The sequence below is a fragment of the Sinohyriopsis cumingii genome, chromosome 2, assembly GCF_028554795.1.
Source record: "Sinohyriopsis cumingii isolate HCF-2022 chromosome 2, ASM2855479v2, whole genome shotgun sequence".
Lineage (NCBI taxonomy): Eukaryota > Metazoa > Mollusca > Bivalvia > Unionida > Unionidae > Sinohyriopsis > Sinohyriopsis cumingii.
Window position 1 is genome coordinate 109,995,332 of NC_142962.1, and position 144,179 is coordinate 110,139,510.

General features: G+C 36.6%; 1 pseudogene; it reads right to left on the reverse strand.

The window, feature by feature from the left end:
- Positions 1-9,843: 9,843 nt before the first annotated feature.
- On the reverse strand, positions 9,844-117,887 carry LOC149805599 (uncharacterized; annotated as a pseudogene).
- Positions 117,888-144,179: the final 26,292 nt, after the last annotated feature.

The window sequence follows — 144,179 nt, forward strand, 5'->3', positions numbered from 1 at the left end:
ATATATATATATATATATATATATATATATATATATATATATATATATATATATATATATATATATATTAAACCTATATATGCTTTAGCAACTATACCGTTGTATGATCGGTAATCACATCTCAGCCGGCCCCACATCGGTCAGTATTGCGTATTTTTTACGAAGGTCACTAACTGTATATAGTTTAATATTTGCTTGATGGTGAAATAACAATTGATGTTGTTCAGGTAAACACAAAGGGGGTGGATGATATGTAGGAAAATAGCTAAATGAACCACGCAGGTAATAGCTTACGTGATGAAGGAGAAGACGTTTCCGCTATCATTATAAATGGTTAGTAGATGACAGTTTGTTTTTTAACTAGTTCCTTGTGGAAGGCGTGTTCTTATAAGTAGGTCACCAAAAATTATGCATCAAGCGCAATTTCCGAATAAGGTGTCCATATCGTTTTTGTTCAAGCTATCCAGGCAAAAGCAAATAGTTTCCTATCTTACCAGCTTGGCAATTAAATCATCAAACTATAGCTTAAATGTGACCTGCATTTGAACACTCGGAAATATTATTGTATTCCGTCTAGTACACAACGATGATGTTTGGTTGTATTGTACATGTCTAAAACGTAATTTCAAATGAAATTACATATAAAGGTACTAGCTTAATCAAAATAAAAAAATACATGTTTGTCTAAGTGGACCAATAGTGTGTCAATGCAAGTTCTTACAATACTAAAATAACACGACCCTAGTAGATGAGACCATTAAACAAAAAAATATTTAAAGGAGCAAAGGTTATGCATGGATAGATGTTTAGGATTGATCAAACCTGTTGAAGAAAGTGTTACATTTTTAATTTAATGTAAACATTTTTTTAGAATATGGGTGTAACGTTGTTTAGCAGTATTTTTGTGAAGTATAATATCCCCATACGATGATGGAGGGACTTGTAATGTCACGTATTTCTCTTCGAGATGAACTGTCTTGGATAAACAAAGATCCTAAACCACTACACGTTCATATAACTTAATTATGGACTGAACAATGATACCAGTCGACATATCGAACAGATTAATGTAATGCGGACAGTTTTACCCAAGATGTGTAGGTAAGTGCTATGATTTAATATTAGGTCATATTACAGTATCGTGAACCTAGATTGCATTTGCACCTAGTGACACATACTTGCTTTACCCGAAACAGCAGCATCTTTTCTTAACAAGTAGATCTTACTCTTACGGTATTGCATTGTCTTTATAAAACCCGCGTCGGTGCTTTTGCACACAACAATTTGTTTAATGATTACTGATTATAAAATAATATAGAAAGGTCGTTTTTAGGTGTCGAAAGTAAGGGCATATTTCTTGAAATTTAACCATGTGGAATTTCTTTACTTTGCAGAGACATCAAAAAATAAGGAGTATGTTAAATTTGAACTGTTTATCATGAATTATAGAAATTGGATGTATTATCAATAACAGTAAGATATGTCATTCACTCATGGTTCCACTATTTCCAAACGTAATCGCAAGTTTTTGACTGTCTTAGAAGATTTCATAATTTAAATAATGTCCACATTTATCCGTGTACGTTGTCCTACCGGAAAATGGATTAGCCAGTGGTCGTACGACCAAAACAAAATACTACGATAGACCAGTCCTTTGCACATTGCAAGCATGCATAGTTGCACTATCAACTATGAATCAGTGATATGTAGTGAAGACAAAATTCAACATCAAATGTTGTGTTTTATGGATGTATCGAAAAAAGATAAGTGGACCTGAGAACAAATTAGGTACTAATGGTGCTTTTGTAGCTATGAACAGGAATCAATATTACTTCGGTAGGTTTGCATATGTGGAAAGTTCACATTGTGGAATTGTATTGGATCAAAAGAGAATTTAATAGTACGCTTTAAGGTTAGTAGCATCTACAGTATTGCTCTCTATTCCCGATATTCTTAAATTACATTTTACCATTACTCTACTATTTGACATGCTATTAACCCCCGATGCTCCTGGGAATATATGAACGCATTGGCCAGTAGACCATCCAGAGACTGACAATAATAATAATACATATTATTTCATAATTACCATGAGAGATCCATTTCATTGGTGGAAACGACTTCGACTGTTTGGTAATTATTCAATATATTCCAAGATAATGTTTCTGTAATGACAATTTCTTGACACCGCAACAAGATAAATTTAAACAGTTTGCTTTCGGCCAGGTTTTAAAATCAATATACTCTTGGTTTGGTGACTATACCGTTTGATTACTTGTAATTATATCACCGCCGGCCCAACATCGGTCAATATGGTGTTTATTATACGACGGTCACTAACTGTATATATTTAAATATTTTGTGGTGGGTAAAGAGACATTGACGTTGTTCAGTGAAACACAAGGTGGGCGGATGATAATTAGGAAACTGAATCAACCACGCAGGTAATTGCCTACGTGATGATAGTAAAAGTTTTGTCCACTATCATTCTGAACGACTGGTAGCGGACATTTCGCTTTTGAAATAGGTACTGGGATAAAGAGTGGTCATACAAACTAGATCCCAAAAGCCAATGCATGGAACTCAGTTTTTGAGTACGGTGTCCATATCTTCCGTACTCCAGCTATCCAGGCATACACAACTATTGACGTGTATGAACAATATTTCAATTAAATCGTTAAACCATAGCTTTACTGTGGCTTGCATTAGAACAGGCAGATGCATTTGTATATTCCGTCCAGAACACAACAATGATGTTTGGTTTTATTGTACATGTCTGTAACGTACTTGCATGTGACTATGCATACAAAGTACAAGTTTAATCAAAACCAAAACAGTACATTTTTAGTATGCTATGAGTTTCAATACGTAATTACTGCACTGTCAATAATGTTATGCTTGCTTACCGATATCTAATGCCGACATAAATTCGCAGACCCAACTCATTATGATTAGAGCTCTGCATCAACTTTAGTGGAAATGAAAATTAAGTCAGACGCTGGAAGAGTTGATTTGCCTGTGCAGTCCATGAGATGGTGAAGTGCGAACATTCTTATTTTGGATCAGAATGACTCAATCCAAGAATAAATCCTGACTTGAAATTTAAAAACAAAATCAATATTATTTTCAAGATTTTTTTATGAACATTTGGTGTTTCAGTGAACACATAATTTGAATTGTGAACAAAAAATAAAGTCCCAATGAACTGCCGAGCATACCTATACTATAACTGATTATGTTTAGACCTTTCTGCAGGAATTAATAATGTTCTTTCTTTGAAAGATAATTATAAAGCCCTCTACTTAGATTCAGGTCCGACAAAGATCATTTACTCAACAAAAAAGCAACTAGACACCTATTGAACAAATCTCCTTTTAAAAGGTTCCAAATGTTAAGAAAATACAGTTGTAGTTATAACTAGAATACATATTGTCCTTGAATCAGGCCAGAGTAATAATACCAATAGCTATATTCATATGGAACCATTTGCTATGTTGCTTACAGAACTAAACAAATAATGATTATCATCAAGTCGATAATGTAAAAGTAAAGTAAAATATACGTTATTACACAGCATATAATCCAGTAAAGCATACATGTCAATACATACTCCACAAATCATCAATAAAAATCTAATATAATGCAAGATTAATATGCATAACACCTCCTCCTCTCATAGTATAAGTCAAATACGCATGTAATATACATAAGATGAAATATTCTGCATGACATTTTTTGTATGCATAGCAATGTAATATTGTTATGCCATTGAATATGATTTATACCTCCCTTTATTATGTCTAATTTAAATATTGTGTTATTGCAACATCAAACTTCACCTTAATAATCTCTTATATTTGGATGTTATCTTGTCAGTCAAAGTAATAGTTGTGATCACTAAACACAATACACAGATAAACAGCTAAGCTCATTCACACTTGTTAAATAATTTCATTACTGTTTATTTAACTGCTTAGCAAACTAAAATCAAATTGGCTGATCCCTAAAAAATCTTTCTGGAATATTATTTCAGTAACCCATCCATCACTTGCATTAGTAGTGATTGTAAAAGACCGACTGACTCCTGGAGCTGAATATATTGGTGCACTTTCTGACATGAACTTTAAGCCTCCTGACATTTGTTCAGACAATGAAACTTCGTTTTTCACTCAATGCATTTGTCAGGATATCAGTAACTATGCTCACATTGGAGAAATGAGGTCAGATAGTATCCAGTTACACTCACAATTCGTATCTGTTCTTTTGTATTGACAAGCTCAAGACATTCAGAAAAGCCTCTTTTTTGCATCCAAAGGTTTAACTTGTCCATGTCCCAAGCATGTCCTAGAAATGTAACACACGTTTGACAACACTCAATCAATAATACATTAATTGTAAAATTTGTATCAGAGAGTTTGTCAAAGAAATACAGAATTCCCTATTAATGATCTTTCCATATGTCATTTGTAGATAATTACATCATCGGTGTAAGCATCGTGCGTGTGTGTGTGTGTGTTTCTGTGTGTGATTGATTTAGATTTTAATTTAGCATGATGTAAAAGTTCAGTCATATCGTTACTATGTATGCAGTGAGAGAGTTTATAGTGATGTCAAGCATTTGGGCATCACGTCGCAGACATGAAGCATGACGTCGCAGCCAGTCACGTTAGCATAACACCAGGCCGACCAGTCATGACACTAACCTCTTCATGCTGAGCGCCAATCAAGGCAGCTGTTAGTACCATGATTATAAGTCTTTGGTAAAACTCGGCCAGGGCCCGCACCTGTAAACTTCCTCATCCGTAGCGGACGTTCAACCCTTAGACAACCGGAGTTGTCATGCTTATCTAAACCAGATGTAATCGTGTTAATTAAAAGCTGAAAAGAACAAGGCGAACATTTCGTCCCAAACGTCATACTTTTATATAATAAATTCCATATAGAGTCAGAATGCATACATTCTTATTTGCCCTTTCTGTCAGTTGGATTTGACATAATCTTTTCAGCCTGTCCAATGTTATGACATATATTAGTTTATGTTTTCTCCTGCAGTCATCAATGATTTATTTTTCAACACGGTTCGCCTTTCTATAATTTGTCCTCATGCGGATATATGGTTTCAGTCAAAGTTTGCATGGTAAACTACAATTGTACTCGGTTTTAAGAACTCATTCTCCATCAAATATGTATTTTTCAAATATCCCTATTTGAGAGTGTTTTTCCTGTAATGATACTGTTTCACAAGTGTTAAATCTAAAATATAAACGGCATGGCAACTGTTATTTTTTTTCTTGTAGGAAAATCCTGAACAAAGTGATTACATTCAACTAATAGTTCGTTCAGTTCATTTTTGGTCTTGCAGCTGCAGATATGAATGATTAAGTCCAGATTATTCATAATCTATGACTTGCAAAAAGTGTTTACACACATCTCACTACATTCTGACTGCCTTTCATTCCCTAAATTATTATTGCATGGGAGAGTTACAAATGTACTGACGGCATACCATATATATATTTGTATTAACATTCTCCTTTATTATATTAGAAAGACAAAATAGTTTTTTATGTTCCTCTCCCAGGAATATTGTTGATTTAATTTAGATTACATTATTTTCAGCTGTGCAGGGAGCATTTGTTCTTAGTCTTAATATAACTTTTATGGTAATATACCCAGTCTGAAAATTCCTTTGCCTCGTCTTTTTGTCCTAAATTAATTTAATGTATGATTGAGTACAGAGCAGACTGGATCTTGCAAACTTGCAAACTTTTGAAAACTCGTATTTAAAAGTAGAGACATAATCGAGACGATACAAATCTGCATTCTCATTTGAAATAATTTTCTCTTATAACAACGTAAATGCTCCCCTGAAGGGGTTTTTAAAAGCTAGATCGAAATGACGAAATCCTAAAAATTCTGAAACTGATTCCACAACAACAAACAGGAAATGAACATATTTGTGTCAATCATTTCCTTTATCAAACCGATGTGACAGTATCGCATTTTTTTTCAAAATTTTCTAGTGCCCCTTGGCTTTTGTGATAATCGGCAAAACACTGGATGTTTTATGAATATCGTGCTGGAGAATTACAATCATATAACTGAGTATTGATTCAGGCCAGATGATGCAAAGTAAACATCACAAGTGTTACTATGATTTTATTTGTGATAGTCCTGACAAGAAAAGACCCTATGATCCTTTTTGCTGGACACGTTATACTCGACAAGTATTGAATGACTAATTTTTTCTTAGGTAACATACCGACATACTCTACCTCTATGTTCCTAAATCGTTAGTTAAAAGCAGGAATAATTTGCAGACAAGCCTTAGGGAATCTTCTGATTGGGGTTTCCTATCGTTTGAGAAATGTGACAATAGTTACCGTATTTAGAAACATCACTTTGAACTTTTGGTCACGAAAAGCGAATGGAGACCTTGTAAACATCCTATATGACTTTGAAACAGCAATTGTATAGTTCACAGACTTCTTGTCACCAGCAGATACGATGTAAGGTCTCTACTTTCTCAAGAGGACCACATTTTTATCAAATTAACTAACATGTACTTATGTGGCTTTAATTTTGCTAAGAACCATCTCAAACAAGCAAGATATTTGATGATGTTTTCTCTTTCAGATACACCTGAGTGTTGTTTGCCACCCTGATTAGAATAAAGAAAATGAGCAAGTAAAAAAGGTTCAATGGAAGCAATACGTTTTGATTGATCCTACCCGAGCAGCAAATCTGACCTCATAAATCGCTCACCCAATACATGCATCAGATAAAAAAAAATGTATTGGTCAACTTTATTCTCAAAACCTTTCTTTGTCATAGCGCTAGTTACTACACATGCAGGGTAAAATTCGGGGATTCCTTTTTCAATTGTATCTACTTTCTGATCAAAACAATGCTTGTCTGTTATAAGTGGGTTAACGACATCTGTATATCCAGCTAAGTCATTGGTTATTATTAAAGCATTGCCCCGATGGGTACGGACTACATTGTTCCGACAGTCAAAGGTTTTGAGACTAAATCTGATGATAACTTTAAACGATAGAGAGAGAGAGAGAGGAACATTAACAGAGATGCACTATACTAACACTCTCGTTAGAATATACCTCCTAAGGGAAAGGCAAACTTTATTTCTGTGTAATAAAATCAAATGGGGTTTGTTTGACCGAACAAATGTATTGCTTCAAAACATGGCCATGAACTTGACTTTTAGGAATGATCATTTGGAATATGTCTGTCTTAATTATATTGCTTTTTTTCAATTTTTCGCAATAATAAATAACGTACCCTTTCTTTTTTGCAATAGGTTCACCTTGGAAGAGACAAGGATTTTGTAAAAATTTGAATCCTCTACGCTGTGCCAGGTTGAAATTTGAAGGTGCTCATATTATGATGCAATTATTTCTTACAAGAAGGGTGATGATTTGAAGATCTAGTAACCAAATACACTTTAGGAACAATGAAGTACTCTCCAGCCGTACGAGCAGCTTTTCGTAATATTGTTACGTTAAGCTAATCAATTTGAGTTCTAGCGTCACTATGGACGCAGTTGTTGAACTCTTCAACTTATATGAGATGTCAACTTTCAACGATAAGCTCCTGATTTCAAATAACTTTTATTTTCCTCTTGCAATTTTGACACGAGCTAGTCAAGTTATTTTACACTGTTCCTAATCATTTGTCAATATGCCTGAGGTAAAAGGTATACACCTAAAATATATATACGATAACCATTTCATAATGAGCAGTTCGCTAGACTGACAGAGATCACATGACCTCTTCGTAATATCCAATTTTCAGCATTTTGTTTCAAAGTGAGGAAACTACTTATCTACTTATTTTTCTTAAAAACAACGGTCACTGACGTAACACTGACCTATCATTCCTAGAAACATCAAAAGTTAAACTTGCCAGTTGTAAATCATATAATGTAAATTCAAATTCCTCTTTTCCTTTCTTCCTTCTGCGTTTGCAATTTTGTTTCCACTCTCTTTTCTTCTTCTTATTTATGCATAAAGTTGTCCTTTTGTTTCAATTTTATTTTAGCTGTTTTTCATTCCTGCATTTAACTTTCAATTTCGTAACGTTTAAGTAAATGTCACATGGGCAAACAACAGTCAAATCCAAATAATTTGTATCCAGAACATTCTTTCCCACCCACCATTGGACCAAAATAATTTTGATTTCTTGCTTCTTTAATGAAACGTATGCCTCAGAAAGACAGTATTGCATATTAACAAGAACGCTGGAGCAATGCATCATTTTACAAAGAATCTAACTTTTCCTGGTCAGAATTTCAGTAAGCTGTTAGAATATATTGTTCAATCAAGTTAGTTTCTCTAAAATTTATAAAAGGTGAAACAATATGTGGGACTTAAATTAAAAATAAAAGGTGAGTTTAAATTGTAAAACCTCTTTTTTCAGAAATATTTTAGAAAAATTCGTATCCCTAAGATATCATAATGCAGTCAAAGAATATATCATTATTTTCAGTGTCACTATAAAGCAACGTCTCATTCAAACAACGTTACTTTTGCGAAACATTTTGTTATTCTAAGAACACTTAACTTGAATAAAAATCATTCCAGTCAAATGAACTGCTGGAAGCAAACACACATTCAATGGTTAGTGTTCCGATATTAAAGAACAGATTACTAACATCCAGAAAAAACAACAGCGTTTAGTAATCTCCATGACTACGTCCCAATTCGTTCGTTCTAAATCAATTAATACTTAAAGGAAAAAATAAAACTTCTAGAACGTATCTGCAACAGTATAATCGGGACTGATTTCGGAGTAATAAAAGAACAATTTTGATTGTGATTCAAATACACTGTTTAAGGATGAATGACTTCAATGAAAAACTAATTATTAATAATACGTGCGTGTATTAGATTGTGGCTACCGTGGAATCTCACACATATCACAACTTGTATCAAAAGGCTGATGTTCTACATTTGCTTCACCCCTTTATTTCTGTAGCAAAAATGAAGATTTTTCAGTACATTAGGTTTCCACGGCAAACTGCTGTGCTACTATGTTTAAATGTCTTAAAATGAAGTCACCGGCCATACTTTTTTAATAATGTTATGGTATATATCATATTTTAAAGCAAGACGTTTAGCTAGAGATTTGTCAATAACTTCTCTGATACGACCATTCATTTCATTTCCTCTCGACTTCAGATGAAAGGCGTGTCCTTATCATTTTAATGGAGGATAATGTTGAGATGACTTCATAAACCAAACGATGAGACTTTGTGATAGTACTTGTGAACTCTTCTTCCTCGCAGTGATTTGAGATTTTTCACTTCGTCCAGGTGACACCAATAAATAACACATTTTCCTAACGCGACAGTTGCTAAGGTTCTCGACACTGCAAATAAGAGAGCATATAGTGCATACTTGCCGTTTATTAAGTTGTTATTGTGCATTTAACGTGTGATTCACTACTTTAGATTGAAAGGAGTATATTGAATAAGGGTTGTTTTTTGCCCCCTCTCAAAATGTCCTTATAGTATGTATAATGTACATATGAGGTGGTTAACATTTATTTATGAAATCAGTTTTGTGTTCACGTGTCCGATGCCATGGTTATAGGGTGTGCAGACACAAGCAGAAAAGACATGAAAAGCAGTCATATTTTTCATGTACTTCTCATAGATATTGCTTTGCAATCACTCCTCTTTTCATTTCCCGTTATGTCCACATTCTGATATGAATGATGCATCCTTAAGATGACAAGTTAACGATTTTCTCTGTGTCACCTCATAATTTTCTAATCTGTTGCAACCCAGAAACCATATGACACTTGGCACATGTGTAGAACACCCTACAACCCGAGCACCAACGTTGCAGGTACAGTATCATCCTTTGATGGAATCCATGTAATCGTTAGGCTTGTATCGGATCCATAGTGAACGTATTTTATTTCTGGAGTGGCGAGACTGAATGTTTGCAGGTAACTGACCTGGAAAATGTATGCATACCATATCATCATGGCTGCATCCATCTTAAGGTAGGTGTTGCGCTTATTCAGCAAGTTATTCTCTTGAGCCAGGATTTCAACCCGGTCTTCATCATTTATTCTTACAATACGTTTGTTATGTATGCATCCATCGTTGTTATAATGATCAGCTAACTATGGGCCTAGAACAGTTAAAATATAGTCATCAGTTCCCATAACCATCATTAGCCTACCTAATGGTCGATTTTTATGTAAACTGTATGGACGTCAATGGACATTATTGTTAGAGCTATTTTGTGTATAAATACATCCATTGCAGTTGAAGTAGTGTGGACAGATGATATTACATCATGTGTGATATGTTGAAAACCTAGCTGTTGACCAACAAAATAAACCTTAAGGGACTATCGCATTGTTTTAAGTATTCGTTAACCTTGTGATGTTGTTGGATTGAAAAATGTGGATGAAAAGGTGTTTGAAATGCCTACCCGCAGCTTTGTTGCAAAAAACCCAGGCATTTCAGTAGATTACGCAGTGTATTCAAGAAAGAAGACACTTCCATGAATCGATCCCCTTTCAAGCCAGTAAGATGGAAATATTCATCATCAGGCAGGGAAGAAGGATCATCAAAGTTGAATGATGACTTTGTTTTCTTAACTCAAGCAAATTTTGTAAAAAGTGAGGAAATATATGTTCTTGAAAAGTCTTCAAACTATTTTGTTGCACTGATAGATTGTCAGGCTTCATTACTAAAGTATGATCTTTCCAAATGAAATTTGCAACATCTACTATATGAATTTATACATACACCACACCAAAGACTGGATAATAGCACAGATTGGGACATTGAGAAGATGATTTCGATGCCCATGTGGTCTTTTACATACAACACAACGTCTTTGTGATCTTGTTGTTGATAGAATTTGAAGTTGAATTGATTGTGGGCTTCTTAAGGCAGAATTTGATGTGGTTGTTAGCTGAAAATCTGGATCATGGTGTGGACTGTGTGTACGTGTGAGTGACGTATTTGTGTAATATTGACTGAGGCAACTAGAGCAAACAACATAATCTTCTGTTACAGGGCTTTGTAAAAATTCCGCTGTATGCTTTTATAGAATGCCTGTAAGTATTGTTGTTCTAGATGACGGTTTTACCCTTTCGTAACACCGGGAGCATTGATATGTTTTAGGCATTTCAGAATTTTTAAAGAAATTAATTGAACATTTAGATGTTAACGATTGAACAAACTGTCACACATGACATGACGTATTATATAACACTCATTTATGGTTAATTTTCATTATTTTGCAACTATTTACTTAGGCAATTATATTTAGTAGATATTGGTAGTCGAAGCCTGTAACTTCCACCCACTCAGGTCATGTTTGGATGTAGCCTGAAACAGATTGTATGTAGAATATATAAAAATAAACAACTCAGCTTATTATATATTAATTGTCATAATTCATGTGTTATGTAATAATTGTATTGTGTATTAAGTTACAACGTATAACAGAGACCAAGAATTTGCACTTCTAAATAATTTGGTCTGAAATTTTTGTATGCAATATATGTTGTATGCTTAGTAAGTACCAACCCCATTGTTTATTTCCCATACAGAAGCGGTATGTGGGCTATATTTTATTATTATTTTACTACTGCTGTTAATTTTTGTTATTACAAGAAGTAGTATTAGTGGGATTACTTTTATTCAAACAAGTGCTACTTTGAATAAAAGATTTTCACCCGTAAATTGTAAGGCATTACATAATTTTGTTTTATTATACCCATTAGTAAGTTTATAAAGTTTTGAGGTACTCCTTTAATGAAATAAAGGAATCATGTCATTACAATCAATATGCAGTAAATAGATAAGTAGATTAAAATAATACGGTTATGGCACAGAGGTGATGCATATACTATTTTCAATTACAAGATCATAATTACTTGGCTTTCATCACGACTGTGGACATTGTTCCCACTATTTGGAAACAGTTTTGCTAACAAGTAATTGTTGAAAACATCATCAGTGTAGTAAGCAAGTTAACTGATTTATGGCATTCTTAAATCGATTATTCTTGATATGGATGAGACCAGAGGAAATTACAAACGAAAAAAGAAAATAACATTTTGTTAAAATTTCAAGGTGTTCTAGCACCAAACCAAACCAAACATGTGCACATCACACAAGATGACACCTTGATAAGCGACGAGATTCGTATGCCAACATAATTAATCGTCTTATTATCAAGTGACACTTGTAAATAATCTCCTGCAAACATATGTGGGTTACAAAAGAGAAGATATATATCAACGACACTATTAGTTTGTCCTTGCCTACGGCCGCAGGTTTCCTTGCGAAAGATATGTACTTCATTTGATCAAAGGTGAATATGATTTGGACGTGTAAATAGATGCAATCATATATGTATGCTTTTGCAAACTCGTTCATAACCAAATACATCGCTTGCAAGTCTTCCATCAATAACGGTTTGGTAATAACATGCAACGTTTTCCCGTAAAATCATAGAATAAGATTAAGCTACTGTACAAACCACGTAAGGAACCCGAAATCAGCATTGCCAAATTGAGACTGTTCGAACATGGCATCTGAATATCAGCTCACATATGTATAATTTTGCAATTAGGATGTTGTAAGGTTAATATAGTATCTAGTCAGTACGTAATGTTTCATTTCTGAGCAAACTGTGGTTATTGTTTCATGCATAACAATTATAAACTTTGTATCACTGTCCTCAAAACGTCATTTAATTAAATATCATGTTATTATAACTTCATTCCTGTATATTTATTAGTATCATCTTCAGATATGTAAAGAATTTATCAAGTCAGCTTTAGCTAATCGTCATCGATTAAAACACATTTGCGATCGTAGAAGAGTCATATCTGCGAGAGCAATGGCATACCATTTAATACCTCGAAACCAGTTACAGTTTACAGAATATTTCGCTGAATACTTGCTGGGTTTAGTATAGTGATGCCTCCTTTAGTGCAAAATCTTTCATTCGCTACAGTGTATGCACTGAATTGCGTTTATTTGATAAATAAATGCATACATACATGCATGCATGCATACATGCACACATGCATACATACATACATACATACATACATACATACATACATACATACATACATGCATGCATACATCCATACATGCATACATAAGTGATTGAGTGCGGGAGCGCATGCATTAACAAAAAGTCAATGACAGATAGATTCATAGCATTTAGAAGTCTGTTTCATGATGCCATATTCATTTTCATAACTCAGACCTATTGACCTACGCGTTACTCAGAAAAAAGGTGTCAGCTGATTCATCTGAGCAGATATAGGTCCGCCAAATGGAGTGCATAATACTCAGCGCCATCTGTTTACGTAATACATGTCAGGCACCTTTCTTATTAGGTAGAATGAAAAGCATGCACACATTAAAGCGTTCACTAATTTTCAAAGCATATTTTGAAGTCATGTTGATTTGAACTTTGTATATGTGATACAATGGGCCTAGATACTATGTAGGAGCTGCTCCTTCAAACCATCCAACCTGCAGGTTAATATTGTTACATCATAATAACAGCCAGTCAGCGTGCCAATGTCATTTGCAATTTCTAATAGTTTTTAGTATTATTAATCAATCCTCTCACCAACTCTGCTGGGCACAGTTGGATGCTACGTGTAAACGTTACATTTATATATTATTATTATTAATAAATTCTCTCACCTAGAAAGCGGTCGACTGTTATTTGGTTCCTATTAATGTTTGGCTGTAATATTATACTAAATATTCTGACCCAGTCGGCGGGTCTCTGCTATTTGCTACGTGTAAAATTTAGGCTCTAATATGATTATAACATATTATCACCCGATCATCGGGCCACAGTTACTTGAAACGTATACACACTTTTCTATAAAGTATGTGGAAAGTAAGGTATATATCAGTTCAGATCCCCTTGTCGAGGAATATTAAATATGATATACCAAATGTAGCGATTGTTATATATGTAAACTATTTGATATTTGTCAGTTAAGAAAAAACGACCGACACGGACGGAGATAAAGTCATAAGAACGACAAAAACAAGGGACTGACACTAATCAATCAAGTAAGTCAGGTGGTCTTCTTTGAAGTTTTGAAATAAACCGTATAATCCACAGAAAAGCAAGACTTTAGTATGAACATGTTGGATCCGCCTACAATTATACGATTACAAAATCATCATAGCATACGATAAAATATATATATATATATTGGATCATGCACCATCAACCCGTGAACCTTCCTGAGCACAACACACGCGTGCACCAAAGTATAAGATCTCATTCTATCAAACTCCTTGAAAAGTAGAATACAAAGCGTCCAGTATATTTGCTAATGTTACTTGAAAGTCGATTTCAAACGTTAATAACCTTTTTTTTTGAACTACATGGGTTCGGAGAAGATAAAGTCAAGTGAGTCAGATGTGCATTGTCAATTAACGAATGGAGCAATATCGTCTCGGCTTACCAAATGGTCTACATACTGTCAATACTTTCTTTTGATCGGTCGTAAGTATTATCATTGTCAAATATACTATAAAAGAATGCATTCGCAAGTTGCCTTTGATAACACATTTACAACATCTTGTCAAGGTACAAGTGAAACGCTAAGAACATCTGGTCCCATTACAACCCCGATATTTTGACTAGTGTTATCTGAATGCTATACAATGATTAATTATTTTGATTGTGTCCAAATGACCAGGTACCGACTAATTATTGAAATTATTAAATGATTTTCAGGCTACGAATTCTTCTTATACTATGGGAGTGGTACACCTAAATTCAGAGGGCTACACAAAGCGTGTAGAAATATCGCCTCAAGAACATATTTTTTAGGTCATATAGATTGCGAATCAAGCACTGATATGGTTCTGTATCTTTACCCATTAATGTCCGAGTGTCAAGATATTTTCTTTTCAAAATAAAGACATTCTTGTGAATGACTATTTAAAAGTGCGCATTACGTAAGTACTATTGGAACTGCGGGTACGCATTCACAGAGATTTTGTCACGATGGAAGTGCGATGCAAACTCAAAATTATTTCTCGATTTTTAAACCATTGTTATTTCCAAAGCATACATATATTGAATCCTAGCACACCCTAGCTCAAACAAACCACGCGACGGAGATATAAGATCATATCACCATACCACGATCTTTATCAATGGTGTTGCATCAAAAATTCGGTGGACGGAAGTCAATGACGGTGGACAGAACTTGGCGAATTACCAAAGTCTTTGACGACATATGCTTCCACCTACTAAGATTTCATGGATAATGAGAAGATGTGTTAGCGTGTATTAGCATATATTAGTGATTACCATTTTCCAGTTTAATTTCCCAACATGTTCGTTGTGAACTTTTTATTAAGAATACATGCAAGGACATCATCGTGATAACTTCGTTAAAGGTTTGACATATCTCGTCTACATGTTATCATTACATACTTATCTACTTCTGTATGAAGAAAAGATTCATTGCACTTTACCGATTCCTCATGCTTACCAAGACGAGCATGTGGCGGTCATCAACAGATTCACAACTTAACAGATGTGAATGACTGAAAAAGTTCTGGCTTCAATGTTGACGCAATAAGTGGTTAACTATGCGAAAAAAGTCGTGTCGATCGAATGGATCTCCGAATAGAACATCAGTTAGTGCAAGACGTAAACGTGATGTAAACGTGACCCTGTCGAGTCGTACCAAAGGCTTATACACAATCGTAATAGCAGCTACCTAGCTTGCAACTTATCATTAAAACGTTAGTGATGAAATAGCAGCAGAGGGGGCGAATCGGACATTTTGTCCAATCGTTATTTTGCTTAATTATTACTTTCTGCACTCAACGATCTAGTGTCGTCAGCGCCTGGTAAAAAAAAAACGACGACGTCGTTGGGGGATCGTCGCGTCGTCATTTGGTTTAATTAACACCTTCTGCGCGTCGATCCCCAGCGTCGTCAGCGTCCGGTAAGCACATCGACGACCGCGTCGATGTCATCGCCCCCTCTGCTGCTTACAATGAAACTTATTTACAACTAACCGAATATTTGGTCAAGTCCGATACGATATCGTGTCCGAGGATCATGTAAATTTATTGTTACGAATCCATGTGGGGTCGACTGAGCATGACTAAAAAAGTTCCGAAAACCATTAAAGTCCATGTCACCGCCGCACCATGTCTGCCAACTATTTCGTAGCGTGTGTGTATCAACGCCGTTGAACACAGCAAGAATATTACAGTTGTCTCTAATTACTTTTGGAATCTGAGTGTATCGTTGAGTGACATATATCACGTCGGTGTTTTTATGCCTGCCTCTAGAAAATATCCTAGCTGGGTTTTTTTGATTGTCTAACATAACATCATCGTACACGACTAGATTGTTAACGTCGCCATCAATATCATCAATACCTGGTGCATCATTGATATCTGTAATAAACTCAATAACATTTTTTTTAGCGATCGCTGATGCATTCTCGTTGAAATCTTTTAACACCTCGTAGCATCGTTGATCATCTACGCTAGGAGCAACCAAATACAACTTATCCCATTTCATCCATCTCATTATTAAATTGAGTAACAATTGCGTCTTGCCGGATCCAGATGGTCCGATGATAATCATCCGGATCGAGTTTGGTAACGCTGCAACATGCTTAACTGGTTCTCTTGTTTTAGTCGCTGAAAAGTCAATTATATTCATATCTCTATACATAAATTATGGATCTATATTGTGTGAAGTGTAGAGTACGTACTGGCACAAATGATATGACAACCGCTACAACAAGAAATAACAGATCGGCCCTTACTGGCAAGTGTGTACAATGCGGTACAAAGAAATTTAGATTTATTTCTATTAAACCCGGGGATGTTTTAAAAAAAAGCGAGGAGGTGACATCGCAGCCAAATTGGCAAAACTCCCCGGAACACCGTGGGCAAAGTATCCAGGAGAAAAACACCTCCCAGGATATAACTACTGTGGCCCCGGAACACGATTAGATATTAGACTCGATGATCAAAATCAGCCCAAACCCGGTGAGTATCCAATAAACGCTATCGATAAGGCGTGTCATGCTCATGATGTTGCTTACAAAAGTAGCGATCTGCAACAGCGTCATATCGCGGATGTAAAATTAATTCACGCATTAAATGCTATTCCTGATAAATCCGTCAAAGAAAAATTGGCCTCATGGTTGGTAAAATCGGCTATGAAAGGTAAATTAATGATTGGAAGCGGAGCTTCTGGCGCTGGTAATTGAAAACGATAGCGTTTATAATAACAACATGGAATCCATCTATTATTCTCCGAGAGGATACTGGATGGGGAAGGCCGCAATTGGTAAGCTTGCAAGCGCTGCAAAGGTAACAAAGACCACTGCGGCTAATTGGTTATCCAAACAGGCTATATGGCAAATCTATCTACCACCGCCTAAACAAATCAACTTTTCGCGCTTTGATGTCAGCGTACCTAATGAAGTTCATCAGGCTGATATACTATTTTTGCCGCATGACAACGGTTACAAATACGCGCTAACCGTAGTTGATGTTGCGAGTCGATACAAACAAGCGGAGCCGTTGAAAACAAAGTCAGCAACTGAAGTGGCCAATGCGTTTGAGCGGATTTATCGAAGAGGCCCTCTGCGCTGGCCAAATCTATTACAAGTTGATCCCGGTAGTGAATTTCGCGGCGCTGTTTTATCAACGCTGAAACATCATAGCGTCGCGATACGACGAGGTCATACTGCGCTACATCGTGATCAGGCAATTGTTGAACGATTCAATCGGACTCTCGCTGAACGGTTATTTGGATATCAATACGCGAAGGAATTCATCCAAGAAAAACGATCTCGTGAATGGGTTAAAAGGTTGCCAGGTGTAATTGCAGCGTTAAATAACGAGATTACCCGAGCAATCAACATGAAGCCCAGCGACGCGATTAAATACGAGTATATACCCGGAAAATCAAAAATAAATAGCGTTTCCAAGCCGATTCTTGGCGATGTCACCGTTAGATATCTATATGAACCAGGAGAGCTTGAAGGCGGTAAAAAAAGAGCTACTGATCCTATTTGGAGTGTTACCACACATAACATATCAACGATAACACGATCAACTGGTAGACCACCGATCTATAGACTGGATTCAACTGCTCCTCAGCGCGGATTTACACGCGAGCAACTACAAGTGATACCTAACGATACTCAATTGCCCCCACGTGGTATTAACTAGCGCCGTTGCGTCTATTGCACTCAAGACAGGTCAACCTCACATTGTTTTTGACATGACCGAGACTGTTATCGATCCTATCCACGGTAAATTGGCGAGTGTCTTTATCCGAATAACGCCAACTCATTATACAATTGCAACTCGCGCAGTGATTATTCTGTTGTTGTCGTAGCGAGATTATTAATTCGGCATCAATATCAAAACGCCGCTGTTTTTTTTTTATCATGTTGGCGGTAACCCGAGAGTTTTCTATCAATGACGCTTGCATCGATGGTGACTTTGTCGCCGGCTTCGTCGGTGGCTTCGTCAATAACTATTCTTCGAAGCTGATTTATCCTTCGTACTCTGGACACTGCAAGATAGACTAGATTTGACCATTCGATGCGATTATCAACTATCCAAACAATTGTGTCCGTGATGGTTAGTCCCTGCGAGGAATGTATTGTTGTTGCGTATCCTAGCGTCCACGGGGATTTATCAGCACGTAGCGCGTCCTCGACGACACCGATATCAACGAGCACGATATCATTCAGCACGAGAATTTGTTTTTTCTGTCCGGCCTGGAATTTCAACTTCAATGTTCTGCCGCCGTGTGTCCGCGGGTCTATAACATAACGGCACTGGGCGCGTTGGAAACTTTTCCTTATGCAACGTAAACAACTTCCGCTGAAGTGTGTCTCTGACTATCTTTCTACTCGCTACAATCAAATCGTTTGGTCTCCATGTTTCCCAAAATTCATTTAACGGCGTTTCCGGAATCACCTCGCGGATTATTTCACATTGAATTCTATCCGGCTGTAATCTGATTAATTTTTTAACCTCGCGCAGTTGTTCATCAAGTGCCCGGTAATCAGTATCGGTTTCTTCATGATAGTCCACAAACCCGCTCAACCAATCATGTGGGCCCTCGCCGACAAATGGTGGTGGTTGGCCATGGTCGCCACACATGATCACCGCTGTATTCGCGCGCAGCAACCACTCAAGAAACATTTGTAAAGTATCTAACGAAACAGTACATATCTCATCCCAGATGATAATGTCGGGAATAAATTTTTCACCCATTCGATCAGGAGTCCACTCACCGCCGCTGTATCGAAAAAAGCTGTGATAAGTAACGACGTCAACATTTCGTTGTTTTATCTCTCGCGCTAGTCTATGGGTCGGTGTAAGCACGATTATACTTGCCCGCGTTCGAAATAATTCAATTGCCCGAGTCGTCTTTCCTGACCCGCCACAGCCGCTTAAATAAACCGTCTTGTGTCTACAAATTGGATCAGAACACGATGGTGCATTAGACCATTCTGACAATTTATCACCGCGTAAGTAGTTGTTCTCAACAGTGACATCTGCTGACGGGGAATAATCGCGTCGTATTTCATTTTTAATTCTCCATGTACCCCAACTCTCGTCCGGACTAGTAAACCCGGCTACGTTTTCCTTATACGCTACGTCAATATAAAATGAATCAACGGCTACTCTAACCGCGGTATCGGGGAATCTATTTATCATCGAGAATAAATTGATAGCGGCATAACCCAGCATAGACGCCCTCAAATGCGGGTATGCCGGGCTGTCTCCATCGCTGTAGGTAACAACTGTACCCAACCTCGTTCCATTGGACAAGAAAGCTGTTTTGCAGTTCACGTATCTATTTTTTGCCACTGCGTCCTTGATTACGAAATCATATTCTGCGTCATCTATAATCAGCCGTGAGCAATATCGTTTGTAGTCGTGGTTTTTTCCACCTTGTGTGAACTTACCAATTATTCTTCTACCGAGATCTTTTGCCTCGTGGTTTCGTTGGTTGAATATCCTCCTGGACCATTCGATGATATATTCCTCGTCGGCATCGATGTGTTTTCTGGACTCGTCAATTATGCTATCTAGACGCTCCGGTTCTGGTAACCAGACTTCAGTCTGCGCCCGGTATGATATAATCGCGTCACTGACAATCAACGAAACTAGCATGCTACAATCAATCATATACCGTAGCAGCGCTATTGGCAGCCACTTCTTTTCAGCCATGTGTCTACCGATCCAAATATAGCAACAGCGATGGAGTCCTGCCGCGAATTCAAATGATACTATGCGAGCGAATCCGGTTAAATCAAAATCAGGCAGTGGTCCATTAATAGCAACACGAGTCATTTCATGTCTGGGGTGTCCAAATCGTTTGAAATACTCAGCGGCGGATCCATACCCGAGAAAACTCGCTGGATAACAGGCAACCATATCAACCGAGATCATAGCGTCGCGGTTGTATTCAGTGTTCCATAATCCACCGTGATAATACTCCAAACAACTGGATTGTACATCCGGCAGAAATTCCTTGCGCGTTGGTCTCCACGCATTTTTCCTTGCTGCAACATGAGCTACAACCGATGGAATCGTAAAACAATTTGTTAGCAGTTGTTCATCATGCTCCTCAAATTCTATGGCGGTTTTTTTCATCCTGTTGTGAAATGCTTCAGTGCGATATAATTCGCCGTTTGGTCTTACAAACTGATCAAAGGTATCCGCATCGTTTTCAGCGCTGCGAAGTAACCACACTGATACAGGGTCGTTTTTACACAAGTAGGCAATAGCATCAAATAGTTTCCTCTCCGCGAGAAAACCATCCCTGGAGAATTGTTCTCCCAGGAATTCTTCGGGTATATACTTTACTGTTCTATCCCGTGGAAATATTGTGATCGCGGGCGTCCATGCGTGTTCGTTATGATCAATAATTATGATTGGGGCTCCCTTCGATTTATACTTCGATTCGTATAATACTTCACCGGTTATCGTTGTAACGGTTATTGGAAATCTCAGCGATGTTTCTAATCTCGCTATGTCGCTGATGGTTGCTCCACGCTCTTTTACGGTTAGTTCCCACTGGTTGATTTTGCTACGTCGTAAATCAGTCAATTTGTTTCCTCGACATGCATTTGTAAAATGCTCTATTATTCGTTCTGCTACACAATTTATCCCAGTTGACTGTTTCATTGGTTTCAGTTTTCCGATATCAGGTTTCTTATTTAACGGGTATATTCCATAAACAACTGCTGTTTCAGGATACGCTCGTTCATAGTATGGTTTGTCAATTCCGGTTAACAACCCCGGCTTGGAGTCGCGGCTAACAGTGACTGTTTTCTTGTCGCTGAGAACTGGTTCAAATTTATCACGTATGATCCAATCACCTGATTCCACCCGGACAATGAATTTTACTCTGAAGAAATACTTTTTACCGTCAAGTTGTGATATTATCATTGCTGCGCGGTTGTCGTTCATGGTAGCATCAACAACGCCATCAATTCGAAATGTTGACCAACTATGAGATGCACCATCACGCTTGAATTCACCGATACAATCGCGTATTTTACTCAGCAGGGTTTTATCGTTTATTAACGCTTTTGGTGTGTCCTTGAGGACTCTATCGAGATTAAACCTAATATTTTTCCAGGGCTTAATTACTGCTAATCTCTCAAACTCATCCATATAATTAAAACAAGTATTTAAATAAAAGAATATAGTATAATGAATAAATGCAAATGGTTGATGATTGGGTCGATAACCCCGTGCAATAAATCATGTAGAGGTGAATTCTGCGGGTATCATTTACAAAGCGTTCGTAATGGTTCTCTTGGCCCCCTCCCGTGCTTGGTTTGTCACGTTGGTGTAAGAGGAAAATCGCAGTTGTGTATTAATTGTGGCGGAAAGCGATACAGGGAACTAAAACGCTATTACGATAAACGAATAAAAAACGCCGTCATTGACCCCACCGCCGACTTCGTCATCAAAACCCCCCAAGACTACATTGAAAGGTTTATAATTAAACCAAATAATAAATTAGACAAGTAGTATTATTATATAAATGGACCAAGAATTTCAGCCGCATCCCCTGCTCGTCAATTACGAGGCATCTCGCGACGGTATTGTTAGAAACCGCAGACTGAAGAAGCCGGTTGGATGGAAAAACAATCACGGGTATTTAATGTTTACTGCTGGAGGGGAAAAATATCTCTGTCACAGAATCATCTATGAATGTTTCCACGGATTGATCAAAGATAGTCTCGTTATTGATCACATTGATTCTAATTATCAAAATAACAGACTGTGTAATCTGCAAGCTATCTCTCAGAGTGAAAATATTAAAAAAGGCCAGACTGGTAAGTACTCAAAAGCAGCAAGGGGCGTCAAATCATTTGATACGTCAACGCACGAGGAAAAAATATTTCAGTCAATGAATGAGGCAGGAAAATATTTTGACATTTGTAGCGCCTCAGTACGATTTGTTGCAGAACGAGTATATCAAACAGCTTTCTCAAGTAAAAACGGACATAGAATTCAATTTTCATATTTGAAGGGGGATAACTCGTGAGGGTATGACGAAGTCACCATGATAGAGTTATGCTGTCACGTGATTTGCAAATAGTCGTCTGTTTCAATGTAAATAAGTTACCTATGCGCGTTCACCTGGAACGCATTACGTGCTTATATTTTTTAAAAACTCGTTATTTGTTAGGTGCGGTCCGTAGTCCAATGCAAACATGTTTGACTATGAAACTCGAGTCAACAATTTACGGGTTCGCGCCTCGCAGCGGGCAATTGCCTGGCGGGAAACGGTCAGATGTTTTTTTTTTTTTCTATATAATTGGGGGGGAGGGGATAAAACCCCCTTCGTTGAAGTTCAAAACGAACCAAAACGCAGCCCACACTATCATTCATAGTGTGCGCGGTTGGTTTTTTCCAACTACGCAACCATGATTGATTTTCATGGGTTGCGTTTTGGTTCGGTTGAGTGCAAACCACGCCCCCGTCATTGTTTGTACTGTCCATAATTAAGTATATGTATATGCCTGCAATCTGCCACAACACTCGAGTGGAGATTTACGGCATTGTACTGTCCATGTATGCCTGCAATCTGCCACAACACTCGAGTGGAGATTTACGGCATTGTACTGTCCATGTATGCCTGCAATCTGCCACAACACTCGAGTGGAGATTTACGGCATTGTACTGTCCATACAAAAAACGGGGTCAAAAATGACCCCCAATAATTTTATTAAACTTTAAACCTAGATTTTAATAAAATTTTTGATATTAGAAATAAGATGTTTATAAGAATATGGATTTCCAAGACATCAATAATATATTAACTGAGATTTCAAAATTAAAAAATCAAGGAATTGTATTATCTGATAGGCTCAACAGCGAGGAAATATTATCCGATTATGAGGCTATAAACGAACAATCGAAGCGAGGGCGTTTTACGCTAGCCCGCGAGTATTCTTTTATAAAACGATTACAACATACAATTAATGAGAACCTGTATGGCAATGACGTAAGCGTATTCATTGGGTTATTCACTGCCGTTGAAACAATACGAAAAAAACTCGGGCAGCTTTATGAAAAACGCCGCGAGATCTCTAGTAAGATTAAAAACATTAGGAGGATCATAGACGAAACCCCTGTGGGGAGCCTCAGCTTGAAGTTACCTGTGCCCACGTCGCGTGACGAAGTCGGCATACAAATGTAACATTATATATATGTGATGTACACAATGACACGATATATTTCTGCCACCATGGAAAGACCCGGCGGAAAATTTTATTTGAAATTGCAGATCAATTTACAATAATGGTAGGTGAATCACTTACTACTCGGCTAGCCAGAGAGCGGCTAGCAGCGCTTATAAAGTTTATACCGTTACGAGACAGAGTGAGAGAGAAACTTCAAACGCGACAACAAATGCAAACTGATTTTGCTGTTGGAAGTGAACAGTTATTTGCCCCGGTAACTAAAGCGACTAAGGATGTTACGGCGGTAACTGTACCCGTTCTTGGTGCGCTTGAAAAGATAGCGGCAGAGACAAAACAAACAAAAAGGTCTTTAGAAACACTCCCTGCAAAAATAGCGGCTGCTACAACACGGAGGCCACCACCACTCGCTATAACCGAACCACAAGAACCTTATGTTACAATGGCCGACGAGGAAGAACTAGGCGCTACTGCGAAAGAACCAGAAGAAGAAATACCGGAAGAAGAAATACCGGAAGAAGAAATACCGGAAGAAAAAGAGAGGAATATACCCCGTATTGTACTCAAGAAGAGCACAATAGATCAAATTAGAGGCTTCAGCAACAGGGAAGAATTAATTAATTTTACTGCCAACAATTTTGCTAAGAACATACGAGATAAGAAGCATATCAATAGCGGTCACGAGAAAAATATAAAGTCGTTAAAGGACTGGGCAAGAATAGTGTATTTAGCAAGTAAACATAAAGATGCATTACCACATCGTAGTAAATCCGATTACGACGCATTCCACAAGGAAGTTAAGAGTATAACACCAAAAAAAGGAAAAGGATACTCTGTTGGTAAAGAATCCTACGGCGTTACCTGTCCTAATAGTGTTTTCAGTGATATATCACGGCTGGAAGTACTAATCGGAGGAAAACGAGCCGGAAATAACTCTACGGAAATAATCAATGAGGCCGCTGATATTTGCAAGCGTTTATTTGCAGGCGGTATTATGGACATTAATGCATATCGAACGCTCATAGACGAGCTCGTGGATGATTAAAAAAATTATAAAATTATAAAATTATCGTTTTTGTTAATTTTTTGACTGTTTTTGACCGTTTTTTGACTGTTTTTGGCCATTTTTTGACTGTTTTTTGCCATTTTTTGACTGTTTTTGGCCATTTTTTGAGGGTAAAAACCCAAGGAAATCATTTAGAGAAAATCGATGTTTTTGCTGAAAAATCGAAAAAAAACGACTGTAGGCAACAAAAAACGACCAAAAATGACTAGAAATCAAGAAAAAAACAGAAAAAAACCGGATTTTTATCGAGGGAAAAAACCCAAGGAAATTTTGATAAAATTTATTCCGGTTTTCCACACGGTGGTGGGGGGGGGGGTCAATCACTAATTGGAAAAATGGTGTTTTTAATAAGAATGATCATACACTACAACCATGATAAACCAGTACTCGTCTACGTGGTAAACTCGCGATTGCCTGTTTACCGCGCGTACTATGGAGATGGTCTCGGTAGCACCATTGCGGGGTTATTTACAAGAATGGCTCCAAAAGTAGCGCCGTTAGCCAAACAATTAGGAATGAAGGCTATTGATGTTATTCGTGATAAGGGAATCAGCGCTATTGGAGATGTTGCCGGAAAGGCGCTTTCAGCCGCGCGGGACAAACTAATGTCATTGGTGAAATCCAAGAGATTTTCAAAAAGAAAACAGAAACCACCAGTAATGCCATCAACGACAGTGATGCCTGCAAATGTCAGTAAAGTAATAAATAACGCCGTGGAAGAAAAATTAGAGTCGTTGGCGACGACTCAGTCGTTGGCGGAGACTCCGTCGTTGGCGACTTCGCCATCCGCCGATGCGGCAACCAACGCGCTCATGAACGCGATAGCGGGAAGTGGTCTACGACGAAAAAATCGCAATTGAAAACATCAACATGATAAATAATATAATGTTTGCGCGTACCGCTGACCCCGCGTTTGATATGGACGCCCCAGTGCGCAGGGATGATTCTGTCCGTGATTATCAATTTTAGTCTTATTATGCAGCGCAACCTGACCTACGATCGCGAATTGAACTTCAAGTCCAAGATACCAGTAAATACTTTCTGCCGTGTGAAGCGTTTATCGAAATTGAGGGAGAACTCGTGACAAATGCCGCCGATAATGCACCATACGCAGATGACCATCGTGTTCGAGTTGGCTTCGTCAACAACGGTATCATGGCGTTATTTGAGAGCGCCAGATATCTTATTGACGGGCGAGAAATTGAATCAATAGAACGCGAGGTTGATGTTGCAACGACGATAATTGGGTTGGCGAGATACTCGGATGATTATACAAGATCGGCGGGCCCATCTATAATGTTCGCAAAGGACACCACTAATAACGCTGATCATTTTCAGTACATCAACGTGCTGGTGGAAAGAAATACCGCAACTGACCCACAGGCTGAAGCAGCCAATCCAGACCGCAGGGTAAGACCGGGCGCTAATTTCAATATTATAAAAAGTCTTAACGATAATTACAATATGGGATTCGCAACACGAGTAGGAATGTTGCAAGGACCACGCCGACAGTTTTCATGCGCGATTCCACTCCATCACATATTTGGATTCTGCAGAAATGTCAGGAAGGTTATCTATGGGGCTAAGCATATAATCGCGCTGACGCGAAGGGGCGATGATAACAATGCAATATGGCATGCTGCTGGCGTCGCTGCCGGTAAAGTCATTTTAACTAAAATGGCATTGTGGATGCCGGTGCTGACTCCATCAGTTACCACGGAAGCACGATTATTGGCATTTATGGAACAGGGAGGGAAATCGTTGTTGAGTTGGCTAGCGGTAACAACTGATGCTAAAGAGGATAACGTCGCCGATACGTTTACATGGCACCTGGCATCAAAACAAGGTGTTTCAGCCCCGCGTCATATATTCATAGCGCTGCAGAATAGGGAACGATTGGGCAGTCAAGAACGCAGCCATATGATATTTGATCAATTAGGAGTCAGGGATGTTTCGCTGAGAATAAACGGACAACAGGAACCATCCGAGGATATACAGCTTAATTACGGCGACAACCATATCGCACGTGTGTATCATCGATTGCTGTCGTATATGGGTCGTGATCAAAACGTCGACACTGGTTTGCAAATATCACAACTTGATTTTAAAAACCTGTATCCGATTTATTACTTTTCGTTGGAACATCTTGATTTAACGAGACAATCCGTCGTTGATATACACTTCCGAGCTCGTATAGCCCCGGGTGATGTTAATTATAGAGCGGTCGCTGTCATTCTCAGCGATAAATCAATGCTGCTAGAAGGTGTTGGTGGACGAATGAGAATCGTTGATGCGCCAGTGGAAAACATGTAATTGAAAGCACAAAACGCGTTTACAATAAAATGTCGTATAGTGTCGTCAATGTAGAGTTGACTGATGGTCAAGTCAAGAAATTACGATCAAAGTCGGCTAAACAATGCGGGATCACAATAACGCTGAAGCCGTCACAGATGGCGGGTGGTAATCATAAGATATCGTTGACGGCGCGTCAAATAAAACATTTCAATGATGCGATGAAGAATAAAAAGGGTGTTCAAATAGATTTTTCAGCCGCAGCAATTAAAAACATGGAAAAGACCGGTGGGATATTTCCGCTGTTAGCTGCGATTCCGGCATTGATTGCCGCGGCCGCACCAGCAGTGGCTAAGGCGGCGGCGTTAGGAGCCGTTGGTACCGCGGCGGGGATGGCATTGAAGAAGGCAACCGGGAAAGGCTACAAAAAAAAACGACCCGTGGCCGGAAAGGGTCTAAGACTACCGGGAACCCCGTATTCATGGTACTCGGGAAAGGGTCTAAGACTACCGGGAACCGTTTAATGACTCCCATGTCTAATTTTGATTTAATAGACGCCGCAAACGCGCTAGCGATAAAAAACTTCAGAGGTGTTTTTATGAGGGATCAATTACCGGCGGCACCAAGGAATATTGAAACCGGCATAATTAACCTCGATGGGTCCTCCGGAGCGGGAACTCATTGGGTTGCATACGCGATTGATCCGCGTGCGATCGTCTATTTTGATTCATACGGGTTAGCTCCGCCGAAAGAGTTCATGCGGTATGTCCGGGTGTGTTCAGCCCGGGCGTGTTCGGCCCGGGTTTTTTATTCCACGCTGCCAACACAGCAATTAAGTGACCCACCGATATGTGGCCGCGAGGTATTAAACGTACTTGCGGCGATTTCATCATCGCGAAAACCACCTCATGTGGTTGTAAACGAATACACTAGTGGAGTCGTAGAAGCTCAACGGATTTTAGAGAATAACATTTACAATAATAATGATTGATATTTGGGGACGACCGGTTTCGGCGCTGAAAAAGCCCACGGAAACGCCCGCCACCGATGACATAAAAAAACTAATTGAGGATGAAATCGCTGATACGTTGAATTTAACCAGTGTTGACCCAGATGAAATAGTTGTATTTCAAGACCGCCAGGGTAAATTGAAATCCAGTAATGTGTCACTGAATGACGTTTTAATACGACAGCGTGATGCCGCCGAGGACACTATCGCGCTGTATACCAGCGACGGACGAATCAAACCGGGTGAATCCATCTTGACGATAAATGGAAAAATAAGTACACTTGGCGACAATTATATAACCATGTCGGATTCGTAAAAAAATTTGTATAATAAATTTAACATACAAGCAATTCAGTTCGAGGGGGTACAAGTATCTGTCGCCGGTATGGAATTCATTATCAATAGTTTTTTTGGAACCACGACGATAGCCGAACCAAATCTTAAAACAATAAAATATGCTATTTTGGAGTTTACGGCGATGTCGGCCAATTTATCCTCGTTACGAAAAAATGTTAACAAGATTGATAGCGCCGTTGATAAATTCTTTGGTAAAAAAAATATCAAACCGGATGAAATCACAATAACTATAAATGATATCACTGCGTATAGACAGGAAATAGAAACAATCAAAATTATTGTTGAAGCGTTTAGACAATCACTATTGAAAACAGATCAATACGAAAAAATAAAAATCCCTCATGAGAATATCATCAACACAGTATACACAATTCAGCATGGATCATTCGATTGGACTCCTACACAGAATACAGTAGATATCACCGCAACTGTTAAGGGTATTTATCGATTGACATTGATTTCAAATACGAAGTTTAGTATATCATCGTCGAGTTCATCCGGGTTTAACAATACAATATCAACAATTATAGACAAGGACGCAACTGAACGGTTTGTGATTAAGGCCGTTGATAGCAGTATATTTAGGGCAGACATTACATGGTATGTGGAATTTGTAGCGAATCTAAGTAATTAAAAACACTAGCTCTTTTAAAATAAAAATGACCACCAAGGAAATTGAATCAGAGGTATCACCGACGTCACATCAATATCGATTCGATACCGCAAAAGAATTTTCCGCGAATTTGAAAACGCTTTCCGAACAATACCGTGCAAAAATAAAAAAATACCGTCGTAAAATAACCGCCATCGACGCGGTCGTGTACTCGGTGTCGGGTATAGTAGCTGGCGCCGGTGTTATTTTATCCACGGTGACCACGATAACCCCGATCGCTGTTCCAATCGCTGTCTCCGCAATGACAACAATTGCTGGAGTCGCCAACGCAATCACTAGGAAGATATCATCGTGTTTTCAGAAAAAACTCAACGAGTATACAGTAAAACATCAAATAGTATCCGACGCGTACTCGAAATTATCCGGGTTGATCTCGTTGTCAATTGATAATTTGTTCGTATCCGATGTTGAATTCTCCACGATGGTCCAGTTGTATAGCTCCGCGATGTCAAAAATCGAGGATTTTCAACTGGAAGCCGAAACCACCTGGTTGTTGAAATTAGACACTAAAGAAAACGAATAATAATAATGTCGCTGAACCCCGAAGGGTCTCAATTACTTCAGCGGATCGCGGAGAACACCACTCCGGTACAAACAAATATGATATCGATAACGTCAACGAAACCCGAATTCAGTGTGAACTTCCCATCGCCGGTTCCAGTAAAGGAAATAGCGCTGGCAAAATTGCGAGTATATCACAGTTGGCCTAATATTCGAGCGGACGCATTTAACGGACAACAACCTAATAACTCGCTGGTTTTTGCATGGACAAATAAGCCCGATGGGACCCCAGACTGGAATGAGGTTACAATACCAACTGGGTCATACCAAATAGAACAAATCAATAAAGAATTTCAACGCAGGATAAAATCGATCACAGGAAAAGAATCAAAAATCGCTATTACGGTTCATGAACCGACGTTATCGTCAACGATTGAAATAAACACACCGGGGTATATGGTTGATATTTATAACAGTTCAATAAGAACCATACTAGGATGGCCTAAGAATCCACCCGCGGACTTGCACACGAATGAGAAATCGTATCATGAGATTAATCCCGGGTATCGAGATAATTTGTCTATTATGAAAAACACGTCATTACCCAGCAGGTTTATATTTCAAGACATGGACGCCATGCAGTGGTATTTTCAGTATGACAAAACCCCTGAATCGATCGTCGTATTAACAGTTAATTTAAATGATATCACTAATGCGTTTGCCGAGATTAATTATATTTACCATTCACAACTAGAACAGCTACGGCAAACAAAAGCACGAAAACACGTTGAGGTGTTAAATCAACTTATATCAGACATGGAATATATCAATGAACGAATCGTTAAAATAATATCCGCTAACAGCGATGGTAATAAACAAAAACTCCTAACCGAGTATAATATCACAGAAGCCGATTTACCCGATTTAAAGTTTTCAGGATACAACGCACCAGAACTAAGAAAATCTCTTAATGATTTTCTCGGTCCATCAACTTATATCCTCAAACACGATAACGGAGATGGTGGTAGGCATATCGCCCCGTACAACGTAAATATCGCATCGGTGATAGCGATTAATCTAGTGTGTGATGTTATCGAAGGGAGTTACCAGGTAAATACCAAGCAATCAAATCAAGCTCAACAGGGGTATATCCTTTATTCGTTTTCACCAACAGCCCCTCCGGGATTTTTGATCATTGAGAGTCCGATTAATCCGGTCTATATGCGATGCCATAATCGGTTTTTAACGAGAATTAATTTTAGAATTACCGATCAGTCAAATAACCTAATTGATCTACAGGAGGAGGAGTTAGTGATCACTCTGTTTGTAAGATCATTGTAAATAACTTCTTAGCAGCAGAGGGGGCGATGACATCGACGCGGTCGTCGATGTGCTTACCGGACGCTGACGACGCTGGGGATCGACGCGCAGAAGGTGTTAATTAAACCAAATGACGACGCGACGATCCCCCAACGACGTCGTCGTTTTTTTTTTACCAGGCGCTGACGACACTAGATCGTTGAGTGCAGAAAGTAATAATTAAGCAAAATAACGATTGGACAAAATGTCCGATTCGCCCCCTCTGCTGCTGAAATTTACATCAATGTCTTGAAAAGATGCTTGATCATAGAAATGCATACCGCCCTATCGTGGTCCTCTCAAGACACATCGCACCTGCAACAACAAAATGGAAAGGGGATTCCTCTATTAGCGAAATATTTGATGTTTTGTTAGTACTGGCGAAAGCCAATCCTCCAATTCAAAAACTTATATTTCAGAAGGTACTTAATGAATCATCGATACTGTGTGTGCATGTTATTGCAAGTGGTCAAAAGAACGGGACCTGTGTTCAAACTACATAAACAACACTGAGGAAAACATCGGAACGCCAAACATTATTGTTTTAATGCAGAACCGCTCGACCTATGCTGATAGGGCCCTTTTTAAAGCTACTGCTCTTTTGTTAGGATCTATGGCTGAAAGGCTTCTAGAAGGCGTCATCAGATAAGAGGAAGGAAAGAAAGACGAATAAGAACCCCTCTTCTAGGAAGACAAGTTACTTGTACTTTTGAATGTTATGTAAGTCGAAAGCTCATATTAGAGCATTCAAACAATGGATCAAACTCAATCGTTGGTACATATAATGGACACCTCATTTACTTCTCAATCATGATCTCACCCAGATGTCACACTTACAATAATATTTTTCTTTTCTTTCCACCAATCGTTAATGTATTGAAATGATTTGTCAGGAAATAAAGTTTGGCAAGTAATGCGATGTATTCAACTCTTCCACCATAAAGCAGTGGACGAGACAGCAACATCTAAACTGAAGGATTTCATGGCGACCTTTAAAAGCTAATCCAACACTCACTTAAAGGCACCTTCCTTGTTGACACAGTCCATTACTTCCAGACGAGAAAAAATGAGAACATGAGTCAAAGCGATGATGTCAACACCTTCTACGGCAGAAGCAGAAAATACAGAAGAGAAGAGATAAGTGAAAAAGGACGGCACCTAGAAAAAGTGACCACTTCACAACCACCGGTTTTTATTCTTGTGTGTCGTTGGAATCGTAAAGAAGCGTCATCCAAACCACACGCTGCGAAAAAAAAACAAAAAAAAAAACATAAGAGCATGTGCTACCAGATGTACGACGACGGTTACAGAACAATCCACGTACACGTTACACAATTCCATTCGGGAAAAGGTTTTCCAGAATTTTACCATCGGATCCTTGCTTTAGGTATATAAAGTTGTGCATGTTTCAGTCTGGCCACTCTTCGCGGTTTTGTATTGAATTTGTATAGCACGGATAAGTCACTTCAACACTAACTCACAAACACACACCATTCAGTCATGAAGAAAATGTATTTTGTATGGGGTGATGGCTCGTGTAGGTTGCAGACTGGATAGTATGTTTGTGTGATATCATCCCCTTCTTGTTTAACCTACAGGTGTTGTGATTATTTACTACACAATGTGCATTGGTTAGTGTATAAAGAGTTTTGGATAGTATATGTAGTGTGTTGGATAATATGTTTGTGTGATTTCCTCTTATCTCTTTCTTTGTATGGTATATTGTGGGAATCGAGACACTAAACAATGCTTTTTCGATAGAGTCTAAATATTATATAGATATTCCCATTTAAATTGGTGCATAGACTTATACGTTTAGAAAAGTAATCAAAGGCGTCTGCTAGATTGCATACGTGGTGAAATGGATCGTAATTAAAAAGCGTGTACTGGATTGTAGAAACAATAGGCGTTAGTTTATTGTCAAAAAGTGGGTTTTAGAGTGTATATATGTCGTGTACTGGATTTTTGTTAGACGTAGGTATTGGATTTGTTAAGTGTGTATTAGATTGTATTAATGATGTGGTTGATAGTTGCCGCATATGGCGTTATGTATTATAATCAAAAAGTAGACGATTAATTGTATATGTGTTGCAATGGATTTAATCAAAAAGTAAGCTAGATAGTATTCGAAAATGTGTGTGTCAGATAATGTATATAAATGTTAAAATGATATTACCCATACGTCCGTATAGATTATTAACATGCAAATGGCTATAACAATCATAAAGTTGCCCTTATATGTGCCCTTGCTCCCACAAAAAAATTGTCTCCTGAGCAATTTGAGTCTATAAACATTTTTTTTTCACCATAAATTAGAGTGTCCCTATAAACACCTTCTTCATGATCATACCATCCCCATGTTAAACTAGTTTAGCATAGGATTTCCCATACTTTTCTATAGTGGCGCATGATGTCAACTCCAAAAATGTTACTACGTCACTGCAACTGAGGTCAGCCTCTTGCAACAATGTTAAGGTTAGTCCACATCAAATCATTTGTCCCTATAATCAAATTCCCTTGTTAAACGTATGTCTGCCTATCTGTTATGATTTGTCCCCCAAGAGTCTTCCTCATTTTTAAGTATGGGCGCCTATATACTTATGATGTATCCACTAAGTATCACCAGCAACTACTTATTTTCTCTTCTAGTTCTATAAACTGTATGCAAAACGTGTTCGATTGTTTATTAAAACATATTTTGGAGATAAAACTTATAATGGAATAAATTGCTGTTACCGAACAAGAATAAGATTAAATTAAAGTGTTTTTATGGATTTATATTAAGGAGAGAACTAATTCCCAGTGTATACAGATCTACATTATAAGATGATATGATATGGTATCGTGAACATGGAGGCGACCTATGATATCAATAAATACGGTTTCCTCACGATATCGATTTAAAAGTAGACAGGCATAGACAAGTTCTCGACAAGGAAGACGAGTAAAATCATCCGCTCAAAGGCGTATGTCTTATATTAGATAGCATGGATACGCACGTGTACGTGATTGTTGAGACGAAATTAACGAGAATTATTGCAAACAAGCGTACGTTATTTTGAGGAACAAGGCGATAAGCAAAACTAGTGAATCATGTAATTATGAAGCCCTTGTAAATGATTATATCATCCAACAATATTAAACAACATTTCGAAAGCATACATTTGTTTATTTTGTCAGTGACTCCCGATTTTGCAACAGATCTTAAAACATTTAATTTTCTTCTTGTCTGTTGAAATCATTCATCATGGACTCAACACGTATGATATAAAGCATATTAAAAATACATCATACTTGCTATCAATCACATCAAAATATAAAAAGGGAGTATAAAAATGTCCTAATTCAATATATTCCCTTAAATAAGATTCATTCTTTCGTAGGTGTCTGGAGAATACATTGTCAATGTTAATGTCTGTGACAAACAATGAGTTAATTGTGGGCGAGATGTGTTTTAAAAGACTAATTATATATAAGCTTAATATTGAATTGAATTGAATGGATTGACATCATATTAGCACCAACGTATAAGATCTTGTAAAACTAGTGTTTATTTGAGTGATCCTGACTGAAACTAACCATTAGTAGTAACACGGAGAAAATATACATGATATAACGTTTGGGTCAGAATATCCTTATAGATAAGAATTAAATCTTAATTGATAACATGTTCAACGATTGCGAATCTATGTGGCGTAATATGTAGGTAGATTCTAAATGTATTGTTAGGAAAATCCCCATACAACCGTATAGTGATACAAATTTATATCGGTCGTTTTATTCGAAGTTAGTAGGCGCAATTATAGTAGCCTCTGCATTGCTCATTTGTGCTAGAAGAAAACTTCGAATGCATAAGACGGATTGACAGTCCGTTGAGATTGGAAATCAGTATGCCCAACTTGAGCCACACAATTGTAAGCAAACTAATATTTATGTTTCATGTACGTCTATTTACTTGATTTACATTTGAATTAAATACATTCCTCTTAGAGAGGTATTACTGTATTATTAACTACAATTAACATCTTAGATTTTAAATCTAACTCTGAAAGTTGTTCCCGTTTCTATAAAATACGAATATTCAATATATATAAAGCGCGACATATATAACAATTTTCGCCTCAATGACTTATGTTGTGTAATCCAAAATATTTAGTTGTTTACCAGACGGTCGCTATGTCCGAAGTAATTCGAAACGCAAACACATCACACACTTTTAAACCAAATGTAAAAGTAATGACGTTTGGTCACATTTGATAATATGACTTATTACCGAAATGTTCCTTATGTTATTATTTCTTTCAGAAGCCCTTGGACAAGTGAATGTTACAACCTGTTTCTGGCCATTCTTGTTGCAAATCACTCAAAAGTTTGTAGTAAACTTCTGGTCAGAGGCTGGACATCTTTTCCAATGAAGTGTGAACGGAACTAAGTTTCCTTTCTTGCGAAAATGTACTCTTCTTGATGCCTCATATTTCATTTTTCTTTGTTCCCTCATGCTCGTCGTCCGCGACATTGCATCATTCAAAAGATGTTCGTTGTTGTAAAGCGGACTTGCTAATCACATAGCAGATAACATTATATGTACTTGAATCACGTATGTATGCATGTATGTATGTATGTATGTATGCATACATATATATGTATGCATGTATGCATTGGGTTAGGGTATGTGCACGCGTGTGTATATATTGGTCATATATGTATTAAACAGTATATAATGGTACTGCGACATTTAGAAAAAAAAAATATTACCTCTTTAAGACTGTAAAAAAATGTATGAGAAAATATACATTTCCATAAGTCCACGAATTCATGAAACCAAAATTGATAATGCAGTAAGATTTAGTATCCTCTGAAAATATGTACATACACAAGCGTGCACCGTCCGAAGAATCATAACAAGTATGTTTATGAGAAGACAACGTTATTTAATAACGCATAGTAAATTGACATTTTACTTATTTTTGGGAAGTAAGAAATTGTCAATATTCATTTAGCAACCTTTTGTAAACTATGACGTTTGTGTTAAAACATATGTCAACGAATGCAAAAGCAACAGGTGTGTCACTCAGCTAATCAATACACAGGTTTAGATCGGAGACTAAACTGTATCCTTCACTGTATGGAAAAAATGAAAAAAACTACAAATACAATTCAGTTTATGTTTTAACTGTGCAGAGCAAATGATCCGTTATTCTATCATTTCGACTATAAACACAAGCCAATCGTAATAAATAGGAGAATGGTGGGACAAGTATTCCATGGTGGGCTGACGTAAGAGCGTTATTATAAAAATAAATGGAGGAAAAATATACCCATACTAGATATAGTGCAGTTGACTCCAGCTGAAGACATCTATATTTGAAATAGCTGTTCAACCTGAATATAGTATATATGCTCTAAAAAAAAAGAAAAAATAAAAAAAAATACTATGATAGCATTATGTTATTTTATGTGCATAGCAACAGAATAACGGCCCTAATCACATTTACCTTTAGATCCTACACAGCAAGTTATTAATAGTAAAGTATCGTTTATAAGTGCACTTGACTGACACATTTTGTTTTCAGGAGAGGGAATACATCAATATCAACGTTTTCGTGTAATAATGCACACCTGTAAGTCTTTGCTAGAGCTATTTTTTCGATGATAGAGGTCGATTGTATTCATACATAGAAATATGTGCACTCAAAGATGTATTCCCTCTGCAAACAAGTGCCAGGTAAAATTAATGGATCGAGTATATCAATCACTGCTCGTACCATAGATATTAGAGAATTTTGATTCCTGCTCAACGGAGAATCTAATATCATGTTTGATAATGATAGCATGTTTCCTCAATTTCGTACTTTGTGCATTATAAACTTTTATAGGTAACTATGATATTATAAGGTACACAAGATGTTATGCATATATAAGCTATGAATAATCAAGATACTCATGTGAATACGAGACTACAATGAAAACCAAACCCCGCCCACTTAAAAAAAGGATATATTCAAACCAATTTTAAATTGCGATTTAGTAAATTCATTGAAAATCACAGAAAACGGAGAAATATCAACATTACCGGTGATAAAGACAGGTTTAATAAGAATCGCACTCAACTGCATAACAGGCGCAGAGCAATAATTCTGGATATTATACCAGATGAGGTCTAAAGCAGTACATGAATGCTGATAAATGATATTAATCAGAACTAATGTCATTTGACTTAGCTCTCGACATTTTTGAATAACCATAAGACATCACATTGAATTACTGTTAGCATGTTTAATAAGAAATACTTTGTCCTAAATAAAAATGGTGCAGCCTTTTAATCCGATATAACCGCCACAACGGCTAATTTGAAAACAGGGTCCCTCTTAGATGGCTTCAACACAGAGCGTTGAGGTTGAAAATGGTCAGATCTTGAATTCATGGAAATGCTTCCCTTTGAATATTGTTACCATTCTTTTTAAGGAACGTTTATTTTTATTTAGTTTACCTTTTCTTTTTTGTCTCAACTGTAACGGTTAGAAACAGTAGGAAAAACTCTTTATATTTATCTTGACAAGTTTCATTGCTTTTTCTACAAAAACATTTTTCTCTTTTAAGAAAATACAAATACAAATTTTCATTGCAATTGCTAGGAACTGATAAGTTTTGCCACGATGGCATTTGTATAGTATATTGTATCAAATTATTATGCTCATATTGTTATCTGTTAAAAACAATTTTTTTCATCATAGAATAGAATTTTCATAGAAGACATAACACACGTTTTCGTCACTAAGCTCATCGCACGTTTCCGAAAAATGATGTACAAAAAAGAGCATTGACTCCACTAACATAACAAAACATTAATTAAGTCATATACGTTTTTTCTGCTTATGTTTTGTTTGAGGATTTTTTTGTTGATAATTCCGAAATTTCTATGAAACTCTTTAACTTTCATTTTGTAATGGACGGTGACACAAATTTACCTAATACAAACGGCACATACTGGATGTGGTCTTGATAACTGGAATGGGGTTCGGCAATAAAGGAAACATCAATAGACGTAAAGGTGAATAAAACATATCTTCTTGATGTCCTTCACATTTATGTATTAGTTTCATCAAGGCCTGTTCAGCTTAACCGAATATTGTAATGTATTTATATACTATTAGTTTTCATTGTAAAACCCGTCATACTAGTAGTATATGGAGGCACATGGGGATCGATGGACTGTTGTGGTAAAACAAGGGTTTCGCACTTACAGGTCAATGGGAATTTTACATGAGAATGGCATTTAGGTTACGATGGGAATTAACATGGGAATGACACCTGGGGATCAATGGGAGACGAATATTGGTGACGTCATCGGGTTTTGAATGTCAAACTATTTACTGCATTGAAACGCACTAAAACAGGGCAAAGATGTTCCAACGAAAGACTCAAATATTGAATTGAAACTCCAAATAGAAAAGTATATTGTATTAGCCCAAAAATGATTCAAGTATACACATGGATTATATGATCCGTGTCGTCGTCTCAGCACATTCAATTTAATAGATACAAATTTTTGAAAATGAAATAAACCTATTTACAAGTTGTCCAGTTCTTGGTTCCAGAAATCTACCTTTTAAAATTAAAGTTCAACTTATTAACATTTTATATAAAAAAAAAATCATTTTCTTTCGCGCTACCATAAATGTTCATTAGTAAGAAAAAGCTATAGAACATCACAAAAACTAACTATTCACTATTACAACATTCGTCCTTTTCTATTTAGTATTCACAGTGTTTAAGATAAGGTAAGCTACAGCTTGTGTCCCAGCCTATATGCTTCCCATCTCGTTATCCTTTCATTCAATCTCTGATGTCAATTTCTTCTCTCATTGTATGCATGTCTTTTCTAGTTTCTGAATTTTTTTAAAGAAGTTAATTGTGCTGTTGTTATAAACACTAGACACACAGGACAGTTCAAAATGTAATGATACATATATAGACTCAGACAACCTCGATCTTTGACTGGACACTGTCTTTTTAGTTCCTTTAAAAATGAGTCAGATAAGCCCGTACTAAATTATGCTACTTCCTGGAATGTCTGACCTGAAGTCTTTAAATTTCACCGTGTAGGTGTCAGTTGTCGTTCTAAACATTTTCGAAGTCGCTGTCTGAATCATTTGGATGTTAATTAACTCTTTAGGATCTATTGATCGCTCTCCCTTCTTGGGAGCATTTTGCTGACGCTATGATGAAGAATGAGTTATATGATGTCTGATATGGACCTTTTTTATGTGTGGGGTGATTCATCTTTCTCGGCTTTGCTCCTCGCAATCAACTCCTGGCCTTGGAAGTTGTCCTCTTTTTGTACTGGGAGACATCAGCGTGTGCATTGGGTAAAGTTTTGTAGTCTTAAAGTCGCACTTTTTGCCCATAATTTTTCATTCTCAATAGATAAAGTGGTACTGAATTTGATGGAGATTTTTAATGGTTGATGGACGATTTGGTGTGCGAGTAAACGTACAATCTTGTGGGGTTCGTAGGTGGTCAGTCTAAAGTGTTGATCCTCTGCAGTTTGATATGCTTCTTTTAGTGCGCAAAAATACACCATTTTGCTTGTGCGATCATTTAAAGTCAATCTTTTCACTTTGCACTCGGTGTACATTTCTCCTTGTTCGTCTCGGTTTTCGTAGTATTAATTGTTAGGACTGCGCTAACAAAATTTATTTTCATGTCATCGGGTGCTCGTCCGTCCAGGATGCTAAGCGGTCTCCTTCGATTGTAAGGTGACGTTGTTCAACGCGATTGATGTAGATGCAACTGTTCATGTCAAAATACAGGATGCAATCTCCCAATCGGTGTAACGTCTGGTACAATTTGAAACGATCATTTGCTGTCACTTAGGCTGCAATAATAACATTTCCAAATTCGTCGGTCGTTCCAAACTCAAGTTGTTTTTTGTAATTAAGAATGATCAAGCTATCACGAACGGCGCCTACGTGTTTTAAAAACTTGGTTTGGTCGTGATTCATCTTGAGGTAGCGTGAATATTCTGTCAAATATCCGTCTTGGGTAACCACGGTCGTTGTGCCAGTTTCCCGCACAACCATTTCAGGATTACATTGGCAAACGATTGACTTCCTTCGTTTTTTTCTCCAAGTGGTTTCAAGTGATACCCATATCTGACAAATATTTGTCTTTGAATTGATATTGGTATTCTGCAGTATGGCAATAGAAGAATAACATCAGGCTTCTTGTTTCAGTTTCACAAAACATTCACGTTGTCCGAAAAAGTTCATTTCTGAGTGTCATTGTCCTTCTCCTTCTGTTCTGTTTTTGGAAAGTGGTATACTTCGTACACTTGGTATCCCCTAGTTCCCTAGAACGAAACAATTCCCGGTCAATGCCCATTTTTTACGAGTGTGACGAAAGGCTGGTCTTGGTTACATCTTTCCTCTTAGGTGTGATCCAATGGAAACATCAGTTTTCTTGCAATGGTAAGGTAAAACTGGACGGTACAAGTCGGTGGGAGGCAAGACTGCATTTAATCAGTTCTTCGTATTGTCAAATGTTTTCCACGTCAATATGTTCCGTCAGAAACTGTGGATGTCCTGCTGGACAGTGACTATATTTGAAGGTACTTGATTTATTCTCCTTTCTCCTCGTCCGAGTGTTATAGCTAACATGCAACATTTTTTTATTCGCCCTCTAAACAAACTATCCATAAGGTCGATAGGGTTCACCAGCTTGAAACTTTCTACGCTGCATTTAAATTCGGGATCAGTTTTCAAATGGTGATCGTACTCATGTTCCCACATTTCCACCACTTGGTATCGTTTTTGTTCTAACTTCAAGCGTCGATGGCATGTGTCGTCATACAATTCTACCATGGTACGATGTAAAACTGATTTGCATTGTCACTTTGAGGGTAGCAGATTGGACATCCGTCAAATAAGCATCCGTTAAGTTCGTAGACGATCATGCGGTCTTCTAAGTCCTAGCCATCCACCACAAAAGTTTGAATGGTCTTTTCGCTTCCTACGTTTCTGGCATATTGGATCCATTTCTTTCCCTTTTGCATATGTACTGTAGTCAGCGTTGAGCTTTGGCCGAATATCAATGTTTGACAAATTTATCGTTTAATTGCGTACGACAGCAATTGTGTTCTCAAGCATAAATCATTTGAGGAACACTAAAGTACACTCTTGGCAATGGAGCGGTCTTCTTTCAAAGGGTCTATCCCTCTACGCTCAATATACAATTATCGGCATTTACCACAGCAATGCTGTAAAATGTCCATGTTCGATTAACAGTAACTTGCTATTTCTTCGTGTCAGTCGAACGGGTCTGAGAAGTTACAGCGTCACCAAGCGTAGATTTTATTTTTGTTCGGTGCGCATGTCGTAGTAGTGAGCTTCAGGCAAATGAGGCAGACCGGCATGTTTATTGACTCCGGCATTGCAAAATTGTGGAAAATAACATTTGGCCATTTCTGTCTTTCCAAATGTTTTGGGCATTTGACTCAAAGGCATGGTAAAGTAACACATCGAATCTTTAAATACTTGTCTCACTAGCATGCAAATTAATTTTACCCGGTTCAAATAAACTTTAGCTTGTTCGTTGCCTTGTTCCGTATTGTATTTCAGAAGTACTGTCCATCGTACCGTGATAAAATGTGAGTTATTACCGTGACATAACGATGACAATCCCCGTATCGTTGGAAGTACTCTTTGCTCCACATCTCTTCGATAGAGTCTAAGTTCCATGGAGCAAAATCAGCAATCGTGTTAGGTCCAACACAGACTTTTTCACTTCCTCCAGGAATCTAGCTACAGTGGAGATAATGACAAAATGTAGTCTCTTGGATGCGCTTCTCATACGCCCGATGACCCAATCATAACTTAGTAATGTGAATACCAGTCTCTTGCATACATTCAAACTCTAAAAAGATACAATTCACTTTAGTTTTATTATCCTCCTCCCCAGATGTCGAGGGTTTTTTGATGTAGCATTCATATTCCATATCCATGATTTGGTGAAAAATTTTACCTAGTTTATTTCGTGCGCCTTGGAACTATTATCACTTTGTAGGGCACATTCTCAAGAGTTGACAAGTACGTTTTCAATATGATCCTTGTGTCTTGAGATGTAGTTGGGAACAAGTAGATCTGACAAAAGTTCGCTGACATTATTGACATTTCGATCCACAATGATTATTTTGTTCTTAATTTTTATATCCATAGTAATATTTATCACAATTATATTTGTATCAGAGCAAACCTGTGACATTGGTAATAAAATCAAAGTTTTCATCGTGATCACAGACGTGAATTTAGTTTACGTCTTTGACATCTTTGCCTCAAAACAACAGATCTAAACGGACTTCTTGAGGTTGCACATTGAACATATAGCTTGGAGACAAGACTTCTTGCAATGTATGCACTTCAGGGATGTGAGTGTGCGTCTTTTAATAGGCTAGCTTGTTGTAAGAGGAGTCCTGATTCACCTCGTTGTTTGGCTCAGTCTGATTGTCGAACATTCTCGCAGACCCTTGCTCATTCTGCCATGGCATTTTTGTTAGCATGCATTCGTCCAAAGAGGATAGAACGAGCTAAACACATCCTATCTTCAGTTTTGTTAATTTGGACGAGCATGCGCTTGGTGCTGCGAAGTTCGTCTAACAGTAACACGTGTATGTGTCTGTCCTCTTTAGACGGGGAAATGTGGGTCATGTTCAGTGTAACATTTCCCTTAGTGATGTGACACTTGTCGTTGGATTGTTGTACATGTCAGAAAATATACAGTCTAAATAAACATGGCGTTCTCATTATTTTTCTTCAAAATATATAATTAAGCAGAATTGAAAGATGTCATTGCGTTGACTGGATTTGCCCTCAATCGCAACTGGGGTTCAAATCCATGCCAGAAATGTACTGCATGATATGGTAGTTACGAATATTGAATATCAAGAATTTTCCAAAAATACACCAACAATTAGATAAAAGTTTTATTTTTAAAAAATCTTAATATATTTATGGCCATATATATTATATTAAAAATGTATAATATTATCTCATTAGTCGTTGACTTATCCATAATTCGCTTGTATTGTTCTTATATTATTATTATTATTATTATTATCATTATTATTATTATTATTATTATTATTATTATTATTATTATTATTATTATTATTATTATCATTATTATTATTATTAGTATTATTATTATTATTTTAGTGGTATTATTATTATTAGCATTATCATTATTGTTGTTGCTGTTGTGATTATTGTTAATACAGAAACGGGAAGTGAAAGTTAGTTGGTGTTTTCGCTTCTCCATTAGTTGGTCGCAAAAGCACCTACATTTATATTTAGATTATGATTCAAACCAATTGGTAGGCACGATACTTTAAATGTGTTATTTCTATTAGATCAAAACGTAAAATGTTATGCAAATTCAACATTTTCTTCTGAGTTTAATGTCTGTTTAGTTTGTTTCCTAATTCGTGTTCCTGCATTTGACAGAGTACAAAGGAAAGTCTGGAGCGCTGATGATAGCTAAAACTAGTATATCACTGTTCGTAGGAAGATGATTTTCTAACTGTACCAACTGATTTGAATCATACGGGCATCTGAGAGGCTGATCATACCAATTTGTGTTTTGACCTGTCTTTGGCACAGAGGATAGTCTATGCCACTTGTATGTAATTGATCAACATAATATACACGGCATTACCGTAAATTACAGGCAGTTTCCTTAGCACGTAGGTGTTAGCTTCAGGTAGAAAAATGACTCAGGGTCAATGTTGAAATGTCTCAAGAAGAATCTGCAGTAAAGGATCTTATTTTCAAGTTGTTCACGTCGCGGAAAGTGGTTTATAGGTCGGAGCTTTGTTCCTAATGTGTATTATTGAGTTGACCAACTGAGAACATGCTGTGTATGGTTCTTCGTCCTTTAAGAAGCCAGAATGACTCTCAAACAGCAAATGTTGACACATTTGATACACAAGGCGTCTCAGCATAATTTTGGCAAGGAATTTGCGGATATTGACAACAATACAATACTATGACGGTTGTAGCAGGACTCTATGTTGCCTTTTCCCATGTACAAGTACACACTTGAATCCTAGTAATTCTCGGGCGTAATTCCTTACACCCATTGACTGGAAGAGGTTGGTCAGTTTTGGAGCTATTTACAAGTCCATGGCTTTGTAGACTTTTGTAATTCTATGATCATTTGGAATTTGACTCGCAATATCGTAAGTTCCTTTTTCATTATATATTTACTTATTATTTACTGTTAATTATTTTAATAGCATAGACTCGTAATAACACAATAATAATGCGTTTCTTCAGGTGCTTATCAACATATACAAATACTCATCAGCCTAACCTCCTTTTTGTATTGGTTCTTATATTATATAATCTTACGACTCTGCCTACCTTTAGTATCAGCAGAGTGCGCTAATCAACAAGTTTTTCAAAAAACAACAAATAATGGATTTCCCTACAATACAGTCTAATGTTAAAACAAACTTAAGTATTTTGAATCTAGTGTTTCTCCCAATCTCATGTAAATGTTGATTCTGTTTTCCATAAAATGAATATACTCGTTTACATTTCCGTTAAATAAAAATTGAACCACAATTAATTTTCATATTTGTAAATTGATTTCATAGTTGACATTTGCTATAGCTGACGTTGGTTACATTTTTTATATCATATTTGTTTGGCATTTCTGGATCATTTATTTAAGTGTTCATTTTTATTTACTTCAAATACTTCTCTTAAATGAATCCCACTAATACTAAGTAACTTAGCAGTAACACTTCAAACGATATTGTTAGAGTTCTATACTAAACCATGTTTGTAAAAGCCATTCCAGGCCACAGTATGTAAAACTTTCAGAATAGTGAAGCCCCCACCCCCATCAGTCTAAATGATAAAGCTCAACCACCGGTGTTGCACCTGTCCGGAAGTGAACTGATTCTAAGGAGGGCTCATGGGTAACATCGAATGTAGCAACATAAATTATTAGGGCCTAATGTCGTGCCTTTTCTCATGAAACGAGTGCTTGCACATTGTCGGGCCTAATATCATGTTTTTGTTCTCATGGATCTAGTGCCTCCACTTTGTAAGGCCTAATGTCATGCCTGTTCTCATGAATCGAGTGTGTGCACTTTATTATGCCTAATATCATGTGTGTTCTCATGAACATTATGCTTGCACTGTGAAAGGCCTAATGTCCTCTCTGTTCTCGTGAATCTAGTGCCTGCACATTGTAGGGCCTAATGACATGTCTGTTCTCTTTGATTTAGTGCTTGCACTTTGTAGGGCATAATATTATATCTGTTAAGTATCTAGTGCGGGTGCTTTGCATGGTCTAATGTCATATCTGTTCTCATGGATCTAGTGTTTGAACTTTGTAGGGTCTCATGTCGTGTCTACGGATGGATCTAGTGATTGCCCTTTGTAGGGCCTAATGTCATGTGAGTTCACATGCATCTAGTGCTTGCACTTTGTAGGGCATACTGTTATGTATGTTCTTAAGTATCTAGTGCGTGTGCTTTGTATTGTCTAATGTCATATCTGTTCTCATGGATCTAGTGCTAGCACTTTGTAAGGCTTAATATCGGGCCTATTCTATTGGGTCTAGTGTTTGCACTTTCTAGTGTTTGCACTTTGTAAGGCCTATTGTTATATCTGTTCTCATCTATCTAGTTGTTGCACTTTGAATGGCCTAATGTCATGTATGTTCTCATGAATCTAGTGCTTGCACTCTCTTAGGCCTAATGTCTTGTATGTTCTCATGGATATAGTGCTTGCACTTTGTAGGGTCTAGTGTCATCTCTGTTTTCGTGAATATAGTGTTTGCACTTTGTAGGGCCTAATGTCGTGTCAATTCTCATGGAAATAGTGCTTGCACTTTGTAGGACCTAACATGCCTCTTATCATGGATCTAGTGCCTGCAATGTGTAAGGCCCAATGCCATGTCTGTTCTCATGGATATAGTGCTTGCACATTCTAGGGCCTAGTGTCATGTCTGTCCTCGTGAATCTAGTGTTTGCACCTTGTAGAGCATAATGTCATGTCTGTTCTCATGGATATAGTGCTTGCACTTTGTAGGACCAAATGTATGTCTCTTATTATGGATCTTGTGCCTGCAATTCGTAAGGTCCAATGTCATGTATGTTCTCATGAATGTAGCGCTGTCACTTTGAAGGGTCTAATGTAATGTACATTTTCATTGATCTAGTGCTTGCACTTTGTTGAGCCCAATGCCAAGTCCGTTCTCTTTGAGTTAGTGCTTGCACTGTGTAGGGCCTTATGTCATGTCTGTTCTCATGAATCTAGTGCTTCCACCTTGTAGGTCCTAGTGTCATGTCTGTTCTCATGAATGTAGTGCTGACACTTTGAAGGGTCTAATGTAATGTATACTTTCATTGATCTAGTGATGTATGTTATAATGGATCTAGTGTTTGCCCATTGTGTGGCCTAATGTGGTGTCCGTTCTCATGAATCTAGTGCTTGCTCCGTGTAGGGCCTAATGTCCTATCTGTCCTTATGAATTTTATGCTTGCACTTGGTAGGGCCTAATGTCACATATATTCTCATGGATGTAGTGCTTGCACCTTTTATATCCTAACTGCATTTCTGTTCTCATGAAGCTAGTGCTAATACTTTGTATGGCCTAATGTCATGTCTGTTCTCGTGGATCTAGCCTTGCACTTTGCAATGCGTAATGTCACCTCTGTTCTCAATCATCTAGTGCTTGCACTTTGTATGGCCTAATGTCATGTCTGTTCTCATTAATCTAGTGCTTGCATTTTGTATGGCCTACTGTCCTATCTGTCCTTATTAATCTTATGCTTCCACTTAGTAGGGCCTAATGGCAAATCTATTCTCATGGATGTAGTGCTTGAACCTTGTTATGGGCTAATTGCATTTCTGTTCCCATGGACCTAGTGCTTGTACTTTGTATGGCCTAATATCATATCTGTTCTCGTGGATCTAGCCTTGCATTTTGTATGGCCTAATGCCATCTCTGTTCCCATTGTTTTAGCGCTTGCTTTTTCTATGGCCTAATGTCATGTCTGTTCTCGTGGATCTAGCCTTGCATTTTGCATGGCCTAATGCCATCTCTGTTCTCATTGTCTTAGTGCTTGCTTTTCTATGGCCTAATGTCATGTCTTATCTCATGAATCTAGTGTTTGCACTCACTTTGTTGGGCTTTATATCAAGTCTGTTCCCATGGATGTTGCATTTGCACTTTGTAAGGCCCAACGTCCTGTCGGTCCTCGTGAATCTAGTCACTGCACATTGTAGACCCTAATGTCATATCTGTTCTCATATACGTAATTCTTGCACCTTTTATTGCCTAATGGCATTTATTTTCTCATTGAGCCAGTGCTTGCACTTTGCATGGCATGATGCTATGTCTGTTCACATTGATCTAGTGCATGAACTTTGTAGGGCCTAATGTCATGTCTTTACTCATGAATCTAGTGCTTGCACTTCGTAGTGCCCTATATCATATCTGTCCTCTTGGATGTTGTGTTCGCACATTGTAGGACCTAATTTCAGGTCTGTTCTCACGGATCTAGGCTTGCACTTTGTATGGCCTTATGCCATATATGTTCTCAAGGATCTATCGATCGAATTTTGTAGGGACTAATCTCATGGCTGTTGATGTTCTACACTTTCTTCACCCCTTTATATATGTAGCACAAATGAAGATTTTTTAGTACATTTAGGTTTTTACGGCAAACTGCTGTGCGACTATTGTTTTTAAAGTCTTAAAATGAAGTCACCGGTCATACTTTTTAATAATATTATGGTATATATCATATTTTACTTCAAGACGTCTAGCTAGAGATTTTTTAATAACTTCTCTTCTACCATCATTAATTTCATTTCCTCTCGACTTCGGATGAAAGGCGTGTCCTTATCATTTTAATGGAGGATAATGTTGAGATGACTTCATGAACCAAACGATGAGACTTTGTGATAGTATTTGCGAACTCTTCTCCCTCACAGTGACTTGAGATTGTTCACTCGGTCCAGGTGACATCAATCAATAACACATTTTCCTAACGCGACAGTTGCTAAGGTTCTCGACACTGCAAATAGGTGAACATATAATGCATAATTGCCGTTTATTAAGTTGTTATTGTGCATATAACGTGTGATTCACTACTTTAGATTGAAAGGAGTATATTGAATAAGGGTCGTTTTCTGCCCCCTCTCCAAATGTCCTTATAGTATGTATAATGTACACATGAGGTGGTTAACATTTGTTTATGAAATCAGTTTTGTGTTCACGTGTCCGATGCCATGGTTATAGGGTGTTAACACACAATCAGAAAAGACATGAACAACAGTCATATTGTCCATTTACTTTCATATATATTGTTTTTTACATGAGCTATTCACTTTTGCAATATGCATTTTTATTTTTATAGGTGTTATAAAGCTCTATATACAAAGTTTAATATCTAAAACTGTTCCAACATGGTCCATTCTATATACAAACATAATATCGAACTTATACATCAACTGAAAAATGTTTCTTAAACACGTTCACAAAAGGTGCTTAATCATACAATATAAAATCTGTTCCTCAATAAAATTGTATTACATATGCTTGACTTATATAAATGAGTGTTTGATATTATCGCATATGACAGTAAAGGAGGCATTAACAGGGGCCAGTATGTCCACGTTTTCGCCGAAAACATGGGTTTCTTACCTTCAGTGGAAATGACGAGTATTCTGTATGTATTTATGTACTTTTATCCTTATATGTTATGGCTAAATAAAACATACACTATTGTGTTTCTATCTTTAGGCCGACGTGCTTCTCCGTATTCGTACGCAAAAATATTGAGAATATCTCCTGTAAAGATTTCTATATAATTAGAGGTTCAGGGACGTGTTAGAAAGAAAAGAATGCAAGCAAGAGACGACGAAACATCTGATAAAAGAAATGCACTCACTAAACACACGTTACAATTTAACCAAAACAAAAAGCAAATCCGTAGCTATGGTTTTCGGGTCTCAAAACACTATCGAAAAATAAAAGTAGTAATCGATTGTTTTGCATTTTTTTTTTTCTTCTCATAGATTATGCTTTGTCAAGAATCATTCACTGAGGTTTAAATTTTGCAGTATGCATTTTTTATTATCTTGGGGTTATAAAGCTCTGTAAATAAAATTGTATTTCTAAAACTATTTCACGTGGATCTATCGTAGACAAAATCACACACACACACACACACACACACACACACACACACACACGCACACACAAACATACATACATGCATACATACATATATATGTATATATATATATATATATATATATATATATATATATATATATATATATATATATATATATATATATATATATATATATATATATATATATATATATACGTTCACCGAATCCCGCACCTACGTTACATTGACAAAATAGGTAATTTAACATAAAATAATGAACAATTTCCAACATGAAATATCTATTAGCATTATTGAACGTTGTTTAATGTTATTGATTTATGTGAATTATTGTTTAATATTATTGAATGCTACGAATATATTTAGGTATTAACATGGACTAGAATGTTCGCTTGTTCACCGAATATATTGATTTGTACCCATCACTGGAAATTAAATTTGTTTTTTAATGTATTTGTATCCTTTTACTTTCATGGCAATAACACACACACATACACATAAATATAAATACCTTGAATTTCATACCACTTGATGCAGACTCTATTACATATATGATCCGTTTATGAACTTTATATTTGTCTGCATATTAATGCCAATGCCAAGCTATATTTAATATCCCTGAGACCAACCCTTTTGTATTTTTTGCATATATTTTTAAGTACGAATGGTAATGGGTAAATGGACCACCCCCACTTCTCCCCCAAAATGCATCTTATTGTTAAATTTTAGCTGCGAAATCTATATTGGTACAAAAACATTTTATTAATATGCCAGTACAACACATTAATCAATTTCAGATGAAATGCACTGAATAAATTATGTGTACCGAACGTTAATAATTAAAGACAATTAAGCGCAAATCCTGATGCTTCTAACATTCACATCAAACAAACGACAACATTACCTAGTAAGGGTGATACACACCTGCTATCATAAGGTTGAGATGAGTAACTGTTTCTGTACTTGCCATTTAACCTTTGACCTACCATAGAGACTCCAAAGGAGGTAGCCACACATGATACAGTAACACACACCTCTGCCATTTTCAATGGACCGAAGCTGCCATGACTGCACAGTCATCGTAGATAAAACATAAGAAAGAAACTAGTCAGTAAAACAAAAACATAAAAAGTCAAAATAATTTAAGAGCATGTCTTAAAAATATATCTTATTTTCCTTCGAATGTGGAATGCATTATCGTCCTCGCTTTCTTATTATCACCCAAATGACATGCCATAATAATAAACACATCTTGATATGGATGACAATTCAATTAATAACAAATAAAAATTTTACACACACACACACGTATAAATAATGAACCAGATGAGTATTGATGAAGGTAGCGGTCAGTGTAGCAATCAATCCTCTTTTGATTTCCCGTTATGTCCACATTCTGATAGAAATGATGCATCCTTAAGATCACATGATTTTCTATGTGTCACCCCATAATTGTCTCATCGTTTGCAGCCCAGAAACCATATGACACTTGGTACATGTGCACAACAACCTACAACCCGAGCGCCAACCTTGCAGATACAGTACCATCCTTTGATGGAATCCGTGTAATCGTTAGGCTTGAATCAGATCCATAGTGAATGTATTTTATTTCTGGAGTGGCGAGACTGAATGTTTGCAGGTAACTGACCTGGAAAACGTATGCATACCATATCATCATGGATGCATCCATCTTAAAGTAGGTGTTTCGCTTATTCAGCAAGTTAATCTCTTGAGGAAGGATTTCAACCTGGTTCGTCTTCATCATTTGTTCTTACAATACGTTTAGTTATATATGCATCAATCGTTGTTATAATGATCAGATAACTATGGGACTAGAAGAGTTAAAATGTAATCATCAGTTCCCATAATCATCATTAGCTTACCTAATGGTCGATTTTTATGTAAACTGTATGGACGTCAATGGAAGTTATAGTTACAGCTATTTTGTGTATAAATACATCCATTGAAGTTGGAGTAGTGTGGACAGATTATATTACATCATGTGTGATATGTTGAAAACCTAGATGTTGACCAACAAAATACACCTTAAGGGATTACCGCACTGTTTTAAGTATTCGTTAACCTTGTGATGTTGTTGGATTGCAAAATGTGGATGAACAGGTGTTTGGAATGCCTACCCGCAGCTTTGCTGCAAAAACACCCAGGCATTTCAGTAGATTACGCAGTGTATTCAAGAAAGAAGACACTTCCATGAATCGAACCCCTTTCAAGCCAGTAAGATGGAAATATTCATCATCAACAAAGTAAACCTCAAGGGACTACCACACTGTTTTAAGTATTCTTCAAACTTGTGATGTTGTTAGATTGAAAAATGTGGATGAAAAGGTGTTTGGAATGCCTACCGGCAACCTTGTCACATAAACACCCAGGCATTTCAGTAGAGATCAACGACGTGTATTACGGAGTGTATTCAAGAAAGAAGCCACTTCCATGAATCGATCCCCTTTCAAGCCAGTAAGATGGACATATTCATCATCAGGCAGGGAAGAAGGAACATCAAAGTTGAATGATAACTTTGTTTTCTTAGCTCAATCAAATTTTGTAAAATTGAGGTTATATCTGTTCTTGAAAATTCTTAAAAATATTTTGTTGCACTGATAGATTGTCAGGCTTCATTACTAAAGTATGGTCTTTCCAAATGAAATTTGCAGCATCTACTATATTAACTTGTAAATATACCACACTAAAGCCTGGGTAATGGAACAGATTGGGACATTGACAAGATGATTTCGATGTCCATGTGGTCTTTTGACCTACGCGTTACTCAGAAAAAGTGCCAGCTGATTCATCTGAGCAGATATAGCTCCGCCAAATGGTGTGCATAATACGCAGCGCCATTTGTTTACGTAATACATGTCAGGCACCTTTCTTATTAGGTAGAATGAAAAGCATGCCCACATTAAAACGTTCCCGAATTTTGCAAAGCATATTTTTAAGTCATGTTGATTTTGAGAATATATAGGAGCTGCTCCTTCACACCATCCAAGCTGTAGGCTAAATATTGTTACATCATAATAACAGCCAGTCAGCGTGCCACTGTCATTTGCAATTTCTAAAAGTTTTTAGTATTATTAATCAATCCTCTCACCCAATCTGCTGGCCACTGTTGGATGCCACGTGTAAACGTTACATTTATATCGTATTATTATTAATAAACTCTCGCACCTAGAAAGCGGTCCAATGTTATTTTATTGCTATTAATGTTTGGCTGTAATATTATGCTAAATATCCTCACCCAGTCGGCGGTTCTCTGTTATTTGCTACGTGTAAAAGTTAGGCTGTAATATGATTATATCATACCATCACCCGATCATCGGGCCACTGTTACTTGAAACGTCTCCACACTTGGCTATAAAGTGTGTGGGAAGCAAGGTAAAAATGAGTTGAGATCCCTTGTCGAGGAATGTTAAATATGATATACCAAATGGAGCAATTATTATATATGTAAATCATTTGATATTTGTCAGTTAAGAAAAAAACGACCGACTCGGACGGAGATAAATTCATAAGAAGGGCAAAAACAAGGACTGACACTAATCTATCGAGTAAGTCAAGTGGTCACATTTGAAGATTTGAAAGAACCCGTATAATCCACAAAATAGTAAAACTTTAGTATGAACATAATATTGGATCCGCCTACAATTATACGATTAGAAAATCATCAAAGCATACTATAAAATATCTATATTGGATCATGCACCATCAACCCGTGCGCCTTCCTGACCACAACACATGCGTGTACAAAAGTGTAAGATCTCATTCAAGCAAACTCTTTGAGTAGTAGAATACAAAGCGTCCAGTATATTTGCTAATGTTACTTGAAAGTCGAGTTCATGCATGGGTTCGGAGAAGATAAAGTCAAGTGATTCAGTTGTGTCTTTTCAATTAACGAATGGAACAATAACGTCTCGCCTTACCAAATGGTATACATACTGTCAATACTATCCTTTGATCGGTCGTAAGTATTATCAATTATACTATAAAAGAAGACATTCGTTATTTGCTGAGAGAATACATTTACAACATCTTGTCAAGGTACAAGTAAACCGCTAAGAACATCTGCACCCATTACAACCCCAATATTTTAACCAATGTTATCTGAATGCTATACAATGCTTAATTATTTTGAACAACATCTAAACTGAAGGATTGCATGGCGACCTTTAAAAGCTAATCCAACACCCACTCAAAGGAACCTTCATTGTCGACACATCCCATGACTTCCAGAGGAGAAAAAATGAGAACATGAGTCAAAGAGATAATGTCAAAACCTTCTACGGCAGAAGCAGAACATAAAGAAGAGAATAGAGAAGTGAAAAAGGACGGCACCTAGAAAAAGTGACCACTTCACAACCACCGGTTTTTACTCGTGTGTGTCGTCGGAATCGTAAAGAATCCTCATCCTTCCAGAATTTTACCATCGGATCTGATGTGATGTGATGTGATGTGATTTTGTTTTTTTAACGTAGCTTTAACAGTTGTTCAGTCATATCGCTACGATATCTGCAGTGTAGCAGCTTATAGTGATGTCTAGCACTTGGTCATGCCGCAGAGATGTAGCATGATGTCCAACCCAGTCACATTATCCTGACACCAGGGCGACCAGTCCTAACACTAACCTCTTAATGCTGAATGCCAAGCGTTGTTTGTACCATTTTTGTAAGTCTTTGGTATTACTCGGGCAGGGATCGAACCCACGACATCCCGTATCGGAGGCGGACGCTCTTACCACTAGGCCACCGGAGCGGTTCCAAGTGTACAGATTCGTGTACGGTAAAACTGTTATAATATTATCGGACTTTCTGATGCAAATAAATCGTTTTTCATATATTTGTATTTGAAGGCAGGTTTTCTGATTTTTCACAAAACATTAAGATGTAATCTTTTTCCACAACATTTAAAGACAAATAATGGAATAGCATTACGTTTACCAGTCAAAACTATAATCTCTTAATGCTGAACGCCAAGCGGGGTAGCTGCTAGTAACAATTTTAATAGTCTTTCGTATGAATCGGACGGTGTTCGAATCCGCGACGTCCCGAATCAGAGGCGGATGTTCTAAGCACTAGGCCACCGGAGCGGTCTGGTATGTCAGGAAATTCAAGGGTATTGTAATTTATTTGAAACATTACTTTCAGACTTGTGATACGACATCTAGGATTATTTTGGAATTTAATTTCAATTAATATTTTGTATTCTAGGGAATTAATTGCTTGTTGAATTGTAATCAAATTGTTGGTTTCACTTCCTTTCTGTTACATATTTTAAGACCTATAGTTTTAACAAACCGCGTGGCCCTAGTTACATCGTTACCAAAACCAAATGTGGCTCACGTCTTGTGCGAACGTTGATCATTTTTGTCCCAACAATTTCTTATGAATTGGATAATTTGACATTTTTAATAATTTGTCTATTGATATTTTTAACTTTTTGTCTATTATTTATGATGACAGCCATCTTGAATGACAGACTGACCACATCTGCACACATTTAAATTAGTTTACAGCAAGGATCATCTTTATAAAAATGTTATGCATGCAATGGGCGAATCAGTTTTTGGAAAGCCATTTATAATAAAAAGGTACAGTGGGCAGCACTGGAAGGCAACAAATATATCATCTGTTCAATATACAAAACAAACATGTGCGCAATGAAACTTACAGGTATGCACATACAAACAATTTGTTATACAAGCGTTCATAAACACGCAAAACATGAACAGAACAAGCACAATAGCTGTTCAACCAAGGGCCATATGTTATCAGGATTCATGCAAGATATACAACAGTGTATTGCTGATTATTTACAAGGCTTTAGAGGGAGAAAAGGAATGATGGAATATGCCTATACAAATTTATGCCATAAATAAATGTTAAGTTTAATGTCAAATGACGGTTTCACTAATGTGCCAGTATTCAACAATCTGTGCAACAATGACAGTAGCTGAAAACCATATCCATTTTTCAAAACCAACAAAGTATTCAGATTCTAGCAGTATGAAGTCTCTACCGATATCATTTAATGACCTTATGATAGACAAGTACATCCACACCTAACCATAAATGTGCTTCATCGAGCCTTATGTAAATTTTCAATTATTTGGGGGGCATTGAATTCAGACATGTAATGATGTGTGAAAAAATTGACATCACATTACACTTCTGTTTGCATAGTTTCATTGGAATTATTACGGACTCACTGTTACGGATGCATCAATATGAGTTTGTGTGTACACTTTGATCCAGTGTATTTCAACTATTCATTCTATTCCTTAGACATGTACGTACATACTGTATGTAACAGTGCATGATTCTCTGAATTAAGTAGAATATTGTACATGCAATATCTGTTTTCATTACACGAGTATTTCTCGTTTACTGTGCAGATTTATGATGCCAATGAAGCATGTACTTTTGCATCCACGTCTATCCACCCCAATCCTTTCTTGTATGCATCATTGAGCCTCATGCGATAGCAGGATTTGACTATATGCGAAACCTAGCAATGGAAACTATTACAAATATCTGAACTGCTTGATCCATCCATATGTCATTCCTAACTGCTTCAAACTATCCGCTTGGATGAAACCAGGCTCTGAAAACTTCCTTAATCTTCATCTATTTATTCTCCGAAACATTTGTATGCATATATAATAATCCCTCAGTTCCTATAAAATGTGATGCTGTGATAATAAATCTATCAAAGCTGGGGAAATACACATGATTGAAAACCTCTGTTGTATATGTAAGTTTATACGGTAAATCATCATGTGCATACTGCATACTCGATGTTCATTTAAATAGAGTTCAGGGTACAAGCATAATCACATAATTGATTTGAAAATATAACAACTCTACCAACAACCAAAATGGCATGCATCCTGGATTCATAGTATTCATCATCTACCTATGTTGTGAAACATCTTACAAAATTAGGTAACTCAAGTGATTAGAATAAAAGCTTAACATGGCTCGACTCCCATTTTCTATACTTTACTTCTGAAAAATGAAACATTAAAAATGTTAAAGCATCATATGATACATTTATGCAAAGTGAGAAGTAACCAGTTTCAATATATTACAAATTGACATCAGGACATGCATGTGATTGGTAATGAGCTTGATGGAATTAGTCCACAATCTTGCCAAGAAAAATATCTGATACTCTTGACAGATATATGCCAATACCAGCATGCTTTTTCACTATAGCACAAGCAACAACAACTTAGCAACATCAATATCATAAGAATAACAAGAGATTATAAAACAATATCAAAATGCATGAAGCTAATGGATGGTTGTGCCACTCAAGTCCACCTGCTTCAATATACATTTTAAACATGCTAACATTTGCAGTGGAGATGTGTTGCTTTATCCATTGGCAAACCCGGCACAGGATAAGGCTGTAGTGAAGCCCAAATAAAATACATATTGCATTAGTTTATATTTGGAGGGAAATCTTTCAGAAAGTCTTCTGAATGTATGTCCTCCGAAAAATGTAAACAACTACAATTCCAATTTATCCATTCAATCGGGGCCATGAGTGGCCGAGTGGTCTAAAGTACTCACTGTTACGGATCACTGTCATCTCACCTCTGTCTGTGTGGGTTTGAGTCTTGGATTCGGCTCATGTGGTTATGTGAGAACGTTTGCCAGTAACTTCTCGTGTGTCGGTGGTTCTTTATGGGATTTTCCCTGCTTCTTCCTCTGCCATTTATACTGGCCGCCAGGTACAGCCTATCTTTTGCTGAAAAATGGCATCAAAAACAATAACAACAACCCATGCAAGCCCCAGCTCCCTAACACTAGCTAAAGTCATATCCAAAAGCATTATAATATGATGCACATCCAGTCATTTAAACTGTTTCTATAGTTTTATTCGTAAACATTGTAAAATGTTTTAGCAATGACCATATTTGTAAACAGACCTTCTTACCCACCCTACCCCACATACAAAGGTTGCAGCCTTAATCCCATGATACAAATAAAAAAGACCTAAAACTCACCATTCTATTGTGGATCCGATTATGTGAATTGCCTTAAAAGCTCTAATAACATTTTTAACATGATCAATTCTTCAGAGATTTCACCTAAGGGTTATAAACCATGTCTTGCACCTGATTCCATCACAAGCTGTTCATCAAAATTCCGTTCTAAACCATGCAAAGACGACGGATTACACACGCACATGGACAGACCAAGGCACTCACATTATACCTTATGCTTTTAAACAAGAAATGAAATCAGATCACTTGTTTGTTGTTGTTCAGTGATTGCCATGATGATGATGTACATATGTTAATGTAATAGCATCACAATGATACAAGATGAGATAAGATATACGATAAAATTTATTTTAAGATAGTGTGATTTAAACAAATGCAAAATAAGCTCTAATAAGCGTCTCACTGACATTGACCTTTTCACTGACATTACATAAGAAAACAATAGTTTTACAAAGTACAATATCGTGCAAGGAATGCAAACACATAATGCACAGAAACACTTGGACAAAACACCCAGCTCATTACTAGAAACATGAGCAAATAAAGCATTTTTAAAAGGTTTTGATTCATATATCTTGACAAAACTTTACTGCCATGTTTGTTCCATACTGTCCCAGCAGTCTTTGAGAAGTCCATAGCAAATGCAGACAGACAATGCTGAATGCATGGCAGATGCGTAGTCATACCATAAACTTATATGGTTCTCTCGCTAAAAAGTGGCAAAGTATGACCTCTGACCATCTCCTATGACCTACATCCTTGATGTATGAAGCTAAGTTCATGACATGCAAAAAGATCATGACTATGTCAAAATGTCAGAAAATTACAAGCTTTAGAAAAAAAAAAAACAGGACTCAACAAATTAGCTAAGATTTTGGAATGTTACTTTGATACAAGATCCTAATATAAATACGGAATGCAATATATTGTCTGTTAATGACACAACTATTCTAAACAATATCTCCAAGGCTCAGGAAATAAAACGAATGATACAAATGAAACTGGCCAAGTAAGATAATGACTTTTGACCTTCGACTGCTGCTGTAAACCATTACACAGCACCCTAAATATAATATTCAACGAATTTGAAATTAATGATACGTATGTGCATACAATTTTATGACAATATGAAGAAAGGTCAGAAAATGATCTAATAGAAACAAAGAATACTGATGAATTATACAACAGGACCTTTTGATATGACCCTGTGCATGAAACATGACATATCACCATTAATTTTGTATGCAAATCATATTCGGTGGTAGCATATTTCCCAGTAAAATGTCAATGGGTCAATGCATAACAGACCGGGCAAGAAAAGTGTAATGAATATGCGAACAGAAAGCTCAATCTAGCATACCCCTGCTCTACTTGATTTGTGTGTGGGCACACGGAGAAGGGTTACCTATAGTCTTAAGCTGAAAGTAAAGTAGATTAAACCTGTCTATGGAAACTAAAAACAGATCACTTGCAGAAGTTTTAAACTGATTCCTCTCACTCTGACACTAACCTGTGATCTTTTGACCTAACAAGTTATATGGAATATTCTTGTCCCTTTTTAAAATTGTGTGCAATGTCTAATAAACTGACCATTAACAACAATTCAACTATTTCAAGGATACTTATCTCAGTTTGATCTTTCCTATGACTTCAGTTTTTCTAACAGAAACACAAAAACATTGCATCTGTGGACAGAAGAACATTGTGGCCACAGTCCTAACTTTCTGACATTTGTTAGAGGCAAAATAAATTACCGATATTCCCATATTGGTTGATAAACAGTGAAAACTCTCAAGAGGATCATCAAAAGGAAATTACAAAATTCCATCCAATGGACTTTGATGACCTAATCTAAAAAATATGCATGGTTCCAAGTTTTTGTTGAACGACACATTTCCATGACATTTCCAGCGTTTTTCCACAATGAAATTTATTTTTTCAAGGCTCACATGTCATCATTACTGAATTAAATTAGGGAACATTTAGGCTTAAAAAAACCATGAAGTTTTAAAACAAAAGATAAATTTATTTCATGACTCGGCCAAAATATCTGACTCATGCATATGATCATGCACTAAACCACAAATGCAACACAAGAAACATGTTTGATAATGTATTTTCATACAAATTAGCATATGAAGTCATTTACATTTACGGAATACAATTTGATATTGACTTGCCTGAACTGCATTATGTTGGTATCAGGAAACAAGGACATAATGAACATAAATTAGTTGTTTCCTTTCGAACCTTTAAATGTATAAAAATAAGAAAAATAAGTTGCAAATCAAGTTAGCAATCAATATGCATCATATAGAATATAAACACTTCATGTCACCGTATAATAAACACAATCCATTAGAATATTGTCTTGTAAAGAAAAAAAATTAAACCCTAATTACTCTGAGATAATAAAAACCAAAACTAACACGATTTTTCAAACAAGTTAAACTACATAAGGAAATCTGGTTAAAAATCCATCACTTAAAATGGCTTAATCACAAAGAGTTGATTGAGATTTTGACAAAAATACCTTCAAAATGATATACTACTGTATAAACAAGGATTTCATTTTCTGTAAAATCACCATGTCTGCTCGTAATGCGATAAACCAGTCCTCAAACCTGTATGGATACTAAGGCCAGTATCGTTTCTTAATATATCATACAAGGAATAACACTCTCCTATTTCTCTTGTGACCTAATTAAGATTTGAACTAAATACTTCAAGTTACACATAACAGTGTAATAGTTTAGCACCACAGTTCAGCTCACAGAGTCAACATTTTAGACTACAAATTTGACACAATGCTCTGTCTATAAGGAATGACAGTCTTCTTTCTAATTCCGAATTCCTCTTAATATTCCCACTAAATTGTTCATATCTCGACATTTATGCTGAGGTAAAAGGTTTGAGCCAACTGCCTATTAAAAATTGGAATTATTGCCACCATACGGTGGTGGCATCTGGTAGCTGCTTATCAGCAGTCCTAGCAAATTTTACAAAATGTTACGCCAAATAGTATCTACATGAAATCAATATGAAAATAATTTATTTTCTCAGAAATTGCAAGTTTTAAAATTGTTATATCTTTAATTCGCTGACAGGCGAGACGAAACTTGACATGGTACTTGCCATTTGCATCGCTTGTCACATGACTACAAGAAGCTCTCAATCTAAGACATCCCAAGTCCAATAGTCACATGACATCAACAAAAGATCACTTTCTAATGTCCCAAAATTATAAAATATTAAACAGAAGTAACATACCTCTTGCAAACACCCAACCTGACACACAGATTCTCAACATATTTGTTTCCCAGAAAACTCATGTTGTTGCAGCAAACTGTCACAAACATTATGCAAATTTCTTTTAAAATTTTTGATTGCTTTTTTTTACATTTGAAATGGGTTATTGTTGATATCACGTGACCACTGGACCCAAAATGTGATAAACATGTAGCAATGCTAATGGCGAGTACTAGGTCAAATTTCATCAATGCTGTAGTTTCATCTCATCTACTAGTCCGAGTTTCCTCTGACCCTTGCCACCCCATTTTTGATATTTAGACATTTATGTTGGGTGTAGGGTCAAAGCGCATTCCCTATTGAACAGATGGGGTAGCTACTTAATAGCCGGCCCAGCAAACTTGAACGACCTGACATCGATATATACTTGCATGAAATCGATAGAAATATGATTTATTTTTTCAAAAATTGCGATCATAACATTCGTTATGTCTTTAATCCGCTGCTGCACGAGACGAAAGTACATCGTTACTAACATTTTACCTGGATCTGGCCATTTGTAATTCTAGTCACGTGACTATACAACTCTCGTAACCTACATCTCAGCGACATCAGTGGTCATACAGTCACGTGATATCAACAACAGACGATTTATAATGTTGCTGTAGGAAAACAAGTCGAACATATAAATACAAGTCGTTATTTTTAAAGAAAATGAAAATACAAACTTCTGAACATATTTCTTGTGAAAACAATGACGGAAATATGTAAATGTTGCAGAAATTTGAAGAAAACCATATTCAATACGAACAGCACGTGTCCATGTGGTAGTCACATGACACCAACAAAAAGAAACATTGCTGACACGAGCTCGGTATTTCTTGAAAATGGTTTTCTCCACCCTGCTGCGATACCGACATGTTTCTGTTCGTTGTTCTCAGAATAAATATGTTGAGAATTAAGTGTGCACTATATTTATTTACAAATATTAATTGACTTCGATATTGTATGTCCAAATTCTTTGTACAACAACTTTGGAAATTTGTTTATTTCAATATCACGTGACTATATGACCTCTGATGTCATTGACATGTAGGTTCCGATATTTGCATAGTCATGTGACTCGGAATGCAAATGGCCAGATCTAGGTTAAATTTCAGCAACGACGTACTTTCGTCTGGTCTGAAAGCGGATTAAAGACATTAGGAATGCTATGCTCACGATTTTTTGAGAAAATCAATCATATTTTGATCGATTTCATGCAGGTGTATCTCGACAAAAGGTTGTTGAAGTTTGAAGGATCAGCTAGAAAGCAGCTACCCCATGCCGACACCAAATGGTGTCGTCGAATTCCAACTTTTCAATAAGGAATGCGCTCTGACCCTACACCCCAAGATAAATGTCCAAATATAAAACATGGGGTGGCAAGGATCAGAGGAAACTCGGACTACTCATCTCTCAGCATATTAAAAACAGAACACTAGTAATACTTGAAATTTCTGGAAAAGCAGATAAGTTTCCTATCACATTCATGCCAGTATGACTCAATGTAAAAGCAGTTTTGTTTGCTAGGCTACCTTGTAAGTGGAACCCTATGCTGCAACCATGTTTACGTACTGAAATGCTAGACTGATTTTCATGCCTTCCATGTAAGAAAGAAACCAATATCTAGCTTGTATATGAACTATCTAGACTACTGGACAACTCTAATTCAGTGAGTGTTTGGAATAACCACAAAAATATGCTTGTGGCTAGCACCCACATTTCCGCACTGCTACCTCTGAATCTTCTGGTTAGAAATCAATAAACTCAAGTCATGATCAGTTCAGTTAGAACTCAATTACATAACTGTATCAATCTTTAATCAAGTTTTGGCAGAACATTATCTGGTTGTTCCTGACAAGTATTTATCAATATTTGCAAGATTCAAGGACTTTTCACATCTTGGAAAATTTTTATAATTTCTCCTGACCTTTTCCTGGTATCATGAGAATGAAGATTGCATGTCACTATTCTGGAAGCCATGTTAAATGATGCAGTGAGATTTAGGATGTAAATGGGGGCCGTCTTGAGAAATATTTCTGTAAAAGATCATTTAAATAAGCGCCAGAGAAGAATCAACATGTTACCATCCAATGTTGTTGTGGAAAGGTACTAACTAAAGGCAATGCTTAACATTGTACGGTCTCAAAATATTATGGAAAGGTCATAGCAATAATAAAGGCATCACATTGCAAGCTCTTTATAAATCAATTTATTTTGATGCCTATTTATATTCTGTCTTGTTGTCTATCTCTCATTAAATAGTTTTGCATATTCAGCCACTTCAGAGACTGCAACATGTGATTCTTCAGGAAATCAATTATTTCTCCTTTATCTGTAATAAAAAAACGAAATATAAGCAGCATCTCCCAGCCTATTTGACTGCTCATCATGGTGTTATATTCAATCACTTCATGTCCATCTCAGGCAGAAATGATATTTAAAATGATCACAGTATCAAATTTTATGAACAATATTCATACCAGACACAACCTATTGGTTGTTGTTGTGAAATACTATACAATTGTTGTTGTTTTGTTGTGGGGTTTTACGACATATTTCAGTACACGATAGACACATCATAGCGGACAGTATTAATGGTGGAGTAAGAACCTCGGAAAACCCCGCGAAGAACCACCGACCCACTAGAAACTACTGGCGGGCTTTCTCACATACCCACATTGTTCAAATCCTAGACTCTAGCCCACGCAGACAGAGGTGAAATGCCAGTGATCAGAAGCGGAGAGCGCTTTATACCACTCGGCAACTCGGGGCCCCAAAGACTGTATAGTATGAAGGCAGAGACAGCAAAGTAAAACATAGGAAAAAACATAACTGCTATTGACCAGAGATGATCTGGACAGGATTCAAATCTGCACTACCCTGATTGTGAGACCAGCCTGCTAACCATTGGGTCACAATTTCTTTCAGACACTGCAAAATAAAATAGGCGATAAAAAAAACTATTTAAAAGCTGGACTATGAAGACGTGACCATTATCATCGACTGCACATATTAGAAATTTGCTGAAAATGTATTGTGCAAAAGGTCACACTGGAAATAGTTACTTGAAATTAACAAAGCTACATATTTCAATTCAAAACACAACAAGAAAAAAGTCACTTGCATTCCAAACTGGGGGCAAATAAAGTATACATATAGAGAACATGAAATCACTTACATGGTAGACACCCACTGTTGCAATTAGTGTTAGATGTGCTGACTGTGAAGAAGCCTTTGAAGACTTTTTTAATTCATCAGTTTCTTCTCTAGACCAGGTTGCTGAAAGCATTTACACAGTGTCAACCATTATAGTATGCTGACTTGTATGCATAATATTTAGACAGACAAATTGGAGTGAAGTTGATTCCAAATTCTGTAGGTAGCAGCTTTACTGGTATAATAAGCTTCGGATGCAAGTCAGATAACTTCACATATATGCAGTGAATATTAATAATGAAGTTTGATTGATCAAGAAGGCCGTATTCATATTATGAATATTTCACATTTTTACACTCATTTTCAGTTTTCAGAATCATATAAATAAAGTTTAGTAAATTATCATTGAGAAAAACTGAGTCAAGCTCCTGATTTATTGATAATAAAAGTGCATGCAGTTTCTATCTTTACAAAGAACTTATGTAGTGGTTTCGTAAAAGCAAACAGTCTAATTATGAAAGTGATGAATGTGATGAGAATGTATCTTCTGAGACACCTGCCAGTGATACGACATACCCTAAAACTTTAGAGTTTATTACAGTTATTTAAAAACTTCACGATTGCTAAGGATAACCTTTATTTGGCTATGGCACACTAAATGGGAACATTTACTCAAGCCACATCACCATAATGACAGCAAGTCTTCGGACTTGAAGATATAATTATTTGCTGTGCCCCTAGATTTATGTGCATTTCAAAATTATAACATTTTCAGTGTACCAACTCTTACAGATGTAAACAAATGTCTAGACAAAATTAGCAAGATCACCATACTGCACACAGCAGTGACCAGCTCTTGTCAATTTACAACGCCAAGAAACTCTAATAAACTACAATGATTGTAAATATATATAATTATTTTGCATGTGCATATTTGTCAATTTTTCTGATATAAAATAAAATTAGTCAAAACTTCAATAATTCATAGAGCCCTCTTGAGTTTACCTGACGACCGGTACCATCATATAGTGTACAAACAAATACTTACACAATGCAAATTGACAGTTTTTTTCTTTATTCGTTGTCTTTACTAAATCGCATTATTTTACATCACATTTAAACAAAGACGTCAAATGCTATTGTATTTACTTTGACATATGCCCTCAAGCTTTTTAAAAAGTTATTTCAGAGATATAAGTGATACAACAACATGATTTTAAACATATGAGATGAAAAAACATCTTTAATTATACAAGTCACATAACCATCATGTAGTATTATTCGCTTAACTGATCATGGTTGATACATTTTAGTTTTGTATTTCAGCTTAACGTAACACAACTACATAACTATCAGCACAGTATTCATTCCACCTTTGAGTTTGGATAGCTGGTTGTCTCAGTGTTTCATTAAGTTTATAACTGGCAGATTCCTCCTTGTTTTCTAACCAGTGCACATGCTTGATCCATGAAACTGCCATGTGATATTTGATTGGCAGCAATGCCTTTAACCCTTTGTACGACAACATTACTACACACAAGTTAACTATTGGAAAAAAAGAAATTAGGTTGATCAAGATGAGATGCCCTGCATAATATCAGTACTAAATTATTTGGCTCCCAAAATTATATTGAACTGACTAACAATCTCTTGAGAGATTCTATAAAAGGTTTCTTAATGTTGGAAGCTATATTAGTGATTAATCATTTAAACTATTTGCTCATTAGAATTTTCAAAATTAATAAAATTTGATTTCAGTGAGTAACATGTTATTGTTTCTGGGGTTTTTCAGATCCTAACTCACTAAAACGTTTCCAAATGTTTTTCAGATTATTCTAATATCTTCAAAGGTTTTTGCATACTGGTATCAGTTTGTCTATTTTATAAAATAATTGCTGGCTTTGCATGTAAACTAGCTCGTAAAAGATGGAATTTAATAGTTATCTTCTCATTTAACGGCATCTAAAATCTCAGATGTGATCCAAAAATTAGTTATCTCAAGATTTCAAAGCAAATATATTTTTTTCTGTGAAAAGTAATTATACAACTAAAGCAGTCAGATTTTACTCCTAAATTTTGCCATGGATAGCATATGTGTACAATTAACAATGTTAACAAGCAGGCTTATGTGTATGGAGTCAAATATACAAATGTTCTGTTTATAGCACAGAGCACTGTACGACTTTGGTACGTTTATATCGACTGCTTACAGAACCACATACTCTATGAGGTAACGGGCTATAGAACGTTTATCTTAAAGCTTGAAGGAACTTAAATCAGATTAGATTTTGAAATAGTACAGTAGTATTTTAACAACGTACAGATACACACACATATGCACCTTTGACTGGCTTCTTTTTTATCCTGGATCCTTCTCGTCTCTCTGGTGGTATGGACTTTGCTGGTGCAGAGGACTTCTCCGACATCTCTGGCAGTTTTTTAGTTTCTGTTGAAGTACCTGACATACATTTTTGCAATACATCAGCATAATAATAAAACCTAAGATGGTTTATAATAGCATAGCTAGTCTCAGAGAACAATGTGACTTATTTTGGAAATCTTTAAATGTGTTAAGAAGCGTGATTGACGCTGGCTTATATTACACAGGATATCCAACAGTTATCATTACATGCAGTGCTCCAGTTGATTTTCTGTTCATTGAAACTAGGCTTCTCTCCAAACTAGGAACTGAGTGTCGAGTATATGCCACCATACTGAAACTGTGGAATGCGAGGTATGACCTGACCATCTTTGTCAGAGCAACATTATTTTCCATTTTCACCAAATCAAAATTTAAAAGCCAAATGATACTTTCTAAACATAATTGTATTACATGATGATTTGTTGCCTTGTTGTCTTTTATTTATTTATAAAACTATGTGCGAGACATAATCCAAGTATGTGCAATACTAATTGTCAATCTAGGCTGCATCCTGGTGCAAATGGCTTTGCAACAATATATACATGGGGGAAAATGTGGTTTGCAAGTGTATTTGATATGATTTCAGCATGCATTCTGTAAGTATCTGCAACTGTTTTCAGACATAACATATGCCAATACACCGATATCTCGGGCCCTATACAAAGATCCCTGATTATATCATTGCATACATGATTGACATGACTTGGTGTAAAACAAAAACTGAGTGAGTAACACAAATTAGACCCAGCTGTCAGGAATTTGCACAACTATGCTTCCGTTAGTCACCGATGTTTTCATTATAATTCCGATAGATTGTTCATGTTATTTGCATTCAAAATTGAGTATTTTGAAGGGTGCATTATCCACTTACCCACAATATCTTTTTTCACCTTGACCTTTGACCTTTTCAGCCCAAAAATGTTTCTCTCTTCACTCAATAAAGTTTGGATATGGCATGTGGTCTAAAAGTACAGTGATCGTGCATAAATAACGTTTCTTCATTAGGTAAATATGATCTTTACCTTTGACAGCAAGATCTCCATATTGGACAAGTTTCTTCCTTGTCTCAAGTGCAAACATAATAAAAGCCAAGGTAAAGAACCTACCATTTTGAATCAAACTATTTTCTGGACATTACGTCGATGTGACCTGAAAATAAGAATTTTGTGACTACAAAGCTTTTCGTTGCCAAAGTGCAGGCAACTGACAATGTTTAGCCAAAGCATACTGATTTAGACCAAACGTCAAATTTATATTACATACTGAAGATCGTTCATGAATTGTACAATGAGTATTAACCCATGTGTACTAATATGGTAATATTGCATATTATTGATTGAGTTTCTAATCACACTGGAGAGTATGTATTATCCGACTGTCTTCAAATCGAGTAAAAGGGATAACACCATCAATATCTGTGATGATTACAACTATTGGCAAAATCCATAAGGATCAAAAAGGTAAACAACTAAAATTTAAAACCTTTAGAGTTGTTTGTCTGCGAGATCAATTACCAAAACAACCAAACAGAAAAAACAACGTAGAAACGGGTATTATCAATCCTGATTCAAATTCTGGTCCAGGAACTCACTGGGTTGCAACCGTGCTTGATTATACAAGTAATTAGTTCGTTGCGCGCAAGGTGTTTTAAACAGATGAAGGATCTGATATAATGGTTGATATTTACAGAAGATCTACCTCTACATGTAAGCAAAGTAAGAAAAAATCCGATGACATCGATTTGTCAAAGTACGCAACGAAAGATGAAATCGCTGATATTATGAATCTTGGTGGCGTTGACCGAGATGAAGTTGTTTTTCAGGACCGATATAGTGTTTTAAAAACGAGTAACATCAAACGGAATGACATAGTTCGACGAGTACTCGGTGCGGTCACCGACAACATCCCTGTGTTTACTGACAGCGGAAAAATCAGAGACTCAAGTATACAGTTTACAACCATCAGAGATGAAATTGAAAGAATCGCGTGAAAAATACCGGTGACACAATGACGGGGGAACTCAGCATGAACGGGAATAAGATAGTAGTGTTGAGAGATCGAACATCCGACGAAGACGCAGCAACGAAAAAATACGTCAACGTCAACTACAACACCGTAGATTGTAAACTATCCACGTTGCGGGCCGAGTATGATGTTCACGTAAACGCATTCACAAATCAGTTTAGAAGACTTAACGAAAGCGCAGAGGAATATTTTGGTACTCCGTTGACCGTTGACGCGAAACTCTCTGATATCAAAACAAGCATCGACACGATCAAAAAGAACACTCGAAGATGTCGTAGCGGGAATTGCTGAGATCGTTAACACAATTAGTTTGATTACAATTCCACCTGGAATAACTCCCGGGTATATTAACAAAATCGTGTATGTAGTATCATCTGGATTTGCAACATGGTCAGCGCATAATAATACTTTTAATGATTCCTGTAACAGTCACAGGCGTGTACAGGCTGTCAGTGCTGGAAAATTCGAAATATTTACAACCTATCCTTAGCGGCATTGAAATAATACGATTTCTAGAGTTGTATCTATTGTATTAAAAAAGGAAACTTAATAAATAGTTATTCTTGAAGCAGCTGATAAAAAATTATCAGCAACATCTTACTGGTGGCGTCTGAAAATTATAACTGAAACACCACTATTATTTACTGCATAAAATATAATGAGTGCATCTCAATACAAGCATAATCAAGCACGTGAATGTCAGGTAAATTGGTTAGTTATCGTCAACGTGATTCTTTATTCAATGTCTGCTGTTGATGCTGAAACCGGCGTGTTATTATCAGCGGTAATAATGATGGCACCAGTAGCCGTGACAATTTGTATTTCAGCTACAACAACATTTGCAGGTGTTTTTAATATCGTTGAAACAAAATATGCACCTGCATGAATAAATGAAAAAGTATCCAATTACATTATACAATTACATATGGTGACGGTCGCATACTCGAAATTATCTTCATTGTTATCAGCAAGCCTCAGTGATGGAATAATGTCTAATTCTGAGTTTTCAGAGATGATACAAATACATCACAACGGTATTTCTGATTTAAAAAATCATGGTACTAATAATGATATCACAGGAGCTACTCCAGAAGGTCGTGGCAAACACAACTCCGCTGAAAACCACGATGATCTCGGTAAGCTCGACTAATCCTCAATTTAGTGTTAATTTTCCAACTGCGATTCGCGCCAATGAAATCGCACAAACACAATTAAGGGTATATTACAGCTAGCCAAATATCAGATCAAAATCATTAAATGGTTCACCAGCAAATACTACATTCGTATTTGCTAATAAGAAGAAGCCCGATGGAACACCTGATTGTGTCGTTGCTGCAATACCAACTGGTAGCTATGAGGTCGAGGTAATCAATGAAGAATTTCAACGCAGAGTAAAATCAATAACAGGAAAAGAAGCAAAAATATCAATTAACGAGCCGACGCTGTCCTCGACGATTGAAATACATTTACCTGATTATGCCTATGACATTTATCAGTCCACTGTAAGATCCGTACTAAGTTGGCCTGAAATACCTCAACCTGAAATACCAATACTACCAGAACCAACAAGTCGGATTATGTCACGGATAGGCAATCATATCATGAAATTAATCAATCAAACAAGCAAAAATTACTTAATATAGCAGATTTAACTTCAGTTAGTAAAGTTATGTTCCTTGAACATCAATTGGAGATATATGTCTGAACCCCATAAAAAGGTACTTTTCAGCTTTGTTACTGTTTATGATATTGACATAGATGAACTTAATAAGTATTTTAAAGAAATAAATCAACATCATAAACAACAACTAGAGCGAGTACGGCAATATTTCCAAGAATGTATCTTTGATGCAACGAGTTCATGTAGAGAAATAATTGGTCGCGTGGCGGCATTAAATCAGCTTGTATCTCACATGAAATATCTGAACTGACTATCAATTCTGGCGGTAATTGATGATAAGAGAGGCAAGAAGAAACCTGTTTTAACGCATATTTGATAAAAGGTGTAGATCTACCGAATTTTAAATGTCCCGGGTCCAACGCAGATGAGTTATAACAATCTCTCACTGAACTTATCAACGAAAACTTCCATAAAATTGTTGAGGCACGGAGAAAGATGATACCAGCAACTGTTCTTATATACAGTAACGACCCATAAGGGGGCTGTAGACATGTCTCACAGGGAATCGTTAATATAACATCAACGATCGCAGTAAATCTTGCTTGTGACGTAATCGATGACAGCTATCAAATCGAACGTGGAAAGTCAAATCAGGCTCAACAACGATATATTTTATACACGTTTACACCACAAGTATCTCCTGGGAGTTTGATCGTGCAAGAGCCAACCAATCCTGTTTATCTACTCAGTATTTGTCACGAATCAGTTTCAAACTCACCGACTACATAGGACGATTAATTGACATACGTGGGGAAGACCTTATAATTAACCTCAATGTGAAATCATAAGGACTTTTATCATAGAGGATCTTTCGAATTAATGAAATAAATATTATATAATGTACCAACACGTGAGGGTTTTCATACACGAAAAATAAGTACTTGAAAACGCCATCAAAACAGCGTTTACACAACCTCCAGATCCAGAGCAATTTAACGTTCATGTAATTATTGATGAATACGGTATCGAATATATTTTATTGACACAATAACAGTTTAATGAGCAGCGTCGGGAACATATTGAGATCAGATTCTAAATTATGCACACTCCTGTATTAAAATTGATCAACTTTAAAAAGTAATGTCTCCTAATAAATATTTTATTTACATCATACGCAGAATGACTGAAAAAAATAACACTTAAGAATAAATAAAATATTTCAGTTCCATCATACGCAGAATGACTGGGGAAAATATTTCAGAATAAATAAAATGTTTTTATTATTTTATTTTTGATAGGGTGGTTGGTACTCAAAATTTTACAAATCAGTTTGTCATTGATATGATGGCTGGTACTCTGCAAATCAATCAGTTTGTCATTGATAAGTTGGTTGATACTCAAAATTACACAAATCAATTAATTTGTTATAATAAGATAATATTTCAGAATATTGTTACTCAGGGTTGCTTTCGCTAACTTCTTTACCTGCTGACACGAGTTGTCTTAACTGTCTCATATGGGTATTAATTATTTTCTTTGTTTCGTATATGTTGGATAAATCCGATCTAACTTTCTCTACTGCAACAGAAAGAGGAACAAATGTATTTACTTGATCATCGTTCACCATAGCTAGTGACTGAAACATCGCTGCCTGAATTTGCTTTATGAACTTATATTGAGACGATACAACATGATTGTTTTCATTTTTAAGTTCTTCTAACGTTTCAAAAGCAGAAATTATTTTTTTTCATTATTCAGTTCATCAGATATATTAATTTTGTTTTCTACTAATTTTTTTTTTTTTTATAGCAGAAATAATATTAATATTTTCGTAGTTCATTATATAATATATAAATCTTTCACATAAATTGGGGGTCATTGACCTCGTTTTTTAAAGCATATTTACAGCATTTTGTAGCATATTTACAACATTTTGAAGCATATTTGCAACATTGTATTTACAAACTTAATTAAGGACAGCAGAAACATGTATGAATTATATACAATCAATGACAAATCCCACAAGAACCCCTAATCGAATGTTTTAGCGAGTTCATGGTGTACATTAAATATATACAATGAATGAAAGACAATCTTAATTAAGGACGGAACAAACATATATGGGGTCATTCTCTACATCAACATAACCCCCACCCCACATAATCAACCCTTGTTGATACAAATCGATTGAAATATTATTTCTTCACCAGTCTTTGTATTTGTAGACTTAACCACCATTTTAGAAACTGTATTTTCATATTTACCAGTTCCTCCACATGCAGAATTCTCACTCTACGTAATAGCTTGAAGATTGGATAAATTATTATGGGTTTTTATACCGTCAATATGATCAATCACAAGACCTTTTTTGATCATCCTCTTGTGACACTCGTACACGAAACGGTGGCATAGATAATTTTTCCTCCCAGCAGTAAACATTCGATAACTGGTATTGATAACAAAATCAACTTGTTTTTTTTAATCGACAGTGTCTTATCACACCATCACAATTTGATTCGTAGTTCGTTGTTGTGGTATGGCAGACAAATCCATGTTGCTCCATTGTATAATAACATCATTTGTTTAAATCACAATTTATCTGAAAACTTATTTAGATAATGAAACACGCATTTTATTAGCTCCATCTCTGACATTATTTTTTCATCGTAATGTCTTTTAAGTTTGCGATATTTTTACCACCAAACTTCGCACATAACTCTGTTTTATCTCGTACTCCAACACCACAGCGCAGACACAGCATTGGTCCTAAACAACGTCTACGAACGGACTGCAAGTGAATCCCGTACAATTCCCTCCTGCAGGATTTATTGCAGGGAGGTGATGATCCGATCATCAACCATTTGCACTTCTTGTGTTGAGACATTGTATGTATAATATTTTTTTATTTAAATATTTGTTTGAAATATATTATGGATGAGCTTGAGCGATTATCCGGAATCAAGCCTTGGAAAACATGTAAGTTCAACCTCGACAGGATATTTTCTGATTTACCAATAAAACATCTAATTGATAAGAAAAATACAAGTTTGAACAATACAATTCACGACGCCAAGAAAGAATGTCATGCAGATGGTGCATCTCATGCATGGTCAACGTTCAAAATTATACCCGGCAAAGATATCGTTGATGCTACGATGAATGACAAATGAGCGGCAGTTATTATTTACCAGCTCTATGATAGAAGTTATCTTTTCAGAATAAAATTTGTCGTGTTAACAGAAACAGACAATTATATTAATAGTGACAAATATGATCCTGTCCACAGTAATACAAAAAAACTGTCATGCTGAGTAGAGATTCCAAACCAGGAGCGCTGACTGGTATTGAAAAACCGTATTATAGACAAGAAAATCCTGTAACAGCAGTTATTTTTTGAATATATGTGACAAATGAAAACCCCGGCGTTGATAAACTAGCCCCAATGCAATTTTCAAAACTAAAGTGTGTAGCCGATGAGCAATAGAACATTTTACAAACACGATGCGCGGAAACGGTTTAACAGGTAAAAGACGTGAAAAAGTAAATTCATGGGCTGATTTAGTGAAGGATACGGGAGGAAGAATAAACGGTGTTGCTAAGTTGGAAAAAAAACCCACTAAAATTCCCCAAAATAGTAAAAACTATAACATGAGAGATTTTATATAATTCAAAACATTACAAAGAAGGAGGAGCTCCAGTAAATATCATTGATCATAACGCTTATGCGTGGACAAGCTCAGTAAGAGTTTTTCCACGAGACCAAGCTGTTAAATAATATCGCGGAGACATGTTTGATTTTATTAACGAAATGAGTAAGCACGATCCTGTGTCAGTATGGTTGGTTCAGAGTTCTAACGACGAATCAGATATGGAAGAAATAAATAAATTTGATCAGCTTGTAAGACCGAATGGCGTTATTTATCGAACAGATCTTCTCCACGAAAAAATGAAAAATCTTGCACTCCAATATACTGACGAACTATTGAGCAACGGTTTTACTGTGCCGTCAGTTGCGGCTCATTTTGCTCGAGAGAAAAATTCGTGGAAACCAACTCGGTCTGATTTTCTGAATGATATAATACTGAGTTGTGTCGAATACGGACAGGGTGGATTGTGGAATACCAAGTATAATTATAAAAATGTTATTTCGATTGATATGGTTGCATGGTATCCTGGAAGTGTTTTTGGATACGCAAATTGTTCTGTGTACTTTGAGCGATTCATCCGACGCACGAGATGACACGAGTATCGATAAATGGACCATTACCGGAATTTGACTTAACTGGATTTGTATCGAGTCATTTGACACGTCTTTAGATCTCAATGCGATTTGCTATGTTTGGTTTGGAAAACAGTTTGCAGAAAAAATATGGGCACCAATAGTATTATTACGGTACATGCTTGATTGTGCGATGTTAACACTGCTGATTGTAAGTGAAGCAATTGTATCATATCGGAAACAAATCGAAGTTTGGTTACCACAACAAAAGAAATATTCCGATGATGAAAACCCAAATATAATCGATTACGAGAATAAAATCGCTAAAGATCTCGGCAGAAAAATAATCGGTAAGTTCACTCAAGGAGGAACATATGATCACAGATGACATTATACAAGATTGATCATGGATGATGCCGAGTTAGAGTTTATAATCGCTGATACAACGAACAGAAATACGTTTATAAGTCGAGAAATTGCTTTCTTGTCAAATGGAACTTAATTAGGTACAGTTGTAAAAGTTATATGGACGGCGAGTCAGCGCAGTTTACTCATTTGAGATCATCGATGTTCGCGTACGTTTCAATAAATCTATCATCGATGATAATTCAAGTTTTTACACTCGCTGTCAGAGCTGCTTCGGATTCGTTTTATATCAATAAAATAATATTCAATACTATTAAACATATACACTTGTGCACCATGGGGTTCGTGGAGAATAAAAAAGGAAAATAAACTCGATTATTCCAAATCAGCTGATGTTGCGGTTAAAGATATTTATTGCGAAAGAAAAAAAAAAAACATCAAAAACTGCAATTATCGTCGACAACTTTGCTGTTACCATCGGTGTAGTATCCAATAAATAGAACAAAACAGTTTATCGAAACGGAACCTGGACGTTCTAGTAGTGAAACCACTCGAGAGATCGAACTGCTTCAGAACTTAGATATGATCGTGCTAGCACCCACACATAGACTCGCACGAGAGATGAAACGACGGCGAGAACAATCATGTACTTATCAAAGCTTCTTCCGATAGAAGGGTGATGTATGGACTTCTTCGAGGATGGGAGAAAAATATGTTCCGAGGATTATAATATGGGATAAAATATGCATGGTGCCGTTAGAAACATTAAAAACATTTCTAGAGAGGTTATTGACAAGAAACACTGCTGTGACAATGTGCTACGATCGTGGTCAACCACTACCGTTTGTTGGACCATATCCACATGATTGGTTTAAAAATGTTGTCGATTTTTACGAAGAAATAAATGATGATCATAGAGCGCTTGATGCAGAATTAAAATAATTAAAACAATTAATCAAACGGTAGCCGAATAAAATTCAAGTAATGCGTGGAATAATTCCAGAAACACCCATGAACGACTTTCTACAAACGTGGCGACCAAATGATTTGATAGTTGCAAGTAGAACAATAGTTCGTGATCAAATTCAACGGGAATTTTTCAGTAACATAAAGAAAAATTTCCAACATTGCCGGTTCCGTTATGTTATCGACCAGCTGATACACGGCGGCAAAATATTGACGTTGATATATCAGGACAGACCGAAAAACAGAATTTAGTATTAAATGATATTGTCACAGTTGATATCAACGCTGTTGATGATGCCTTATCGTTGAACAAATCTCCGTGGACGCTAGGATATGCAATGATTTTTCACTCTTCTCAGGGATTATATATTTCTGATACAGTTGTTTGGATTATAGATGATCGTATCAAGTGGTCAAACTTAGTTTATCTCGCAGTGACTCGAGTCAGAAGAATATCTCAGTTGCGGCGGATTGTCTTGGGCGAGTCAGTGATTATTGATGGCAATGATATAATAAGAAAAATAACTAAACTAGCTATAAACAAAATTACAAAAAAAATAAAATAAACACGATCTTGATCTTGATGTTGAATTTATCAGCACGTTGAAACAAGAACAGAATAATCATTGTGCGAGCTGTAATTGCGTAATGCTGTGGCGGTATTAGAATAATGATTGAAGACAATTTACGGTATACAGAATAAATTAAAGTCTTGGTCATACACGGTAAAATGTTACGTTGACCTGTCTCGAGTGTAATCGGCGTAGAGGTGCTAGGTAAGTGATTGGGGCGGTAATTGTGTATCCTCGGAAATCACCTGTACTTGTTCACGAGTACATCCACGTTCGGGAGCAGTTGAATCTAATCTGTGGATTGCGGGTTTACCTAAGGATCTTGTCACGGTGGATATATCGTGTGTAGTAGCAATCCAAATAGGATCAATCGCTCTCGCTTTACCACTTGCAAGTTCACCCGGCTCACATAAATACCTGACAGTGGTATTACCGAGTACCGGCTGCGCTGAAAAATCACGTCGTCGTATTGGTATATATTTTTTGTAATTGCATTAATAGGTTTCATGTTGGTCGTTCGAGTTACTTCATTATTTAACGCGGCTATCACCCTTGGTAATCTTGCAACCCATTCGCGAGATCTTTTATCATGAATAAATTCCTTCGCGTATTGATATACAAATAACCGCTCAGCACGTGTTCGATTAAATCGTTCAACAATTGCATGATCACGGTGAATCGCAGTATGTCCTCGTCATATTTTGACATTTTGTCGCTTCATCGTTTGCACAGATAACCTCGGCTCATAATAGTCATCAACAACAGGGTTTTCTAAGTCGCATACATTTGTTTGGTATGGCATGCTCTCATATTAGGCACAATTCTTATGCGACTAAGACCAGCTTTAAATAAGTTATATAGTCTTTATACAAATGTGCTTTGCACTAGATAACCAAGCGTATATATCGTCAACTGCAATATACGTATATATTGTAATGTACCTTCATCACCTACTTACTTGATACTTACACTTCCAAGTACATTTTATGTGTCTAGGTGTATAATTTTCTGATATGCCGGGTTGTCTGGTGTGTTGCACTCATCCGTGTGCATACAGTCTCGATCCATATATGCCATTGCTTAATACGACTTTAAATCAATGTCCATACTAATCGCTTTGCTCACAACTAAGAGCAGATGTCAGATCTTACCCTTCATTGTTTACAATATAATGTGCATTTACACGTTTAAATATTTTGCTTTATCATACGAATTGAGAACTTCAGTTTGCTCGAAATATGTAATGTGAAATAACAAAACCTTCTGCATTATTCACCCACCATTTAAAAGGAGACTTTTAAATCCCTATATTCTAGATGTTCGAGGCGAGCAACACAGTGTATTTGCATCTTTGCAGACCAAGTTGTATATATACTGTCACATTCAAATTTAGGCTCCACAATACATTATTAGAACACAAACTAATATGTGAATACAATGGACAGGACAGAAGTTACAGTACAGTTTTTTTTCAACTTTCTGTCTGTATGTCTGTTTATATATATGTCTGTCTATCTATATATCTCTCTCTCTATCTATATATCTATTTATCTCTCTATCTATCTATCTATATATATCTATCTATCTATCTATCTATCTATCTATCTATCTATCTATCTATCTATCAATCCATCTATGTCTCCTCATCATACAAATCGATTGTTTCACAAAATTAATATCAAAGCCCATCTATATGTTGGCACCGTTCCTAAAGCCTTCACTTGATTGCACGCCATGTTTATCAAGTTGCACGTAACAGTTAAGACCAAGTTTTGGTGGCTTGTTCAAATTCTTAGATTTGTTGAGAAACTTCACTTAGGATAATTATGTGAATAAATGAAATGTCAATAGCAACATTAAGTATCTTAAACTGAGCCTTTTTATAGATCACACCTTCTTGACATGGCTGGTTTGGGTTGGGTTGTTCCAGGGTTTGCGGACACAACATGCTAATTAAATCCCGTCAACACACACACCAGACGTACAGTTACTTGTCAGTTGAAATTTGACCATCGTTTTATTATTGTGCAGGTTTATTGGGTACTACGCACACTTTGAGTGTACTGACGTTTGCTTTGGTGCCCTTTCAAGGAAAGTCAATGTCCTTTTGAAATTTAGGTCCCCGCCCCCAGCAAAACCATCTGACACGATCTGTCCCTGCTTAGGGAATTGACAGCTTGATGGACATGTTTTCTGATTCACGTTACATGTACGCGAAGTACAGAAATCAAATATGAGTTTTGGAAAACCTTTATGATATTACCATTTGTTATTTGCCAATAAATCAAGTCATATATGTCTTCTCGTTTATGACACTTATCAATCTCTGTATAATATTTTCATTTCTACCGAACAATTCCTGCTATAATGAGTGACTTCCCATTGTTTATATGTTCGTTATTGCATGCTGGAATAAGCATGACGTGTATCGGTAACGTGGATATATATTATATATGTGAGTTAGGTTTATATTATTATTATTATGACATTAGAGAAATGTTCTGTATGGTGTGAACATTCCACTACTTCGTTGTACATGTTGATGTATTCCTATGTCTGGTGAGCCTCACAGGAACAACGCCGATTTGTATTTTGCTAATAGCTGGCTTGCTTATATCCGATTTGCACCCAGTTATCTTCCTTTTGTATAGTTGTCTGCCTGCTATGCCATTTATCAACAATTTTGCTAATGTATCGTCGAGCAAGACACGATGTCTTTATCTGCAACTTAGAGTTTTCAAGCCATATGTAAACTAGGCCCAGGATAGCCCAGTTTTCAAAGGCGCTCTCCTTTATACATAATTTACATCTCACCTGTCTCCGGCACCTCTCCGCTGGCCTAGTTGTTAGATCGTCTGTCTTGGAGGCTGGACGTCGCGGATTCAAACCCTGGCCCAGTCATGCCTAAGACGTATAAAAAAATGGTACTAGCAGCTGCCTCGCTAGATGATCAGCATTAAGAGGTTAGTATTAGAACTGGTCGGTCTGGTGTCAGGATAATGTGACTGAGTGGGACCTCATGCTACATGTCTGCGGCATGATGACTCAGTGCTAGATATTACTAAAAATTGCCACACTGCAGACATCGTAACGATATGACTGCATATTTTTAAAACAACGTTAAAAATCAAAATAAAAAACACGCACACACACACATTCACCTCTGTTCGCGCGATCACGATTATTGGCTCGGCCAGCTTTGGTATGTGATAAATGCCATCATTAGTTTCACGTGCCACGGTTGGTTCTTTCCGGGGTTATCCCGGGTTATTATTAAGCCAATTAAGCTGCCAGTCAAGTACAGCCTATCATGTGTTGAATAATTGCTTTAGACGTACTTAAGAAAACTAAACGGTAAGTAAACAATAGTGGAAATTATATATACTCATATGAGTATCGACCGTGTTTTTGTCTTTTTCTTTTCTTTCTTTGTTTACAATGGTCCACCACTACATAGTAAGTATGCAGTTGCAAAGAAGGCGATAATGCAAGTTTAAAGTAAAGAAATACAATTCACATCTTGAGTTATACATTGATTGTGTTGGTCTTTGTACAAATTAGTATGTTCCAATTTTCTTATTTCTTCCATGTGCCATGTATCATGGTGAAGGGGTGTTCATATTTGATCAAGTACTTTGCATATATATATATATATATATATATATATATATATATATATATATATATATATATATAACAATATGGAAGCATCGTGATCAAGAACATAACGTTTCATTCTTTTGAATTTCTCTCTACCTGTTCCCATTTCGTCTGACCATCGGCCTATTAACATCATTGTATATGTATGTGTGTATATACGTATCCATGTATGTATATGTTTATTCGTGCTCTTACTGCAAAATCAGTCCTTAAAGGACCCTCGAATACAATTGTTTGAAGTTCCAAAAATGTTATTCCCATATATAACCAGATAGTATCGTGTCTGAACTGTTACATTAAATTATACATATATGTAGAAAAAAAAAATTATGTCAAGAAACAAACTAAGTTTTCAATCATATGTATGAGGGTATATGTACTGGTACAAACTACACTCATTAGTTCACTTGTTCTTACTCCTTTTTGTCAGACTCACACCTCGGAGTGGTTGACCATGGTTTCTTTTCCTAGTATACCTCACCAACCACTAGTTTATTCAGTTGTGAGGAAGAAAAACAGTGAATGATATTACATTTCTATACAGTATAAGTTGTTTAAAAAAGTGATTCAACCTGAAATAGGACTGGTGGAAAAGATCGGTATAATGAAGAAGAAGGACTGTTCTGCGATAGTTCATAAGATTAAAATTGTTTTAGATATAACCCTATTTTAATGGATGTTAGGGCCAGGAATATTTGGTTTATGAGCAAAAAACATACTTATTTGTTTGTAGTAATCGAAATCTACCATAATTTGACATTCTATAAATATACTACAGAGATTCATGCTGTAAACAAGGCTGAGCACATTTGACTTAACATGTAGCCTTTTACAGAGAAAGGATACATATTTCATGCTTTTCTACGTTCAACACATGCACACACCTCCCCCAAAATCAACCCACGGAGAGTGCACAGGGGCACCCACCACATTAGGTGTACTTGTCTGCTGAATTTCGATCTTAGGGTTGGACCCCCATCTTATATAAAAAATGCACGATTTTCACCACAATCGACAGTAATACATTCTATATATAGAAATAGGCGCAAATCATGAGATTTATTACAAAGTTACCAACTTCATGTCGAGAACTTGACCTTAAATACTGCAATATAACGTTTTGCAACAATACAACTATTTAATTTACAAATGAGTAATTATGTAGTATGAAATTCTTCGCGAATTCGTAATGTAAATAAAACAGGTCAATAAGATACCATGCTACTTTTTGACCAATATAAAGCTTTTGACAGATTAAAAAATAACTATACCCAAAAGGTAATAGAGAAATTTGGATTTTGAATTAACTTCCAAAACTGGACTAAACGCCTGCACAATAAAAAAAACAGCTAGAGGACATGTAAACGGCGCTGTGACGGACAGTATTGATATTCAAAGATCGTTGAGGCATGGCTGCACACTATACATTCTACGTAAAAGCAATTGAACTATTAATTATCAAAATAAGAAATAACAACAATATCGAAGGTATAACAATCACAATCTAAAAGAGGATTTCAAAATGCTCCAAGATGCGGATGACTGTACTAACTTTATTAAACCCAAAATTCCTTGAAACGCCTGCAAAAGGAATAAGAATCATTTGGAAAAGCATCAGGGTCGCCACAAAATGATGATACAACAGAAAATACTAAACACATGAAGCGGGGGTGGGGGGGAAACCACCCCTGTTTACCACCAAACTTATTTAAGGTAACTGTTAAAGCTTTAGGAATCTTCTTTGGGAGAAACGAAGAAAGAAAAACTACAAAAATATATACAAAAACAATCATAGAGAATATTACAATCTGGGAACTGACGTCTGTATGCATAATGTAGCGTGCACAAGTAGCAAAAAACATGCATGTACCCTAAAATGAACTACATAATAAACTCCGCAGATTTAGAAAATATTAATTTAGATAAGATATATAAGGACATTATAAACTATATTTTGAACTTGAAGACATATTACGTCCAAAAATCAACATTATATAAAGCTAAAATAATATACAAATATAAAAAGATTCAAAAGACTACCGACCAAAAAGTACATGGGAAGCACAATACGAATATAAGTGCCGCTTATCCGTAAGGAACGGGCAAGATATTTATAAAATAACAAATTATGCAAAAAGTTAGAAGTACATAGACATTTCAGACAAACAAAACAACTTGTATGCAAGTTTACGGACAAAACGGATCTCTGGATAAAAGACATAGCTAAGACATATGACTGGATTAGGGAATATGAAGGAAAAAATAAAAGAAACAAAATAGAGGAAAAAAACAACATCCAAATAGATTGGGATAGAGTATTGGGGCAATGGGCCAACACCAGATCAGTTAAAATACAAAGTTTGATATTTCAATATTTGTCTAATTCGTGGCTAACAGACGAAAGGACGGCCTTGAGAAGAAGGATGACTCGTACAAGAATAAAATGTCACATGTGTAAAACATCCACTTCACCAAATATCATGCCATCGCACAATGTGAAGTAAGGAAGGATGACCGGATTAAACAGATTATGGAGATATGTAAAAAAAAAAGATATCAAAGAAAACATATTCTATATTTTGACGGGAAGTTTGACAAAAAAGCAATAATTACGATAACAGATTACATTACAAAAACAATGACGGCCTGTGACCAGATAGTAATAATTAAAACATAACTAACGTAGAATTATTTAAAATTCTAAAATTATGGACTAATTTAAGTCATTAAAACTCAATCGATATCTCTCAAAAGTTAAGTATAAAATGGATTCCCCCCTCACCAAAAATAAACAACGAACAAACATATAAATGTAATGTACCGTTAAACACTAATATATTTGCATGTGTGGATATAACACATGCCAGACGGAGTAGGGGTAATAAAGGTCCTTGGTATAGCGCTCATTACGAGCGCTAACGTAAACGCGTGCTAAGATATCGTTCCACCCTGATCTCCTGGGAGGGGCCTTATATATCGTTAAAAACTTTATTTATATATAAATATCAAACAATCCTATCCTTAGGGAATATTCTCCTTACCTTTAAATATACGACAGGACAGTGTATCTGTATGGGGAAAGTAGGAGGTAATGATGTCATGAGACTATATCACACGCGGCCACGCAAAGTGGAAAGGCCCAATCTAAGCCTAATAAAAACACCATATATGGAATATTAGTACATACAAAACACAAAAACAAACACAACACCTTTACTTATTTTTAACTTTCTCTCTCTCTCTCTCTCTCTATCATAACTATACAGCTCCCGTACAGTATAGTTGACTAACATACATTTGAATTTTGGCCACAATACATAACAGAGGGGACCAAAACTAGAATCGTGTGAAATACAACAAATCAATAAAGCATGGACCCTAACTCGAGTTCAGCCTGCAGCATTACAAAATTATGCGATGAGCGACAAATATAAGCATGCACATAAAACACGATGCATTTTTCTATTGAAAATAATACACCGCTCAATTGCTCTTTCAACAATACTTAATCAAGTATATTACAAGAAAATTAAAACCTAATAATATGGCAAATTGTGGAAATTGTACTGATATGCTGTATCAACATGGAAACTAATTTAGCATTCACACACACATCAGTACACATATTGCAAACACGAGACTAAGGAAAACTCTAGTAAAAGTCACAAACACGAACTAGGGGAGTTAATTCGAGCTAGGTGAAATTAACTTGGCTCGGATGAACATCCCTATATATAACACAATGGAAATATTAATACCCCATCAATAATTTAAGCAGCAGGGAGGGCGAACAGACTCTAATTGGTTCACCAGTATTTTCGCAAATTAAGACCTCCTGGGGATCGCAAAAATCGTTAAAAAATGCGCGATCGTCGGTGACGCGTTGAGAGTATCGCCCTCTCTGCTGCTCTGAATTAAAAATTGTTATGCCAAATAATGGTTCACTCGGAATCCTACACAGCTAGATTAGCTAGAGAGCGAGAAGAAGCACTTAAAAATATATCCCCGTAAACGAGGATTTAAAAAATAAATAAAATGTGCAATCGCGGCAGGAAGCACAAGTTGAGTAGGCAGCTGAAACGGAACAGTTGTTTAAACCCATTACCGCGGTTACTGGAGACGTTTTAACTGATATTAGGGGACCTATACAGGAACCAGGTGAGAAACAAGAAAGTCGTATTCAGGTATTAAAAGAAACTGCTGAAAAAATAGTTGCGGTCCAGCTTCAACTTAAAGGTGCTGTTAGAGAACCTGAAGGTGCTGTTGGAGAACCCAAAGAGACAAAAGAGGGGTTGATTTTAGGGAAAAATTTACTGAAGCGGGTATAACATAAATTCAAACTTAAACACCAGCCGGGATATAGCCAATTTAGTGAGTTTGCTTTCGAAAGATTTAATGCCAGAGGTGATATTTTAAAACACGAACATATTAGAGTAGGAAAGAAACATGGGCTGATTGGATGTATACAATAAATCAAGGTGATTATCAAATAGACAGTAATATTACTAATTATCAAATTTGTTCGCAAGGGATAACAGATTATAATAAGTAACTCGAAGAACGACAAGAAAAAGAAAGAGAACAAAGGCTAAAAGAAATAAAATATAAACAAGAACTTCAACGAATATCGCTGGCAGAAAAGAAGAAACAGCAACAAGAAATACGAAAAACAAAAGACAAAAGAAAAGGAAGAAAGAAAACAAAGGTTCTGTTGTTTTTTCAGCACACCTATGTTTCTTCTACACCTGAAAAAGAGGATGATTTTCTTTCTCCTTCGTCTCAGTAGCAAACACAACAACCACAGTTCTGGTCCAGATTACCAGATCCCGAAGATATATTTGACGATATCTCTATAGAAGATTTTCGAAGAAAATAAAAACACCTTTTAGATCATGCTGCTGCGAGTGAGCATGAGCGTTATTTAAAGCCTGAATATCGTGGAAGAATATTAAGTGAGCACTGGCCTGTTGCAATATATTTTGCCGCTAAAGGCTCACCTGTTAACCTAAATGATCCCAAACACCTGGAATTTGTGGGAAAAGTCGAAAAATTTAAACATATATATGTAAAAAAATATCCGGCAAGGGTTTAGGAGGTTGTTTTATTCCCCGCCCTGACAGTATCTTCAATGACGTTTCGCGGTTAGAAGTTCTCATAGGAGGACAATATTAATGAAGCAGCTGATATCTGTCGGCGATTGTTTCAGGGTGGTGTCATGGATGCTGGTATTTACAGAGAACTCGATGATGATTACAGCGATTAAACACTAGTAAATAGCATAACATGGTCATATATAACAGACATACACCTGTGCAGATCAGAGCAGTAAACTCACGATTATCAATCTACGGAACAACTTACGGAGACGGACTTGGTAATGTAACTCAACGATTATTTGCAGGGTTAGCACCAAAATTGGGTCCTCTTGCAATGGAAGCCATTCATGTTGTTAGTGAAAAAGCTCCTGGTACAATTGTTAGTGCTGCTGGTAAGGCACTCTCGGCAATCGAAGAAAGACTAGCACGGTTAATAAGACTAAAATCAGCACCGGTGAAATTACCGAGTACCGAAATTATGCCGGCGGATGTCAGCAAGGCGATACATCAAGCTGAAAATCAACAACTAGCAGCGTTAATAAACCAGGAATCTGACGCACAAAAAATATAACAGCGAATTTGATGGCAGGAAGTGGACTTCGTGTTCGACGAAGATAATCACCATTTGGAAATACATGCAATAGTATAACATGTTCAAGCGTATATCCGGGACAGCATTTAAGATAGATGAGCCAGTCCCTAAAGATAAATCATTGCGTGATTATCAATTTTATTTCTATGATGCAAAAATCCCAGATCAACGAAGGCGTATCGAACTTCAAGTTCATGATACAAGTAGGTATTTTCTACCTTGTGAGGCGATTATTGAAGTAGAACTTAAACTTGTAAGGGCGGATACTAATAACTACGGTGTCAATGACCGATTTGGCTTTGTCAACAACGGGATCATGGCATTGTTTAATAGCGCCACCTACATGATTGATGGAAAAAATATCGAATCGATTCAGAATAATGTCGATGTTGCTACAACAATAATTGGTCTAGCAAGATACTCTGACGACTTTATAAAAACAGCTGGTTCTTCGATGATGTTTGCTAAGGATATTACCAACAACGCCGATCATATTCAGTACATTAAGTTGCGAACACCACAAAATACTGCAAGCAATCCACAACTAGTTGATTTTGAACATGAAGTTAGACCAGGTGCTGATTTTGATATTTAAAAGATGTTAGCCCGACTTACAACTTCGGATTTGCAACACGCCTATTAATGTTGTCAAGGGACGATATAAGTTGTTCGTGCGCGATTACACTCTCTCACATCACATAAAAAACGACGACAATGATGCGATTTCGCGAAGAGCTGGCCATGTCGGCAAAGTAGAAATAACAAAGCATTCGCTGTGGATGCCGGTATTAATTCCATCAGTCATGGAAGAGCCACGATTACTTTCTTTTATGAATCAAGGTGGTAAAGTATTGCCATCGTGGTTTACAGTAACCATAGACGCCATCCAAAGTTCCGTCAGAGATATATTTACTTGGCATATATCATCACAGCACGGTGTTTCTGCGCCACAACATATTTGTATTGCGTTGCAAGATATGCGTCGGGAGAATAATAAAGCGATCAAAATTGGATGATAGATGTGGATCTCACGACAAGGATGACATGGAATGGGAGTTTGCTCTTGAAAGATATCACACAAGAGAAAGAGGTACCAGGATTACTTTAAGTCGAATCATTGAGTATTTTAAAATTATTAATCAATTACATAAAGCACAACTGCAACAAGTTTCCAAGAACATCTTTTTGATATAACAAGTTCACGCAGCGAAATCGTTAAACGCGTGGAAGTATTAAATCAGCTTGTATCCGACATGGACTACATTCAGCGGCAATTACTTGGGGCAACAATTACTGACGAAAGTATCTCTAAACAGCAATTTGTAACTGCGTATTTGCTGACAGAAGCCGAGTTAAGAAAATCAGTCACTGACCTCATTGATGAGTTCTTTCCCGACATACTTGCACAGTACAACAAAACACTGCCACCAGCAACTATTCTCCGGCATAACAATGACCCCGAAGAGACAGGCAGACATGTATCTCCGGGCATCGTAAATATAAGCGAAGTAGTCGCGGTCAATCTTGTGTGCGATGTCATTGATGGCAGCTACAGCACGGACACAACAGTATCAAATCAAGCCCAGCAAGGATTTGTTCTTTATTCATTCATCCCGAAGGTACCACCTGGATATCTGACTGTGCAAGAGCCGAGCAATCAGGTTTATCTGCCGTGTTATAATCCATTGTTATCAAGAATACATTTCAAACTAACAGACCAATCTAAACACCTTCTTGATTTAAGACACGAAACTCTACATATTAATCTGCTTGTGAAATCCTAGAGATTCCCATCCTAAAGATTTCCAATCTTCAAAAAAAAAAAAAAAATAATCCTGACAGTCCGGTGCTCAGACTTATAAGAAAGTAATTTTTTACTGAAAAACTGTCAAATTTCTCAATTCTTCAGGGTAAAATGCCAGACAGAATCATGAACATTGTTCGATTTTATTGCATAAAGATGGTACTTTACCTTCCTGAAATCAACGAAAATCTTCCGATTTTATTGCAAAAAAAAATCAGCATTTTCGCAGCAATAAAAATCCCCTTAATAAAAAAAAAAAATTATTGATTATCTGACAGGGATTTTTTGCTGAAAAACTGTGAAATTTCTCAATTCTGCAATGTAATGCCTGACAGAATCAGAAAAAAGTCCGATTTGCTAATTCCGGAGGGTAATTACCCTGTCAGAATCATGAAAATCATCCGATTTGTTAATTCTGCACAGATTCAGTAAAAAAAATATGCCTGTGAAGAATTTTATTCCTGACAGACCCTGATTTCTAATTAAATCAAACGAGTATCATATATGTTGTTGTTGTTGTTGTTGTGATTTGGATTTTTTAACGCAGCTTTAACAATTTTTCAGTCATATCGCTAGGATGTCTGCAATGTGACAGTTTTTTTATAGTGATATCTAGAATGGGGCATCATGCCGCAGACATGTAACATGATGTCCCACCCAGTCACATTATCCTGACAGCGGGCCGACCAGTTCTAACACTAACCTCTTAATGCTGAGCGCCAAGCGAGGCAGCTGTTAGTACCGTTTTTGTAAGTCTTTGGTATGACTCGGCCAGGGATCGAACCCACGACCTCCCGCATCCGACGCGGATGCTCTAACCAGTAGGCCACCGGAGCGGTGAGTATCATATATATACCAGCACGTGAAAGTTTATATACACGACAAGCAAGCACTTGCAAAATAGATCAGGGAGGTATTTATGCAGTCTCCAGTCACCACAGTTGATTTGGTTATTGATGTATTCGGTAATGAAGACTTTTTATTCACGCAGGAACAGTTGATGAACTGCAGCAAAAACGTATTTGTGTGATCACATGTGATAGAGATCAGATTTTAAATTAAGCGCACTCCTGCATTACACTTAGTCAACTTAAGGAAATATTATTTAACCCTGCCAATCCAGATGCAAGCCAGATTGATCCAGTTGTAGATGATTCAAGTGAACATAACTTATTAGTATTATGCAGGTCAGATTGATATGGATAAAAAAATGTGGGTAAAATATTTTTTTCTGTCAGTACGAGACCTCTACCTTCGATTTCATTTCCACGCATCTGACTTCATTTCCCAGTAATCAGGGGATCTAACTCTCTAACTGATATAATTTTTCTCAGCTGTCTTGCAAGCGTATTAATTCTCTTCCTGGCTTCATATATATTTCTTATTCAAATGTTTGCCTTAAATATAATATGGAGGAGTTTGAGAGATTATCCGCAATCAAGCCCAGGAAAGCTTCTAGATTTGATCTTGACAGACTAACCCCTGATTCGCGAAGGCGAGCCCTGACTGATCTGTTTGATATTATCAGAGAAGCCACAAACGAATTTCGTAATGATGGAGCATCTCACGCATGGTCCACATTCAAAATTATACCCGACACCGAAGCTGTCGTTGACGAAGTCAATGTCGACGAAATCAAGGACGCTACAATGAACGATGCACGAGCAAAAACAATTATCGATTACCTCAGTCAGAAATACCATGGGGTTCCTTTTGTTCAAGTATAACTACTTTTAATCGTGTTATGCAAATCTGATGTAAAAAAGAAAAATGTTGGTGCATGGCCGGTAACTTTTATACATCATGGCAACGGAAATTAAATTCCGCGCACGCGCATTTTGTGTGGGAGCAACAAAAAAAAAAAAAAAAACAGACAAAAACAAGCAAGTGAATTCAAATATCTACGAAAACGAGCCATGATCTGAGAACTTGGCCTGAAAAGAGCAAATATAGGTACTATAAAATGTTGTCTAGTCCAGGATTTGACAATCCTTAGTTTTTTTTTTTTATGCTGATGAAACATTTTTCAGTAGAAATTTGTTTCTGCAGTTGAAATGCCTAATTTTACTGTTTATATTCATACATGTTCAAATGTACTGGTCACATATAACACAACTTTGTTAACTATATCAACTAACACCATGCTAATATTAACTAATACCATGCTGGATTTATATAGAATGTTTAAATAATCATAAAACTAAAAGTGTAATTGATTATAACCAATATATATATTTTTTTTTACAATAACCAGATAATGAAATCCGAACATTAACCAAACAGTACTTAGAGACATTCAATATCGATTAGTTCATCCTCAAACCCCAACTGATATACTTTATTGCAAGGGGTAAATGGTACCGTATTGAAATGGAACCGTATTGAAAGACGTGTTAGGATAAAATATATCGTTGTTAAAGAATATCCTGACCAACTGAGATCTCAACATCGTTCATCATTGCTGAGGGTTTTCTTGACCGAGAGATGTCAAGCCCTTGCGCGAATCCCGCTACGAGTCTTACGTTTCCCCTGATTCAAAGGAATCCTGTGCAACTACTTCTGCAAACTGGAACGTTCAACGCGTCCATTATATTAATAATGTTACTCTAATTAATACATGACCACAAATCTCAACTTCCCAATTGTCTGTCAAGATCACAAAGTAAACCATGTCATCTTGAAATTCACACTTCACTCCGTAACGTTTGCCCCTAGTAATTGGCTAATTATTTCGGTCTAAAGACTATAATCACAGCACCGACTTCTCATATTCAAGCAAGTATATAAGGAATCCTTAAAATGGAGAGCTGTAAACTAATGCGCATACTCCAAAACATATTACAATATTATACATACCTTGGAATTGTATTAACTATTTTTTTTAGTAAATATTTTCATTGTGTCGTGGATGGGCAATGTGATCTTGGGTTCTGCTTTGCTTATAAAATGTATTGTATTTGGTCAACACAAGTTGATTTAGATAGGATAAGAAAATACGTTTTGTTAAACGATCATGGAATTAAAAAAAAAACACTGGGGACAATATCGTACGCTGCATCAAAACGATAAAATATAAATCGCAGACATTAATTGAGATTCCGCTTAACGGTCAATCAGTCCGCACTCGGAGTAGGGAAATAAGTGAATAATGCAAAAGCCGACCATTGTTTGATAACCGACGCACATCTGCCACTGCCATACATTGTGAAAATCCCATTAATACAGGTAAAAAAAAGATTTAACTACATCTGCTTCTTTGGGGCGTCATGCGTGACCAGTGTATATGAGTAATGTGTTAGAAAATATTGCGACGAACCAAAGAAAACATTCACTTTTATCGATCAGTCCATATCGTTTTACAAATTATACTGAATAATTGACTTCAGTAGAACTCAGAAGAATGTAATCGTGTAAGCACATGACGATTGCGGTGTTTGTACATTTATATCAAGTGTGATCATTTTACAAGTAAAGTATACATTTAAAAATTAATGCTAGAAACGAGACAACACATACGTACATACGGATTATGATCGTGAGATAGCAAAGGATGGTTCAGGTGTTGAGAGGTAACCTATACACCAACAAAATTACAGTTTGTAAAAACATCGTATTTCCTTTATTAGATATACTTAGCCATAATGCAAATTGTTTCCTAATATGAAACTTAAATATCTCAACACATCTAAACATATTCCGACCATGATAGAAACAAAACTAGCAAATTTACTTTAGTTTAGCGTAAACTGTAAAGTAGTTCTTTCCTTTTCGCATGGTACATGAATAAAAGCATATCTTTCACAAATTTGCTAAGTACTTCACTGTCAATATGTAATTATATACCTAATTGCTGTACATGGTTGTATATATATATATATATATATATATATATATATATATATATATATAGTTTCGTGGACATGTACGGTTGAATAATGCCATCCCGTGTTTGTGTAGGGGAATGCGTACATCACAATCGCACTCGCAAATTTGAATCCATACCATCTCATGAATGGCTAGGGGCCGTCCATTTAGTACGTACGCATAGAGGTGGAGGGGGTAAACTAAATGCTTAGTCTTGGGTATGGAATTATACTGATAATATATGTATGCATTTAAGGGGTGGGGGGAGCGCTGAAACCTCGATAATAATTTGTATAATACGTGACCTGTTCAACTGGGTTCAGTAGGCTTTTGCATTTTAGCGGACACAAGAAAAAACTTTTTACAGTTACGCAGATTATTCATTTTATGCAGCTAGACATTCAACGTCGGTGGACTATCTATTTTATTACACACGTTAATATTATTAATCATTGATAGTTTCTGCGTGGATGGCCGTTCTACAGAATTGGGGGATGTCAAGTGTATGTACGCGGAGGAGGGGGTGGCAAAAAAAGTACGCATGTTTACAAGGTGGGGAAGGGTCAATATTCGCCAGATTTGTTTTGCGTACGTACTAAATGGATGACCCCTTGCGAATAAATTTGTCCAGTGTTGTAATCGCGAGCATCCAGGTAGGGGGCGCCAGTACAGCACAAGCGCACGTGCAAATGTTTTTAATGATGTCATCCCATGATGGGCACAAAAGATACAAGGAAAACGCACATATAATACTTTGATAATTAACACATTGCAAGCTTTACTAGCATATTAAATAAACATAATCTCCTTAGAAAAGAAATGCGACGATGATAGATGGCACAATATAAAGAGATCTGAATGTGTGCCAGGTCAAGCTAACTCAAACAGAAACTCCATAAAATACGCAGCAATATGATACTTATTATAGCTATTTAAAGAGCACGCATTCTTCTTGAAATGAATGTGTAATTTGGAATTTTAACGTAGCTTTAACAATATTTCAACTATTTCGATATGATGTCTGATTTGTGACATATTTATAAGGATGTCTGTTAGTACCATTTTTATAAGACTTTGGTATGACTCGTCCGGGGTTCGAACCAGCGATCTCCCGCATGCAAAGTGGATGCGCTAACACCACGCCAGTTGATCTGTCTTTCTAGAAACGAGATATTTATCAATCCTATGAAAAACAAAATCATACTGAGATATGACTTTCACCACGGTTATATACACATGCAACAACGTCATTTCTATCCTTCTACCACAACAAAGACAGACAGATAGTCAAAAACTCGGTTCATCAAAGACAACTATCTTCTGTTTTGTGGTCAGATATTTGAGCAAAAGTTTGGTTGTTCGAATATCAACAGGCTTGATTGTCAAACAAATTTGGATTGACCTAAATACACGAATTCTTATATCATATGGGACCAATGTATCACCATACCAAGGATAAGGCGAAAATATATTTGGAACATTACGTGGCATTGTTCTGGGTAATATTCGCAAGAGAAAATATGTGTTTTAAACTTTCTTGAACTAAATATCATTATAGTGGTGAATTTATTAAATACTTTTTAAATAATGTTTGTTCATTACATGAGATACAATTTGTATTAAGTCGAGGATGAAAAGTTTGATATTTCTTTCTACCCAATAGCAGTGTCAGGGAACATGAATGTCACGATTGTTAAATGACCTTTTTATTAATGGAATCGCTTTAACTAGTCTTGAGAGATAACGTGTTTCTCTGTCCGATGACTGAATGAAGAACAAGTTGTAGTAAAGACTTATTCCAGCCTGTATTGATTGGAAGCTATTTACGTCATAAGCTATGTCACTAGCAACTGGTGTAATCGGATTATTAAAGCTAAGGAAGTCTTGAGCCAGTTGCCATTTTGCATATAAATGTAAGTTAGTGTTTTTGTAGTCTGGATCCATGACATTCCAGTCATATTTTTCTCGACATAAAACTTCAATAGTTACTAACTTGTTGAATTGGTTACGATTCTGGCTGTCTTTATTTTTTAACATTTTGTATTTCTCCTTTCTCAAGTAATGTATAGTCTTAAATTGACAAAGTTTGACAATTTTTAAAATAAGCTACTGCCAAAACAATTTATTGTTGCGTAATCGCATGCTTGTATTGTCTTATTTGTATCTATACAATACCTTAAATTTTAAACTGTCTCATGAAATTGTAAAACGCAAATGATATTTAGCTGTTGCTGTCTCATTTATGCTCATCAGAACGGGTTTTGCTAAAGTAAAACAAATAAAGGAAAAAGTGGATATACTTATATATTGTTGTTTTTGTTTTTATGTATACTCACCAAGAAAATCGAAAACAATTATTAATTAAATAAATACAACTTACGAAGCAAACGAAATTCTGAAATTTTCTCTAGGACAAGTGTGAGTTAATTCTGCGAAGTCCTCTCAAGTGTAGTGATCTACAGGTGTGTAAACCTGTGTCCCCGTAGTGTATGCCATTTACTATATGTGTGTCATCCCCCACAGTGGAAAACACATCATATCATTTTAACAAAATGTAGTTTTTCAAAATATCTAGACTCTGAGATAAGTGGTTTTTTTTTTTTTTTTTTTAAATAAAAAAATCCTCTATAAAGGAAGCGATTAAATGCTTTCCATGAGGTGAATATCCTAATGTATGGGGATTTACAAGGTGCTCCTAATATATTTAATGTTTGTGTGTGTGTGTGTGTGTGTGTGTGTCTTTGGATTTTTAACGTAGCTTTACAATATTATATCATATCGTTACCATGTCTGCAGTGTTTATAGTTTATAGTGATGTCGAGCAATGCGACATCATGCCACAAACATACAGCATTTTGTCCTACCCAGTCACACTCTCCTGACACCAGGCCGACTAATCTGAACACTAACCTCTTAATAATCGGCATCAAAAGAGGCAGCTGCTAGTACCGTTTTTATGTCTTTAGTATGATTCGGCAGGGTTTGAATACGCGACCTCTCGCATCCAAGGCGGAAGCTCTATAGACACATTGTACCATCGGATAGGTCGCTTAGAAAAGAATGTACGATACTGGTTCCAGTTGTTCATGACAACTCGACCCTGAGAACTACCTGATGGAAAATGAAGGCGCAGTATAAGGTTATAATATACGAGTCCAGAAATATTTGTAATATTATAATTTTCAAGCAAGTTAGTGTCTCTTAGAATTTGACAAAGTCTGCTTGCAGTAGCGTACTAAGGGGAGGGGGAGTTTACAACATACTTCGATGCTAATACTACTGATTTCAAGCATTAAAGTAAAGCTAAACAACAGCAGATAGCATGTTTACATATACTATTAAGTACGTCTTCATTTGTCATTCCGTGCGCCAAATGCCTTCTATCACAAACAATTCCGATATAGGTAAATCTTAAACAACCATATATTTCGACATATTTGATATCAATGTATAGGTTTCTCATCAGTTTAAATCGATCTGTGCCACAAAAAGTCATGAAAATTAATAATAAAAAAGTTGGTATTTATGACTCATTATTGCTTGCGACTTTACCGATCTTCATATCCTTGATATGTGCATCTACCCTTCCCGTTTTGCGATAGTAGCACATACTTGGATGCTAATACTATAGATTTGAAGCATATAATTAAAGATGTACAACATTAAATAATATGTGTATGTATCTTATTAAGTACGTCTTCATATGCCTGTTTGTGCACCCTATGCCTTCCTATCCGAAAGGTTTCCATATAGGCGAATAAGTTATACCAATAGTAAACAAACACAGCTTTTGACAGATTTCATATTAATATATAGGTTTCTCATCTATCTAAATCGATTTGTGCCAATAGACATGTGTGAAAATACAAAATAAACAAGTTCTGCTTTTTACGGAATATCGGGTGCGAATTTACCGATCTTCATATCCTTGCTACTTTAATACACCCTTCCCGTTTCGTAATGGTAGCACATACTTCGATGCTAATATTATAGACCTAAAGCATAGAATTAAAACTATACAATGTTATAAAATGTTTTTATATATATTAATAATCAGGTCTTTATTTGTCTGTCCGTGCGCCTATATCCGACCTATACGAAAGTTTTTCATATGGGCGAATAAGTCATACCAATCGCAAAAAAAGTAAAATAAAAAAACGGTTTTGACATATTTGATATCAGATGACAAATTTGATTTTAATTTATATGTTTCTAATCATGCTAAATCGATCTGTGCCAATAGACATGTGTGAAAATGCAAAATAGAAGGTTTTGTTCTTTTTTACTGAATATCGGGTGCGACTTTACCGATTTGCATATCCTTGCTACGTGAATCTACCGTTGCCGTTTTGCGATCGTACCACATATTTCGATGTTGTTGCTATATATCTAAAGCATAAAATTAAAGCCGTACACCTGTAAATAGTATGTGTATGTATCTTATTAAGTAAGTCTTCATTTGTCTGTCATTTCGCCTAATGTCTTCCTATACGATCGTTTTCCATGCAGGTGAATAACTCATAACAATAGTAAATAAACCCCGATTTTGACAAATTTGTTATAAATTGATAGGTTTCGCATCAGTCTAAATCGATCTGTGCTAGTAGAATGTAAGAAATGCAATATGAAAGTTGTGGTATTTTTGACTGTATCGGTTGCGAATTTAACGATCTTCATATCCTTGTTACGTGCATCTACCATTGTCGTTTGCCTCGGTACCACAAACTTCAATGTTACTTGTATAAATCTGAAGCATACAATGAGAGCTATACAACAGTATATAATATGTGTATGAATCTTATTAAGTACATCTTGATGTGACTGTATGTCCGCCCAATGTCTTCCACAACGAGAGCTTTCCATATAGGCAAATAAGTCATAACAATCGTACACTACAAAAACAGGTCATTGTGTATTGTTCGACTTTCTATTTTTACACTACCTAATTTTGACCTAGTTTAATAAACACCCATTTCCAGAGAGGACACATCTGTCGCAGCCTCGACATTTTTTTTACACTAATCAGCATTGAGTCACGCAGACAAAAAGATTTGTCAAAAGTCATATCATTGTTATTAATGAAGTGAAGCAAGGATACATACGATGAAAAAAATAATACATTTCTCCAATTCACTTTCTCCAACCAGGAAGTCCTCTTAAAATCTTTACCAACTATTCTGACAAGGCCAATACAAATCCTACCATACCAAGCATCCAATCTGCTACTCAACATGTGTAAGCCATGTGACTCACAGCTGATAACTGCATCTGCAACACTTTTCAAATCGTGTTTTGCGTTTTATATGAATATGTCATTACTGATTTTCTGTGTGGTTCTTGGGTATTTTACTTTTGAGTAATGAAAATGAAACAAACGTTTACGGTATATTTCATAAATAAGTCAGCATCCTCTACGTTATTGCTTATTTAAATAAAAGTACATGTATTACTATTAGGATTTTTCTCTCAAAAATAGGCAAGTTTACTATAATAGTACATGTTCAAACGTCCATTAAACTAATCTTGATATTCAACTTATTTTGCCAAATTAATTCTTTATAAATGTCCTCTGTCTCTTATTATTTGCAATGTTAGAGAAATAAGTTACGAAGTATGTAAACCAGTTTTGTAAGTGAAACAGTACATGTACAATTCATTATTGCAAGGATGTTGTGCACTAAATCTAGTATTCTTTTATTGTAAGTAAACAATTGTATTATTATACCATCATGATTTTCCCCAATTGTATTCTTTCAGCTTTTCCAACAAAATCTGTTACAAAACAACTTTTATTTTTTAAATATAGGAACAAATTCCGAGTAAACACCATTCTCCCTTTGTTGTTGTTGTTAATGGTAGACTCAGAGAAGAAAATGCAGCAGCATATAATATTAACTTAAGTGAAGTTGTGAACGTACTAAGCATTGATTTAAATAAATGGTATCACTTGTATTTCTAATGACAGCCACAATCCTCTTAGTTTTGGCTCAAGACCAGCATAAGTGAATAGAGGTATTTCGAAAGACATATAACAGCTCACTTATTAAAATGTTAATAATTATCATTATTGAAAACTTCTTAGATATCATAATACATAGTATATATATATATATATATATATATATATATATATATATATATATATATATATATATATATATATATATATATATGTATATATATATATATATATATATATATATATATATATATATATATATATATATATATATATATATATATATATATATATATATATATATGGTGCTTGTAGGCGACATTGGCAGATTATTCATTCACCATCCTACTTCCCTGGCAGTTGTGATCCCTCACAATAATAATCACGGGCACAGGGGCTCGTTACAAAGAAAATCAATAGATGTGGGTTCTAACCTGTAACAATATCAACATATTATATTGTCACAGGTTAGAACCCCATCCCTTGATTTTCTCTGTAAAAAAACCTCTGTCATCACGGGCAGTAAATTTGAGACATACTACTTCCGGGTCAATCTATTTTTACGGTGCACGAAATACAAGCACATAATGGGAGGTAACTCAAGTTGTGTTATTCAATTCAATTCATTCATGAAAAATTGAAATAAATAGGCAAAAAGGCAATTATTTATTATTCAGATGAATATTTTTGAAATATTTAACATTCAGCAACATAAACATGCATTTATTTTATTGATATTTGCGGCAAGAGTGCAACAAAGGACGACGTGCTTCGTGGGCAGATTTCTGCCCACGAAGCTTTCATCTGCGCACGAGACCGGTCCGAGCACGACAAAACTGCCCACGACCCACCTTTGATAATACTATCTCTCTCTCTCTCTCTCTCTCTCTCTCTCTCTATATATATATATATATATATATATATATATATATATGTATATATATATATATATATATATATATATATATATATATATATATATATATATATATATATATATAATATCAACAATTTGTAATTTAAGATATAACAGGTTTTCTTTGACAATTGTTTGTTTTGGACGTCACAACAAATTTGCTTTATTAAATATTATCAAAGCACAACATATATGTGTGATTTAATTATATCGCAACACAATATTAACTGAATTACCCTAATTCTACAGAAAGCGTATATAAACTATTATATATATGGACATCAAACCAGATATAGTAGACTATTTACAGCGTATACATAATCTTAGTCATACTTTCTGCACAACGTACAATTTTATCTAACGGAATTCTGTGGACAATTATATCTAACTTAATTATATAGACTGCACTTTACATATACGTGGCCTTTTCTACGTTCAACACATGCACACACATCCCCAAAAATCAACCCATGGAGAGTGCACAAGGGCACCCACCACGGAAGGTGTACTTGTTTGTTGATTTTCGATCTTAGGGATGGGCCCCCATCTTATATAACAAAAACGCGCGATTTACACCACAATCGACAGTTGTCAGCCATGGGATTCGAACTGCGGATTTCGATTATGAGAGTAAAGCAAGTTAGCAATGTGCTAGGCTCCAACGCTACACTAATACGTTTTAGAAATTGCTATAAAATTACATTTTGCCGGATCGCAAAAATGAACATCATAAAAGATTTGTATGTGTAACTGTATCCCCCAGGTATGGTGTTTTATTTTTTAAAAAAATAATTTTGAATCCAAACTTTAATTATTTTAAATGTTTGATGGGGTATTTCCGTGTTGAGAAACATATCAGTCAAATGTCCCCAATTTGCCTGAGTACTAGATTTTCGTTTTCTTTTAATATACTTTATTAATCATTTTTGAAAGGGCAGCTGAGAGGTGTAGTATTTTAAATAGCAGCATTGAGGGCGAACAGACTATATTTGGTTCACCTGTATTTTCGCAAATTAAGACCTCCAGGGGATCGCAAAAAATCGTTAAAAAATATGCGCGATCGTCGTTGACGCGTTGAGAGGGTCGCCCCCCCCCCCCCCCCCCGCTGGTCAATTAAAAAAATGTATCAAGACCAACTCGATACCGTGTTCGAGGATCATGTAAATGTATTGTTATAAATACGTGCGGGGCTGCTTTAGCACGACTAAAGAATGTTTTAAATGTATTTATATCCATATCACTGCTGCACCAAGTTTGATGAATATTTATAAGTGTATGAGTATCAACTCCGTTAAAGACAGCAAGAATATTAGAGTTATCCCTGATCACTTTTGGTATTTGTGTATACCGCTGGGTTACATACATTATATCTGTGCTTTTAGTCTACCTATGGAAATATCCTAGCTGGAATTGATTGTTTATCCAGCATAATATCATCGTATACAACTAAATTGATACTTGACCCATCAATGGAATCGATACTTGGTGCATCATTAATGTCAGTTATACATTCAACAACATCATCTCCGTTCTCATTTAATAATTTTGCTCTTTCATTATAATCTTTTAAGAAATCATAACAAATCTGATCGTCCACAGATGGAGCTGCCAAATACAATTTATCCCATTTCATCCATTTCATTATTAAATTAAGCAACAACTGGGTCTTGCCACTTCCAGATGGACCTATAATAATCATACGAATATAATTTGGTAGTGCTGCGTGATGCTTAACTGGTTCTCATCATTTTGTAGCGGAAAAGTCCGTGATTTCCATTAGAAAATATATAAAAATAATATTGATTTATATTGTGTGAAATGTAGGGCGCGCACACCAACAAGTGAGCTATCAACCATTACAACACAAATAATAGAACAGCGGTTACGGGCAAGTGTGAGCGATGCGGTACAAAATTTAAATCTATTTCCACTGGCAAGTCAGTTGAAAAACTAAAACCAAAGTCAAAGCCAAAGTCAAAACCAAAGTTAAAACCAAGGTCAAAGTCGAGAAAAATGACAAGCAACACGTGGCTGACATCGCAGCAAAATTATCAAAACTACCCGGTACACCATGGGCTAAATATCCAGGAGAAAAACATCTTCCAGGATATAATTACTGCGACCCTGGAACCAGACTTGATATCAGACTTGATGACCAAGATCAACCAAAACCAGGAGAGTATCCGATAAACGCTATTAATAAAGCGTGTCATGCTATAGCTTATAAAAGTAAAAATCTACAAGATAGGCATCTAGCGGATGTGAATTCACTCTCTAAATTCCATTACTGATTAATCTCTCAAGGGAAAAATAGCTAGCTGGTTAATAAAATCCGCGTTGAAAGGTAAATTAGCGCTAGGTGCTGGTAATTAATTATAATGGAGTCGATTTATTATTCCCCAACATGACATTGGAGGGGTAGCGCAGCTATTAGTAAACTCGCTGAAGCAGCAAAAGTTACGCGAGTTACTGCTAAAAATTGGTTATCCAAACAGGCAATATGGCACATTTACCAACCACCGCCTAAGCAAATTCATTTTGCATATTTAAATGTTAGTGTGCCAATTGAAGTTCACCAAGCTGATATATTACTTCTGCCACATGATACCATTAAAATCCGAAGACGACAAAACATATAAATACGCGTTAACTGCAATTGATGTTGCAAGTATATACAAAAATGCGGAACCGTTAACGACTAAAACAGCACCTCAAGTAGCCAATGCTTTTGAACGAAGTTATCAACGAGGTGGTCTACGATGGCCAAATCTATTACAGGTTGATCCTGGCAAAGAATTTCAGGGTGCAGTATCATCACTGATTAAACAACATAACGTCACCATCAAACGTGGGCATAATGCAATTCAACGTGATCAGGCAATTGTTGAACGATTTAATTGAACACTTGTTGAGCGGTTATTTGGATATCAATACGCGAAGGAATTCATTCAGAACAAGATATCACGCGAATGGATTGCAAGATTACAAAGCGTGATAGCTGCATTAAATAATGAAATTACTCGAACAACCAACATGAAACCTATTAATGCAATTACCAAAAAGAAAGTATACTACAACGACTTGATTTTTCAACACAGTAAATACTGGGTGATGTCACTGTAAGATATTTATATGAACCAGGTGAACTTGAAGGTGGTAAAACAAGAGCGACTTATTATATCTGGAGTATCACTACACAAAATATATCTAACATAACTAGATCTTCTGGTAGACCAGCAATCTACAGGCTGGATTCGACTGCTCCTCAACGTGGATTCACATGTGAACAATTACAAGCAATTCCCAAGGACACACAATTACCGCCTACATCACTTAACTAACACCACGACTTCGATTACACTCAAGACAGGTCAACATCACATTTTCGCATGTATGACCAAGACAATGATCTTCTCTATCTACGGTGAATTGTTTTGAATCATTACTCGAAAACTGTCATAACATCATACAATTACATCTCCCACAGTGACTATTCTGCTGTCGCTTCAGTGTCATGATAAATTCAACATCAAGGTCAAATTTTCGATTATATTTTGTCACTTTGTTTGTAAACAGCTAATTGTTTTCTGATTATATCTCTGTTTTTTTTCATGATTAATTTCATCAGCCATTGACTCGTCCAAGATAATCCTTCGCAGTTGAGATATTCTTCTGACTCTGGACACAGCCAAGTAAACTAAGTTTGACAACTCGATTCGATGATCAACGATCCAAACAACTGTATCAGAGATAGCTAGTCCCTGAGATGAATGTATCGTCATTGCGTATCCTAGCATCCACGGGGATTTATCGGCGCGCAGTGCATCTTCAACAACATTGACATCAACTGTAACAACATCATTTAATACTAAATTCTGTTTATCGGTTTGTCCTGGTATATCAACGTCAATATTATGTAACCGCGTATCAGCTGGTCTATAACACAATGGCACTGGCAGTGTTGGGAATTTCTCTTTGTGTAATTGAAATGACTGCCGTTGAAATGTGTCTCTGCCTATGTTTCTACTTGCCACTATCAAATCGTTTGGTTTCCACGTTTTCCAAAAGTGGTTCAAGGAGGTTTCTGAAATCAACTTGCGCATAATTACACTTTGAATTTTATTCGGTTTTAGTCTGATTAATGTTTTAAATTCTTTTAATTCTGCATCGAGAGGCCTATGATCATCATTCACTACTTCGAAATAATCAACACAATTCTTCAACCAATCGTGTGGAGATGGTCCAACAAATGGAGGTGGCTGAACGTGATCGCCGCAAATAACCACAGCTGTATTTTTTGTTAATAAGCAATCGAGAATTGTTTTTTAATGTTTCTAACGGCACTGTGCACACTTCATCCCAGATAATAACTTGTGGAATATATTTCTCCCCCATTCGATCTGAAGTCCACACACCACCGTTGTATTTGAAAAAGCTGTGATAAGTGCTAGAATTAACTCCTCGTTGTTTCATCTCCGTGGAAAGTCTGTGTGTTGGTGTTAGCACATTCATATCCGAATTCTGTCGAAATAATTCGATTACCCGAGTTGTCTTACCAGAACCACCCGCCCCGTTCAAATAAACGGTTTTGTGTCTGGATACTGGATCGTACACAGTTGGTGCACTCGACATTTCTGATAATTCTGATTTACAATGACTATCTTTAACCGCAATATCAGCGGATTCACAATAACAATGTAACATTTCCTTTTTTATTCTGCACGAACCCATGTTTCATCACTGCTTGTGAAACGAGCCAGTAATTCTAAATAGTTTGTATCGATATAAAATGAACCCGTAGCAACTCTAACTGCAGTGTCAGGAAATCTATTTATCATCGATAGTAAATGTATAGAAACATAAGCGAGCATTGAAGATCTTAAATAGGTGTACTGAGGTGATTCTCCTTCGATGTAACTAACAAGTGTACCCTACTTTGTTCCGTTAGACAAGTAAGCATCTTTCCGATTACAAAGTATATCTCTCGCAGTGGCATCATTAATTATACAATCTAATTCAGCATCATCCATAATCAATCGTAAGTGATGTCATTTATGATTACATGTACCACCCTGGGTAAATTTACCGATTATTCTTCTACCAAGATCTTTTGTTGTTTTTTCACTGTTGTTAAGCTTAATCTTAAGAATATTAACAATGGCATCCGTGGACAGGTCCGGATATTCTCGTGCACATTCTTCGAGACTGACACACTCCGGTGTTGGTAACCAAACCGAAGATTGTTTTCGGTACGATATAATTGCTTCACTGACCGTCAACGATATCAATATTTTACTGTCAAGCATATATCGTAATAACACTATTGGAGCCCAACGTTTCTCCGAAAAATGTCTGTCAAACCAAACATAACAAATCGGATGAAGATAGATAGTGAATTCAAACGACGTTACACAAGCAAATCCTGTCAAGGAAAAGTCGGGTAATGGACCATTAATTGATACTCTTACCATGTCATGACAAGGATAACCAAACCTCGCACAATATCCGGCACACTCACCCATCTCAAGAAATCTTCCAGGATAACACGAGGTCATGTCCACGGAAATCATCTCTCTGATATTATTCTTGGTGTTCTACAAACCGCCCTGTCCGTATTGGATAAAACTATCCTGGACATCTTCAAGGAATTCAGCGTGTGTTGGTCTCCATGAGTTTCTTTCTCGAGCGGCATGGGCTGTGTTTTCTTTATAGTTATGTGCGAGCTTTCTCATTTCTTCGTGGAGATTCTTTACGAGATAATTCGCCGTTAGGTCTTGCAAATTTATCATACTCGCCTTCTTCGGAGCTTTTAAACAACCACACTGACACAGGGTCGTTTTTGCTTATTAGGCTAATAGCATCAAATATTTCATTCCAAAAACTCCCTGACGAATGATATCTCACAACACGATTTCGTGGAAAATATTGTGACTACATTGGTCCAAGCGTGAGAGTTATGGTCAATAATTTCAATTGGCGCTCCATTTTTCTTATTTACTGATTCATATAAAACCTCTTCCGTCAGTTTTTTTTTTTACTATCATTGGAAATTGTAATTTACTTGATAACTCAGCGATATCGTTTATTCACGCTCCTGTGTCCTTAACCGATTCAGCCGATTTGTTTATTTTCTCACGTCGCAGATCAGTTAAACCGTTTCCACGCTGCCCATTTTTAAAATGTTCTATTACTTGCTCGGCTACACAATTCAGCTTTGAAAATGGATAAGATCATTTATGTTGCTTTTTTATCAGATAAATTCCATAAATGACCGCTGTTACAGGATACACTCGAGCGTAATATGGTCTGTCAATCCCAGTCAGCATTCCTGGTTTGGAATCTTTACTTAACAGAGAGGTCTTTCCACCAGCAAGGACAGGGTCACGTTTGTCGCGGATAATCCAAGTATCATCATCCGAGCGCACAATAAACTGTATTCTGAAATGGTATTTCTGACTGAGGTAATCGATAATTGTTTTTACTCGTGCATCGTTCATTGTAGCGTAATTGACTTCGTCGACATTGACTTCGTCAACGACACTTTCGGTGTCGAGTATAATTTTGAATGTGGACCACGCGTGAGATGCTCCATCATTACGAAATTCGTTTGTGGCTTCTCTGATAATATCAAACAGATCAGTCAGGGCTCGCCTTCGCGAATCAGGGGTTAGTCTGTGAAGATAAAATCTAGAAGCTTTCCTGGGCTTGATTGCGGATAATCTCTCAAACTCCTCCATATTATAGTTAAGGCAAACATTTAAATAAGAAATATACACACACACACACACACACACACACACATATATATATATATATATATATATATATATATATATATATATATATATAAAATGAACCATTGCAAGTGGTTTAAATTGGGATCTGTAACTGTTTGTAATAAATCATGCCAACGAGAATTATGCGGAGAACATTCCTAAAGTATCTGGAGGGGGTGTTCAGGACCAATATCATGTCTGCAATGTGGTGTTGGGGTCAGGAGTAAAACACAATTATGCGCTGGTTGTGGGAGTAAGCGATACTGCGAACTTTAAAGATATTATAACAAAAGAAAAATGATACGCTGAAATGCGAGCGCGATTATTTAACTAAGTTTTCAGACAAATATAAATTAGACAAAGTTCATTGTTATACAAAATGAACCAGGAATTTGTCCGACACCCTATTTTAAAGAATTACGAAGCGAATCGTAATGGCATAGTTAGAAATTGCAGGTCGAACAACCCAGTTGGTGTTGTTAGTAATTATGGTTATCTAAAGTTCAAAGTTGGAAATAAAACATGTTATAATCATCATTTTGTATTTGAGGTGTATCACGGAGTGATCGAAGATGGTCTTGTGATCGATCATATAGATACAAATAAATTGAACAATAATGTATCTAACCTACAAGTCATCTCACAGAGCGAAAATTCTGCACGAGAGGGTACTGGTAAATTTGTAAAAATTCCTAGAGTTGTCAGATCTTTCAGCATAAGTACCCTTGAAGAGAAAATATTTAAGTCAATGTATGCAGCTAGCAAGTATTTCGGTATTCACCCGATGTCAATCCAACGTGTTGCAGAAAATATAATCAAATCAACGTTTTCATAAAAAAATTATTAGCTGGATTTAATTTCGTTATGTAGATGCAGATAACGGAGATAACTCTGCAGCGGCTGTGTACAAGTCAATGTTGCAGTTATCCCCTTGACGAGTCAAGGTTATTACCTGTAAATATATTATCCAGCTAGCAGAACTCTATATAGATTTTTTTTTTTTTTTTTTTTTTTTTTTATTTTACACAGCGAATTGTAGCAGCAGTCTCTTTTCACCTTGCGTTTGTCAGTCCAGGTAAATATTTCGTCAAGGAGATTGCACAACACAAACGTACATTATCCAGCGGCGGGCAGAACTCTATACAGTTTCTCACAGCCAATTGTAACCGTCTTATTGTATACAAACTAGCAGCAGTCTATTTTCGTATTAACACCTCCGCATTTGATAAAATCAACAATTGTCAGTGTCAGTGCAGGTAAATGTTATTTTCACAAAATCAGAACTTAAAATCTAGTTCAGAACTTAAACTCTAGTTCAGAACAGAATTCAGCTGCAGCTCTGTCAATAGTTATCTATATGATGTTTTTTAAATCTTGTATTCTCAGATGCGATCGTGGTGCAGTGCTATGGCAGCCGACTTTGGTCCCTGACTTATCATTGTCTTCAGATCGAATATCGTCACGGACATATGTCGACAGTGCCGATATTATGGCTTTTTTTATATAGGTTGGGGGGGCCCCAGCAAAGGATTTTCTTGCACATATCCTCCTCCACGTTAAATAGTGGGGTGACGTTTTATCACCCCGGGATTTAATTCGGGGGGTATGTACATGAAAACACAGACAGCCTTCTGAATACTGTAACATTTCGCCTCGCTCTCGCTTAGAGAATTCGCTGGAGGTATGTTTGTGAATACCCCCCCAAAAAAAAAAAATAAACAGTTGCCTTGGATGCAGAAAGCTCTACGTCACAGGGGTCCCACAAAAACAAAACATTCAGAAAGAATGCGGCCAAAAAGAAACGGCCACGAAGAGATGCCGAGAACCAACAAGAAAGGATCTGTAAGACAAAAGTCTCCGAAGATAAAATCTTGGGACTTAATGTCTGAAAGGACCATCGTGGAGACACACAGGCCAGTGCAAGACCTGTGCAAGACCCATGATTTGATCAAGTCAACTGTCTATTTTTTTCTTTTAAAGATATAATTATATAAATATGAACTACGGAAATATCAACCAAGTAAGTATTGGTACTAAAAATTACAAGAGAACAAAATTAATACATTTGATGAATTAAATCCTGAAAAAGATCATGTCTGATGTTGAAGCATTATCTGAGGCTAAATTGGAAGGTCGGTATATTTTATCCGCTCATTATAAATGTATAAAGAGAATGCAGGCAGAGCTGTATAAATCACTAGCTACAATACAAGAACAGCAACTATATGAATTTGTCCCCCTATCCCTTGCAATCGAAAAAATCAGGCTAGAGTTATCGGGACAATATGAAGCCAGGAAGGTAATTACTACGCTTGCAAGACAGCTGAGAGAAATTATATCAGATCGTGAGTTAGATCCCCTGATTACTGGGAAACGAAGTCAGGTGCGTGGAAATGAACTCGAACGTAGAAGTCTCGTACTGACAGAAAAAACAGTATTTTACGCACATTTTCTTTACCCATATCAATCTGACCTGCATAAATCTGATAAGTTATTTTCACTTGTATCATCTACAACTGGATCAATCTGATTTGCATCTGGATCTGCATTGTTAAATAATGTTTCCTTAAGTTGACTAAGTGAAATGCAGGAGTGCGCGTAATTTAAAATCGGATCTCTATCACATGTGAACACACAAATATGTTATTGCTGCAGTTCATCTAACTGTTCCTGCGTTAATAAAAATTCTTCATTACCGAATACATCAATGACCAAATCAACTGTGCTGACTGGGGACTGCACAAACACCTCCTTGATCTATTTTGCAAGTGCTTGTCTGTCGTGTATATAAACTTTCACGTGCTGGATCATATATGATACTCGTTTGATTTAATTAGAAATCAGGGTCTGTCAGGAATAAAATTCTTCACAGGCATATTTTTTTTTACTGAATTTGTGCAGAATTTACAAATCGGATGATTTTCATGATTCTGACAGGGTAATTACCCTGCGTGCGGAATTAGCAAATCGGACGATTTTCATGATTCTGTGAGGCATATTACCCTGCAGAATTGAGAAATTTGACAGTTTTTCAGTAACAAAATCCCTGTCAGAAAATCAATATTTTTGTTATTAAGGGGATCTATATTGCTGGGAAAATGCTGTTTCTTTTGCAATAAAATCGGACGATTTTCTTTGATTTCAGGAGGGTAAAATACCCTCTTTTTGCAATAAAATCGAAAAATTTTCATGATTCTGTCAGGCATATTACCCTGCAGAATTGGGAAATTTGACAATTTTTCAGTAAAAAGAAATTTCTTATAATTCTGAGCACCGGACTGTCAGGATTTTTTTTTTTGAAGATTGGAAATATTTAGGATGGAAATCTCTAGGATTTCACAGGCAGCAGATTAATATGTAGAGTTTCGTGTCTTAAATCAAGAAGGTGTTTAGATTGGTCCGTTAGTTTGAAATTTATTCTTGATAACAATGGATTATAACACTGCAGATAAACCTGATTGATCGGCTCTTGCACAATCAGATATCCATGTGGTTCTTTCGGGGTGAATGAATAAAGAACAAATCCTTGCTGGGCTTGATTTGATACTGTTGTGTCCGTGCTGTAGCTGCCATCAATGGCATCACACACAAGATTGACCGCGACCACATCGGTTATTTTTACGATGCCTAGAGATACATGTCTGCCTGTCCCTTCGGGGTCATTGTTGTGCCGGAGAATAGTTGCTGGTGGCAGTGTTTTGTTGTACTGTGCGAGTATGTCGGGAAATAACTCATCAATGAGGTCAGTGACTGATTTTCTTAACTCGGCTGCATTATACCAGGGGAATTTAAAATCCGGCAGCGTAGCTTCTGTCAGCAAATATGCAGTTAAAAATTGCTGTTTAGAGATACTCTCCTCATTAATTATTGCCCCAAGTAATCGCCGGTCAATGTATTCCATGTCGGATACAAGCTGATTTAATACTTCCACGCGTTTAATGATTTCGCTGAGTGAACTTGTTATATCAAAAAGATGTTCTTGGAAACTTGTTGCAGTTGTGATGTATGTAATTGATTAATAATTTTAAAATACTCAATGATTCGACTTAAAGTAATCCTGGTACCTCTTTGTCTTGTCTGATATCTTTCAAGAGCAAACTCCCGTTCCATATCATCCTTGTCGTGAAATCCAAATATATCATCCAATTTTGATCGCTTTATGTTAAGTAAATGTTGTTTATACGATGGTTCAATTTCGTGGTATGACTGCACATCCGTGATATAATAAGACTTTTTCGGTTCTGGTGGTATCGGTAGTGATTCAGGTGGTATTTCAGGCCATCCAAACACTGTTCTGATCGAACTCTGATATATATCAACCGCGTAGTCTGGGGTTCTTACTTCAATCGCATAAGACAGGGTTGGTTCATGAACATTTACTGCTATCTTGGATTCTTTTCCTGTGATATTTTGTATTCGCCGTTGTAATTCCTCATTGATTTTTTTCGATTTGATAAGACATGGTTGGTAACCAAATGACATTCCAGTCGGGTGTACCATCTGGTCGGTTTTTATTTGCAAACACGAACGAATTATTCGCTGGTAATCCACCGAACGATTTTGATCTGATATTGAGCCAACTGTGATATACTCGTAATTGTGCTACTGCGATTTCTTTCACGGGAATTGCAGTTGGAAAATTAATACTAAATTCAGGGTTAGTCGAACTTATCGTTATCATTTAAATTATCTTGGTGGATGTATTTTCGATTATGTCGAGCAGAGCTCGATGAAGTACATATGTCATTATCTATCTTGGCTGTTTTTAAATGGCGAGTGCAGTCTTCGTATATCTTAACCATTAACGTGAATTCGGAATCTGATATTGTTGTATCATCAATGCTTGATGATATCAACGACGATAATTTTGAGTATGCGGCTGTGGCTGTGTTTAGTTGTATGATATAGTCGTGACATTTAGTGCTCGTGCACGAGGATATTTTTTTTTTGCGATTATATTAAAAAAAACTGCGATGCCAGTTGATGAAGAGACGATTCTTACTGAATTGTTACTGAAGTTAGCGCTGATAATACTACTCCGGTGGATGCAAGTAACGCGGATACCGAGTACACTAGCGCATCCAGGATGACCGCTCGTCGTTTATATTTTTTTACCTTTGTATTTGTTGATGAGAGTTTTTTTTAAGTCTGATTGCCATTCGCGTACTTGATTGTATCTATATTGTTGCGCATCTAATGTTGTTGTTGATGCTGTTAAGGATGTCATTTATTATCTGACGCAGTAACCAATTCAGTTGTCTCAGCTACATATTCCAAACACCACCAGTAAAATGCTGAGTTTAATATATTATTGACGGCTTCTTGTACAAATGTTTATTCGGTTCCTTTATTTACTATTACAGTGACAACCCCGGAAAACCTGTCGGTGGAATGTCGCCAGGGATAATTTGTAAAACTCTCAAACTCCTCTCCTTGGAAACCCAGACAGGTGGAAACCCCCCAGGTCGTTGCGGTATATTTGATATTATTATTTTCCGGACTCCATGTTGCTTTTCCGGGTGATATCGTGTATACAATGTTTTTAATCTGTGCTGGGACAACCCTATATGGAATTTTAGTCACATTAGTTGTATTAACGATCTCAGGAATTCCAATTATAACATCCTCAAGTGTTTTCTGACTGTGTCCGGGCTATTTTGAGAGTTTCTACGAAGTCTTGAAACATTTACGTGATCGGTATGCTCGCTCTGCAACGTGGATATTGTATGGTTAATGGTGCAGTGCTCAGCCCGCAGCGTGGATTTTTGACAGTCAGTGGTGCCGTAGTTAATGTCTACGTATCTTTTTGTTACTGCATCTTCGGGAGATGTTGGATCCACTAACTGTGTTATCTTGTTCCCGTTCATGTTGAGTTCACGTGTCATTGTGTCACCGATATTTTTAAGCGATTCGCTACAACTTCTTTTATCTCGTCTCTGATGGTTGTGAGGGATACACTTGAATCCCTGATATTTCCGCTGTCATTAAACACAGGAATGCTATCCGGGACAGCTCCGAGAACCCTCACAATTATGTCATTTAATTTGATATTGCTGGTTTTTAGTTTTCCGTATCGGTCCTGAAAAATAACAACCCTTATATGGGTCTATCCCGGATAACGATAACAGATTGTCAATTTCATCTTTACTCGCATATTTTCATAAATCTACATCACCGAGTTTTTGTTAACCTTTGTTCCGATGAGAGATCTTCCGTAAATATCTACGATTATTCTCTTAAGGATTGTTTAAATCGACCTGCCGTATACTCGTGCACGACTTTATGAGGTGGTTTGGTTGATTTTGATATCGCGTCAAGAACATTAATTACTTCACGACCACATATCGGTGGATCGGTCAATGTTTGTTTTCGTAGCGTTGAGTACCAAACTTTCGATGGGATGTCTTTTGTATATTTTGAGAAATTCAACTGGCGGTGCTAACCCATACGAATCGAAATAGATAAGTCCACGTGGATCGATCGCGTAAGCAACCCAGTGAGTTCCTGGACCGTTACTGTTATCGAGATTAATAATTCCGGTTTCTGGATTATTCGGTTGTTGTGGTAATTGATCTCGCATAAAGAAGCCTTTGAATTTTTTATATTTAATTGTTTAGCAGCATAGAGCAAATCAAAAGGTTGACATTGGTAGAAACCAGAGGTTTTCAGAACCGTTTTGGGGGGTGCGAGGCCTGGGCCTGACGTCCCGCTTGCCGAAGGAAAGTGAAGCGTCTCTCATAGCCTCTCCTTCCCAGGTGTAGTGATCGCCGCAGGACCACTGTCTCGCTCTGTGGGGCAGGAGGTTACTTGCATATGGCGTCTCCTACACTATTGTGTCCACAGCAGCACCTTCACGCGGTGCCCCCTGTTTTAACAGAGCCTGCTGTGTGGCGCGACCGAGTACCCGGCGGTATAACTGGGTGGGCAGACTAGGCTCATTAGCATTGGCAGGCAACCAGTCTAAGAGAAGGGAAACTCTGACCCCAAAGCCGGGCAGATGAAGCTCGTTAGCCTTGTCAGGCAGTTCATCTAGGAGAAGGAAACTCTGATTCAAAACCAACCAAGTCCCATAAATTGGAGTATGGCTCCACTGCCTTGTGGATATCTTCAGGAGAAGGAAAGGCTACGGTAGTAAACCCAGACATAAAATCAGGAGTGGAGCCCCTAAGGCGGCTGGGGGTTGACTACGACCTCCTTCCGGCAGCTCCTGCATCCAAACTGGTGCCAAATGTCATGCTCAGCATTCCTTTGGACCCCACCAGCAAGGACGAGAGGGGGATCCTGACGTCTGGGCAGCCCAGGATCTTCATATTCCATGCCCAGGCTTGCACCCTGGAGAGGACACTCCAGTCTCGCTACTGAGTGAGGAAACAACACGGAAGCTGACAGTTTACGGGTTATAAGTCCCACCCGATTGGCTTAGGGAAGGGGCGCCACGGGTCAGCTTTGACGGTGGGAGGGATCATCATGTCCCACTGGCCAACTATGGCCCGCCTCAAGCCGGGCAGCCCCCGGTCAATAAGGTGTTGCACCGCCATCGTCTGCCTGCTCCAGTGGGTGTCTGGGGCTCAGTGTGTCGTTCAGCATGACAAGCAGACGGTAATTCTACACCAGACAAAAGAAACAAGAAACCAGTAAAGAAGACTCCAGCTCCTCGATTTGCAAGCTGGAATGTGCGCACCATGTGTACAGTCATCTCCGACGACCTCAGAGAAGTGGACGACACCAGAAAAACGGCTATCATCGATAGAGAGCTCACCAGACTAAATATCAGCATAGCTGCCCTCCAGGAAACCAGGCTCACCTCTAGTGGCTCCCTCAGAGAGGAAAACTACACTGTCTTCTGGAAGGGTCGAGAACCTGAGGAGCCCGGTCAGCACGGAGTGGGCTTTGCCATCAACAATAATCTCCTGGCCTCGGTTGAGCCTCCCACAGGGGGCACTGAGCGTCTCTTGTCCATCCGCCTCACCACTGCTTCCGGTCCTGTCAACATCATCAGTGTTTACGCCCCAACCCTCACGTCATCAGAAGACGTGAAGGATCAGTTTTATGGGCAGCTGGACGAACAGATCAAAGAATGCCCCAAAAATGAACAACTATTCCTCCTCGGTGACTTTAATGCCAGAGTAGGTACGGACCACGAGTCATGGCCTACCTGCCTCGGATATCATGGCACTGGAAAGACCAACGAAAACGGCCAGAGACTTCTGGAGCTATGCACCTACCATGGCCTGTACATCACAAACACCGTCTTCAAGTGTAAGCCACAACACAAAGTGTCATGGAAACACCCCAGATCTCATCACTGGCACCAACTCGACTTGGTCACCACCAGGCGCTCTGCCCTTAACAGCGTCCTCTCCACCAGAACCTACCACAGTATAGACTGTGACTCCGACCATGCCCTTGTGAGCAGCAGAGTGCGACTACAGCCACACACTCTACACCGCTCAAAACCAAAAGGACGTCCTCGCATAAACACTGCGCAGATGTCACTGTCTGCCAAGGTGGAGGAGTATGTGTCTGCCCTGAACAAGGCTCTCCAGGACCTGCCTGAGTACGATGCTATATCCAAGTGGAACGCCATGAAGGGTGCCATCTAAAGTACAGCTATGTCAACGTTTGGCAAGAAGGAACGACCCAGCCAGGACTGGTTCAATGCACACCTATCAAGGATGGAACCACAAATCGAGGATAAACGAAAAGCCTTCATAGCTTACAAAAAAATGCCCTAATGAACGGACGCTTGCTGCTCTCAGAAGTGCCAGAAGTAACACCCAACGCATTGCTAGACAGTGTGCGAACGAGTACTGGCAACAACTGTATGAAGGGATCCAGCGCAGTGCCGAGTCCGGACACATCCAAACTATGTACAGTGGCATCAAGAAGGCTCTAGGCCTTACAGTGAAAGGGGTCGCTCCCCTGAAATCCCTGATGAGAGAGAAGATCACAGACCGTGGGCAACAGATGGCCAGATGGGTGGAGCACTACTCAGAACTGTACTTCCGAGAAACGTCAGTCACTGATGCAGCCCTCAGCAGCATAAAGAATCTGCCCACCATGGAAAAGCTCGACAAAGTGCCAACCTTAGAGGAGCTCAGCAAAGCATTTGACTGCCCTCCAAACGACAAAGCACCAGGTAGTGACAGCATCCCGCCCGAAGCTATCAAACGTGGAAAACCAGCATTGATTAAACCACTGCACGAGCTACTTTGACGCTGCTGGGAGGAAGGAGTAGTCCCCCAAGACATGCGTGATGCCACAAATGTGACCCTTTACAAAAACAAGGGCGACCGCAGTGACTGTAATAATTACAGAGGGATCTCGCTCTTGAGTATTGTTGGTAAAGTGTACGCCCGCATCATACTCAACAGTCTGCAGTTGCTGGCAGACCGTGTGTACCCGGAATCACAGTGCGGCTTCAGAGCAGGCAGGTCGACGACATACATGATCTTCTCCCTACGACAACTCCAAGAGAAGAGCATAGAGCAAGGTCAACCACTCTACGTGGTGTTCATAGACCTCACCAAGGCCTTTGACTTGGTCAGCAGGAAGGGCCTTTTTGAACTTCTGAGTAAGATCGGTTGCCCCCCAAAACTCCTCAGCATGATAATCTCTTTCCATGCAGATATGAAGGGAACAGTCCTGTATGATGGATCATCCTCAACCTCCTTCCCAATTAACAGTGGTGTGAAGCAGGGCTGCGTGCTGGCACCAACACGTTTGGGATCTTCTTCTCCCTGCTCCTGTCCTACGCCTTATACACGTCCACGGATGACATATATCTACACACCAGGTCCGACAGGAGGCTGTTCAACCTGGCGCGACTGCGTTCAAAGACCAAAGTGAGAGCTGTGCTCATCAGGGAGATGCTTTTTGCAGATGACGCAGCTCTTGTGGCCCACACCGAGGAAGCCCTCCAGAGACTGGGAGACCGTTTTGCTGTTGCCTGCACGCAGTTTGGTCTCACCATCAGCTTGGAAAAAAACAAATTTCAGCGTGCAAGATACCACCATTGCCCCTTCAATCAAAATCAACGGTGTCACCCTGGAAGCAGTCAACAACTTTACCTACCTAGGGTCAACCATCAGCAACACTCTCTCGATTGATATGGAGCTGGACAGAAGGCTTGGAAAGGCAAACACCATCATGGCTCGATTAACGAAGAGGGTGTGGGAAAACAATGCGCTGACAGAGCACACCAAGGTCCGAGTCTACAAGGCCTGCGTTCTCAGCACCCTTCTATATGGAAGTGAGACCTGGATTACCTACATGAGGCAAGAACGCCGGCTCAACTCCTTCCATATACGGTGCCTAAAACGCATCCTGAAAATCAGCTGGCAAGACCGTGTTCCACACAGCAAGATCCTGCAGCGTGCAAGTACCCCCAGCATGTACTCCCTGCTAATTGAACGCCGCCTTCGATGGCTGGGTCACGTCCGACGCATGGAGGATGGAAGGCTGCCAAAGGACATCCTATATGGACAGCTGACCACTGGCATGAGAAGAGTCGGACGCCCCTCACTCTGTTTCAAAGATGTGTGCAAGAGGGACATGAAGGCATGCAACATTTCACCCGATGGCTGGGAAGAGCTGGCCGAGGACCGAGGCACCTTTAGACTGATGGTAAACAATGGCATATCAGTCGCTGATGCGAGGAGAGGCCAGTTGGCGGCAGAGGAAGTAAGAGAAAGAAGAACGCAGCAGCAACCACAGTAACGCAGACTTCCCAGTATGTCTGCACCAACTGCAATAGGGACTGTAACTCACGTATAGGCCTGCACAGCCACTGCAGACGATGCCAACAGAGACAGACAACACCCCAAGGGCGCTATTCACATGGTCTTTCGAGACTGAGTCGCCAATGATATCTCTAACGGAACTTTGGATGGCGTCTGTGGTTACTGTAAACCACGATGGCAATAATGTACCACCTTAATTCATAAAATAACGTAATCGTGGCTCTTCCATGACTGATGGAGTTAATGCTGGCATCCACAGTGAATGTTTTGTTATTTCTACTTTGCCGACATGGCCAGGTCTTTGCCAAATCCCATCATTGTCGTCGTTTTTTATGTCCCTTGACAACATTAATCAGCGTGTTGCAAATCCGAAGTTGTAAGTCGGGCTAACATCTTTTAAATATCAAAATCAGCACCTGGTCTAACTTCATGTTCAAAATCAACTAGTTGTGGATTGCTTGCAGTATTTTGTGGTGTTCGCAACTTGATATACTGAATACGATCGGCGTTGTTGGTAATATCCTTAGCAAACTTCATCGAAGGACCAGCTGTTTTTATAAAGTCGTCAGAGTATCTTGCTAGACCAATTATTGTTGTATCAACATCGACATCATTCTGAATCGATTCGATATTTTTTCCATCAATCATGAAGGTGGCGCTATAAAACAATGTCATGATACCGTTGTTGGCAAAGCCAACTCGCTCATTGGCACCGTATTTATTATTATCCGCCCTTACAAGTTTACCTTCTACTTCAATAATCGCCTCACAAGGTAGAAAATATCTACTTGTATAATGATCTTGAAGTTCGATACGCCCTCGTTGATCTGGGATTTTTTGCATCATAGGAATAACATTGATAATCACGCACTGATTTATCTTTAGGGACTGGCTCATCTATGTTAAATGCTGTTCCGGATATACGCTTGAACATTTTATACCATTGTGTGTATTTCCAAATTGTGATTATCTTCGTCGAACACGAAGTCCACTTCCTGCCATCAAATTCGCTGTTATATTTTTTTTGTGCGTCGGATTCCTGGTTTATTAACGCTGCTAGTTATTGATTTTCAGCTTGATGTATCACCTTACTGACATCCGCCGGCATAATTTCGGTACAGGGTAATTTCACCGGTGCTGATGTTCGTCTTATTAACCGTGCTAGTCTTTCTTTGATTGCCGAGAGTGCCTTACCAGCAGCACTAACAATTGCACCAGAAGCTTTTTCACTAACAACATTAATGGCTTTCATTGATAATTGTTTTGCAAGAGGACCCAATTTTGGTGCTAACCCTGCAAATAATCGTTGAGTTACATTACCAAGTCCGTCTCCGTAAGTTGCTCCGTAGATTGGTAATCGTGAGTTTACTGCTCTGATCTACACAGGTGTATGTCTGTTATTTATGACCATGTTATGCTATTTACTATTGTTTAATCGCTGTAATCATCAACGAGTTCATCAACGAGTTCTCTGTAAATACCAGCATCCATGACACCACCCTGAAAGAATCGCCGACAGATATCAGCTGCTTCATTAATACGTTCCTTTGATGAGAACTTCTAACCGCGAAACGTCATTGAAGATACTATCAGGGCAGGGAATAAAAGCACCTCCTAAACCCTTGCCGAATTTTTTTTTCTTCATATATATGTTTTAATTTTTCGACTTTTATCACAAATTCCAGGTATTTGGGATCATTTAGGTTAACAGGTGATCCTTTAGCGGCAAAATATATTGCAGCAGGCCAGTGCTCACTATTTTTCCACAATATTCAGGCTTTAAATAAAGGTCATGCTCACTCGCAGCAGCTTGATCTAAAAGGTGCTTTTATTTTCCTCGAAAATCTTCTATAGATATATCGTCAAATATATCTTCGGGATCTGGTAATCTGGACCAGGATTGTGGTTGTTGTGTTTGCTACTGAGACGAAGGAGAAAGAAAATCATCCTCTTCTACAGGTGTAGAAGAAACATCGGTGTGCTGAAAAACAACAGAACCTTTGTTTTCTCTCTTTCTTTTCTTTTTTCTTTTGTTTTTCGTATTTCTTGTTGCTGTTTCTTCTTTTCTGCCAGCGATATTCGTCGAAGTTCTTGTTTCTATTTTATTTCTTTTAGCCTTTGTTCTCTTTCATTTTCTTGTCGTTCTTCTAGATACTTATTATAATCCGTTATCCCCTGCGAATAAATTTGATAATTATTACTATTACTGTCTATTTGATCATCACCTTGATTTATTTTATACATCCAATCAGCCCATGTATTTTACCTACTCTAAAATGTTCGTGTTTTAAAATATCACCTCTGGAATTAAATCTTTCGACAGCAAACTCACTAAATTTGGCTATATCCTGGCGGGTATTTAAGTCTGAATTTATTTTACACCCGCTTCAGTAAATTCCTCCCTAAAATCAACAACTCTTTTGTCTCTTTGGGTTCTCCAACAGCACCTTCAGGTTCTCCAACAGCACCTTCAAGTTGAAGCTGGACCGCAGCCATTTTTCCAGCAGTTTCTTTTAATACCTGAATATGACTTTCTTGTTTCTCACCTGGTTCCATTTTAGGTCCCGTAATAGCAGTTAAAACGTATCCAGTAACCGCGGTAATAGGTTTAAACAACTGTTCCGTTTCCGCTGCCTACTCAACTTGTGCTTCCTGCCGCGATTGCACATTTTTTTTTAAAAATCCTCTTTTACGTTGATATATTTTTAAGTGCTTCTTCTCGCTCTCTATCCAGTCTAGCTGTGTAGAATTCCGAGTGTACCATTATTTGGTATAGCAATTTTTAATTCAGAGCAGCAGACAGGGCGATGCTCTCAACGCGTCACCGACGATCGCGCATTTTTTTAACGATTTTTGCGATCCCCAGGAGGTCTTAATTTGCGAAAATACAGGTGAACCAAATATATTCTGTTTGCCCTCCCTGCAGCTTAAATTATTAATGGGGTATTACTATTTCCATTGTGATATATAGGGATGTTCATCCGAGCCAAGTTAATTTCACCTAGCTCGAATTCGCTCCCTTAGTTCGTGTTGGTGACTTTTACTGAGTTTTCCTTAGTCTCGTGTTTGCAATATGTGTATTGATGTGTGTGTGAATGCTATATTAGTTTCCATGTTGAGACAGCATATCAGTAAAATTTCCACAATTTGCCTTAGTATTATGTTTTAATTTTCTTGTAATATACTTTATTAATTATTGTTGAAAGAGCAGTTGAGCGGTGTATTATTTTCAATAGAAAAATGCATCGTGTTTTATGTGCATGCTTATATTTGTCGCTCATCGCATCATTTTGAAATGCTGCAGGCTGAACTCGAGTTATGGTCCATGCGTTATTTATTTGTCGTTTTTCACACGATTGTAGTTTTGGTCCCCTCTGTTATTTATTGTGGCCAAAATTCAAATTTACGTTAGGCAACTATACAGTACGGGAGCTGTATATTTAAGATAGAGAGAGAGAAAGTTAAAAATAAGTAAAGGTGTTGTGTTTGTTTTAGTGTGTTGCATGTACTAATATTCCATATAGGGTGTTTTTATTAGGCTTAGTATGGGCCTTTCCACTTTGCGTGGCCCCATGTGATATAGTCTCATGACATCATTATCTCCTACTTTCCCCATACAAATACACAGTCCTTTCGTATATTTAAAGGTAAGGAGAATATTCCCTAAGGATTGTTTGATATTTATATTTAAATACATGCAAATTAATAAGTTTTTAACGATATATAAGACCCGTCCAAGGAGATCAGGGTGGGAACGACGTCTTAGTACGCGTTTGCGTTAGTGCTCGTAATGAGCGCTATAACAAGGCCCTTTTCTTACCCCTACTCCGTTTGGTATTTGTTATAGCCACACATGTAAATATATTAGTGTTTAACGGTACATTTATGTTTGTTCGTTGTTTATTTTTGGGTGGGGGTAAATCCATTTTATACTTAACTTTTGAGAGATATCAAGTGATTTTTAGTGACTTAAATTAGTCCATAATTTTAGAATTTTAAATAATTATACATTAGTTATTTTTTAATTATTATTACCTGGTCACAGGCCGTCATTGTTTGTGCAATGTAACATGTTATCTTAATTATTGCTTTTTTGTCAAACTCACCGTCAAAATATAGAATACGTTTTCTTTGATATCTTTTTTTTTTCATATCTCCATAATCTGTTTAATCCGGTCATCCTTCCTTATTTCACATTATGCGATGGTATGATATTTGGTGAAGTGGATGTTTTACACATGGGACATTTGATTCTTGTACGAATCATCCTTCTTCTCAAGGCCGTCCTGTCGTCTGTTAGCCACGAATTAGACAAGTATTGAACTATGAAACTTTGTATTTTAACTGATCTGATGTTGGCCCTTTCCCTCAATACTCTATTCCAATATATTTGGATGTGTTTCTCCTCTATTTTGTTTCTTTTATTTTTCCCTTCATATTCCCTAATCCAGTCATATGTCTTAGCTATGTCTTTATGCAGAGTTCCGTTTTGTCCGTAAACTTGCATACAAGTTCTTTTGTTTGTCTGAAATGTCTAGGTACTTCTAACTTTTTGCATAATTTGTTATTTTATAAATATCTTGCCCGTTCCTTAAGGATAAGCCGCACTTATGTACGTATAGGGCTTCCCATGTACTTTTTGGTCGGTAGTCTTTTGAATCATTTTATATTTGTTTATTATTTTAGCTTTATATAATGTTGATTTTTGGACGTAATATGTCTTCAAGTTCCAAATATAGTTTATAATTTCCTTATCTATCTTATCTAAATTATTCTTTTCTAAATCAACGGAGTTTATTATGTAGTTCATGTTAGGGTACATGTATGTTTTTTGCTACTTGTGCACGATACATTATGCATACATGCGTTAGTGCCCAGATTATAATATTCTCTTTGATTGTTTTTGCATATATTTTTGTATTTTTTCTTTCGTCGTTTCTAGCAAAGAAGATTCCTAAAGCTTTAACAGTTACCTTAAATAAGTGTGGTGGTAAACAGGGGTGGTTTCCCCTCCTGCTTCATGTGTTTAGTATTTTCTGTTTTATCGTGATTTTGTTGCGACCCTGATGCTTTTCCATATGATTCTTATTCCTTTTGCATGTGTTTTAAGGAATTTTGGTCTTTAATGAAGTTAGTACAGTCATCCGCATATTGGAGCACTTTTAAATCCTCTTTAAGATTGTGATTTTTATACCTTCGATATTGTTGTTATTTCTTTTTTGATAATTAATATTTAAATTGCTTTTACGTAGAATGTACAGTGTGCTGCCATGCCTCAACAATCTTTGAATATCAATATTATCCGTCACAGCGCCGTTTACATGTCCTCTAGCTGTTATTTTATTGTACAGGAGTTTAGTCCAGTTTTGGAAGTTAATTCAAAATCCAAATTTCTATATTACCTTTTGGGTTTAGTTATTTTCTAATCTGTCAAAAGCTTTATATTGGTCAAAAAGTAACATATTACCTTCTTGACCTGTTTTTACATTACGAATTCGCGACTAATTTCATACTCCATAATTACTCATTTGTAAATTAAATATTTGTATTGTTGCAAACCGTGATATTGCAGTATTTAAGGTCAAGTTCTCGACTTGAAGTTGGTAACATTGTAATAAATCTCATGATTTACGCCTATTTCTATATATAGAATGTATAACTGTCGATTGTTGTGAAAATCGTGCGTTTTTTTATATAAGATGGGGGTCCAAGCCTAAGATCGAAATTCATCAGACAAGTACATCTAATGTGGTGGATGCCCCTGTGCACTCTCCATGGGTTGATTCTGGGGAAGGTGTGTGCATGTGTTGAACGTAGAAAAGTATGAAATACGTATCCTTTCTCTGTAAAAGGCTACATGTTAAGTCAAATGTGCTCAGCCTTGTTTACATCATGAATCTCTGTAGTATATTTATAGAATGTAAAATTATGGTAGATTTCAATTACTACAAACAAATAATTATGTTTTTTGCTCAAAAAACAAATATTCCTGACCCTAACATCCATTAAAAGTAGGGTTATATCTAAAACAATTTTAATCTTATGAACTATCACAGAACAGTCCTTCTTCTTCATTATACCGATCTTTTCCAGCAGTCCTATTTCAGGTTGAATCACTTTTTTAAACAACTTAAACTGTATAGAAATGTAATATCATTCATTGTTTTTCTTCCTCACGACTGAGTAAACTAGTGTTTGGTGAGGTATAGTACGAAAACAAACCATGGTCAACCACTCCGAGCTGTGAGTCTGACAAAAAGAATTAAGAACAAGTGAACTAATGAGTTTAGTTTGTACCAGTACATATACCCTCATATGTATGATTGAAAACTTAGTTTGGTTCTTGACATTAAATCTTTATTTCTACATATATGTATATATAATGTAATAACATATTTCAGATGATATACTATCTGCTTAAATATGGGAATAACATTTTTGGAACTTCAAACAATGGTATTCGAGGGTCCTTTAAGGACTGGTTCTGACGCAAGATCACGAATAAACATATAGATACATGGATACATATATACACACATACATATCAAATGATGTTAACAAGCCGATGTTCAGACGAAATGGGAAAAGGTAGAGAGAAAGTCATAATAATGAAACGTTATGTTCTTGATCACGATACTTCCATACTGTTATATGTATATACATATATATATATATATATATATATATATATATATATATATATATATATATATATATATATATATATATATATATATATATATATATATATATATATATATATATATATATATATATATATATATCTATATATATATATATATATATATATATGTGTATATATATATATATATATATATATATATATATATATATATATATATATATATATATATATATATATATATATATATGTATATATATATATATGTATATATATATATATATATATATATATATATATATATATATATATATATATATATATATATATATATATATATATATATATATACATATATATGTGCGTGTGTGTGTGTGTGTGTGTGTGTGTGTAAAGCACTTGATCAAATATGAACACCCCTTCATCATGATACATAACACATGGAAGTAATAAGAAAATTAAAACATACTAGTTTGTACAAAGACAAACAAAATCAATGTATAACTCAAGATGTGAATTGTATTTCTTTACTTTAAACTTTCATTATCGCCTTCTTTGCAACTGCATACTTACTATGTAGTGGTGGACCATTGTAAACACAGAAAGGAAAGAAAAAGACAATAACACGGTCGATACTCATATGAGTATATATAATTTCCACTATTGTTTACTTATCGTTTAGTTTCTTAAGTACGTCTAAAGCAAGTATTCAACACTTGATAGGCTGTACTTGACTGGCAGCTTAATTGGCTTAATAATAACCCGGGATAACCCCGGAAAAAACCCACCGTGGCACGTGAAACTAATGATGGCATTTATCACATGCCAAAGCTGGCCGAGCCAATATTCGTGATCACGCGAACAAAGGTGAGTGTGTGTGTGTGTGTGTGCGTCTTCTTTATTTTGATTTTTAACGTGGCTTTAAAAATATTCAGTCATATCGTTACGATGTCTGCAGTGTGGCAATTTTTAGTAATGTCTAGCACTGAGACATCATGCCGCAGACATGCAGAATGAGGTCCCACCCTGTCACAGTATTCTGACACCAGACCGGCCAGTTCTAACACTAACCTCTTAATGCTGATCATCTAGCGAGGCAGCTGCTAGTACCATTTTGTATAAGTGTTAGGCATGACTGGGATAGGGGTTTCAATCTGTGACCTCCGGCCTCCACGACAGACGATCTAACAACTAGGCCAGCGGAGCGGTGCCGGAGACAGGTGAGATGTAAATTATGTATAAAGGAGAGCGCCTAAGAAAACGCGGCTATCCTATGCCTAGTTTACATATGGCTTTGAAAACTATAAGTTGCAGATAAAGACTTCCTGTCTTGATCGACGATAAATTAGCAAAATTATTGATAAATGGCATAATAAGGCAGACAACTATACAAAAGCAAGATAACTGGGTGCAAATCGGATATAAGCAAGCCAGTTATTAGCAAATACAAATCGGCGTTGTTCCTGTGAGGCTAACCAGACATAGGAATACATCAACATGTACAACGACGTAGTGAAATATTCACACCATACAGAACATTTCTCTAATATCATCATAATAATATAAACCTAACTCACACATATGATATATATCCACGTTACTGATACATGTCATCCTTATTCCAGCATGCAATAACGAATATATAAACAATGGGAAATCACTCAGTATAGCAGGAAATGTCCGGTAGAAATGGGAATATTATACAGAGATTAATAATTATCATACACGAAAAGACATATATGACTTGATTTATTGGCAAATAACAAATGGTAATATCATAAAGGTTTCCCAAAACTCATATTTGATTTCTGTACTTCGTGTACGTGTAATGTGAATCAGAAAACCTGTCCATCAAGCTGTCAATTCCCTTAGCAGGGACATATCGTGTCAGATGATTTTGCGGGGGCGGGGACCTAAATTTCAAAAGGACATTGACTTTCCTTGAAAGGACACCAAAGCAAATGTCAGTACACTCAAAGTGTGCATAGTACCCAATAAACCTGCACAACAATAAAACGATGGTCAAATTTCAAGTGAAAGGTAACTGTCCGTCTTTTGTGTGTGTTGACGGGATTTAATTAGCATGTGGTGTCCGCAAACCCTGGAACAACCCAACCCCGAGCCAGCTTTGTAAAGACCGTGTGATCTTTAAAAAGCTCAATTTAAGATACTTTATGTTGCTATTGACATTTCATTTATTCACATAATTACCCTAAGTGAAGTTTCTCAACAAATCTAAGAATTTGAACAAGCCACCAAAACTTGGTCTTAACTGTTACGTGCAACTTGATAAACATGACATGCAATTAAGGGAAGGCTTTAGGAACAGTACACATATATAGATGGGCTTTGATATTAAAATTGTGAAACAATCGATTTGTATGATGAGTAGACATAGATGGATAGATAGATAGATAAATAGATAGATAGATGGATAGATATATAGAGAGATAGATAGATAGATAGATAGATAGATAGATAGATAGATAGATAGATAGATAGATAGATAGATAGATATATATCTAGATAGATTGATTGATAGATAGATAGATATATAGATTGATAAATAGACAGATATATAGATATACACAGAGACAGAAAGCTGAAAAAAACTGTACTGTAACTTCTGTCCTGTCCATTGTATTCACATGTTAGTTTGTGTTCTAATAATGTATCGTGGAGCCTAAATTTGAATGTGACAGTATATATACAACTTGGTCTGCAAAGATGCACATAAACTGTGTTGCTCGCCTCGAACATCTAAAATATAGAGATTTAAAAGTCTCCTTTTAAATGGTGGGTGAATAAGGTAGAAGGTTTGTTATTTCAAATTACATATTCCGAGCAAACTGAAGTACTCAATTCGTATGATAAAGCAAAATATTTAAACGTGTAAATGCACATTATATTGTAAACGATGTAGGGTAAGATCTGACGTCTGCTCTTAATTGTGAGCAAAGCATTAGCATGGACATTGATTTAAAGTCGTATTAAGCGTGGCATATATGGATCGAGACTGTATGCACACGGATGAGTGCAACACACCAGACAACCCGGCATATCAGAAAATTATACACCTAGACACATCACAGGTACTTGGAAGTGTACTCATCAAGTAAGTAGGTGATGAAGGTACATTTCAATATATACGTATATTGCAGTTAACGATATAGAAGCTTGGTTATCTAGTGCAAAGCACCTTTGTATAAAGACTATATAACTTATTTAAAGCGGGTCTTAGTCGCATAAGATGGGTGCCTAATATGAGAGTATGCCATGCCAAACAAATGTATGCAACTTAGAAAACCCTGTTGTTGATGATTGTTATGAGCGGAGGTTATCTGTGCAAAGGAAAAATAAATATTTGAGAGATATCTAGTAAGTAAACATAGGAATGCATCCACACAAGTGTCGGAGTACCCTATTGAGTGCAAAGAAATCAAAGTGGTTACATAACTCGACGGTGAGTGACTCATTAAATTCAGGTAATCTATTTGTCCTCAGTGCACATCATCGTATGGGGTAAAAATGTATTTATTATGTTTACCTTAGGATTAGGTGATTGCGTAATAAAACAATGAATCTTTCTGCTATATGAATTTTGCCAATCAGAATTCAGAATGTATATTAACTTAATTTATACATGAATGCATAAGTGGTACAATGTGACTGTTCTGATTGATAATGTTGCCTAATTAAAGCATGATTAAGACAGACGTATCTCATCACTAATTATGATTTGCATATTTTACGAGTCACACTCATCTCATTCTGCATCTCTTATTTGCCCAGACTCGTTGATATAGTTGAAACTGAACAGTCACGATAATCAAGTGAATTAAAGAAAAAAGATAGAGGCAGGGAAAGCAGTAACTTAAAATATGAAAACAAAGCTAATGTGAATTATTCATTATAATAATGCCTTAGATAACTATTACTGTTTATTGGTTTCAAAAATTTCACTGAAATTGAATCAAAAGCTTTCATAGAATGTTTTGAAACATCCCCATATGAATATATATGGGGAGCACATACACATGCATATTTACATAATAGCGACCACATATTGCAACCTATTGTCTCTGACTTTACGGGCTAGCGACATTTACTTTAAAGCAATTTTAAGGTGATTTAAAAACAACTGTGAGTTAATTGGACCTGGACAAGTTTGGTGATGTTATGTTATTATTTTGGTAGCAGTTGATTATATATTGTGTATAAATGCAATGATACATTCTAGGTACTCCTGTAAGTAATTATTAATTACAATTTATACATGTAGTGTCCTCCTTTGGAATCTTATTGCGAAAACACGTGCAGTACTGAAAGAAACTGATACATAGAGTCCATGAGTCAGGTACTATTTAAATAATAGACACGAACCAGTCTCAAGATGGAAAAACACACATATGAGATACACAGGTATGGGGGCATTGACTGAAATAATGAAAACAATTTATTTTAATAATGATACAATCATCAATTTAAATCAGATGCCTTCAACGTCCTGGTAATGCACTCTCACTCTTATTATTCACGTGCCAAAATAACTTATTTACTGAAGATTGCTTTGCCATTTGCTTTGTCAATGGCGGGTATCGTGGTGTATGGACCAAAGAGTGTATGTAAAAGAGTTATATATAACAAAAAAAAAAAAAAAATAGGAAGTACATTAGCAGCGGGGTGGGATAACCCATATCTTTTGTTTAAAACGTAATTTGCTTAAATACTAGTTTAAAAAAAAAAAAAAAAAAAAATACGTGCCACTGACACTGAACCAAAACCTCTAGCCAACCGAGATTCTCTCTTGGGTGTTAGTTTATTGTCGTTTTTTATTTTGTATAGTTTATTATGCACGTTGTTTACGCAATTACGTCAAAGCGAGGTCGCGCCCATCCCCTCCCCAAGCTACTCATACAAATATTGTATTAAGTCCGATTCGATATCTTGTTACGGGATGACGTAAATTAATTGTTATCAATCCGTGTGGGTAGCTTGAGCTCGCGAAAAGAAATTTCTAAGCTTATTTATATCCATATCTCCGCTACACCAAGTCTGATGAATATTTCGCAACGTATGCGTGTCTACGCCGTTAAACACAACTAAAACATTACAATTATCCTTGATCACTTTTGGTGTTTGTGTATATCGCTGAGTAACATAAATCATATCAGTGTTTGTATGTCTTCCTCGAGAAAATATTCTAGCAGGATTTGATTGTCTGTCCAACATCACATCATCGCATACAACTGAAGTATTAATACATCCATCCAAATCATATACGGATGGTGCTTCATCAATATCTGTTATAAAATCAAGTCTTTAAGCGCATCAACGGATGATGCTACTAAATACAATTTATCCCATTTCAACCATCTCATTATTAAATTAAGTAACAATTACCCGATCCAGATGGTCCTATTATTATCATACGCTCTTGTCGCCGAGTTCCTGAGAAATAAATTATATCCATATATATCCATATATCTAATTATACATGAATTTATATTGTTTACGCTGTAGAACTAAAACCCCAACTAATGATTTATCTATGGTTACAACAACAACTAAAATAATAGCATACGGTGGAAAAGGTTCTGTATTTCGATGAAATACATTTTCGTGTTTGCCCAGAATTTGGTGGTGATATTGCTAAATTAATGTCAAAGTTCTCAAGAACTCCGTGGGCTAAATACCCAGGACAAAAACATCTACCATTCTAGAATTACTGCGGTCCTGGTACCAGACTTGATATCAGACTTCATAATCAAGTTCAACCAAAACCAGGCGAGGAATCAATAAACGCTATTGATCAAGGTTGTCACGTTCATGATGTAGCTTATAAAAGCAATAATCTTGAACAACGACATATTGCAGATGTGAAATTAATTCATGCGTTAAATGCTATAAAAAATGAAAAATTCAGAGAAAAATTAGCTGATCGGTTAGTAAGATTCGCGATGAAAGGTAAATTAGCGCTAGGTTCTGGTAAGGTAGAAATGGAATAAATGTATTATAGTCCAACGGGATACTGGATAGGTAGAGAGCAGCAATTAGCAAATTCGCTGTCGCATAAAATGTTACGCGTTCTACTGCGAAGCATGGTTATCTAAACAGGCTATATGGCAAATTTATATCCCACCACCGAAACAAATTCAGTACGCGTATTTCGATGTCAGCGTCCGTAATGAACTTCCTCAAGCAGATATGTTATTTGTACCATATGATACAGTACGTAGAAAAACATACAAGTAAGCGCTAACTGTCGTTGATGTTGCAAGTAGATATACAGAGGCAGAACCGTTATTGACAAAGACAGCATCTGAAGTTGCTTCTGCGTTTGAACGGATTCATCAACCTGGATCCGGACCACAAGGTGGTCTGCGATGGCCATATTTACTACAGGTTGATCCTGGTAAAGAATTTCTTGGTCCAGTATCATCGCCGATGAAGCGACATAATGTCAAAATACGACGAGGACATACTGCGATTCACCGTGATCAGGCAATTGCTGAACGATTTAATCGAACACTTGCTGAGCGGTTATTTGTATATCAATACGCGAAGGAATTTATTCAAGATAAAACATCTCGCGAATGGGTTGCAAGATTACCAAGTGTGATAGCCGCGTTAAATAATGAGGTAACTCGAACGACCAACATGAAACCTATTAATGCAATTACAAAAAAAATATATACCAATACGACGACGTGATTTTTCAGCGCAGCCGGTACTCAGTAATACCACTGTCAGGTATTTATGTGAGCCGGGTGAACTTGAAAGTGGTAAAGCGAGAGCGATTGATCCTATTTGGAGTGCTACTACACACAATATATCCACCGTGACAAGATCCGTAGGTAAACCCGCAAACTACAGATTAGATTCAACTGCTCCTCAACGTGGATTTACATGTGAACAACTATAGGTGATTTCCGAGGATACACAATTACCGCCCCAATCACTTAACTAGCACCTCTACGCCGATTACACTCGAGACAGGTCAACGTAACATGTTATCGTGTATGACCAAGACTTTTATTTTTTCTGTATACGGTAAATTGTCTTCAATCATTATCCTAATACCGCCACAGCATTACGCAATTACAGCTCGCACAATGATCATTTTGGTCTTGTTTCAACGTGCTGATAAATTCAACATCAAGATCAAGATCGCGTTTATTTTATTTTTTGTCATTTTGTTTATAGCTAGTTAGTTTTTTTTTATTATATCATTGTCAATGTCATCACTAGTCACTGACTCGTCCAAGACAATCCGCCGCAACTGAGATATTCTTCTGACTCGAGTCACTGCGAGATAAACTAAGTTTGACCACTTGATACGATCATCTATAATCCAAACAACTGTATCAGAAATATATAATCCCTGAGATGAGTGAAAAGTCATTGCATATACTAGCGTCCACGGAGATTTGTTGAACGATAAGGCATCTTCAACAGCGTTGATATCAACTGTGACAATATCATTTAATACTAAATTCTGTTGTTCCGTCTGTCCCGGTATATCAACGACAATATTTTGTGTATCAGCTGGTCGATAACATAACGGAACCGCAATGTTGGAAATTTTTCTTTATGTAACTGAAACAATTCCCGTTGAAGTGTATCACGAACTATTTTCTACTTGCAACTATCAGATCATTTGGTCGCCACGTTTGTAGAAAGTCGTTCATGGGTGTTTCTGGAATTATACCACGCATTACTTGAATTTTATTCGGCTACTATTTGATTATTTTTTTTTTTTTTTTATTGTTTTAATTCTGAATCAAGCGCTCTATGATCATCATTTATTTCTTCATAAAAATCTACAACATGTTTAAACCAATCATGTGGATATGGTTCAACAAACGGTAGTGGTTGACCACGATCGTAGCACATTGTCACAGCATTGTTTCTTGTTAATAACCTCTCTAGAAATGTTTTTAATGTTTCTAACGGCACCATGCATATTTCATCCCATATTATAATCCTCGAAACATAGTTTTCCCCCATCCTCGAAGAAGTCCATACATCACCCTTCCATCGGAAGAAGCTTTGATAAGTGCATGATTGTTCTCGCCGTCGTTTCATCTCTCGTGCGAGTCTGTGTGTGGGTGTTAGCACGATCATAACTAAGTTCTGAAACAGTTCGATCGCTCGAGTGGTTTTACTACTAGAACTTCCAGGTTCCGTTTAGATAAACTGTTTTGTTCTATTTATTGGATACTACACCGATGGTAACAACAAAGTTGTCGACGATAATTGCAGTTTTTGATGTTTTTTCAATAAATATCTTTAACCGCAACATCAGCCGATTTGGAATAATCGACCGTATTTTCCTTGTTTATTCTCCACGAACCCCATGATGCACAAGTGTCTATGTTTAACAGTATTGAGTATTATTGTATTGATATAACACGAATCTGTAGCAACTCTGACAGCGAGTGTAGAAACTTTAATTATCATTGATAATAGGTTTATTGAAACGTACGCGAACATCGATGATCTTAAATGAGTAAACTGCGATGACTCGCCGTCCATATAACTTTTACAACTGTACCTAATTAAGTTCCATTTGACAAGAAAGCAATTTCTCGACTTATAAACGTATTTCTGTTCGTTGTATCAACGATTATTAAATCTAACTCGGCATCATCCATGATCAACCTTGTATAATGTCATATGTGATCATATGCTCCTCCTTGAGTGAACTTACCGATTATTTTTTCTACCGAGATCTTTAGCGATTTTATTCTCGTAATCGGTTATATTGGTGTTTTCATCATCGGAATATTTCTTTTGTTGTGGTAACCAAACTTTGATTTGTTTCCGATATGACATAATTGCTTCACTTACAATCAGCAGTGTTAACATCGCACAATCAAGCATGTACCGTAATAGTACTATTGTTGCCCATATTTTTTTCTGAAAAATGTTTTCCAAACCAAACATAGCAAATCGCATTGAGATCTTTAGACATTTCACATGACTCGATACAAGTAAATTCAGTTAAGTTAAATTCCGGTAAAGGTCCATTTATCGATAGTCGTGTCATCTCGTGCGTCGGATGAATCGCTCAAAGTAAACAGAACAATCTCTGTATCCAAGAAAACTTCCAGGATAGCATGTAACCATATCAATCGATACCACATTTTTATAATTATACTTGGTATTCCACAATCCACCGTGTCCGTATTCGACACAACTCAGTATTATATCATTGAGAAAATCAGACCGAGTTGGTTTCCACGAATCTTTCTCCCTAGCAAAATGAGACCACAACTGACGGCACAGTAAAGCAGGTCCTCAATAGTTAGTCAGTATATTGGAGTTCAAGATGTTTCGTTTTCTCGTTGAGAAGATATGTTCGATAAATAACGCTATTCGGTCTTACAAACTGGTCAAATTTATTTTTTTCTTCCATATCTGATTCGTCGTTAGAACTCTGAAACAACTAAACTGACACAGGATCGTGCTTACTCATTTCGTTAATAAAATCAAACATGTCTCAGCGATATTATTTAACTGTTCTTTCTCGTGGAAAAAACTGTTACTGCGTTTGTCCACGCATGAGCGTTATGATCAATGACATTTATTGGAGCTCCTCCTTTTTTGTAATGTTTTGAATTATATTATATCTCTCATGTTATAGTTTTTACTATTTTGGGGAATTTTAGTGTTTTGATTCCAACTTAGCAACATCGTTTATTCTAGCTCCAGTATCCTTCACTAAATCAGCCCACTAATTTACTTGTTCACGTCTTTTATCTGTTAAACCGTTTCCGCGCATCGTGTTTGTAAAATGTTATATTGCTCGTCGGCTACACAATTTAGTTTTGAAAATTGCATTGGGGCTAGTATAGTTATATTCCATAAATAACTGCTGTCACAGGATATGCTTTGTCTATAATACAGTTTTTCAATACCAGTCAGCGCTCCTGGTTTGGAATTTCTATCAGTATGACAGTTTTTGTGTTACTGTGGACATGATCATATTTGTCACGATTAATATAATTATCGGTTTATGTTAACACGACAAATTTTATTCTGAAAAGATAACTTCTATCATCGAGCTGGTAAATAATAGCTGCCGTTCGTTTGTCATTCATCGAAGAATCAGTGATATCTTTGCCGGGTATAATCTTGAACGTTGACCATACATGAGATGCACCATCTGCATGAAATTCTTTCTTGGCGTCGTGAATTTTATTGATCAAACTTTTATTTTTGTTTTATTGGTAAATCAGAAAATATCCTGTCGAAGTTGAACTTACTTCTTTTCCAAGCTTGATTGTGGATAATCTCTCAAGCTCATCCTTATTATATTTCAAACAAATATTTTTAAAAAATAATATTTTATATACAATGTCTCAACACAACAAGTGCAAATGGTTGATGAACGGATCATCACCTCCCTGCAATAAATCCTGCAGGGGGGGATTTTACGGGATTCACTTGCAGTCCGTTCGTAGGAGTTGTTTAGGACCAATACCGTGTCTGCGCTGAGGTGTTAGAGTACGAGATAAAACAGAGTTATGTGCCAAGTGTGGTGGTAAAAAATATAGCGAACTTAAAAGATGTTACGATAAAAAAAAAATAATGTCAGAGATGGAGCTAATAAAATCCGTGGATGATTATCTAAATAAGTTTTCAGATAAATTATTATTTAAACAAATGATAGTATTAGACAATGGAGCAACATGAATTTGTCTCACATACCACATAAACGAACTACGAATCAAATCGTGATGGTGTGATAAGACACTGTCGATTGAAAGAAAAACAAGTTGATTTTGTCATTAATACCAGTTATCTAATGTTTACTGCTGGGAAGAAAATTATCTCTGCCACCGTTTCGTATACCAGTGTCACGAGAGGATGATCAAAAACGGTATTGTGATTGATCATACTGACGGTATAAAAACCCATAATAATGTATCCAATCTTCAAGTTATTACGTAGAGTGTAATTCTGCATGGGGGGAACTGGTAAATATGGAAATATAGTTTCTAACAGGGTGGTTAAGTCTACAAATACAGAGACTGGTGAAGAAATAATATTTCAATCGATGTGTACTGCTGCGAGATATGTTGATATTAATCCACGTTTGGTGCTATTTGTCGCAGATAATATTCATAAATCTGTTTTCTCAAAAAAATATAAACAGAAGATAATTTCTCAGTATCAATACTGGAGATAAACCTTCATCACTAGCAAGTAATTACCTAGAATTATATTTATTAGTCATTTATTTAATTTTGTATTTGTATGGTCCATATTTACCACTATACTTATTTTTTGACTTGAATGGTGGGAGAAAACTCTGTAATATTGCGTTTCTCGGTAGATCATGATTTTTTATGGTCGTAATTCATTCGTTAATCATCACGCATTAATTAATAAATAATTGTACCCGTATAAAGGTATTGAATGGCTTCCAACTCGTAAAATAAAAGAGAAATGGGGTTATAGTGTACCATATAGCATTTTATTTTTAGATTCTGTTACGGGATCATACACGTATTTTTATTACGGCAAAAAATATCATTGTCTGGTGCAGAAATATATTGTCAATACTGCCTGTATTACGTATATGTATGTTTTCGCTGATCTATTTTCGTTTGTCAAGAATAACTATCGGTTGTTTCTTTCTTGTGTAGTGTATAAATATTCTGTTTATGTGGGTAATATACACAACTTTCAATACTCCCTGTATTACGTTACGTGTTTTCATGGATCTACTTCCGTTTGTCAAAATAGCTTCGGTTATTTCTTGTGCAGAAATATATTTCATATGTTTAGAAACCTTTGTTTTAGTGCAGAACTAATCAATACTGATTTCTTCAATGATGATCAGCTATTTATTAATTTCTAAAATATATATTTGTAAGAAGCTTCGATAGCTCAGTTGGTAACGCATTGGACTGTGACGCTCGCTATCCAGGATCGAATCCCATTTCTGACAAGTGTAGGTGGTTACGCATATTTGCGACTTGTATATAAATTTGGGGCCTGCGAGGCCTCGAAACTCAACAGAAACTCCCACCCACCATGTCAAACATGGTGGATACATGTTTTGTATCCACAAGGGCTGATTATGTGGGGTAGGGGTTCTGTTGACGTAGAGAATGGCCCCATATATGTTTGTGCCGTCCTTAATTAAGATTGTCATTCATTCATTGTACATATTTAATGTACTCCATGAACTCTCTAAAACATTCGATTAGGGGTTCATATGGGATTTGTCATTCATTGTATATAATTCTTAAATGTTTGTGCTGTCCTTAATTAAGTTTGTAAATACAATGCTGTAAATTTGCTTCAAAATGTTGTAAATATGCTTCAAAATGCTGTAAATATGCTTCCAAAAACGGGGTCAGTGACCCCCATTTTTATGTTAAAGATTTATATATTATATAATGAACTACGAAAATATTAATATTATTTCTGCTATAAAAATTAGTAGAAAACGAAATTAATATATCTGATGAACTGAATAATGAAAAAATAATTTCTCATTTTGAAACGTTAGAAGAACTTAGAAATGAAAACAGTTATATTCTATCGTCTCAGTATAAGTTCATAAAGCGGATTCAGTCATCGATGTTTCAGACACTAGCAATGGTGAACGATGATCAAGTAAATACATGTGTTCCTCTTTCTGTTGCAGTAGAGAACGTTAGATCGGATTTATCCAACAAATACGAAACAAAGAAAATAATTAATACCCAAATGAGACAGTTAAGAAAATGTATGTCAGCAGGTAACGAAGTTAGCGAAAGCAACCCTGAGTAACAATATTCTGAAATATTATTTTATGATAAAAAATTAATTGATTTGTGTAATTTTGAGTATCAACCACCCTATCAATGACAAACTGATTGATTTGTAGAGTACCAGCCCCCTATCAATGACAAACTGAATTTTAACATTTTGAGTACCAACCACCCTATCAAAAATAAAAAATAAAAACATTTTATTTATTCTGAATCCCCCCCCCCCCCGCAGTCAATCTGCGTATGATGGAAATACATTTTTAATTTATGTTTAAATATTATTGTTCTGTCATTCTGCGTATGATGTAAATAAAATATTTATTCTGAGACATTACTTTTTTAAGTTGATTAATTTTAATACAGGTGTGTGCATAATTTAGAATCTGACCTCAATATGTTCCCGACGCAGCTCATTAAACTGTTATTGTGTCAATAAAAAATCCTCGATACCGTATTCATCAATAATTACATCAACGCTAAATTGCTCTGGATCTAGAGGTTGTGTAAACGCTGTTTTGATGGCGTTTTCAAGTACTTCTTTTTCGTGAATGAAACCCCTCACGTATTGGTACATCATATAATACTTATTTCATTAATTCGAAAAATCCTCTATGATAAAAGTCCTTATGATTTCACATTGAGATTAATTACAAGCTCTTCCCCAGCAGGTCAATTAATCGTCATATGTGGTCGGTGAGTTTGAAACTGACTCGTGACAAATACTGAGTATGTGTACGTAGATAAACGTGATTGGTTGGCTCTTGCACGATCAAACTCCCAGGAGATACTTGTGGTGTAAACGTATATAAAATATATCCTTGTTGAGCCTGATTTGACTTTCCAAGATTGATTTGATAGCTGCCATCGATTACGTCACAAACAAGATTTACTGCCATCGTTGATGTTATATTAACGATTCCCGGTGAGACATGTATACCACCTCCTTATGGGTCGTTATTGTATCAAAGAACGTTTGCTGGTGGTATCATCTTTCTGCATGTCTCAACAATTTTATGAAAGTTTTCGTTGATAAGATCATTGAGATATTGTTTTAACTCATCTTGTATCGAATATGCGTTTAAAAAATGTTTTTTTCTTGCCTCTCTTATCATCAATTACGGCCTGAATTAATAGTTGGTTCAGATAGTTCATGGCAGATACAAGCTGATTTAATACCGTCACGCGACCAATTATTTCTCTACATGAACTTGTTGCATCAAAGATACATTCTTGGAAATATTTCCGTACTCGCTCTAGTTGATGTTTATGATGTTGATTTATTTCTTTAAAATACTCATTATGTTCATCTATGTCAATATCATAAACAGTAACAAAGCTGAACAGTACCTTTTTAGGGGTTCATACATACATCTCCAATTAATTTTCTTATCATCAAGGAACATAACTTTACTAACTGAAGTTAAATATGTTATATTAAGTATTTTTTGTTTGTTTGATGGATTAATTTCATGATATGATTGCCTATCCGTGACATAATCCGACTTTTCGGTTCTTGTAGTATTGGTTTTTCAGGTGGAGGAATTTCAGGCCAACCTAGTACGAATCTTATCGTGGACTGAATAATGTCAACGGCATAATCAGGTAAATGCATTTCAATCGTCGAGGACAGCGTCGGCTCGTTAATTTATATGTTTGCTTCTTTTCCTGTTATTGATTTTACTCTACGTTGAAATTCTTCATTGATTACCTCGACCTCATAACTACCAGTTGGTATTGCAACAACGACCCAATCAGCTCCATCGGGCTTGTTCTTATTAGCAAATACGAGTGTATTATTTGCTGGTGTACCATTACATGATTTTGATCTGATATTAGGCTAGCTGTAATATACCCGTAATTGTGCTTGTGCGATTTCATTGGCGCGAATCGCAGTTGGAAAATTAACACTAAATTGAGGATTAGTCGAGCTTACCAAGAGAATCGTGGTTTTCAGCGGAGTTGTGTTTGCCACGATCTTCTGGAGTAGCTCCTGTGATGTCATTATTAGTATCATGATTTTTTAAATCAGAAATACCGTCGTGATATATTTGTATCATCTCTTAAAACTCAGAATTAGACATTATTCCATCACTGAGGCTTACTGATAACAATGAAGATAATGTCGAGTATGCGACCGTCGCCATATGTAATTCTATAATGTAATTGGATAATTTTTCATTCATTCATGCAGGTGCATATTTTTTTCAACGATATTAAAAACACCTGCAAATGTTGTTGTAGCTGAAATACAAATTGTCACGGCTACTGGTGCCATCATTGTTACCGCTGATAATAACACGCCGTTTTCAGCATCAACAGAAGACATTGAATAAACGTCGACGATATCTCATCGTTGTAGACATTTTTTACTTGTATCGTATATTATTCGACGATATACTTTCAATTTACCTGACATTCACGTGCTTGATTATACTTGTATTGAGATGCACTCATTATAGTATATGCAGTAAATAAGTGAGGTGTTTCAGCTACAATGTCCAGACACCACCAGTTGGATGTTGCTATTATTTTTTTTTTTGTCAGCTGCTTCCTGAATAAATATTTATTCAGTTCCCTTATTTAATACAAGAGATACAACTCCAGAAACCTTACTATTGCAATGCCGCTAAGGATACGTTGTAAATATTTCGAATTTTGCAGCACTGAACACAGACAGCCTGTATACGCCTGTGACTGTTACAGGAATAATTAAAACTATTATTATGCGCTGACCACGTTGCAAATCCAGATGATACTACATACACGATGTTGTTAATATACCCGGGAGTTTTTCCAGGTGGAATTGTAATCAAACTAATTTTGTTAACGATCTCAGCAATTCCCGCTACGACATCTTCGAGTGTTCTTTTTGATCGTGTCGATACTTGTTTTGATATCAGAGAGTTTCGCGTCAACGGTCAACGGAGTACCAAAATATTCCTCTGCGCTTTCGTTAAGTTTTCTAAACTGATTTGTGAACGCGTTTACGTGAACATCATACTCGGCCCGCAACGTGGATAGTTTACAATCTACGGTGTTGTAGTTGACGTCGACGTATATTTTCGTTTCTGCGTCTTCGTCGGATGTTGGATCTCTCAACACTACTATATTTGTCTCGTTCATGCTGAGTTCTCCCGTCATTGTGTCACCGGTATTTTTCACGCCATTAGCAACGCTTCTTGCAATTTCATCTCTGATGGTTGTAAACGATATACTTGAGTCTCTGATTTTTTCGCTGTCAGTAAACACAGGGATGTTGTCGGTGACTGCACCGAGTACTCGTCGAACTATGTCATTAAGTTTGATGTTACTCGTTTTTAAAACACCATATTGGTCCTGAAAAACAACAACTTAATCTCGGTCAACTGTAGCAAGATTCATAATATCAGCGAGTTCATCTTTAGTTGCGTACTTTGACAAATCGATGTCATCGGATTTTTTCTTACTTTCCTTATATGTAGAGGAAGATCTTCTGTAAATATCAACCATTACATCTGATCCTTCATCTGTTTAAAACACCTTGCGCGCAACGAACTGGTTACTTGTATAATCAAGCACGGTTGCAACCCAGTGAGTTCCTGGGCCAGAATTTGAATCAGGATTGATAATACCCGTTTCTACGTTGTTTTTCTGTTTGGTTGTTTTGGTAATTGATCTCGCAGACAAACAACTCTAAATGTTTTAATTTTTAGTTGTTTACCTTTTTCATCCTTATTGATTTTGCCTATAATTGTAATCATCACAGATATTGATGGTGTTATCCCTTTTACTCGATTTGAACACAGTCGGATAATACATACTCTCCAGTGTGATTAGAAACTCAATCAATAATATGCAATATTACCATATTAGTACACATGGGTTAATACTCATTGTACAATTCATGAATGATTTTCAGTATGTAATATAAACTTGACGTTTGGTCTAAATCAGTATGCTTTGGCTAAACAGTGTCAGTTGCCTGCACTTTGGCAACGAAAAGCTTTGTAGTCACAAAATTCTTATTTTCAGGTCACATCGATGTAATGTCCAGAAAATAGTTCGGTAAAAAATGGTAGGTTCTTTACCTTGGCTTTTATTATGTTTGCACTTGAGACAAGGAAGAAACTTGTCCAATATGGAGATCTTGCTGTCAAAGGTAAAGATCATATTTACCTAATGAAGAAACATTATTTATGCACGATCAATGTACTTTTAGACCACATGCCATATCCAAACTTTATTGAGTGAAGAGAGAAACATTTTGGGCTGAAAAGGTCAAAGGTCAAGGTGAAAAAAGATATTGTGGGTAAGTGGATAATGCACCCTTCAAAATACTCAATATTGAATACAAATAACATGAAGAATCTATCGGAATTATAATGAAAACATCGGTGACTAACGGAAGCATAGTTGTGCAAATTCCTGACAGCTGGGTCTAATTTGTGTTACTCACTCAGTTTTTGTTTTACACCAAGTCATGTCAATCATGTATGCAATGATATCATCAGGGATCTTTGTATAGGGCCCGAGATATCGGTGTATTGGCATATGTTATGTCTGAAAACAGTTGCAGATACTTACAGAATGCATGCTGAAATAATATGAAATACACTTCCAAACCACATTGGCCCCCATTTATATATTGTTGCAAAGCCATTTGCACAAGGATGCAGCCTAGATTGACAATTATTATTGTACATACTTGGATTATGTCTCGCACATAGTTTTATAAATAAATAAAAGACAACAAGGCAACAAATCATCATTTAATAATACTATGTTTAGAAAGTATCATTTGGCTTTTAAATTTTGATTTGGTGAAAATGGAAAATAATGTTACTCTGACAAAGATGGTCAGGTCATACCTGGCATTCCACAGTTTCAGTATGGTGGCGTATACTCGACACTGAGTTCCTAATTTGGAGAGAAGCCTAGTTTCAATGTACAGAAAATCAACTGGAGCACTGCTTGTAATGATAACTGTTAGATATCCTGTGTAATATAAGCCAGCGTCAATCACGCTTCTTAACAAATTTAAAGATTTCCAAAATAAGTCACATTGTTCTCTGACACTAGCTATGCTATTATAAACCATCTTAGGTTTTTTAATTATGCTGATGTATTGCAAAAATGTATGTCAGGTACTTCATCTGTAGATTGTTTAAATACCACTGTACTCTTTCTAAATCTAATCTGATTTAAGTTCCTTCAAGCTTTAAGATAAACGTTCTATAGCCCGTTACCTCATAGGGTATGTGGTTCTGTAAGCAGTCAATATAAGCGTACCAAAGTCGTACAGTGCAGTGTGCTATAAATAGAACAATTGTATATTTGACTCCATACACATAAGCCTGCTTGTTAACGTTGTTAATTGTACACATATGCTATCCATGGCAAGATTTAGGAGTAAAATCTGACTGTGTAGTTGTATAATTAGTTTTCACAGAAAAATTTATATTTGCTTTAAAATCTTGAGAGAACTCATTTTTGGATCACACCTGAGATTTTAGATGTCGTTAAAAGAGAAGATAACTATTAAATGCCATCAGTTACAAGATAGTTTACATGCAAAGCCAGCAATTATTTTATAAAATAGACAAACTAATAACAGTATGCAAAAACCATTGAAGATATTAGAATAATCTGAAAAACCTTTGGAAACGTGTTGGTGAGTTAGGATCTGAAAATCCCCAGAAACAACGACATGTTGCTCACTGAAATCAAATGGTATTACTTTTGAAAATTCTAATGAGCAAATAGTTTAAATGATTATTCACTAATATAGCTTCCAACATTAATGAACCTTTTTTAGAATCTCTCAAGAGATTGTTAGTCAGTTCAATATAATTTTGGGAGCCAAATAATTTAGTACTGATATTATGCAGGGCATCTCATCTTGATCAACCTAATTTCGTTTTTCCAATAGAGAATTTGTGTGGACTAATGTTGTCGTAATTGTTAACGGCATTGCTGCCAGTCAAATATCACATGGCAGTTTCATGGATCAAATATTTACACTGGTTGGAAAACAAGGGGGAATCTGCCAGTTATGCCATAGCCAAATAAAGGTTATCCTTAGCAATCGTGAAGTTTTTAAATAACTGTAATAAGCTGTAAAGTTTTAGGGTATGTCGTATCATTGGCAGGTGGCTCAGAAGATACATTCTCATCACATTCATCACTTTCATAATTGGACTGTTTGCTTTTATGAAACCACGACATAAGTTCTTTGTAAAAATAGAAACCACATGCACTTGTATTATCAATAAATCATGAGCTTGACCCATTTTTTCTCAATGATTATTTATTAAACTTTATTTATATGATTCTGAAAACTGAAAATGAGTGTTAAAAATGTGATATATTCATAATATGAATGCGGCCTTCTTGATCCATCAAACTTCATTATTAATATTCACTAAATATATGTAAAGTTATCTGACTTGCATCCGAAGCTTATTATACCAGTAAAGTTGCTATCTACATAATTTGGAATCAACTTCACTCCAATTTGTCTGTCTAACTAGTATGCATACAAGTCAGCATACTATAATGGTTGACACTGTGTAAATGCTTTCAGCAACCTGGTCTAGAGAAGAAACTGATCAATTAATAAAGTCTTCAAAGGCTTCTTCACAGTCAGTACATCTAACACTAATTGAAACAGTTGGTGTCTACCATGTAAGTGATTTCATGTTCTCGCTATGTATAATTTATTTGCCTCCAGTTTGGAATGCAAGTGATTTTTTTCTTGTTGTGTTTCGAATTGAAATATGTAGCTTTGTTAATTTCAAGTAACTATTTCCAGTGTGACCTTTTGCACAATACATTTTCAACAAATTTCTAATATGTGCAGTCCATGATAATGGTCAAGCCTTCATAATCCAGCTTTTAAATAGTTTGTATCGCCTATTTTATTTTGCAGTGTCTGAAAGAAATTGTGACCCAATGGTTAGCAGGCTGGTCTCACAATCAGGGTAGTGCATATTTGAATCCTGTCCAGACCATCTCTGGTCAATAGCTGTTATGTTTTTTCATATGTTTTACTTTGCTGTCTCTGCCTTCATACTATATAGTCTTTGGGGCCCCGAGTGGCCGAATGGTATAAAGCGCTCCCCGCTACGGATCACTGCATTTCACCTCTGTCTGCGTGGGTTCGAGTCTAGGATTTGAACAATGTGGGTATGTGAGAAAGCTCGCCAGTAGCTTCTAGTGGGTCGGTGGTTCTTCCCGGGGTTTTCCGAGGTCTTACTCCACCATTAATACTGCCCGCTATACTTAGCCTATCGTGTGCTGAAATATGGCGTAAAACCCCAAACAAAACAACAACAATTATATGGTCTTTCACAACAGCAAGAAATAGGTTGTGTCTGGTATGAATATTGTTCATAAAATTTGATACTGTGATCATTTTAAATATCATTTCTGCCTGAGATGGACATGAAGTGGTTGAATATCACAACACGATGAGCAGTCATATAGGCTGGGAGATGCTGCTTATATTTGTTTTGTTTTTTTCTATTACAGATAAAGGAGAAATAATTGATTTCCTGACGAATCACATGCTGCAGTGTCTGAAGTGGCTGAATATGCAGACAGCCGATATAAAAACGCGAACAAAACTATTTAATGAGAGATAGACAACAATACAGAATATAAATAGGCATCACAATAAATTGATTTAGACAGAGCTTGTAATGTCATGCCGTTATTATTGCTATGACCTTTCCATAATATTTTGAGACCTTAAAATTGTAAGCATTCCCTTTAGTTATCGGGCACCTTTCCACACCAACATTGGGTGGTAAAACGTTGATTCTTCTCTGGCGCTTATTTAAATGATCTTTTACAGAAATATTTTTCAAGATGGCCACCATTTACATCATAAATCTTACTGCATCATTTAAAATGGCTCCCAGAGTAGTGACATGCAATCTTGATTCTCATGACACCAGGAAAAAGTCAGGAGAAATGATACACATTTTCCAAGGTGTGAAAAGTCCTTGAATTTTGCAAATATTGATAAATACATGTCAGGAACAACCAGTGAATTGTCTGCCACCACTTGATTAAAGATTGAAACAGTTATGTAATTGAGTTGTAACTGAACTGATCATGACTTGAGTTTACTGAGTTCTGACCAGAACATTCAGAGGTAGCAGTGCGGAAATGTGGGTGCTAGCCACAAACATAATTGCATGGTTATTCCAAACACTCAGTGAATTAGATTTGTCCAGTAGTCTAGTTAGTTCACAAACAAGTTAGATATTGGTTTATTTCTTACATGAAGGCATGAAAATCAGTCTAGCATTTCAGTACGTAAACATGGTTGCAGCATAGGGTTCCGCTTACAAGATAGCCTAGCAAACGAAACTGCTTTTACATTGAGTAGTACTGGCATGAATGTGATAGGAATCTTATCTGTTTTTTTTTTCTTCAGAAATTTCAAGTATTACTTGTGTTATGTTTTTAATATGCTGAGAGATGAGTAGTCCGAATATCCTCTGATCCTTGCCACCCCATTTTTTATATTTGGACATGTATCTTGGATTGTAGGATCAGAGCGCATTCGTTATCGAAAAGTTGGAATTCGACGACACCATTTGGTGTCGGCATGGGGTAGCCACTTTCGAGCTGATCCATCAAACTTGAACAACCTTTCGTCGAGATACACCTGCATGAAATCGATCAAAATATGCTTGATTTTCTCAAAAATCGTGAGCATAGCATTCGTAATTTCTTTAATCCGCTGGCAGACGAGACGAAAGTACGTTAGTGCTGAAATGTAACCTAGATCTATCCATTTGCATTCCGAGTCACATGACTATGCAAATTTCGGAACCTACATGTCAATGACATCAGAGGTCATATAGTCACGTGATATTGAAATAAACAAATTTCCAAAGCTGTTGTACAAAGACTTTGGACATACTATATCGAAGTCAATTAATATTTGTAAATAAATATAATGTACATTTAATTCACAACATATTTATTCTGAGAACAACGAACATAAACATGTCGGTATCGCAGCAGGGTGGAGAAAACCATTTTCAAGAAATACCGAGCACGTGTCAGCAATGTTTTTTTTTTTTGTTGGTGTCATGTGACTACCACATGGACACGTGGTCTTCGTATTGAATATGGTTTTCTTCAAATTTCTGCAACATTTACATATTTCTGTCATTGTTTTCACAAGAAATATTTTGAGAAGTTTGTTTTTTTCATTTTCTTTAAAAATAACGACTTTTGTTTATATGTTAGACTTGTTTTCCTACAGCAACATAATAAATCGTCTGTTGTTGATATCACGTGACTGTATGACCACTGATGTCGCTGAGATGTAGGTTGCGAGAGTTGTATATTCACGTGACTAACATTACACATGGCCAGATCCAGGTCAAATGTTAGTAACGATGTACTTTCGTCTCGTGCAACAGCGGACTAAAG